At 54.0% G+C, this 140816-nt stretch overlaps 4 protein-coding genes across 26 annotated transcripts; 1 reads left to right on the plus strand and 3 right to left on the minus strand.

The window, feature by feature from the left end:
* Positions 1 to 3711: 3711 nt before the first annotated feature.
* Positions 3712 to 19173, minus strand: DPYSL4 (dihydropyrimidinase like 4). Its single transcript, XM_033066773.1, has 14 exons — positions 19094 to 19173; positions 17427 to 17515; positions 16989 to 17173; positions 15154 to 15318; positions 13409 to 13470; positions 13238 to 13318; positions 11608 to 11676; positions 11312 to 11432; positions 10550 to 10706; positions 10235 to 10376; positions 8396 to 8566; positions 7561 to 7740; positions 5067 to 5238; positions 3712 to 4561 (listed from the first exon to the last, which is right to left on the minus strand). Exons 1-14 carry the CDS (start codon positions 19130 to 19132, stop codon positions 4470 to 4472), a joined length of 1725 nt encoding a protein of 574 aa, XP_032922664.1. The 5' UTR covers positions 19133 to 19173; the 3' UTR covers positions 3712 to 4469.
* Positions 19174 to 22692: 3519 nt separating this feature from the next.
* Positions 22693 to 88065, minus strand: JAKMIP3 (Janus kinase and microtubule interacting protein 3). 22 transcript variants are annotated; one of them, XM_033065588.2, is made up of 25 exons: positions 87723 to 88064; positions 62987 to 63118; positions 59817 to 60006; positions 58273 to 58770; positions 54577 to 54792; positions 52860 to 52979; positions 51655 to 51801; positions 51128 to 51259; positions 50635 to 50670; positions 49808 to 49870; positions 47915 to 48043; positions 44863 to 44991; positions 42291 to 42374; positions 41507 to 41569; positions 40865 to 40963; positions 39473 to 39571; positions 39334 to 39393; positions 37597 to 37662; positions 36797 to 36865; positions 36634 to 36711; positions 33431 to 33592; positions 32294 to 32359; positions 30735 to 30776; positions 28325 to 29475; positions 22693 to 23503 (listed from the first exon to the last, which is right to left on the minus strand). In XM_033065588.2, exons 3-24 carry the CDS (start codon positions 59949 to 59951, stop codon positions 29329 to 29331), a joined length of 2640 nt encoding a protein of 879 aa, XP_032921479.1. In that variant the 5' UTR covers positions 59952 to 60006; positions 62987 to 63118; positions 87723 to 88064; the 3' UTR covers positions 22693 to 23503; positions 28325 to 29328. The 22 variants fall into 22 exon arrangements, with proteins under 22 accessions (XP_032921479.1, XP_032921478.1, XP_032921477.1 ...); XM_033065587.2 differs by having other exon boundaries at positions 33431 to 33634; positions 52860 to 52970; positions 87723 to 88062; XM_033065586.2 differs by having other exon boundaries at positions 33431 to 33634; positions 52860 to 52973; positions 87723 to 88062.
* Positions 88066 to 95005: 6940 nt separating this feature from the next.
* BNIP3 (BCL2 interacting protein 3) lies at positions 95006 to 106279 on the plus strand. The gene is made up of 6 exons (XM_033066135.1): positions 95006 to 95098; positions 97475 to 97658; positions 99161 to 99245; positions 103283 to 103389; positions 103472 to 103621; positions 105355 to 106279. The coding sequence occupies exons 1-6, from the start codon at positions 95062 to 95064 to the stop codon at positions 105404 to 105406; spliced, it is 615 nt and encodes a 204-aa protein (XP_032922026.1). The 5' UTR covers positions 95006 to 95061; the 3' UTR covers positions 105407 to 106279.
* Positions 106280 to 107320: 1041 nt separating this feature from the next.
* Positions 107321 to 132283, minus strand: PPP2R2D (protein phosphatase 2 regulatory subunit Bdelta). 2 transcript variants are annotated; one of them, XM_033066133.2, is made up of 10 exons: positions 132217 to 132283; positions 131903 to 131998; positions 120504 to 120601; positions 117736 to 117901; positions 116670 to 116782; positions 113967 to 114144; positions 112736 to 112900; positions 110657 to 110826; positions 110487 to 110578; positions 107321 to 109249 (listed from the first exon to the last, which is right to left on the minus strand). In XM_033066133.2, exons 1-10 carry the CDS (start codon positions 132221 to 132223, stop codon positions 108970 to 108972), a joined length of 1365 nt encoding a protein of 454 aa, XP_032922024.1. In that variant the 5' UTR covers positions 132224 to 132283; the 3' UTR covers positions 107321 to 108969. The 2 variants fall into 2 exon arrangements, with proteins under 2 accessions (XP_032922024.1, XP_032922025.1); XM_033066134.2 differs by having other exon boundaries at positions 131903 to 131995; positions 132217 to 132271.
* Positions 132284 to 140816: the final 8533 nt, after the last annotated feature.

Genomic DNA, 140816 nt, shown 5'->3' on the forward strand with positions numbered 1-140816 from the left:
AGGGTGTGGGTTATGTGATTCCATAGGGTGTGAGTTATGTGATGCCATAGGGTGTGGGTTACGTGATTCCATAGGCTGTGGGTTATGTGATTCCATAGGGTGTGAGTTACGTGATTCCATAGGGTGTGGGTTATGTGATTCCATAGGGTGTGGGTTATGTGATTCCATAGGGTGCGAGTTATGTGATGCCATAGGGTGTGGGTTACGTGATTCCATAGGGTGTGGGTTATGTGATTCCATAGGGTGTGGGTTATGTGATTCCATAGGGTGCGAGTTATGTGATGCCATAGGGTGTGGGTTACGTGATTCCATAGGGTGTGGGTTATGTGATTCCATAGGGTGTGGGTTATGTGATTCCATAGGGTGCGAGTTATGTGATGCCATAGGGTGTGGGTTACGTGATTCCATAGGGTGTGGGTTATGTGATGCCATAGGGTGTGGGTTATGTGATGCCATAGGGTGTGAGTTACGTGATTCCATAGGGTGTGGGTTACATGATTCCATAGGGTGTGGGTTATGTGATTCCATATGGTGTGAGTTACATGATTCCATGGGGTGTGGGTTATGTGATTCCATTGGTGCAACCCTAAGGAGCTCGGGTGTCCTACAGGGATTTGAGGGTCCATCCCTAAGGAGTTTTGCTGTGTACAGAATTGAGGGTCCATCCTTAAGGAACACTCCTGTGCACAGAATTGAGGGTCCATCCCTGTTGTAACCCTATACCCTGATGCCTTAAGAATGGTATGTCCCTGTAACTCTGTAACCCCTGTAAAACCTATGGGCTGACCATCTGAAATCCTATTAGAAAGAAACCAAGTTCCCCCTCCCCTTTCTGGACCCTTGAAATATCCCGAGACCCTTTGTGATTGCTCTCTTTGTTCCCTGCTTTTCCCCATGGAAGCTGACCAAGAAATAAACTGAAATCACTGGGATAAAAGAGCCTCTAGTATCTTATCCTGTTCTACATGAGAGCACCCCAGGCTAGCTCTGCGGAGTATATAGGGAGCAGGGCCAGGCCTCAGGGTGTTGTATCACATCCCTAAGGAGCTCTGCTGTGCACAGAATTGAGGGTCCAGCCCTAAGGATGCTGTGCACAGAATTGAGGGTCCATCCCTAAGGAGCACTCCTGTGCACAGAATTGAGGGTCCAGCCCTAGGGATGCTGTGCACAGAATTGAGGGTCCATCCCTAAGGATGCTGTGCACAGAATTGAGGGTCCATCCCTAAGGAGCACTCCTGTGCACAGAATTGAGGGTCAAGCCCTAAGGATGCTGTGCACAGAACTGAGGGTCCATCCCTAAGGAGCATTCCTGTGCACAGAATTGAGGGTCCATCCCTAAGGATGCTGTGCACAGAATTGAGGGTCCATCCCTAAGGAACACTCCTGTGCACAGAACTGAGGGTCCATCCCTAAGGATGCTGTGCACAGAATTGAGGGTCCCATCCCTAAGGAGCACTCCTGTGCACAGAATTGAGGGTCCATCCCTAAGGAACACTCCTGTGCACAGAATTGAGGGTCCCATCCCTAAGGATGGCTGTGCGCAGAACTGAGGGTCCATCCCTAAGGAGCACTCCTGTGCACAGAATTGAGGGTCAAGCCCTAAGGATGCTGTGCACAGAACTGAGGGTCCATCCCTAAGGAGCATTCCTGTGCACAGAATTGAGGGTCCATCCCTAAGGATGCTGTGCACAGAATTGAGGGTCCATCCCTAAGGAACACTCCTGTGCACAGAACTGAGGGTCCATCCCTAAGGATGCTGTGCGCAGAACTGAGGGTCCATCCCCACTCCAGGCACACTCTGGGGTCCTGGGGCTCTCCATCCCAGCTCTGGTGCTGCAGAGTCAGGGATGTGCCTCAGCCAAGGGCACAGAGCAGTCCCTGGTGTCCCTGACCCAGAGCCTGCAGGAAAGCTGTCCAAAGGAATTAGGGCCAGCGAGTGTGTGGGGCCATGGGGGAGGTGTTTCCTGCAGGCTCTGGCTCCATGAGCAGGAGCTGCTCAGCCCCTCCTGGCACTGGCAGAGCTGCAGAGATGCTGCTGGCTCTGAGCCTGTGCTAGAGGAGGCTGGGGCAGCTGTGCTGGCTCTGACAGCTCCCTGACACAGGGAATAAACAGATAAATCCAAACCGTCCCTCCACAGGGAAGGGCTGGCAGGGCTGGAGCCTCGGGCTGGCACAGAGCACGGAGGGACCTAAACTGGGTGGTGTGGGAGAGGGAACGGGGTCTGCTGGGTCCTCACCAGCCCAGGGCTGGCACCAACCAGGCCAGCTGTGGGAAAAGGGACATTTACAGAACCTCCTCTGCTTGGTGTTTGCAGCTGTCCCTGTCACCCCATGGACATTGGACACATCAGACTGTGACTTCTGTCTTTCCATTCCTTATGGATTCCCCACTGCTCTATTCAGGGAGAAAAGAGATCACAGAATCATGAATATTGGGGGTTGGAAGGGACCTTAAAGCCCATCTCATTCCACCCCCTGCCATGGCAGAGACACCTCCCACTAGATGTGCAATTTCAAGGAAAACCAGAAAAATCAACTAATGAAATTATGTTAAAAATAAATATAAAACATCCAAACAAAAACATTCCCATATGCTTAATGCAGAAATTGCGGCAGCATTAAGCTGTGAAATGTAGGTCATATCAGATAAAATAATAAAAAAAAATCCACAAGGAAACATGAAATCCCTCCTGGTTTAGATTTGTGGGTGGGTTCCTAACTCATGGACTCGTGTTTGTGGGGCTGCCACGTGTGGTTCCAGCTCCCACCCAGAGCAGATCCTGCTGTGCCACCACAGCCCCGCTCCCCTCCTGGGGCCGGGCTCGGGCAGGGCTGAGAGTGAGCCCAGCAGAGCCCGAGGAAATCAGCATGTCACAGACATCGGGACAGCCCGGGCATGTCGTGACATCTCACAGACATCGGGACAGCCGGAGCATGTCGGGACATCTCACAGACATCGGGACAGCCCGGGCATGTCGGGACATCTCACAGACATCAGGACAGCCTGGGCATGTCGGGACATCTCACAGACATCGGGACAGCCCGGGCATGTCGGGACATGTCAGGCATGTTGTGACATCTCACAGACATCAGGACATCCCAGGCATGTCAGGACACGTCAGACACGTCGTGACATCTCAGAGACATTGGGACATCCCAGGCATGTCATGACACGTCAGACATGTTGTGACATCTCAGACACGTTGTGACATCTCACAGACACGTCAGGACATCTCAGGCATGTTGTGACACCTCAGACATGTCGGGACATCTCAGACACGTCGTGACATCTCACAGACACATCGTGACATCTCAGACACATTGTGACATCTCACGGACACGTCATGACATCTCATGGACATGTCGGGACATCTCAGACATGTTGTGACATCTCATGGACATGTCATGACATCTCACAGACATGTCGTGACATCTCATGGACATGTCATGACATCTCACAGACGCGTGGTGCCATCTCAGAGCGCTGGGAGCAGCGTTGGCCCAGCCCAGCCCAGCCCGGCCCCGCTGCGGGAGCTGTGGGTTCCCTGCGAGCCGGGCACAGAGGAGCAGGGTGGGACTGTGCCCGCGCCGCGCCTGCTGAGCCTCCCCTCCCAGGGGATGAAAGTCAGGGAGGGGGGCACAGACCTCACCCAGAAACACCCAAGGCAAGCAAACACCCAGAGGGGCTCGGGTGGATCAACCACTTCCACATTCCGTGGTTTCCAACCAAGTTTATTCCAAGCAAGGAGCAGACAGGAACGGAGAGTGTTCCTGGAGGTGCCTGCTGGCTCCACAGCCAGAGGTTCACTCTGCACACACCTTTCAATACAATACCTGGGCTAAAATAATTTATAAAAAAGTGTGTGGCATGCACCTGGCCTCCGAACGAGCCCTGCTATTGGGTACTGGACTCACACTCAGCTCCTGAAAAAATGTATAAATAATCTTTAAAAAACGAGGCTGACAGAAGGACACTGGCCCAGGAGCTGCCCCTGCCCTGGGCTGTGAGCCCTGCCCTGGGCTGTGCCCTCGAGGACAGGTCTGGGGGAGGCTCTGGGAGCACGGCAGGGCTGAGCAGGGCTGGGGGCCGTGGCTGAGCAGGGCTGGGAGCCGTGGCTGAGCAGGGCTGGGACCATGGCAGTGCCCACCCTGCAGTGCTGTGCTGGGAGGGGCAGTGGGGGCTGCTGAGAAGAGCGTGATCCAGCCTGGATGAGCCTTCATCCACACGCTGTCCCACAGCCCCAGGAGTGCATGCACAGGGCTTTGCTAGCAGCTACTGAAGGAACAGAGAACCCCAGGGACGCTACCTCAGCATCACTCTACTCTACCTACGAGGGAAGGGCGCTGCCTCGCTGGGCTCCGCGCGGAGGGCGGCACACGGCCCCTGCCTGGCCGGCCCTGGGGAGGGACAATGCCAGGACAGCGCCAGGACAGCGCCAGGACAGCGCCAGGACAGCGCCAGGACAGCATCAGGACAGTGAGGTGATGTTGGACCTCCCTCCTGGCGGGGCCATGATCTTCTGTGCCGTGCGCCGGGCGATGTGGTCGTCGGCCTGTGACCCTGGGGAGAGCAGAGAGCGGGGCAGCCCCGCTGCTTTCCATGCCACAACCACAAAACACCTCCTCAGCAAATACCAATAATTTCATTAGAGGCCATCTCAGACACCCTACGAGCATAGCACAGCTTGGAATGGCTGCATTTGTGTGAACTTCTTCATTTGTCATTATTTCTTTCCGGGAGATTTATAAACGGCTTTCCGATAAATAAATCTTGTATATAATATAATGTGGGGACTGGTAACATTTATCAAATAATATGGGATCCATCTGATCCAACCAGCTAGAAAACCATGATGGAAGTCGTTTTAGGGCAGAGCTTTGCCCTAAATTGGAAACAGAGCTGGGCTTTGTGCACTGACATAAATACTGTAGAACATTCTAGAGCTTTGTGTGCTGCCCTTGCTCCCCGTGTCACAGGACAAACGGTTTCCCTAGTGAGCAGAACTGAGGTTCCTCCAGCCCAGCCCAGCCCAGACTGCCCCAGACCCCCAGCCAGCCCCACGTACCGGACAGGCTGAAGCCGGACTGGTGCAGGTTGCGCACGGGCGGCGCCGCGGCTTTGCCGGCGCAGGGCGCGGGGCGCGACGCCACGCCGGGAGCCACGGCCTTGACACTCGCTGGCACCTCGTGCACAGGCCCGTCGTACATCCCGCGGGGCACGCCGTGCACCTCGGCCAGCTGGGGGACAGGTGAGAGACAGGGTCAGACACACAGACAGACCATGGACACACAGACAGACACACAGACAGACCCATTGTACATCCCGCGGGGCACGCCGTGCACCTCGGCCAGCTGGGGGACAGGTGAGAGACAGGGTCAGACACACGGACAGACCATGGACAGACACACAGACACATGGACAGACAGACACACAGACCATGGACAGACACACAGACACACCATGGACAGACACACAGACACACGGACAGGCCTGTCGTACATCCCGCGGGGCACGCCGTGCACCTCGGCCAGCTGGGGGACAGGTGAGAGACAGGGTCAGACACACAGACACATGGACAGACAGACACACAGACCATGGACAGACACACAGGCCCGTCGTACATCCCACGGGGCATGCTGTGCACCTCGGCCAGCTGGGGGACAGGTGAGAGATAGGGTCAGACACACAGACACATGGACAGACACACAAACAGACCATGGACAGACACACAGACACACAGACACACAGACAGACACACAGACAGACCCATCGTACGTCCTGCAGGGCACACTGTGCACCTCGGCCAGCTGCACAGGGAGCACAGGTGAGAGACAAGGGTCAGATACACGGACAGACCATGGACACACAGACAGACACACAGACAGACCCATCCTACATCCCGTGGGGCACGCCATGCACCTCGGCCAGCTGCACAGGGAGCACACGTGAGACATAGGGTCAGACACACAGACAGACCATGGACAGACCATGGACAGACACACAGACACGCGGACAGACCATGGACAGACCCATGGACAGACCCACTGTACATCCCCTGGGATTTGTACCCCGGGGCAACGCCGTGCACCTCGGCCAGCTGGGGGACACGTGAGAGACAGGGTCAGACACACAGACACATGGACAGACACACGGACAGACCATGGACAGACACACAGACACACACACAGACACACAGACAGACCCATCGTACGTCCTGCAGGGCACACCGTGCACCTCGGCCAGCTGCACAGGGAGCACAGGTGAGAGACAAGGGTCAGACACACAGACAGACCATGGATAGTCCCAAGGACAGACAGACGGACAGATCATGGACAGACCCATGGACAGACCCACTGTACATCCCCTGGGATTTGTACCCCGGGGCACGCCGTGCACCTCGGCCAGCTGGGGGGACAGGTGAGAGACAGGGTCAGATACACGGACAGACACACAGACACATGGACAGACAATGGACAGACACACAGACAGACCCATTGTACATTCCCTGGGGCACACCGTGCACCTTGGTCAGCTGCACAGGGAGCACAGGTCAGTCACAGGGTCAGACACACAGACAGACACACGGACAGACAGGGACAGACACAGGGACAGACACACAGACACACAGACAGACACACAGACACACAGACAGACACACGGACAGACCTATGGATGGCCCCCAGCTGTGCCTGGGGACATTCTGGCAGGATACAGGCACATCTCTTCACAGGAAGGGCTGCCCAGCCCTGGCACAGCTGGTGCAGTGCCCATCCCTGGAGGGGTTTCAGAGCCCTGTGGATGTGGCACTTGGGGACACGGGGCAGTGCTGGCCTTGGCAATGCCGGGAGAATGGTTGGAATCGATGATCTAAAAGGACTTTCAGGCTGGCCTTGGGCATCTGCAGGGATGGGGCATCTACACCTTCTCTGGGTCCCATTCCCACCCTGCAGGGAGCTGGCACATCCCCACCCTGCCCTCCAGGAGCCCCAGAGTCAGGTCTTGTCTCTCTGCAGTTAATTTGGGTTACTCATTCCCGCTCTGCCTCAGTGCAGGATGCAGATGGCAGAGTCTGCAATAGCACAGGGAAAAAGCAAGGAGGACAGAGCTGTAAAGAAGCTCTTTACATATTTGCATGTCTTTTGTCTCTTTAAAAAGCTGTGCCAGCACACAGGAGGATTTCTCTTGCTGCATTTCCAGTACCTGGAGGATGTACATCCCTGAGCATCCAACACTGCAGAGCAGTGGGAACAGAGCAACAGGAACTGCTCTAGCACAGGTAGGAGAGGAATTCCTCCCTCTACCTCAGTACAAACTAAAAACCCTGTTGCTGGAATTGTAATTTTGCTTTGTAACATTTTAATAGGCTAATAAAGCTGTCATTATTAGCTCTAATACTAAGAACTCTTGACTGAGGTGCCAGGCAGTTACACAAGAACACAGAAAGAAATTGCATTAATGATATCCTGCTGCTGTTGCAGCTTTGCCATCACAGCAGCCCCAGTACACCACAGAGAGATTGTGATCAAACCAGGGGATTGTGGAAATAAAACTCTCCTTACCCTGTTTCTGGCCTTTATCCTTTTATAGACAAAGTCAGGGAATGTCTTCCTCGGGATGAAGCGGCCTGAGCCCTGGGTGACACTCAGATTTCCGTCCTCAAGGACAACTCTGCCCTGGCTTATGACCACGGTTGGGGCCCCGTGGCACTCGGTGCCTTCAAATATGTTGTACTCCACGTTCTGGAAAAAAATCCCCTGATATTCAGGCCAACAATGCCCCCGTTTTTGTGCACTGGTCCTCGTACACCAGCAGCCAGAACTAACCAACCCTCATATTTCAAATAACAAGATTCCAATGGGAGGCAAACTGGAGTGAAGAAAACAAACCTTTAAACCAATAATATTAAACCTTTAAACCAATAATAGTAAACTACAGCAATAGTTGGATACTTTTAATAAATTATATTTATATTATTATATTATTTATATATTCCTTATAGAATATTTAAATTATGCTTTCTATTAAGATTAAGAACATGATATATTAAATGATAGCAGTAGTTTAATACATATTAAATTATAACTAATACACTGTTCAGCAATAGTTCAATACTTCAGCATTTTTTCTAGTCCACAGTAAATACACTGACATTAAGATTTCCAATTCAGATGCCAACTGCCTTGCAGTGGTTACCCAGTGCCAATCCCACCCTTTACAGCAATAAAAGGATATTTCCCAGTATTTTTAAAAGCAAATGCAAGGTCCTTCATCAGTTTACCCACACAGACAACTCCTCCCCTGCTGAATGATCCTATCTAGCTGAGGACATGCACTGTTTTCAGATCTCTTCTGATCTAAAAGCAGCCCCAGAAAATGATGCAAAAGACATGTTACCGAATTGTGGGTTTTTGCTGAGATGATTTTCGTAGCCTTGGGGTTCCAGAGCACCAGGTCTGCGTCGGAGCCCACAGCCACACGTCCCTTCCTGGGGTAGCAGTTGAAGATCTTGGCAGCGTTGGTGCTGGTCACCGCCACGAAATCATTCTCATCCATTTTCCCAGGGACCTGGAGGGATGAGGAGACATCCCAGATGGACACAGCCCCGAGCTGCTGAGGCAGGGTCCCTGTCCCCTGGGCTGTCCCTGTCTGGAGCTGCTGCAGCCCCCCTGTGCCCGAGTGGGGCGAGGTCTGTGCTGGCACTGGGGAGGGATGTGAGGATGAGCCTGGCCCTGGGGATAAAGGATACCAGAGACAGGTTTCATTTCCCTTGGACTTCAGAGGCTGAAGTCTCTGGAAAGCAAGACCTTCACTGGCTGGCTCCAGCTCCTGCACAGGCAGCTCAGGAGCACTGAGGAGGGCCAAGGACAGCCAGGGAAGAAGGACTGGAAGTGAACCTAAGCAGTGCTATTTCTGTTATATTTCTCTTTGAACAAAGCCCACCTAAGAGAGGTTTCAGGGTGGCTTGGCTCAGCTCCCAAGCTCCTGCAGTCTGCACAGGGACATCTGCTCTGGGGGATGCAGGACAGAGCCCCCAGGGATGCTCCTGGCAGGGAAGTGTGCGCTGGGGCGCAGGGACAAGGCTGATCCCACCCTCGGGTCACAGCTCTGCTGCCAGGCACACCCTGAGGTGACACTGAGACCTGTCCCTGCTGGGTCCTGGGCTGAGCAGGCAGCTGGAAGCATGGCCATGTCCCACAGGAGGGACACCCTCGCCCCATGCACCTCGCCAGGCCTGGTGAGCACCAGGGGACAGGAACACCTCATCACCCTGGGGAGAAAATGCTGCAGACACTCCCTGTGACTGAGTGAGAGCAGAGGATGGTCCCTACACAGCAGCCTTTGAAGACTCTGAGAAGACATTTCTGTGTCTCACTCTCTCTCAGCAGCTCTCTGAAGCTGCAGCAGTGTCTAGACAGTGTCACCCCTCTGGCTCATCTGAATTAACAAGGCAGTGACAGATCCAGCACAGGCACAGCTCAGAGTGCTCCCACAGCTCAGAGTGCTCCCACAGCTCAGAGTGCTCCCACAGCTCAGAGTGCTCCCAGCTCAGAGTGCTCCCACAGCTCAGTGTGCTCCCAGATCTCAGTGTGCTCCCACAGCTCAGTGTGCTCTCACATCTCAGTGTGCTCACATCTCAGAGTGCTCCCAGATCTGTGTGCTCACAGCTCAGAGTGCTCCCACATCTCAGTGTGCTCCCACAGCTCAGTGTGCTCCCACATCTCAGTGTGCTCACATCTCAGAGTGCTCCCAGATCTGTGTGCTCACAGCTCAGAGTGCTCCCACATCTCAGTGTGCTCCCAGATCTGTGTGCTCACATCTCAGTGTGCTCCCACAGCTCAGTGTGCTCCCACAGCTCAGTGTGCTCCCACAGCTCAGTGTGCTCCCACAGCTCAGAGTGCTCCCAGATCTGTGTGCTCACAGCTCAGAGTGCTCCCACAGCTCAGAGTGCTCCCACAGCTCAGAGTGCTCACAGCTCAGAGTGCTCCCACAGCTCAGAGTGCTCCCACAGCTCAGAGTGTACCCACATCTCAGAGTGCTCCCACATCTCAGAGTGCTCCCACAGCTCAGAGTGTACCCACATCTCCCACGTCCCAAATCTCAGAGTGCTCCCACATGTCCCACATGTCCCACATCCCTCATTTCCCACATGTCCCACATCTCAGAGTGCTCCCACATGTCCCACATCCCTCATGTCCCACACATCCCACATCTCCAGGTGCACTCCACACCTACCACACACTTCTCCCAGACTATGCACATCCGCTCCTCGATGCCGTTGGTGCCCTCGGGGATGAGGGTGAAATTGTCCTTGCCCACGGCCTTCTGAGCGGTGCTGAAGGTGCAGTGGGCACTGGCTGTGACCTGCAGGTCCCCGCTGAGGAAAGGACAGGCAGGGCTCAGGGAGGGGGCACTGATGGCACCCCCAGCCCCCCTTGCTGGGCAGACCATGGGGCACCAATGGCTCGGGGGGTTCGGCCCCACAGGTGTGCAGGGGGGTGTGGGAGGATGCAGGCAGGGCAGCGTGCCCAGGTGTGGCACGGCTCCCACCTGGCCAGCAGCGTGCTGAGGTGATGGGGCGTGCTGGGGTCGGGGCTGACGGGCGGGGACGTGACGAAGGCGGCGGCTTTGGCCCAGTTCTTGCTCCAGTAGTGCGAGCCGTCGGTGCCCAGGCTGGCGGTGATGGGCTCCCCGTACACCACGGTGCCTGCAGAGCAGGGTGCCATCAGGGGAGCACGGGCACAGACAGCACTGCTGTCACCACCCGCGGCAGCTCCGCCTCGCTCGGCACCCCCAGCACTTCGGGCTCTCGCTAATCCTTTCGATTATCTCAGATGGCTGGGACACACTGTCAGAGCAAGCTCTGGATCTGTCTGTCCTCTCCTTACAGCAGGCACACATTCCTACGAGCTGTCATGCCTTCCTTTAAGCCAAACCCCTGTCTGTCTGGCAGGGGGAAGCTCCCCCTCCCACCCTGCTCCCCTCGGGACTGATCCCAGCCCTTCCCACTCCACCCCCAGCTCGTTCCACATCTGTTTTTCATTCAGCTCACACCAAATGATCACAAGTGGATTATTCCCCGTTTCTCAGCTGTGTCTGCCAAGATGAAGTGTCACAGTTTCCAACACATCCCTTCCAATCTTCCCAGCTCCAAGCAATTAACTCCAGCAGGAGAGCATGAGAACCAGCACGAGCCTCAGCGCCCCAGGAGCGTGGGGGAGTGAGAGGGTGAGGGTTTATCAGAGCCCACAGTCAGGATGAGATTCCTGTGCATGCAGAGCCTCAGGGACTGCCCGTGCAGGCCAGCCTCACCTTTCCTCTTGGCCTGAGCCAGGACATCTGCAGCACCCCTGCTCATGACCTTGGTGACATAGAGGGGACAGTTGGCCTGCCTGGCGATGGTGATGGCACGGAACACGGCCTCTGCCTCCACCTGTGGGCACAGGAACGTGGCACAGGTGTCCCAGGACACAGGTGTCCAGCACACAGGTGTCCAGCACACAGGTGTCCCATGACACAGGTCTCCCATGACACAGGTGTCCCAGCTCTCAGGTGTCCCAGCTCTCAGGTGTCCCAGCCCCTCTGCACAGCAGGGCTGGCGTTGTTACCTCCTCAGGGCGGCTCAGGACGTGCCCCTCTGGCCCCGTAATCCCCAGCTCCAGCAGCCTCTTCTGCTCCTGGGGAGGAAGGAGAGAGCAGTCAGGGATGGGCACAGCCTGCCCAGGGCACCACGGACCCAGCACAGCTTGCCCAGAGCCCCCCGAGGGCAGGGGGGGGTGATGAACCCCCCTGGGGGGAGGTGATGAACCCCCCTGGCTCCTGGGGCACTGCACGGAGCAGATCCCACAGGATCCTTGCAGGGACCCTGCTCTCAGAGGTGCTTATTTGTCTGTACTTCTGTCACAGATCTGCTCCAAGCTTGTCCCCAGGGCTCAGGTGTCCCCATGCTAACAGCTCACACAATCCCTGCTGCAGCTCTGAGCTGCCTGAGGTCACTTCATGCTGCACAGCCAGCGGAGGAACAGCTCCCACATCAGATCCCAGCAGGTGGGAATTAGCCTCTATCCTGTTTGCTCAAATAAACCCACTGGAAGGATTGGATCTGGCTTTCAGCTCAGCCTTCCTCCCACACCACACTGAACACTGGCGTGGCCACGAGCTAAGGGAGCTGCCAGGCTGACTCCACCTGCTGCATCTGACTGAGCCTGGAGCCAGGACTGACTTTCCTACAAATAAACGGGAAAAATGAGCCCCACGAGCAGAGGCAGCGACACCAAGGCATTCCCCAGTGCTGATGGAGTTAAATACTGCCAGTGTCACGGACATTACTGGAAAAGCCTCAAACCTCCCAAATCCAAACTCCTAAACACAAGAGATAATGGGGAAAAGCATCACCTAAGGCAGGCAGGCACCCTTAGGAACCCCCAAAGTGCTTTTTGGGAGCCCAAGCACGTGTGAGGATCCATGGGGACACTGATGATTCCACAGGACACCCTGATCCCCCTGCACATTGCTCTGCCTGCACAGCTGCTACAGGGTCCTGCTCCCTGCAAGGCTTTGGGGCAGCAGCTGCCCAGGCAGGGACAGGGACAGGGACAGGGACCAGGACTGGGACTGGGACTGAGACTGGGGCAGGGGCAGGGATGGGACAGGGGAAAGGACAGGGACAGGGATGGGGACAGGGATGGGACAGGGGCAGGGACAGGGACAACGACAAGAGCAGGGACAGAAACAGGGACAGAGGCAGGGACAGGAGCAGGAGCAGGGACAGGGACGGGATGGGGACAGGACAGGGGCAGGGACAGGGGAAAGGACAGGGACAGGGATGGGACAGGGACAGGAGCAGGGACAGGGACAGAGGCAGGAGCAGAGACAGGGAGAGGAGCAGAGACAGAGACAGGAGCAGGGACAGGAGCAGGGACAGAGGCAGGGACAGAGGCAGGGACAGGGACAGGGACAGGAGCAGAGACAGGGACAGGAGCAGGGACAGGAACAGGGACAGAGGCAGGGACAGAGGCAGGGACAGGAGCAGGGACAGGGACAGGGGCAGGGACAGGGGCAGGGACAGGAGCAGGGACAGGGACAGGGGCAGGGACAGGAGCAGGGACAGGGACAGGGACAGGAGCAGGGACAGAGGCAGGGACAGAAACAGGAGCAGGGACAGAAACAGGAGCAGGGACAGTGCCAGGGCTCCCCTCCCCGTGCCCTGGTCACCCCCAGGTCTCAGAGGACACAAACCTCCTCGATGATGTCTCCGTTCTCCGCGTGCACTTGGGCGATGGCCCCCAGGTCCCGGATGGTGCAGAAGATCTCGTACATCTGCCAGGACACAGCAGTGCCCAGGTCAGCCCTGGCACTGCCCCCAGCTCGGGGTGAGCCTGTGGCTGTCCCTGCACTCCCCTGTCCTACCTGGCTGTCAGTGCACTGCAGCTTGTCCTTGTAAGCCATGAACACCAGGAAGGAGTTCACACCTTGGAAAAAGAAAATGACACGTGTGGCTTTGTCCCTCAAAACTCCCTGACCTGGCCTGGGCTGGGCAGGGGTGGCTGGGCCAGGGGGTTGTGCTGGCGAGGGTTACTCTGGAAGCAAAGCAAAGCCAAGGGCTGATGTGGGAAATGTCCCCACAAGCAGTGACCTCAAAGCTTGGGAGCTGTGAAAGACAATAAACCCCCACTTTATGGTGCACCTGAACCAAAAAAATGAAACCCCTGTGGGCCACGTGCGGGGTGAGGTGCCCTCTGTGACTGCTCCAAGGGCACACTCAGCTGCCTCACTCCCAGGCTGGATTTCCTGCAGTGCTGGCTTCACTCTGTGGCTTATCCTCAAATTTGGGACAGGGGATGGAGGGACAGGACACAGGGAATGGCTCTGAGCTGACAATGGGTAGATTTAGATGGGATTTTGGGCAGGAATTGTTCCCTGGCTGGGATGGAATTCCCAGATTTGCTGTGGCTGCCCCTGGATCCCTGGCAGTGCCCAAGGCCGGGCTGGACACTGGGGCTGGAAACTGGGGACACTGGGAGGTGTCCCTGCCATGGCAGGGAATGGGACCAGGTCCTTTCCAATCCAAACCATTCCATGATTCTGTGAATTGCTGCTGTATTTTGTACGGATAGAGGCAATGAGCAATACCAAACCATGGTCAAATTACAGCTGTATTTCATATTGCAAGGAACAGCTCCATTACTCCAGCCACTCTGCATTTTAATGGGAAATTCACTGGGAATTTCTATGGTAATTGACCAATTAAACCCTTGCTTGCAAGACTACAAATTGCACTGAAGACATTTAGCTCTGCATTAGCATATCTGAAGGAAAATGCAGTTCCAGACATGGCAATAGGTATTAATGAGTGCATGAATCCCTGCTGCTTGCTCTGCTTTCCTCTTTCCAGCCAGCCACATCCCACGGACACCTCGGGACGCACAGGAGCTACAGGCACAGCAGAACCACTGTGGAATGCTTAAAGCTGAGCTCCCTTCTCTAAGCCCTGCCTTGGAGGTTTTTATTTAAATGTTTCTCCTGTACATCACGTCAGGGTGGCCAACCCTACTCCTTTAGTTCCCAAAACCCCTTTCCATGACCAGGCTGCCAATTGCCCAAAGGTGGGAGAACACACCCAGGTGTTATGGCAGGAACTCGGCGCCAGTGTCCTCATCCACACTCCCTGCTGGATGGCCAAGGATGGGGGTCCCAGCTCCAGGGGAGGATGGGGGGTCTCAACTCCAGGGATGCACAGGGGGGTCCCAGCTCCAGGGAAGGATGGGGGTCCCAGGTCTAGCAAAGAACAGGGGGTCCCAGCTCCAGGGGAAGGACAGGGGGTCCCAGCTCCAGGGGAAGGATTGGGGTCCCAGTTCCAGGGAAGGACAGGGGGGTCCCAGCTCCAGGGGAAGGACAGGGGGGTCCCAGCTCCAGGGGAAGGACAGGGGGTCCCAGCTCCAGGGGAAGGATTGGGGTCCCAGTTCCAGGGAAGGACAGGGGGGTCCCAGCTCCAGGGGAAGGACGGGGGGTCCCAGCTCCAGGACAGAACAGGGGGTCCCAGCTCCAGGAGAGGACACAGCCGCCTGTGCCCATCCCTGAGCGCTGGGTGCTGGGGACAGCTCTGCCCTGTCCCCTGCAGTAACCCTGACCCGCTGGGGTCCCCGTGCCCTTACCCCTGTCCTTGACCAGGGCCTCCAGCTCCTCGGCCAGGCCCTCGTGCCAGCGGGGGATGTCCACGCTCAGGCCGTAGTCGCAGCAGGCCTGGCCGTCGGTGCGGCCGCGCCACTGCTCGTAGGCGGCCAGCAGGCTGCTCCCCGCGTCCGGACACACGTGGTCAACTGTGGGGACACGGCGTGAGGGACAGGACACGGCGTGAGGGACAGGACATGGCGTGAGGGACAGGGACACGGTGTGAGGGACAGGCCGTGAGGGACAGGCCATGAGGGACAAGCCGTGAGGGACAGGACATGGCGTGAGGGACACGGTGTGAGGGAAAGGGACATGGTGTGAGGGACAGGGATACAGCGTGAGGGACAGGGACACGGCGTGAGGGACAGGACACGGCGTGAGGGACAGGACACGGCGTGAGGGACAGGGACACGGCGTGAGGGACAGGACACGGTGTGAGGGACAGGACACGGCGTGAGGGACAGGACATGGTGTGAGGGACACGGCGTGAGGGACAGGACATGGCGTGAGGGACAGGGACACGGTGTGAGGGACAGGACATGGTGTGAGGGACAGGACACAGCGTGAGGGACAGGACATGGAGTGAGGGACAGGACACGGCGTGAGGGACAGGACACGGCGTGAGGGACAGGACATGGCGTGAGGGACAGGGACACGGCGTGAGGGACAGGGACATGGCGTGAGGGACAGGACACGGTGTGAGGGACAGGACACAGCGTGAGGGACAGGGACATGGTGTGAGGGACAGGACATGGCGTGAGGGACAGGGACACGGGCAGCTGGCCCTGCCAGAGCTGCTGCTGTGGGATGCACACGCAGGGCAGCTCTGCTCTGAGACAGCGAGAGCGGATCTGCCAGGCACAGAGGTGACAAACACCACAGGCAGACCCCAAGCAGACCCCAAGCCATGGCTTTGTCATCTCTGTCCGGCCAGCACAGCACCGGGAGTGCCCGGGGGTGGCTCTGCTCTGGGCAGCTCCCACGGGCAGCACCCACTGCCCATCACCTCCCCAAATTCTGGGAATAGCCCCCAGCTCCCATTCCCCACCCATGGGCTCCATGGGGAGCTCTGCCAGGACTGCTGGCACTGGTCCTGCAGTCACACACCACTCCTGGGGCTCCTGGGAACCGGACAGGAACAAAACAGAGAGCAGATTCATTCCACACTAACAAAAAAACGGAGCCGAGAAACTCCAAAAAACCCCAACCCCCAACCTTGCAGAGCTGTTAAAAACCCACTAAAAGGTGTTTAAAGTGCTGTTCTGTTCTGCTCTCTGATGAGGTGAGGCAGGGGCAGACACATTTCTAATAGAGGTGTGTATTTCCAACATCCACGTGCAGCAAGGCAAGGAGGCTCTGCACCTTTGGTTAGCTCGGTGATGTTTGGTGTGCCCAGCAGAAATGGACAATTCTGTGCTGTGAAGGTGCACAGAGACATTTCTGTGCTGTGAAGGCACACAAACTGAGACAATTCTGTGCTGTGAAGGTACACAAACAGAGACAATTCTGTGCTCTGAAGGTGCACAAACTGAGACAATTCTGTGCTGTGAAGGCACACAAACAGATATTTCTGTGCTATGAGGGCACACAAACTGAGACAATTCTGTGCTGTGAAGGTGCACAGACTGAGACAATTCTGTGCTGTGAAGGTGCACAAACTGAGACAATTCTGTGCTATGAAGGCACACAAACTGAGACATTTCTGTGCTGTGAGGGCACCCAGAGACATTTCTGTGCTATGAGGGCACACAAACACCCCTGCAGTGACCCCAGGCTGTGTATTCTGCTGGGACCCCCTGTTGGTTGGGGCTCCCCTTACTGATCATGGTGGTGCCTCCTGCCAGCGCTGCCCGGGTGCCCTGGGCGAAGCCGTCGGCCGGGCTCACGCCCGGGGCGAGCCCCTGCAGCCGCGTGTGCGCGTCGATGCCGCCCGGCATCACCAGCTGCCCGTGGGCGTCGATGCTCCTGGTGCCCCCCGGAACCAGCAGGTTCTCTCCGATCTGCCTGCAAAGGAAACCAGCACTCCCCTGAGCGGGCAGCAGCTCTGAAGGGAGGGAGCCCAAGGAGCCCAACGAGCTCTGCTGCTCCTCCCCAGCTGCCAGCGCTGCTCGAGTTTCCCAACACTACTCTAAAATGCTGCCTTTATTTTTCTTAAAAGATTTTCAAAAAAACGATGGTGGGAATGAGCCTTGTTCAAATCCCAAGGCACTGTATCATTCTAAGAAATTACTTTGGCAAATATAAATTTTTAACTTACTTTATTAATCCATCCTCCACATAAACGTCTGCATAGAATGACTGATCATCGTTGACAATTTTTCCTCCTTTGATTAGAATCTGGTCACTCTAATGAAAAAAAAAAAAAAAAAAAACCCACAGTTTTTTAAAGATTCCTTTGTTTGGATTCCACTTTACTCATTCCAAGCTTTAATTAAATCTAGGTTTAATATTTTCCCTCCAATCTCTCAAGTTCAGTGACTATCCAGACTATTTCACAACTACATTTGCAAAGGGAACTGTATGGAATTGTGCCCTGAGCCTGGCAGCCCTGGGCCCCCCCAGCTCTGAGGGCTGAGCCGTGTTCCTCCTCCCTCCGCTCCAGCTGAGGCTTCTCAGTGCATCTCATTAACCTGGTAATTTATTGCCATTCATTCGTTCTCGCAGTCAGAGGCAGATAAAGCCTCCAGGACTCGCCTCACTTCAAAGCCAGACAGTGGCACAGTTTTCAGATTTGCAGAATCTTCACCCAGAATCTCTAACTAGGAAATTTAGGAAGCAGCAGCGCTGATGTCTATGTGGAGCTGCAGCCTAATTTCAGAGGATTCCTTTCCTGCTCATCTGAAAAATGATTTCCAGTGCTGAAATGGGCAACACAAAGAGCACGGCCTGGGCACAAAACTGAGCACGTGGCGGCACAGCCTGGGGATGCTGCTCCACAAAGAGCCGGGTCCTGGGGCAAAAGTGCCCAGAAACATTTTGGGGCTTGTTTAAAAGAGCATCGCTGGTATGCAAAAGCTAAATTAAAGAGTTGTGCTCTCTTTTTTAGAACCGTCAGGATTTATCGTGTCTATTGTTTCCTCTTGTCCCATAACATCGATCAAAAGAAGCCTCAGTGTTGCTGCCCCATGGGAGAGCCTGACGGCCCCTCCCTTTGTGGGGTCTGTGCTCACCCCATCCTCATCCTCACCCCCATCCCCACCCCATCTTTATCCTCACCCCATCCTCATCCTCACCCCCTCCCCATCCTCATCCTCACCCCGTCCTTACCGCCATCCTCACCCCATCCTCACCCCATCCTCATCCTCACCCCCTCCCCATCCCCACCGGCCCGGACCCGCTCCCGCAGCCCCGCACCGCGGTGCTCCCTGGCTCCCGCACCCACCGCGCTTTTCCCCAGGGAGTTCTGCCGCGAGCCAGCGAAAGCAGAAAAAACAAAACACAAGGCATCGCCACCGAGCGATTTGTCCCGACTCGTGCGGGGAGAAGGGAATCCCCTCCCACGCAGCGCGGCGGGGCCGGGGGAGCCGCGGGGGGACCGGGCTGAGAGGGGCAGGAGCACGGGGAGCTCAGAGATGCTCCCACAGCGCTGAGCCCATCCCTCGGTAACGGCGATCCCGGGGGCACCGGGACCGGGGGCACGGCGGGGCAGCGCCCGCAGCCCGCCCGCCTTTGTCCCCCCGGGCCAAACCCGGGACAAAGCGGCGGCACCGCCGGGCTCCGGCCGGGCCCCGCAACAAAGGAGCGGAGCGGGGAGGCTGCACGGGGCAGGAGCTCCGGTACCGGCACCAGTACCGGCACCCCGGCTGTGCCAGACCGCCCGCCCCGCTCCTTCCCCACCGGCCGGAGCGACCCCTGGCCCGCAGCCCCCGCAGCCCCTCATCCCCCGCAGCCCCGCAGCCCTGACCCGCGGCGGGGAGCGCTCACCGGTGCCCGGGTCACGCTTTTCCTGCCGGGCTGAGACATCGCCGCCGCCTCCGCCGCTGTGCGGGGCTGCCGCGCGTGCCCGCCGCGCGCCCCCGCCTGCGTGCGCGCCCCCGCCCGCCCCGCGCGCACACCCACGGAGCGGGGGGAGCCGAGCGGGGCCGGGGGCAGCCGAGACCCCCGAGAGAACAGCGGCCCAAGGGCCCTGCCCTGCTCAGAGCCGCGCACGGACCGGCCCGGAGACAGCGGGACGGACGGGAGGGGATGGGATGGGATGGGATACAGGGATGGGATGGGATACAGGGATGGGATGGGATGGGATGGGATGGGATAATGGGATGGGATGGGATGTGATACAGGGATGGGATGGGATGGGATGGGATGGGATGGGATGGGATGGGATGGGATACAGGGATGGGATGGGATGGGATGGGATGGGATGGGATGGGATGGGATGGGATGGGATACAGGGATGGGATGGGATACAGGGATGGGATGGGATACAGGGATGGGATACAGGGATGGGATGGGATGGGATGGGATACAGGGATGGGATGGGATGGGATGGGATGGGATGGGATGGGATACAGGGATGGGATGGGATGGGATGGGATGGGATACAGGGATGGGATGGGATACAGGGATGGGATGGGATACAGGGATGGGATACAGGGATGGGATGGGATGGGATGGGATGGGATGGGATGGGATGGGATGGGATGGGATGGGATGGGATGGGACGGGACGGGACGGGACGGGACGGGACGGGATGGGATGGGATGGGATAATGGGATGGGATAATGGGACGGGATGGGATGGGATGGGACGGGACGGGAGGGGAGAGACAGAACGGGACGGGACGGGACAGGATGGGACGGGACGGACCGGGACGGGATGGAAGGGCGGCAGGAGGACTCGCACAGGTCCCCGCTCCCCCTCCCGGCGCGGTGCCGGCCAGGCCGGCTCCCAGCAGCGCCCGGCCCCTGTCCCGTTACCTGCCGGCAGCCGTCGGGCAGCGCAGCCGGAGCGGCGGCTCTCGGGGGCAGCGCGGCCGCGCCGGGGCCGGGCTCGGGTTCGGGGCTCGGTCCCTTCTCGGGGCTCGGTCCCGGCTGGGTGTCGCGGCGGTGCCCCCCGACGGGCGTTGCTGTTCCGGAGGCGGCGAGCGAGGAGAAGTTCAGCGTCTTGTTGTCGAAGGCATCCTCCACGCTGCAGAACATCCCGCCGCGCTTCTGCCGCGGCCGCGGGCTGCCCGCACCCAGCCCCGCAAAGCAGGCGGGCAGAGCGTCCTCCTGCCGCCCCGACATGGGCCCGGCACCGCTGCGCTCCCCCTGCGTTCCCTGAGCTCCCCCTGCTCTCCCTGAGCTCCCCCTGTTCTCCCTGAGCTCCCCCTGCTCTCCCTGCGCTCTCCCTGAGCTCCTTCTGCCTTCCCTGAGCTCCCCCTGTGCTCTCCCTGAGCTCCCCCTGCTCTCTCTGTGCTCCCCCTGCTCTCCCTGAGCTCCCCCTGTGCTCTCCCTGCTCTCTCCCTGAGCTCCCCCTGCTCCCCCTGAGCTCCCCCTGTGCTCTCCCTGCTCTCTCCCTGAGCTCCCCCTGCTCCCCCTGAGCTCCCCCTGTGCTCTCCCTGCTCTCTCCCTGAGCTCCCCCTGCTCCCCCTGAGCTCCCCCTGCTCTCCCTGCGCTCTCTCTGCTCTCCCTGAGCTCTCCCTGCGCTCTCTCTGCGCTCCCCCTGCTCTCCCTGCGCTCCCCGTGCGCTCTCTCTGTGCTCCCCCTGGTTCCCTGAGCTCCCCCTGCGGTGCCCTTGCACTCTCCCCTTGCTCCCCCTGCTTCCCCTGCTCTCCCCTTGCTCTCCCTGCTCTCCCCCTGCGTTCCCCCTGCTCTCCCTGCGCTCTCTCTGTGCTCCCGCTGCTCCCTCTGCTCTCCCTCCGTTCCCCTTGCTCTCCCCTTGCTCTCCCTGCTCCTCTTGCTCTCCCCTTGCTCCCCCTGCTCTCCCTGAGCTCCCCCTGCTCTCCCTGAGCTCCCCCTGCTCCCCCTGCTCTCCCTGAGCTCCCCCTGCTCCCCCTGCTCTCCTCTTGCTCTCCCTGCTCCTCCTGCACTCTCCCTGCGCTCCCCCTGTGCTCCCCACCCGCTCTCTCTGTGCTACCCCTGCGTTCCCTCTGCGCTCCCCTTGCTTTCCCTGCGCTCTCCCTGCGTTCCCCTTGCTCTCCCCCTGCTCTCCCTGAGCTCTCCCTGCGCTCTCTCTGTGCTCCCCCTGCTCTCCCCCTGCTCCTCCTGCGTTCCCCCTGCTCTCCCCTTGCTCTCCCTGCTCCCCCTGCTCTCCCCCTGCTCTCCCCTGCTCTCCCCTCGCTCTGCCCTTGCTCTCCCTGCTCCCCCTGCTCTCCCCTGCTCTCCCCTTGCTCTCCCTGCGCTCCCTCTGCTCTCCCCTTGCTCTCCCCCTGCTCTCCCTGCGTTCCCCCTGCTCTCCCCTTGCTCTCCCCCTGCTCTCCCTGAGCTCTCCCCTTGCTCCCTCTGCTCTCCCCTTGCTCTCCCCCTGCTCCCTCTGCTCTCCCCTTGCTCTCCCCCTGCTCTCCCCTCGCTCTCCCTGCGCTCCCGCAGCCGCTCGCCCTGCAGAGAGAGCCCAGCGCCGCGTTAAGAGCCGCCCAGGACCCCCCGCCCCTGCCGTGCCCATCCACCCGTGCCCGTCCCCACGAGGTGACATCTCGCAGCGCTGTGGTGGCAGAGACAGCGCGGGGCTGGCTGAACCCCCCGAGCCCCCCCGGGCATCTCCGGGTCCCCCAGGCTGGCCCGTGTCACAGCCCGGCTCCCCATCCCCTCCAGCCCAAACCACAGCGCCTAATTTGAAGGTTTAAAACAGATCTTTTTAATTAAAAGTTGACAATAATTTATGTATTTTACAAAGGAATAGAAAGTCTCTCGATATATATCATAGGAATCACAATACAAAAATATCTGTAAAATTCTCTAGTCGATCTCTCCAGCCCCTGTTTTGGGGCCGTTGGTTGCTGTCGCAGCTCTGAACCCAACGTTCTGTATTTTGGATATGATTTTGGACTAGGATTACAGGACACGGGTCACGCACGCCAGACCAAAAACCTCCATTTCCTCTGCCTTAGGTTTTGCATAAGTTTACACCAGTCCTTTTTTATAAACTGTACAGCACATCATACAGGGTTTGATACACATATTGACACGGCGATTTCCTGAGTCGAAGCTAAATCCCTTCTGTGCACACGGGGTGCCAAGGAGCCGGCGTCGGTCCAGGGGCATTTTCTCCTCCTGGTCAGGAATTCTGTCCACAAGCCATGTAAGGCACTCAAGGAATCACTGAAGGCTACAGATATTATAGAGCAGAATACTGGAAATGACAGCCACATCCTCCAGCAGCTGGAACAAAAAGTCCCCTCCTGATGCACACCCGGCGGGTTTGGGGCAAGGAGCGGCCCAAAACCTAACCCAGAACTCCTCACATCGAGTTCAGCCTAGCCCAGCCCTGGGTCACCAAAAACTCCTCACTGAGCCCAGCCCAGCCTAGTCCTGGGTCACCAGAACTCCTCACACTGAGCCCAGCCCAGCCCAGCCCAGCCCAGCCCAGCCCAGCCCAGCCCAGCCCAGCCCAGCCCAGCCCAGCCCCGGATCACCAGAACTCCTCGCAGAGCCCGGGGGATGCAGGCAGGGGTGGAACCAGCGGGATCCCTTCCCGGAGAGGGAGGGAGCACATGGATTAAATCCCTGCCCGTGCATTTGAACAGCTCTGAAAACATTCTTCGAGCCGTTTTTCCTTTCCTATGTACAAAACTTCATACATATTTATAGTGACGTATAGGTGAGTACAATCCCTTATTTACACACAGACCTGTCCTGTACAATTGGCTTTGTACTTAAAAACCCCAGGATGAAGGAAGGTAATCAGAACACAGAGCCGGTATTTGAGACACACGGACACACCAGGCACGTCCTCAGTGAAGAGCCATGAGATGGACTCAGGCCACCTCCTGACGTGCCCTTTGTCACCTCAGCCACCACCTGCAGGGCTCCCAGTAAATGCAGTGTTTTAAGACATGAAGTATTTCAGTAGAACTCAAAATGGACCCGTTTCAGGCGTGAAATGCAGAAGCAAAAACGGAGCTCATCCCAGAATGCCAGCACTGGTGTTGGTGTCTGGTGGAACGGGAGCTTGTTAAATCAATTCCGTGATGGAATCATCTGCTGATATCAAAATCCGCAGCCTTGGCCTTAGAACATCGCATCCCTTCAGTTCCAATCTCACACTTCTCTGACCAACACAACTCCTCGTGTTTCTGCAGCTGAGCTCCCTGTGCTGGTTAAAACACGGTCGATGCACGAGTGCAGGAGGAGGCTGAAGAATCTCAGTATCAAGGGGATTTCTTCTTAGCTTTATAAATTCCAGTGGCACAAGTACCTACAGAATAAAATAAACACAAGGTTTAACTACAGCTCTGGTCCTCTCCTCCACGTGGGATTCTTAATCCCAAAATCTACAACATTTCCATCCCATAGGTTGTGCTGGGTTTTGTTAATACAACGGTTTTGAAATTAAACGTGGAAACTAAATTTGAGCCTCAGTTAAGTCTGAGTTGGAGCAGGCTTAGCCTACTGTGCTTGCCCTGTAAAAAAGAGATCATTTATTAAATGTTAAACACATTGTTTTCTCGGGGCTGTGCCACGCATCATTCGTTTTCCTTAAGCAATACTCCCCTAACAGTTGTGGGTACCACTCAGAACGTGGTGATGAGAGCGATGAATGATGAATTTAAAATCTGCCTCATCTGACAAGCTCTGAGAGGACGAGTTAATAACGAGCCAAATTCCACCTCCTCGGGGAGGAGGACGCGGTGCCCGCAGGTGGGAGGGGGCTGTGCAGCTGCCCTGACCCTCCCCGTGCAGCCCCCTTGTCCCTGTGTCCCTGTTCCCACCTCTCACCCAGCCCCGAGAGCGGTGCCAGCAGGATGGGGAATTCCTGGGGAACCCTCCCGGACAGGGGAACAGCCCGGCCACGGCTGGAAAGGAGAGAATCCTGAATTCCCTGTCCCCTCTCCTGCCCTGCTCCGTGTCCCCTCTCCCCCAGACCTCAGCGGCAGATCAATATCCCTGCACTGTGTGGGGATGGATTAACCCTTCCCAGCCACAATCCTGGGCTGCCCCGGGCTGGAAGGGACCTTAAACCTCCTCTCATCCCAACGCCAGAACAGCTCCAGCAGGTCAGTGACTTCTCTGTCCCCCCTTTGTCCCCCAGAGACAGGGAATGCTGCTCACAGGGGCACAACAGCACCCAAGCATTTCAGAAGCAATTCCTGAAAAGAGGCTGAGAAGTGAATGGCAGAAAGGAGCCCAGAGAGGCTCACACGGGATATTCCAGTTATTGGAAGGACAGAAAGGAGCCCAGAGAGGCTCACACGGGATGTTCCAGTCCCTGGAAGGACAGAAAGGAGCCCAGAGAGGCTCACACGGGATGTTCCAGTCCCTGGAAGGACAGAAAGGAGCCAGGAGAGGCTCACACGGGATGTTCCAGTCATTGGGAAGGACAGAAAGGAGCCCGGAGAGGCTCACACGGGATGTTCCAGTCCCTGGGAAGGACAGAAAGGAGCCCAGAGAGGCTCACACAGGATTTTCCAGTCACCACCCGGCTCTGCCCCCGCTGCCGGGGCCGTCACACCGCGTTTGGCAGCGCCGAGCGCTCCGGAGCGCGGAGCCACCGCCGGTGTCACCGGTGTCACCGGGGCTGCCCGGGGCTGCTGGCCTCACAAAAGGCACATTTCCCTCTCCCTCACCCCGCCGCCTCCCGCCAGACACAGAGAAACGCTCCAGAAAGCCGTAAAAATGGGACACAAGCATTTTAAAATGGTAATGGATGGAGCGCTGATGTTTGTGCCTCTGAGCAATCGTGGCTTGTGAAAAACCGCAGCTTTGCTGAATAGAACAATGCAGGAACGCAATTCCTCACAGATTAGGGGTCAGATTTCATCCGAGAGGGAGCACAAAAGCCCAGAATGGTTTGGGTGGGGAAGGGATCCCAAATTCCCCCCAGTGCCACCCAGCCATGGCAGGGACACCTCCCACTGTCCCCAGTGTCCATCCCCAGTGTCCAGCCTGGCCTGGGCACTGCCAGGGATCCAGGGGCAGCCACAGCAAATCTGGGCACCCCGTGCCAGCCCTGCCCACCCTCACTGGGAATAATGAATTTCTTCCATATATCTAAGCTGAATTTCCCCTGTTTCAGTCTGAGCCCATTACTCCTCGTCCTGTCACAACAATTCCTGATGAGGAATGATGACCTTCACCAGCACAGCCTCTCACCAAGGCTGCAATGGAAGGAAATACATATTTACACATTCATCTTTATCTAGATATACATATATACATATTTACATGCTCATTCACATATATATATATATATATGTATATGTTTATTTATATATACTACAGCTGGCTGCGGTCCTGGAGGCAGGACAGGCTGTGCAGGGAGAGGGCTGCATGGATTTCCATGGGATCCATGGATTTCCAGCACGGACAGGTCAGGGACAGGTCAGAGACAGGTCAGGGACAGGTCAGGATCAGTTCAGCAGGGACAGGTCAGGGACAGGTCAGGGACAGGTCAGGGACAGTTTAGTGGGATCAGTTCAGCAGGGACAGTTCAGGCACAGGTCAGGCACAGGTCAGGGACAGTTCAGGGACAGATTAGGATCAGTTCAGGGACAGTTCAGGATCAGTTCAGCAGGGACAGTTCAGGGACAGTTCAGGGACAGTTCAGGATCAGTTCAGCAGGGACAGGTCAGGGACAGTTCAGGGACAGGTCAGGATCAGTTCAGCAGTGCCTGGTCAGGCTGCACAGGTGGAACTGAGGCAGGAAATGCAGGTAATGCAGGCAATGCAGGCAATGTGGGAAATGCAAGAAATTCAGGCAATGTGGGAAATGCAAGAAATGCAGGCAATGCAGGTAATGTGGGAAATGCAAGAAATTCAGGCAATGTGGGAAATGCAAGAAATGCAGGCAATGTGGGAAATGCAAGAAATGCAGGCAATGCAGGCAATGCAGGCAATGCAGGCAATGCAGGAAAGGCAGGCAATGCAGGAAAGGCAGGCAATGCAGGCAGTGCAGGCAATGCAGGCAATGCGGGCAATGTGGGAAATGCAGAAAATGCAGGCAATGCGGGAAATGCAGGCAATGCAGGAAAGGCAGGCAGTGCAGGCAATGCAGGAAATGCAGGCCATGCAGGCAGTGCAGGAAATGCAGAAAATGCAGGCTGACACCTCGGTCTCCCCTGCACCTGCTCCCGGGAAAGGCGCTGGGTGACACTGAGGGGACACCAGCCCTGGTGCCACCCACAGGAGCAGGGGGTGACAGCGTGGCTCACCCTGCTGAGCACCCTGCTCACACCTGCACCACCGCAGCAGCTGCAGGCAAACCCAGGCACACAGAGCCCTGCCAGCAGCGCTGTTTGTGGGGCCACAGCCGCCAGGATTGTGTTTGGGAGAGGCAGGGCTGTGGCTCTGATTGAGGTGATTATTTCCCAGAGCCCTTCCAGGACCATCCCAGCACTGCCAGTGCTCCCTCCTGCCTGGCAGCAGCCCTGACGCTCCCCTCACCAGCCTGCTGCTCCCGGGGGTGTGGGGTGCTCACAGCATCCTTGTTCATAACGAGGAGCACAGTGTCCCCCGGGGCATTGTTTCCAGAAAAAGCCATGGACAGAGCAGCATTTCCTCTCTGCCTCTGCAGATGTGCGTGAGGCAGGAGAGCCTCAGTGACTCGGACGTGCTCTCCTTTCCTGGGGAGGTTTCTCTGGGATTTCTGCTGACCTGGAAGTGCAGAGATATCACCGAGCACCCCAACCCCCTCCACGGCAGGAGCCATCTACACAAACGTTAATTTACTAACAGAATGCATTCTTTAAAAAAAAGCTAACTTTGATTTTCCAGCTGAATAAACACTGAGTTGGGTAAACTACAAAAATACGTGTTCTTATCATTTGAAAGAGCTCAGCAGAACACAAATTAAGGGGAGAACCCTTCAGCTGCTCTGCCCAGGAGTGCTTTGGGGAATGAAAGGTGAACTGAAGGGTTATCTTTAGAACCAGCTTGGTGGAGCAGCTTTTACCCTGCCAGTCCCAGCTCTGCACAGGGTCAGGGGGAGTTTTCTCTCTGAGAGCAAGCTGAGGGTGGAAGGTGCTGGGGTGCTGAGGGGGAGGCACACAGGACCCCAAACTGCTGCTGCTGCACAAATCCACACTCCAGAAAAGCTCTTCTCTATTCCCACAGGAAGAGGAGCACCCTATAAATGACCCAAGGGAAGGCTGGGTGGAGTTTGGAGCTACCTGGGACAGTGGGAGGTGTCCCTGCCCATTCCAGGGGCAGTGAGGTGACCTTGGAGGTCCCTCCCAACCCAACCCAACCCAACCCAAACTCTGGGGTCTGTGCTGTGTGTGACAGCCCCACAGCAGCACAGGGGTGGGAGGTTTTTACTGTACAGAGGATAAATGAAAAGCTGGTCCCACATCCTGCCCGGGCAGCACAACCACGAGCTCCTGCTGTAATAAACCAGATGTTTTGCTTAGGAGGAAAATCCCAGCTGGTCTGTACCAGTGTTTTCCCGTGGGATTTGGGAAAAGCACCAAGGAGCAGCCTGTGCACAGGCAGAGGGTCTGGGATGAGCAGTGGGATGAGTGAACCCCCAGCCTGCTCAGACCTGGCTGGATCCTCCTGCAGCAGCCACCCCTCCTGCCCCAGGGCCTCCATCTCCTCCATCTCCTCCATCTCCTCTGCCTGTCCCCAAATTCACACTGACATTGTCATCTCTGTGCATCTCAGGCTGCACAGCCCCGAGCCAGCGGAGCAGAAGCGCCGTGCCAGGAGACACCCCAGGCTTTTACACAAATTGACAATCACCAACCACTGGAAATCTCTGCACCAGTGCCTGCTCCTCACGAGAGAGACCTGCAGGATCCCCAGCACAGTTTGTGCTGGGAGAGCTTCTGAGTCAGCCCCTCTGTGCCTCTGCTCAATGGGAGCCTCCAAATTTCCCCCACACTTCACCAAATTACTGCAGAAACACAGCAAGGATTAAATCATGTCTGCATTAAAACCGGTAATTTCAACACCCAATTCAGTATTTCCTCTGTTGTCACGTGAAGTATTTGAACCCAAGTGAGAGGGAGCAGCAGTGAGGGAGTTCCAGAGGACACAGAATGCCAGGATGAAGGGGTTCCAGGGGATCAGCCCATCTTACCTGCCCGGAGCTCTGATCCCTTCCTGCCCCGTGCTGTGGGCAGGGGCACCGTGGCACCAGCAGCACCTGGGTCTGGGGTCTGCCTTGTTCCTGGTCTTGTTCCAGCTTTGCTCCTCGTTCCTGGCTTTGTCCCTCATTCCTGGCCTTGCCCCACAGCCCCACATTTCTGTGCTTGGCTGTGGATTCCACGTGGGCAGTCACACTCTGGAATTCCTTCTGGATTTTCCCCTCTTCACCTGTTTTTCTAGAGGATTCTTTTTCCTTCCCAGTTCCTGTGCCAGTCTCCCAGGCTCAGGCTGTGGGACTTGTGCTCCCTTTCCCCAGGTGAGGACATCTTCCAGGTGACATTTTCCAGGTGACATTTTCCAGGTGGTAACATCCTCTGTTCCCTCTTGCTGCCTCTCCCAGCCCAGTGCAGGTGGGTCAGGGATAATCTGGTTGAGTTCACTCCTTTCCAGGTTGAACTTTTTGCTGGGACAGTGTTAAGCCTTTTGTCTTTGTTCAGGGACATAAATTACTGCTTAGTTTTCCTCATCGTGGTTTACTGACAACTCAAAAAAATAAAATTACAGTTTGGTTTCTTGAATGTAGCTTTACATTTTTTTGCTAAAGCTGGGCTCATGGGATGTTCAACAAAGCATGGGGCAACGAAGAAACACCTTGGAACAAACCACTTCATTTTCATTCATATTCATCATTTTCATTCACATTCATCCTTCCATGAGCTACTCCTCTGGAACACCTCCCAAACCCTTCCAAGACAGGTTTTTGTGGATAACAAACATGAACGTGTGGCATACAAACAGGAACGGGCACTTCTACACAGAAGCAATTCAGCACCTGCTCAGCAGGGACGCAGAAGGAATCCAGAGTATCTGAATCAGAGATGTGCTCTGGCAGAGCTGGGCTCAGAGCCAGGGCAGCCTGAGCAGCCTGGGCAGAGTTTTTGGTTTTCTCTGAGGCTCAGTTCAGTCCTGTCCCAGCTCCTCGGGTGTTCAGGGTGCTCAGCCCCTCAGACTGCACCTCCCATCTCCAGCAGCAAAAACCAGACAGGTCTGGGGGGGTGGCAAGGGCAAGGTCTGGGGGTGGGATTCAGGCAGGGCTGTCCCTCTGGGAACGACAGCAGGAGCAGCTGGAGGGGCCTCAGGGGGCTGAAACAAGAGAGGAGAACAGGAATCAAAGGGCAGAAATAATTCAAAAATAATTCAGAAATTCACAAAACTTCTGTGAGCTCCTGGTTATAACGATCTGCTGGATTGCAGAACTGATAAGAAAGGATTTGTGATGGATTCAGTTTGTGTTGTTAGTGGGGAGTGTTTCCCTGCTGCCATCCATGCTGTGACCGCAGCACACACAGAAACAGGACAATTATCCCCTATTTACATGGGAAAAGGGATTCAGGGAGTCCCTGGGGCACAGTGCCTGGAGGAACACACCCCAAAAATGCCATGTTCCCCCAAACCCAGCTGTTCCCCCAAACCCAGCTGTTCCCCAAACCCCAAACTGCAGTCCTGGAGCAGGACAGGCTGTGCAGGGAGCGGGCTGAGGCTTTCCATGGATGGGGCTGAGGCTTTCCATGGATGGAGCTGAGGCTTTCCATGGATGGGGCTGAGGCTTTCCATGGATGGAGCTGAGGATTTCCATGGAGGGGGCTGAGGCTTTCCATGGATGGGGCTGAGGCTTTCCATGGATGGAGCTGAGGCTTTCCATGGATGGAGCTGAGGCTTTCCATGGATGGAGCTGAGGATTTCCATGGAGGGGGCTGAGGCTTTCCATGGATGGAGCTGAGGCTTTCCATGGATGGGGCTGAGGCTTTCCATGGATGGAGCTGAGGCTTTCCATGGATGGAGCTGAGGCTTTCCATGGATGGAGCTGAGGATTTCCATGGAGGGGGCTGAGGATTTCCATGGATGGGGCTGAGGTTTTCCATGGATGGGGCTGAGGGTTTCCATGGATGGGGCTGAGGATTTCCATGGAGGGGGCTGAGGATTTCCATGGATGGGGCTGAGGCTTTCCATGGATGGGGCTGAGGATTTCCATGGAGGGGGCTGAGGCTTTCCATGGAGGGGGCTGAGGATTTCCATGGATGGGGCTGAGGCTTTCCATGGATTTCCAGCACGGATCAGCTGCAGCAGCCCTGGTGCAGCCACAGGAGCCACGCCACCCTGGATGTTTTCCCTGGCTTGCTTCAGCTTTCCTTGCTTTTAAACCTGCGTGATTTCCCCTTGTCCTTCCCTCTAAAGAAGGGAATTCTGTGTGACAGGTTTTTGCCTGCTGCTGCCCAGGTTCCTTGGTTTTTTAAAGGATTTGGAGATTTCCCTTTCTGGGTTCTCTGGGATGCCTGACACAGCAAAAAGGAAAGTTCTGGTGCTTTATGAGGAGGAGAGAGCAGAGGAGACCGAGGGCTTACCTTGTGCATGTGGCCTGAAGGACTATGACCAAAGAATGAAAGCTAAAGAAAAAAATAAAAACAAAAATAAAAACTGAAAAGGGGAGAGAAGAGAGGAAAAAATGGAAGAGAAGAAAGAGATTAAGAGTTGACAGTGTGTTTAACTGAGAAACAAGCTGTGGTTACAGACAGAGTGCAACAAAACTCTCAGGTGAGAAGAAATGTGGAGTGTGAAGTGAAGTCTGAGTGCTCAGGGCTCAGCTTGGCTCATGAGAGCTCCTGTGAGAGTCCCTTGGGCTGGGGACAGGGACACCCTGCCCCTCTGAGCCCAGCCCAGGCTCAGGGGACATGGGGGGACATCACTGAGCTCTGGCTCCTCCGACACCCCAGGGGCTGCTGAGGGCTGGGGGAGGCTCAGAGCTGGTCCAGCTCAGCCCCTGGTGCAGCTGAGCACAGGGACATTCCCTGGGACATTCCCTGGGGCATTCCCTGGGACATTCCCTGGGACATTCCCTGGGCATTCCCTGGGGTCACAGCTGCAGGTCTGGCTGCAGCGAGCTCTGGCACAAGGCAGGGGAGCAGAGCAGAGCCCTGGCTGCTGCAGGGAAAGGTTCTGTGCACTGCACACCCAGGGGAGCAGAGCAGAGCCCTGGCTGCTGCAGGGAAAGGCTCCATGCACTGCACACCCAGGGGAGGAGCAGGGCACAGCTCCCTGCCAGAGCTCTGCTGCCCTGAGCCCTGGGCTCTATCAGATCCCTGATTCCTGTCCCATCCCTGTTCCCTGTCCCTTCAGGGGCTCTGTCCCATCCCTGCTCCCTGTCCCTTCCCAGGGCTCTGTCCCATCCCTGGGCCCTGTCCCTCCCTGCTCCCTGTCCCATCCCTGGGCTCTGTCCCTCCCTGCTCCCTGTCCCTTCAGGGGCTCTGTCCCATCCAGGGCTCTGTCCATCCCTGCTCCCTGTCCCTCCCTGCTCCCTGTCCCATCCAGAGCTCTGTCCCTTCCCTGCTCCCTGTCCCATCCAGGGCTCTGTCCCATCCAGGGCTCTGTCCCATCCCTGGGCTCTGTCCCATCCCTGGGCTCTGTCCCTCCCTGCTCCCTGTCCCTTCAGGGGCTCTGTCCCATCCAGGGCTCTGTCCTTCCCTGCTCCTTGTCCCTCCCTGCTCCCTGTCCCATCCCAGGGCTCTGTCCCTCCCTGCTCCCTGTCCCATCCAGGGCTCTGTCCCTTCCAGGGCTCTGTCCCTCCCTGCTCCCTGTCCCATCCAGAGCTCTGTCCCTTCCAGGGCTCTGTCCCTCCCTGCTCCCTGTCCCATCCAGGGCTCTGTCCCTCCCTGCTCCCTGTCCCTCCCTGCTCCCTGTCCCATCCCTGGGCTCTGTCCCTCCCTGCTCCCTGCCCAGTCCCACGTCCAGGCTGCACCCAGAGCTACCAGGCAGGAAGGACTCGATTTAACCAGTCCAGCTGGTGCAAATGCAAACTCTTTTCCTGGAGCTGTGCCCCTTTCTCCTGCACTGCACACACGAGCTCTGGTGAAATGGAGAATGGTCATGGGCACACACAGCAGCTGTTCCATCTGCACCACCTTACCTTTTCCTCTAACTCTTTTATTTGTCTTTTTTGGCCTTCAATTCTTTCTTCTAGCTCTTTAATTCTCTGTCAGATGTCAAATAAAAAAATATTTATTAACCAAGCAAATACAGATGTACCCAGCAGATGCATTATTTTGGGGGATATCAACAGTGTGTGCTGTGCTTCCACCAAAGCTAAACTGGGAATTGAGCTGTAGGGGAGTGCTCTGTGATGTCACCGTGTGGGACAAAGCCAGCACAGCCCTGTGTGCAGGGCCAGCCAAGCCCAGCTTGGGGCAGCTCCAGGAGAGGCTGGTGCTGCCAGGTGTGTCCCTGACACTGCCAGGTGTGTCCCTGACACTGCCAGGCGTGTCCCTGACCAAGGGTGTGTCCCTGGCGCTGCCAGGTGTGTCCCCGCTGCTGCCAGGTGTGTCCCTGCCCAAGGGTGTGTCCCTGGTGCTGCCAGGGCTGTCCCTGCCCAAGGGTGTGTCCCTTGTACTGCCAGGTGTGTCCCTGGTGCTGCCAGGTGTGTCCCTGCCCAAGGGCTGATCCTGGCACTGCCAGGCGTGTCCCTGGCACTGTCAGGGCTGTCCCTGCCCAAGGGTGTGTCCCTGGCACTGCCACGTGTGTCCCTGGTACTGCCAGGTGTGTCCCTGGCACTGCCAGGTGTGTCCCTGGTGCTGCTAGATGTGTCCCTGCCCAAGGGCTGATCCTGGCACTGCCAGGGCTGTCCCTGCCCAAGGGTGTGTCCCTGGCGCTGCCAGGGCTGTCCCTGGTGCTGCTAGATGTGTCCCTGCCCAAGGGTGTGTCCCTGGCACTGCCAGGTGTGTCTCTGGCACTGTCAGGCGTGTCCCTGGCACTGCCAGGGCTGTCCCTGCCCAAGGGCATGTCCCTACCCAAGGGTGCTGCCAGGGCTCTCCCTGGTGCTGCCAGGTGTGTCCCTACTCAAGGGCTGATCCTGGTGTTGCCAGGCATGTCCCTGGCACTGTCAGGTGTGTCCTTGGTGCTGCCAGGGCAGGTCCCTGGTGCTGCTAGATGTGTCCCTGCCCAAGGGTGTGTCCCTACCCAAAGGTGTGTCCCTGGCACTGTCAGGGCTGTCCCTGGCACTGCCAGGGCTGTCCCTGCCCAAGGACACGTCCCTGGTGCCCACACCCACCTGCTGGGCGTGCTGGATGAGCTCCATCCTCTCGCGCAGGATCTGTGCGTCCCTCTCGCGGAGCTCGCTCATCACCTGCCGCTTCCACTGCTCCACCGCGCTCTTCAGCTTCTCCTTCTCCTCTTCTGAAAGAAGTTCGGAAATTTTGGCTCCAGCTTCTTGCTGCAGGGCATCATAGAGCATGGCTTCTAATTCCAGAATTTGCTAATCAAAAACAATATAAAGCTGTCAGCTCGGCCTTGTGCTGGTTGGGTGAGGAGTTAGTGAGGAGCTGAACGTCCCTGAGAGGCAATGGGAGCAGTGCTGAGCTCCCACACAGCAGGACTCCAGCCAGAGGGAAAACACCCCAGGCTGGAACTGGGACAGCCTCTGGGGCCAGCCCAGTGCGCCCCACAAACATCTGGGAGTCAGCTTCTCCTTCCTGGGGATGGGAGGTGGCCGTGGGGAGAGGAGGGAGGAGGAAAAAAGGAAAGGAAGGGGAAAGGGAGAAGGGAGAGGGAAAAGGGAGAAGGGAAAATGTAAACAGGAAAAGGCAAAAAGGAAAGAGGTTCATAAAAAACTCATTTTGTGAGTCACAGATATTTTTACATGTATTTTTCAGTCCCCTTCCCAGCCATCCTGCTCTGCAGCAGGGCACACAGCAGCACCAGCCCATGATCTGCCAGGAGGAACAGCAGGAGGAACAGCCAGGGGAAAATGCATTCCCAGCAGCTCCCCTGGCAGGGCTCTCAGCTCCAGGAGGGTTTGTGCCCAAGGAAAGGAGCCTGTCCTGCAGCTGGGCTCTGCCCCTGCCCCTCCCAGGCAGGCAGATCCCTCTGGATTCCCTGGGATGGAGAGGTGTGGGAATGGAAATGGAGAGGCCAGGTTTCCCTGGGTCACTGAGCCTGGCACCCTCTGGGGCAGGAGGTGCTCCAGGCAGTGTCCCCTGCCCTGGAACCCAACCCAGGACAAAGGCTGTCCCCCAGGCAAGCCAAGAGTGAGCTGAAATCTATTTCAGCAAGTGAGATCCAGAGCAGGGAAAGGCAGCATGTGGCCTGAAGGACTGTGACCAAACAATGAAAGCTAAAAATGCAAATAAAAACAAAAATAAAAACTGAAAAGGGGAGAGAAGAGCTGGTGGCACCTTGCAGAGCTCTCCATGGCCTCAGGAGAGCCCCACTGCAACAGAATCATGGAACTGGTGAGGCTGGAAAAGCCCCCAAAGCCCCAGTGCAGCTGTGCCAAGGCCACCACCACGCCCTGTCCCCAAGTGCCACCTCCACCCGGCTGTGAAATCCCTGCTGGGTCTCTTGTGATCAATCAGCTCCATTCAAAATCACATTTTCCAGTGAGGCTGCTGCTGTTTGATTGGGTCTCAGCAGAGCCAGGAGAGCAGAACGCTCCCAGCAGAACAGGAGCACTGGGACTGGTGAACACTGGTAATAACTGGTGATAACTGATGATAACTGGTGAAAAGTGGTGAACACTGGTGATAACTGATGATAACTGGTGATAACTGGTGAACACTGGTGATTGATAACTGATGATTGATAACTGGTGATTGATTGATAACTGGTGATTGATAACTGGTGATTGATAACTGATGGAAACTGGTGACAACTGGTGATAACTGGTGATAACTGATGAACACTGGTGATAACTGATGATAACTGGTGAAAACCAGTGAAAACCATGGCATCTCCATGGGGAAGAACACATGAAATCTCAGGAGACAGTTCTGCTTTTCCTTTCAAAACACCAGCACCTTGCTAACCCTGCTGTTTGTGCCTGGGCTCCTGCTGGCCCCAGAGGGACCCAGCCTCGCCCTGTCCTGTCTGGGTGTGTGCCCTGATCAGCAGGAAGGGCAGGGACCCTCCAGATCAGCAGGGAGGGAAGGGCAGGGACCCTCCAGAGCCGCAGGAAGGGCAGGGCAGGGACCCTCCAGAGCAGCAGGAAGGGCAGGGCAGGGACCCTCCAGAGCAGCAGGAAGGGAAGGGCAGGGACCCTCCAGAGCAGCAGGAAGGGAAGGGACCCTCCAGAGCAGCAGGAAGGGAAGGGCAGGGACCCTCCAGAGCAGCAGTGCCAGCCCAGAGCCCCCTGGGCCAAGGCTCAGTGGTTCCTCCTGCTCATCTCAGGGGGATCCTCATCAGCTGCTCCTCATCTCCAGGCACAAACAAGCATGGAACTGAAGTGAATTCCATGAACCAAAGAGCTCCAGGGCAGAACAAAGCTCCCTTTGCTGCTCTCAGGCTGCACTGTGCCCTGGAGCAAAGCTGTGCCTGGACACAAGTGGTGCCTTCAGGAAAGGCAGGGGAATGGAAATGACCCCCAGCCCTGTGCCCAGCCCTGCACTCACTGCTCCAGGAGCACTCTGAGCCTTACACTGCTGCTCAAGGTTATGGAACCACGGAGCCCCAGACCATCTTGTTCCATCCCTGCATGGGCAGGGAGATCCCTCTGAAGCTGTTTCAGGGCTGAGATCACAGGGATCGTGTGCTTCCCAAGGTTTCCAGCGTGTGCTGGTTCCAGATACAGCAAAATCAACCCTAAAAGTGACAGGAAATGTGTGGAGCAAAAGCTCCCCCAAATGGTTCAAGCAGACAACAGGATGCAGAAACAGAGGCATGAATGCTCATTGCTCCTCTGGAGGTCTAACTGTGCTCCAGGTTCACCTGGAACTGGAAAAACGAGATAAACTGAGAGGAAACAATGCCTTTTGTGGATATATATAACATTTTTTATATATAGCCTTTGTCTCTTTGGTGGAAACAAGAGAGCTGATGACTGAGAAGATGGGTGATGTGCCTTAGGATCAGCTCATGGTGAGCCTGACTTCAGAGCAGCTTCATCTCACACTTATCCCACAACACCTCCAGCTGCTCTGGCTGCAGAGGGTGGAATCCAAAACCCAAGGAGATGTCTAGGCTAAAATATCTTTTTTAAAATGTAAGACAAATTACTGAAAACCTGATTGCTCCATCAGTCCTGTACTGGAACCTCGGCTGAAGCAGAACTCGTGCTGGGTTAATGCTCACTCCCAACCCTGCCAGGCCCCTCAGACCAGGAGCTGTGCCCAGGAGGGAGTTCTGCTGGGCTCAGGGCGCAGAGGATTTGCTGAACTCATCCCACACAGCCCTGGGGGTGCTCCCTGAGCAGCAGTGCCCAGGGCAGAGCCTCCAGAGGGGCCAGAGCCCTGTGAGCTGCTGCAGCCCCGACAGCCTCACCTTGTGAGCCTGGTCCAGCGACTGCTTCCTGAAGTCCAGCTCATCGTCCAGGTATCCCTTCTGCTTGCTGAACAGCTCCTGGGGACAAGGAGGGGCTGTGGGTGGCACCAGGGCCCAGGGCTCTGCCCTCCTGCCCCTGCTGCCCCTCCTGCCCTCCCGGTACCTTCTCGTTCTCCAGGTCCAGCATCTTCTGCTGCAGCGCTGACTCGGTCACCTCGATCTGCTGGAGCCACTGTGGGGAGAGCAGAGCCCAGCTGACCACAGCTTAGCAAAGCCTGGGCACAGCCTGGGCACAGCCAGAGCCTAGCTTAGCACAGCCTGAGCACAGCCAGAGCCCAGCCTGGGCCCAGCTTAGCATAGCCTGAGCACAGCTTAGCACAGCGAGAGCCCAGCCTGAGCACAGCCTGAGCCCAGTTTAGCACAGCCTGAGCACAGCTTAGCACAGCGAGAGCCCAGCCTGAGCCCAGCTTAGCACAGCCTGAGCACAGCTTAGCACAGCCTGAGCCCAGTTTAGCACAGCCTGAGCCCAGCTGAGCATAGCCTGAGCACAGCTTAGCACAGCCTGAGCCCAGTTTAGCATAGTCTGAGCACAGCCTGAGCAAAACCTGGGCACACAAAGCTCCAATCCCACAAAACCCCAATCCCACACAGGGCTCCAATCCCACACAAAGCCCCAGTCCCATAAAACCCCAACCCCACACAAAGCCCCAATCCCACAAAACCCCAATCCCACACAAAGCTCCAATCCCACACTAAACCCCAATCCCACAATCCCACATAAAGCCCCAACCCCACCCAGGGCTCCAATCCCACACAAAACCCCAATCCCATACAAATCCCCAATCCCCCCCAGGGCCCCAAGGCGTTTGGTGTGGCCCTGGCAGCTCCCCAGCAGCAGAACACGGGTTTCCCCCCAGAGGGGTGGGTGCTCTCAGCACAGCCAGGGCTGCTTGGGGCCGTTACCTTCTCAGCCAGGGTCAGCACGGTCCTGGCCTGGATGATCACCACCTGCTCCTCGTTGGTCAGGTTCTGCACAAAAGCAGAGCACAGTCACAACAAACCCCAGTGCCTTGCTGCTCACCCACTGCTTGGGACACTGCTGTTCCAGAACATCTGACACTAAACAAGTCTGAGGAACAATAAACTGAGGCAGAGGAAATTAATATTGTAACACAAAATCACTGTAAAAGCCATTGCCACTCTTCATTACCAGCCCTTATCATACATGATCTTTTTAAAACTCTCATATTTACTACAAAGAAAAGGGACTCTGGATCTGTTTGTACCCATCAGGGAATAAACATTTACACAGGACGAGATCAAGCTGAGCACAAAGAGCCACGGGGAGCAGAGATGCAGTGTCCATCCCATGCACCACCCTCACTTTGTGCAGGGGATTTGGGAAGCGTTTATTGACATGTTGGCTATTCCATCCATCTGTTGTTGCTTTCTCACAAGAAATCCAAGCTCTGGAAGTGAGCTTTGCATTTCATCCCAAGCTCCAGGGTGACCACAGGCACAGCAGGGGAAGGGGCCAGGCTGGGGACCCTGAGTCAGCAGGGAAGTGTGAGCAGGGGAACTGGCACCCAAATTATCCAGAGACAGAGCTGGGGCAGCCCCTGGTACCCAAATTATCCAGAGACAGAGCTGGGGCAGCCCCTGGCACCCAAATTATCCAGGGGAGAGCTGGGGCAGCCCCTGTTACCCAAATTATCCAGAGACAGAGCTGGGGCAGCCCCTGGCACCCAAATTGTCCAGAGACAGAGCTGGGCAGCCCCTGGTTCCCAAATTATCCAGAGACAGAGCTGGGGCAGCCCCTGGCACCCAAATTATCCAGGGGAGAGCTGGGGCAGCCCCTGGTACCCAAATTATCCAGGGGAGAGCTGGGGCAGCCCCTGGTACCCAAATTATCCAGAGACAGAGCTGGGGCAGCTCCTGGCACCCAAATTATCCAGAGACAGAGCTGGGGGAGCCCCTGGTACCCAAATTATCCAGGGGAGAGCTGGGGCAGCCCCTGGCACCCAAATTGTCCAGAGACAGAGCTGGGGCAGCCCCTGGCACCCAAATTATCCAGAGACAGAGCTGGGGCAGCCCCTGGCACCCAAATTATCCAGGGGAAAGCTGGGGCTCTGCTCTCCTGGCCCCTCACACCCCAGGGCTCTGCTGATGGAGGAGAGCACAGCAACAGCCACAGGACGTGTGTGCCTGCCCTGTGCAGAGCTGTGTGTGCCAGTGCTCAGTGCACCTGCTGAAGGAGAAGCACTGGCAGGTTTCTCATTATTCCCTTCTTCTCATTATTCCCTTCTCCTCATTATTCCCTTCCTCCTGCACTGCTGCTCTGACTCCTTGTGCAATATCCCAGCTACTACCAAGGGTCAGTGGGTTATTGGACACTCCCAAAGCTGCTGAAATGCAAAAGCAAAGGCAGAGCAGGCAGATCAGGAGCAGTGTGTGAGCAGTGGCCAAAAGCAGCAAACACCAACACTCCTCTCCAAGCAGCAGCAGTGTCGGGAGCAGCACGGTGACACCGAGCCCGTGTCACCCCTCAGGTCCCACAACAGCTCCAAATGCAGGAAAGGCTTTGCTGGCAGCCCAGGGCAGAGGCAGGACAGGATGTGCAGCGCCCAGCCAGGCAGCTCTGCTCACTCCACACGAGGACAGGCGTTCCAAAGGCATGCACAATTTATTAAAGGAACATACACTTACGGCGTTATCCCCTAAAATGTCCAACTTCTTCATCAGCTCTGCCACTACGATGTCCTGGGGAGGGAAAGGGAGAAGCAGGGTGAGCACAGAGCAGCTGGCTGGCCCGGGGAGGGGACAGGGGAGCATCCCTTACTGTGACACCTTCGGCCTCGCAGTACACCTGCAGCGGGCTCCTGCCCTCCGTGAAGGGGCCGTGCAGGAAGGTGATGGCTGGGGAGCGCCTCTCCCTCTCCTGCAAGGACAAACAGGGCTGGGACAGTGACCCAAACATCAAACACGGCTGGGGCAGTGACCACAGAGCTCCAGACACTGCTGGGACACTGACCACAGAGCACCAAACACTGCTGGGGCAGTGACCACAGAGCTCCAGACACTGCTGGGGCAGTGACCCAAACACCAAACACGGCTGGGGCAGTGACCCAAACACCAAACAGGGCTGGGGCAGTGACCCAAACACCAAACAGGGCTGGGACAGTGACCCAAACACCAAACGGGGCTGGGGCAGTGACCCAAACACCAAACACTGCTGGGGCAGTGACCCAAACACCAAACACTGCTGGGACAGTGACCCAAACACCAAACACTGCTGGGGCAGTGACCCAAACACCAAACACTGCTGGGGCAGTGACCCAAACACCAAACAGGGCTGGGGCAGTGACCCAAACACCAATCACGGCTGGGGCAGTGACCCAAACACCAAACAGGGCTGGGGCAGTGACCCAAAGAACCAAACACTGCTGGGGCAGTGACCCAGACACCAAACACTCAATTCCAGCATCCCAGAATGGAGCAGCAGTGGAGTTTGCAGCACTGAATGAATGGTTTGTCTCAGACTCTTCTGCCTTCACTCAGAGCCAGGATTAAAAGGCATGAAGGAAATGGATTTTCCTGTGCTGGGGCTTGGTTGTTCACTAAATCTTATCTAAAGTACAGAGTATTCAGCAGCACTTGTAGCCACCTGCTAGAAGCGAGGAAAATGGAGATGAACCTGGCTAGCACAAGGTCTCTTAAAGCTGAACAGTCCAATAGAGAATTAACACCTCTATTATTTATCCTTTTAACCCAATAATTGATTCCCATGCCCCTCAGTGTGGCACTGACTGACCATCCACAAACACTGCCTGGAGCCAGGAACAGAGATGAGCACCCAAAGAGACACCCCCCAAAATCTCCCTCCTGTCCCACACCTGTCACTGCATTATAAAAACCCCAAATCCAAACCCTTCCCCATGTGACACACACACTTGTATTTAACTGCACACCCTGACTGTAACTCCATCCCTCAGATCTGGAGCCTTCTCAGGGCTCAGGTCACAGCAGTGTTCTCAGGGGTCAGTGCCAGGCAGCTCAGAGAGTCAGACCCCAGCTTGGTGGGATCCAGCACCCTGAGCCACCCCAGCTTGGTGGGATCCAGCACCTTGGAGCTCCCCCCGAGCCACAACCACCTCCCAAAAGCACTGCTCTGTGCTCCTCCTCTCCACCAGGGCTCTGCAGGGACCCCAGACCCACCCTGGGGTGTGCTCACCTCCAGCTCCAGGATCCTGAACTCCAGCAGCTCGTTCTGGTCCTTGGCGTCCTGCACGTCGTGTTTGAGCCGAGCCTCCTCAGCCTCCATCTGCCTGATCTGCCGGGCACAGAGAGCCCTGTGGGCACTGCTGGCACCCTGGGCATCCCTGCCAGGGCAGGCCAGGGCAGGGCAGGGCGGGCTGAGCCCACCCAGAGCCCTGGGGGGACACGGGGCTGTCCCCAGGGTCACTGTCCTGTGCACCTTGCACCACAGGAGAGCCAGAACCCCACCCTTCCAGCAGCTCCAGCTTGTATTCAACATTAATTATTATTACTATTATCATTATTATTACAATTATTATTACCATTATTATTACTATTATTACTATTATTATTACTATTACTATTATTATTATTATTACTATTACTATTACTATTACTATTATTACTATTATTACTATTACTATTATTATTATTATTACTATTATTACTACTATTACTATTATTATTATTATTATTACTATTATTATTACTATTATTATTATAATAAAACTATGAATTATTCCAGCCCTGCTGGAAAATCCATATCAGAACCTTGCACCCTCTCCATCCCTCAGGACACAGACATTATTTCAATAACACAAATAGAAAAGCTGAATACCTTTTCTACCAGCTCCTGGTTTCTCCTGTACAGGGCCTGCTTCTCCTCAATCCACTTCATGTCCTTGGGAAGGGAAGGAAAGGAAAGGAAAGGAGCAGCGCTGCAGGTGAGGCTGCAGCACAGGAATTGCACAGAACCCCACACAGAGGGGACACAACAACGATAGCTGGGAAATTTTAACTCCATTGCTTCTGAAAATAACTTCCTGAGCTAACCTTGCCCATGTAATTTTGACAGCTCTGAGGTGCACAAATGGAATAAAAGCATTGCAGTGATTGTAAAACTCTTTCAGGTAAAGTCTGGTTTGCATGCAAAGGGATATCTCCAGCTTGTGCTTACCATCAGATTTCTATTTTGCTAAACACAAATGACATATTTCTGAAGATCAGGCAAACGAAACTTTATTTGTAAGGTAATCTCTTAGTTTGAGGAATATATAAACCCACAAAACCCAGGACATCGTTTGTCACTGAGAACAACAATATTACTTTTTGTTGTTGTTTTTCTGCATTTGGGTGGGGTTATGTTTTGTTGTTTTGGTTTTTTTTTGTTCGTTTGTTTGTTTTTTGGTTGGTTGGTTTTCTATGGGTTTTTTGGGGGTATTTTTGTTTCTTTTTTTTTTTTTCTTTTTTTTGGGGGGGGTGTTTTTTGTTTCTTTTTTTTTTCGTTTTTTTTTCTTTGTTGGGTTGTTGGTTTTTTTTGCCTGCAGAAGTGCAGAAGCTGTGAGCAGCCCAGGAACCTTGGTGGTCCCCAGCAGAGGTGGGGAAGGGGGAGTCAGCATTACCTGTCCCTGCTCAGCCAGAGCCTTCTCCAGATCCTCTATCTGAGCCTGGGAGCGGTGAATTTCTGCCTGGAGCTGCTCACGGGTCTGTGGGATATGAGAGAGAAAAAAAAAACCTAAATTGGTAAAGAAGAGTTTAAAAATAAATTAAAAAATAAATAAAACTTTCTCCAAAAGGCCAAACCTAATGCAGTCACAGAAAATATTTAAAACACCAAATGCTTTTAACGAATGATTTTGAAAGTTCTTTGGCAGAAGAAATTTGCAGCTGAGCACAGAGTATCAAATAACCAAATGTAATCAAATCAAGTCTGGGAGATGGGATTAATGGTTTTGAGATTTATCCCAAGATTAACAAAATGGCAAAGCAGAGCTGGCTGCTCACAGCTGCTCAGCAGGCTGGGCAGACCCCCCTTCCTGCAGGAAAACAAAAGAGAAAAAAACAATTCTGGCTCCCTTCAGGCTGGGCACGTTGAACACCCAGAGCAGAGCCCACAGCACAAATGCCACCTTGGTGCCTGCTCTGGACTGAGCCCCTGCTGTCACCCAGTGCCACATCTCCTCATTCCCACCTCTCATTCTCAATGTATTTACAGCTTCCTGCTTATTTAAACAGGCACCACACGTTTTCTGGAGAATAAATGTAATTATTGTTTTATTTGTTACATACTTTCACAGAACATTTTCTTTCCTCGAACCATTTCTGTGCTATTTATCTCATTATTTACACTGCAGTGATCTCTTTGTGTGACCTGTGCTGGTGCCTCCTTTGGTTTGCTGTGATGAAACAAAAATCCAGTCACTGCTCATCTGGCATGCCTTGGCTCGCTGGGATCCCTGTCCAGTGCAAGCCCTGATGGTTCAGAGCAGAGGTTCCTTCTGGAACATTCTGGGGATGGCACTTTTTGTGCATTGCACCGTGACCCACTCTCAGTGTTCCTGGGTGACCCTTCACGGGACAGTGTGGGGACAGGCTAAGGCTCTGCAGGCACATTTCTCCTGCTGAACACCAAATTCTGCCTTTCCTGAGGGCACTCACCCCTGCAGGCTGGGCAGGGCTGTCCTGCCAGTCCTTCTGAGAGCCGTGGGATGGTTTGGGATGAAGGGACCCAAAATCCCCCCCAGTGTTACCCTGCCATGGCAGGGACCCCTCCCACTGTCCCTGTGTCCAACCCCAGTGTCCAACCCCAGTGTCCAACCCCAGTGTCCAACCCCAATGTCCAGCCTGGGATCCAGGGGCAGCCACAGCAAATCTGGGAATCCCATCCCACCCTGCCAGGGAGGAATTCCTCTGTAACCCCCTGGAACACAAAACAAGTTCCCAACAAAAGCAGCACGGTCCAGAGCCACAGGAGCTCTGTGAGGCAGACAGGCAGAACAGCACAGGGCACTTTGCAATTAAATTAAAGGAAAAATCTCAGCTATAAGCCCTCTAAACATTTTATGAGGAATCTTGTAATCTCTCAGAGCCCAGAAGGAATTAAGGACCACGCATTATACATTTAAGGCTATCTGTCCTAGTTCTTTCTAGAAAAAGAGCTTACTTTCAAGGATTTCCCATAAAAAATTCTGCCTGGATTTCTCTTGCACTGCTCAGAGCTGCAGGGCTGGGGGTGCCTGGGGCAGCCAGGTGAGCTGGAAATCCCTGAGCAGGGACCCCAGAGCCCTGCAGCTCTAGGGTCTCTGTCCACCCTGAGGAGGGATCCCACCCTGAGGAGGGATCCCACCCTGAGCAGGGACCCCCAGGGTCACTGCCCACCCTGAGCAGGAATCCCATCCTGAGCAGGGGTCCCACTCCAGCCCCAGGGTCACTTCCAGGTCCCACAGGCTGTGTGCTGGAGTCAGTGAGCTGGGGTCTCTCTGAATTTTTCAGAGATCAGTGCAGGGATTGAATTAAAGCCTTTGGATGGACTGAAGTATGTTAAGCCACTCACACATAAAGCAGAGGTGTAAGTTTAAGTTTTGGGATGAGTAAGTGAGTCAGTAAGTTCTAGCATGAGCTCTGGTGCTTTTAGTGAGTGAAAGGCTCAGATGCCAGAGCAGCAGTGTGAGTTCTAGTGAAGGTTAAAAAACACAGCAATGTTTTCAGTGCAGGCTCCAGGAACGTGGTTTTAGACAGGGCTTAGACATAACAGAGCTCCAGTAAGAATATTGCTTACATTTTTCAGATAGAACAAGATAGGTCTGTGGGTAGTTCATACATAACCTGGTGTTAAGAAACTGCAATTCTAATAGGTTAACAAGTGGTGGTCTGAGTTTGTTGGGACAATTCTATATAACAACATGCACTGGGGAGAGCTGGTGCTTTTTGCCACAGCTGTTTGCCACTGCTTTTGCCATTTGCTTTTTGCTATTGCTTTTCTCTTTTTGCTGCCATCATCAACACCCCAGAAGAAGGCAGGAGCTGCCACAGCAACATCAGCTTCAGGGGACCTTGAGAGGAGCAGCTCCTGCTTCTGTTTGGGACTTTATACCAAAAGTTAGCGTGGACTTTAACATCTGCAATAAACACCCTTTTAGCAAGCACTAGCTGCTTTGCCCAGAGCAGGCGGTTCAGGCTCAGAGCTGTGCCCACCTTGACCTCCCTCTCAGCGTCCAGGGTGCCCCCGACCTGCTCCTGCAGCAGGGCATAGGCTCTCTGCAGCGCCTGGTACTCCATGGTCAGCTGCCGGAACCGCAGCTCCGTCTCCTCCTTGGCCATGCCCTGCAGCACAAAAACAAACACAGCATCAGCCCTGCAGCACAAAAACACAGCATCAGCCCTGCAGCACGAAAACACAGCATCAGCCCTGCAGCACAAAAACAAACACAGCATCAGCCCTGCAGCACAAAAACACAGCATCAGCAACAGCATCAGCCCTGCAGGGGAAATCTGCACCTCCGAGGTGCAGCTTGGAAGCAGGTGTGTTGGGAAGGGTGTGAAGGAAAGCTCACAGATATTTATGTATAACAGAAAGATCTTTGGATGAAGGAGGAATAGAAATGAGAACAAGTTTTGGTATAGAATAAAAGAATTGCTGAGCCACTCTTACTGGGTAGCTAAGAAGGCAAAGAGCAATGGGTTGGAAGGGGTTTTATGGCTCTGAGCAAAGGATAAATCCACCTCAAACAAAAGATGTTTTTACCAAGCAGAAAGATTTTAACAGACAAACAAAAATGCCAATGTTGCAAGTAGAGAAAAGATCTCAGAATTTTCCACTGCAGGAAAACTGAAAAACAACTTCCAGCTTAAACTGTGACACACTTTTTGTGATTGGAGAACAGTGACTTGGATATGGAAATGTCAGGAGTTGTGATGGGCTCTAGGTAACAGAATTAAGATGATCTACAATGGAAAGTAAACAATGCATTGGAACCAGAACCAGAGGAAGATTTCAGACAAACCCACAGCTGAGGCTGAAAGCTCTGGGCTGGGCTCTGTCACCCATGACCCCTAAATTCCTGTATCATCTGGATACAGTAAACAGCATTGAAAATAATAAATAAATTCCTGTATCATCTGGATACAGTAAATAGCATTGAAAATAATAAATAAATTCCTGTATCATCTGGATACAGTAAATAGCATTTAAAATAATAAATAAATTCCTGTATCATTTGGATACAATAAACAGCATTTAAAATAATAAATAAATTCCTGTATCATCTGGATACAGTAAACAGCATTTAAAATAATAAATAAATTGCTGTATCATTTGGATACAATAAACAGCACTTAAAATAATAAATAAATTGCTGTATCATTTGGATACAGTAAATATAATTTTAAAAGCCTCCTGAAGTCCCACATCCCTTTCAGCTCTTACACAGCTACTAAAAATCTTGGTGAGATGCCCTCAAGCTGCTTCTCCTCCATCCCCTACACATCTCTTGCACACTCTTACCTCCAGGAAATGCAATACAGAAATAAAAAGATAATCCCTGCCTTGGGAAGATAAAAGCTTCCCTTCCATGTAGCACAGTAATGACTGCACCCCCCTTTCTTAGTGGAACAGGGAAAATCATCACATAAAGGTGGAGATGCAGCTTTCTTTAACAACAAAAGGTTTTCAGTTGGAAAGGAAGCCAAGCCTGACAGCCTCACTCAATTATTAAAACACAAACACAGAGTTAATCGTTGCAGAAGTGGTGACAGCAACGTGAAAGGAGCCCTTCATCCTCCTCACCCTCCTTACAACATCCAGCACGGAATGCTTTCATGCCAGGCTGGCCAGAATATCTCACTCAACATGAAATTAATTACATTGCATGCATCAACTTCCCCCTGAGCAGGGGAGAATGTCAGCCTAGAATGAGAAATAACAGCTCACACACACACAAACACATTCACATTTCCTGCAGGGCAGCACACCCCTGGAGAGCAGCACGGATCAGCTGTGATGGAGTGAGGAATTCTGCAGGTTCCCTTAGATCCCTGTGATGGAGTGAGGAATTCTGCAGGTTCCCTTAGATCCCTGTGATGGAGTGAGGAATTCTGCAGGTTCCCTTAGATCCCTGTGATGGAGTGAGGAATTCTGCAGGTTCCCTTAGATCCAATTGGATCTGCCATGGAGTGAGGAATTCTGCAGGTTCCTTTAGATCCAATTGAACCCTGTGATGGAGTGAGGAATTCTGCAGGTTCCCTTAGATCCAATTGTAACCCTGTGATGGAGTGAGGAATTCTGCAGGTTCCTTTAGATCCAATTGTAACCCTGTGATGGAGTGAGGAATTCTGCAGGTTCCTTTAAATCCAATTGAACCCTGTGGTGGAGTGAGGAATTCTGCAGGTTCCCTTAGATCCAATTGTAACCCTGTGATGGAGTGAGGAATTCTGCAGGTTCCCTTAGATCCAATTGGATCTGCCATGGTGGAGTGAGGAATTCTGCAGGTTCCCTTAGATCCGATTGGATCTGCTGTGATGGAGTGAGGAATTCTGCAGGTTCCCTTAAATCTAATTACACAGCCAGTGCACCATGGAAGGGCTGCACATCATCAGGGTCAGTTTTTGGTTATTAGATTGACATCATCAGGGTCAGTTTTTGGTTATCAGACTCACATCATCGTGGTCAGTTTTTGGTTATTAGATCCTTGTTAAGATTCTTGTCAAGCCCAGAGCTGTGTAATGCTCCAGTGATCTGACACACACTGGGGAGTGCATTTTGGGGAAGCCCTGGCAAATCCAAGGAATAATCCCTTTAGTTTTGTTCCACCTGTGTGCCCTGCAGCCCAGCCAGGAGCCAGCCTTTCCCTGGAGCCCAGAGCTCCAGGGGAGCCTTCCCTTCTCCTACAGACACAGACCTCAGTGCTCTGTGCTGAGCTTGGCTGGCCCAGCCCACACCAAATCTGCAGCCAGGCTCAGAGGGAACACACCTCCCGAGAGCTGCCCAACTTCTCAGCTCTTAGACCTGCAGATCTGCCATAAATTCTGTATTCTTACCATATGAGATTTGCAGCTGGGCTGGAAGTTGTGAAGTTACTGAAGACCTGAGATTTTGAGACACTGACCAACATGCACAGTGCCAAATTTACAGAAATATTTCACTCTGTGTCTGAGGTGATAGAATGATAGAACAGCTATGAGAGAACAGAAATGACAGATAGGAAAGGTGGAGCAGAGCAGGAATTCCATCAACCAGAAGTGTGGGTACCTCCTCCAGGTCGTCCTCGGGCGTGCAGGGGGTCTGGTCCGTCCGGTCCGTTTGGTAGGAGATGGAGGAGCCGTCGGACTCCAGGGAAGCCTCCTCATCATAGCCATAGAACGTCTCCACCACGGGCTTCTGACAGACAGCGGGGTCAGGGGCACGGGGGGGACAGGCTGACAGGGGACAGACTGACAGCCCTGGGACAGACTGACTGACCTGGGGGACAGACTGACTGACCTGGGACAGACTGACTGATAGCCCTGGGGAACAGACTGACTGACCTGGGGACAAACTGATCTGGGACAGACTGACTGACCTGGGACAGACTGACTGACCTGGGGACAGACTGACCTGGGACAGACTGACTGACCTGGGGGACAGACTGACTGACCTGGGACAGACTGACCTGGGGACAGACTGACTGACCTGGGACAGACTGACCTGGGGGACAGACTGACCTGGGACAGACAGACTGACCTGGGACAGAGTGACCGACCTGGGACAGATTGACCTGGGACAGACAGACTGACCTGGGACAGACTGACAGCCCTGGGACAGACAGACTGACCTGGGACAGACTGACCGACCTGGGACAGACTGACCTGGGACAGACTGACCTGGGACAGACTGACTGACCTGGGACAGACTGACTGACCTGGGACAGACTGACCTGGGACAGACTGACTGACCTGGGACAGACTGACTGACCTGGGACAGACTGACCTGGGACAGACTGACTGACCTGGGGGACAGACTGACCTGGGACAGACTGACTGACCTGGGACAGACTGACCTGGGACAGACTGACTGACCTGGGACAGACTGACAGCCCTGGGGGACAGACTGACAGCCCTGGGGGACAGACTGAAGTTAATCACCACAGCAGTGTGTCTATGGTGTGAAGAAATCCACTTTTCCACTCAAAGCTGCTTTTTGTTTAAAGGAATGGTGATAAAGATTTACTGTAAATCCTTGAAAGCCAAAATCAACAGTTCACAGATCTGGACACACTTTTAACTGAAGATTTACAAAAACATATCTGGATTTTGGCCTTTGGTTTTAATTTGCAGTGGGTAACTTTTGAAGGAGGATCACAGAATCCCAGGATGTGGAAGGGGCACCTCCCACTGTCCAAGGCAGGATCCAGGCCAGCCACAGCAAATCTGGGAATTCCGTCCCCACCCTGCCAGGGAACAATTCCTGCCCCAATCCCACCCAGCCCTGCCCTGGGCAGTGGGAGCCATTCCCTGTGTGCTGTCCCTCCATCCCCTGTGTGCTGTCCCTCCATCCCTGCCCAAATCCCACCCAGCTTTCAGAGACAGAAACTCCCTGGAAGGGCTGATGTCATTCTCAGGATGACAGGAGTTATCTCCCATCAATTAATTAATCACAGATTCATTAGCTCCAGCCTCACTCTAACTCTTCATCTGTGGATCACATCCCCTGACATGAAACCTTCCAGTGAGATTTTAGGGTTAATATTTACATTAACACCCTGCCAAGCCCTCATTAACCAGCATTCCCTTTTCCCCCAGCTCCCACCATTGCTTCCCTAACCAGCAATTTCCATGTTACTAAACTCATCATGAATTATTTACAACATGCACATGTTTCCAGGCAGCACCATTAGAAGATCATTTGGAGCTGTGTAAATTCATAAAATGTGCATCCTCCTAAGACAACCACATCCCACCAGAGTCCCACAAGGTGAATGCAGAGCATGAAAAACTCAATGCAAACAGGTCCCCTGAGTATCCCAGTACAGCCTGGGAATGTCCTTGAGCTGCATCACCCAAATTTCAGTTCAGGACCCGTCTGCAGACCCTGGAGGAGAGCAGAGCCCTGAGGTGCTCTGGGACTGTCCCTCAGCACGGCACCTCAGAAGGTTTTGGTTTTTACCTTAGGAATTCTTGTCATTTTCTTCTGTCTTTGCTTCCTGAACCTCAGCAGCTTATCCCGTTCCTGCAAGAGCCAGAGACGTGTGAGTGTTTCCAGAGAGCAATTATTTAAATTAACAGTGTTATTTAAATTAACTGTTATTTAAATTAACCGTGTTATTTAAATTAACCATGCAATTTAAATAAACCATGTCAGTACCAGGAGCCATTGGGGAACAGGAAGGTCCCTGCTGTCACCAGCCCTGGGTTATCCACTCCAGCAGCTCTCAGGTTTGCCACAGACAACCAGAAATGGCTCTTTATGTCCATGAAAACCAAACTGAAATGAAGCTGGTGATAAGCTTTGTGCTGAGAGTTTGGGTGTCCCTGGAGCTGCTCCATGGGTGACCGTGGCACTGCAGCCCTGGCCCTGGTGGCCCTGGTGGCCCTGGAAGGTGCAAACACACACACTGCACACACTGCAGGGCCTCTTTGAACTCTGCACTTCCAGGCTCAGCTCCTTCTCTAAGGGCTGCAGGTTCCCTGTGCTCTGCAGGCAGGATTGGGCATTTTCTGCTGCCAGCAGATTTTCCAGTCAGAGGTGCCCTGGAGATGGGGACTCTTGCTCTTGGCCATCAGCAGGTGCTGGGATGGAAGCTTTCCTCCCCACTATCACTGTGCTGTTCTCTGGTGAACAACTGTGATAAAAATCTGCTCTGAGGAAGCCCCTGGGTCAGCTCACTGCTGAGCACAGCTGGAAGGGAGGATAAATATTGTGGTACCCTGCCTGCTCTCCATGAACAGCAATTTAAAACATGCAGATGAGGAGGAAGTTGATGTCACTCTTACCATGACACTCTTCACATAGCCAGCAGTCTCCAGGGTCTAATGAAAAAGAATGGAATAATGTCAGTAACTGGACAGGCTTGAAAAGAAAGGGAAGAAATAAAAGTTATCTAGAGGAGCATCCTGATTTTGGTGCTTTCTGTTTCCCAGGACTGAGAGCATGCTGAGGAGGAAGAAAGCCCAAGCCCAGGATTGCAGAGCCCTCCCTGCACACAGGAACCCTCAGCCCTGGAGGAGCTGGGACAGTTTCCCTCCCAGACCTGGCCACCAGCACACCTGAGGACATGTCTATCCAGGCCAGAGCAGATTGAAAGGGCTCTCCCAAACACCCTGAAATCAAATTAAAGGTGATTGATACTACCACTGAGCACAGGAATGCCTGCCAGCCTCCCCTGCTGCCCACGGTGCCCACCAGCCCCAGAGCCCTCAGTGCCCAGAGCCTGGAGCCCCTTCCTTGGGCTGTGCCCCTCAGGTGGGACAGCAGCCTGCAGCTCACCTTGGAGAGCTCATCAATGATGTTCTGCTGCTCAATGACTTGCAGTCTCAGGAAATCCACTTCCCTTTCTTCCTGGCTGTGGTCAAGATCGTTTAAGGAGCTCGGTCTCCTTATAGCTCCAGTTCTTTGCCTCTAGAACCCAAGAACCACAGGGCAGAAGAGGAAATGAGGAGGAGGCTTTGCCAGGGACTGTCTGGCCCTTCCCTTTACAGCATCTCTGGAATGGCTGCCCTGGCAGCTGTCCTCCTGCTGAGCCTCACATCTGGGCTCCAAATGTGCCAGATGTTCCTGCTCCTCCAGCTGCACCAAGGGCAGAACCACCAGGGCAGATTTCCCTGGGATTGTGGGGTGATTCTGGCAGGAAGGTTGAAGGTGAACCACAGAATGCCAGATGAGTTTGGGTTGGAATGGAGGAGCTGCCAGAACAGGAGATTTCCCATGGAAGGTGCAGGTGTGCTCAGTGCCTGATCCCTCAGCCCCTCCTCTCCCCATCCCCAGCTCTCCCAGCAGCACAGGCACTCACTCACCATGGCGATATTTTCCTGCGTCACAAATTTCAATTTATTTTCCATCCGACGTAAGGCGTGTGACAGCTCCTCATTCTTCCTACTGAGGCGTTTGTTTTTGTCCAGAATGGGCTTGTACTGACTCTCTGCTTCTCTGAGACGTTTCAGCTGAAAGACAAAGAGAAAAATATCACCTCTGGAGCTTTTTCATCAAACACATTAACTACTTTAACTACACACTAGAAGTATTTTCTCCTGATGCAAAGCAGAACTGATCAAAAACTCTTGGGATTTTCCGTTGGGAAGGGAGAATTCTACATGAGACGATATTCAATCTGTGCAGCAAACGTTCAGTGTGGGGAATGTACTTATTTTTAAAAAGAAACAAACATAATTTGAGCCAATGCTGTCTTAAATGTTGTGCAAGCCAAGAGGGGAGTGAGGCAGCACAGCCCTGAACACTGAGCTGGAGAGGAGCAAACTGCCACTTCTCATCTTCTTTTTGTCAGCTTGGGATTAAACGTGTGAGATGGTATTTCTTGTTGGGACTCAGGTGTTTATTAGTTCTGATCATATTACAGTCCCACAAACGGTGAGTTCTACAGCCCCTCAAGATAACAAACTAAAAATGGAGCTCATCTCTCTCTCTCTCTCTACAAGGCCTTTTAAGGATAAACTGTCCAATTAAGAAATGACACCTAAATTATTTTTACTTTTAACCCAATAACCAGCCAAGCCTTTTAAGGACAAACTGTCCAGTCAAGAAGTGACACCTGAATTATTTTTACTTTTAACCCAATAACCAACCCAATAACCAACCCAATAACCAACCCAATAACCAACCCAATAACCAGCCAAGCCCTTTAAGGACAAACTGTCTAGTTAAGAAATGACACCTAAATTATTTTTTACTTTTAACCCAATAACCAACCAGGACTTTTAAGGATAAACTGTCCAACTAAGAAATGACACCTGAATTATTTTTACTTTTAGCCCAATAACCAACCCAATAACCAACCCAATAACCAACCCAATAACCAACCCAATAACCAACCCAATAACGAGCCAAGCCCTTTAAGGACAAACTGTCCAGTCAAGAAATGGCACCCAAGTTATTTTTACTGTTAGCGCAATAAGCAGCCCCCGTGGCCTGCAGAGCAGACTGCTCCATGCAGCAACGAGTCCCTGGGGTCTGTGGGACCCCTGCACAGCCCTGCTGCCCTCACCAGCTCGTTCCTCTCCTCCGACAGCAGCGCGTTCCTGTCCTCCAGCTTGCGGATGATCCCGCTCAGCTCCGCGATTTTCAGCTGGAAGCGCCGGGCGTCCTTTTCATCCAACTGCTGTTCCTAAAACAAAGATCAACTGCAAATAACTGCTCGTAAGTGCACGTGCAAGAGCACCTTGGCAAAGCCCAGAGCCTTTCCTATCCCAAATCCAAGCGTTCTGAAATGTTATGGAGGGAGTGTGACCCACGGAACCCAAGTGACCACGGAAAGCCGCAGGGGGAGACCAACGGGGAGTCAGGAGTGGAAATGGAACAAAGAATGCAAATGCAGAGCTGTGCACGTGCATATGGATATGCACATGCAAATACAGGGTCACAAATGTGACAATACAGATGTGCAAACACAAAGTTTACAAATGGTAAACTTGGAAACAACAGGAATGTCAAAACTGAAGGCCGTGTTCCAATGATGCCACTGTTGAACTGAGAGCTTCAGACTCATCGCCCACTCTGAGGACTTGGTTGTAAGAAACTGATATTCAAATTACTGAATTACTGAGTGGGGAAAAAATCCATGCAATTGTACATTCAATAAGCTCTTCTTCCAGAAGCTGTGGCCCTTATGGGGTCCTACAGGGTGACTCGTAAGGCCACAGGGGTAGCACTTTATCTGAGTGAAAATGCTTAAAGCAAATTAAAATGAATAGATACAGGTAGGCGTGTTCTCGCTCAGAGTCAGAGGAGTTACAGCTCCTGACAAACGTGACAGACTTTCCCCCTTCTCTATGACCTGTTCTGCTCTCTGGCAGAACTTGAGTACAACTAGAGAGAGGCAAATTAGCGCCCACAGTGCTGGTGGCACTTTTGGGAGGTCTAGGGTTCCTCATTCAACAGGTGCAGGAGAGGCTTGGGCCACGGAATAAAACAGATTGGTTTGCTCAGGCGGAAGTTTTACACTTGCACTGAGACAATCAAGGCTGTCGCAAAAGAAATCTTGATGAGGATCAGCAATGAGGACGAGCTGCACACGTCAGAGGCACGAGGGCAGTTCCCCGAGGGCTTTGCTGGGCAAACTGGCCAGAATTACACTGGCCAGGCCATTGTGGAGGGGGCTCCAACCAGGCTGTGGCTGCTGCAGAGAACACACAGGACAGAGCAGCTGGGAGCTCGTGGCTCCCTTTGTGGGCACTGAGCAGCAGGACAGGGGTGCCTGGGGCTGCAGGGCTCCTGGGCTGCCATGCCCTGTTCCCTCTGGAACTGGCCTCGTCCAGGGGTGCCTGGGGGCTGCAGGGCTCCTGGGCTGCCCTGCCCTGTTCCCTCTGGAACTGGCCTCGTCCGTCTGCTCCCCCAGCCCAGCGCGAGCCGCACATGAAGCGTGGTGAGAAATGCATTTGCATCGTTTGTTGGCAGAACCGTGGCACACTGAGGGGTGGCTGAGCATGGTACAGTGAGGAAAAGGAGAGGAACAACAGAGGAATTCCACCCTGCTGACACAACCAAACCAAACCGAGCGGGAAACAGAATGACAGAAAGCAAAAGCTCTCCCATGGCGAGGTTTGAGCGGAAACCCCAGCGGTTTGGGCGTGCCAAAAACGAGAGCACGGAGCCCTGGGCCCTGCACAGCCATGGGACAGCTCCTGCTCCAGGTGCACTCATCAAGATTCTGTCACTGGTGCCATTTGGTGCTCGTTTAGGTGAAACCACGTGGAAGTGCTTACGGGGCTTCCCGAATGATCTGAAGCGTCTCCTGCACCACTTGCATAAGGAAGTTCCCGCTTGGGGCTGCTCAGATGCCGGTCAGACTCTTTGAGCTGGGACAGTTGTTCATCTAAAGCCTCCTTTTGGAGCTGCAGTCTCTGAGCATGCCCGGCTCGCACCCCTAACTCTCTCTCCAGCACGAAGACTGCTCTGTCCTTAAACTTAATCTCCTCCATCTACAAGGAGAACAGAACACAATCACAGAGCGCCCATGGTGACACGGCTCCCTGCCACCCCAGCCACAGGGACAGTGACAGCAGCAGACCTGCTGGACACAGCCTGTGACCCTACACCATTCAGAACACCTCCAGCAAAACGAGAGCTTCACATTCACATCACACTTGGGTTGCTTCACTCCATCTCATTAACAATTCATTTGGATGTCACCTCTGGAAAATTTGGATTAATAATTTTAAAAGAAAAATATTGAAACCTTGGTGTCCTTTAAGTTTTCAAAATTCCTAGAAGAAACGTGAATTTTAATTTTTTTTTCCCCAAAAGTCTCCCTTGAGAGCAATTCCCTTTCCATGAGAGGTTTTACTCACACATAATAAACACATAATAAACATTATGCAAAATGTGCCACTCAGGCACTGCCCAGATGTGCCACCCAGGCAGGTCTGCAGAGCTGATCCCACCTCAGACAGGATTCCACAGAAAGGCAGGAGCACTCCAGCCCCTCAGGGGACTCTGAGCTGCTTTCAGCCTCAGAAACACAAGATTTTTGCCATCACTTTTTGAGAATTTAGACATTCAATTTCAACAGTCAGCTTTTAAACCTGACCTGTTTCAAATAAGAACATTTTGCCTTTTAAGAGCTGTGTGAACACTTTTATCTCTGCTTTGTCTGTAAACCTGGAAAAAAAATGACATTGGGAATCCACAGTCACTCCAAGGACTTGGTCTGCAGTAAATGCCACCCAGGGCAGGTCCTGGCAGGTCACACAGGTAGCAGGAAAGCAAAATGGAGCAAATGAAAGGGATTTTGGTGCCATTGAGTAAAGATCCTTTCAACAGTGTCCATGCAGGCAGCGTCTGCTGACTTTGAGTGAGACAAAGACACGGGTGCTCACAAGCACCTGAGGTCTTTCTGCCAAATGCCTAATGAGCAGGAATCTAAATGGATGCACAGATGAAAAGATAACACATCTTTTAATCACCAACACCATGATTCTTTGTTTAAAATAAGCAGAATATTGGTAGTTGATTCTTATTTATATGGAAACAAAGATACGTTACAACAAAGGCAACACATGAAATTGGGGGAACAAAGAGATGAGAATAAACACAAAACATCTCACTAATGGCTTGTTTCCAAGAAAATAAAAATCCCTTAACATAACCTTCATAAACCACAAGCAAACAGCAGCACTGACATCTCCCTCCCCCTGGATAAATCCCTGTACATCACACACACAGGTTTGGTGCCTGCAGCCCAGCCTGAGACAGACACAGAGTGGGAGCAGCACTGATGGAAGGGAAAGGAGAGGGAATTCCCTGAGCCCAGGAATGAGAGGAAAGGCAGGGCCAGGCCCCAGAACTCACTGGCAGTGGTGCAGGTCCATGGGCACACAGCCCCCGGGCAGGGCCAGCCTGGCCTCATGCTGGGCTGGGCTGGGCTGTGCTGGGCTGTACTGGTGCTGTACTGGGCTGGGCTGCTCGTGGCTCCTCTCCTGCTCCCACCCTGCCTGGCTCTGCAGCTGGGAAGGGGCGGCAGCACAGGAGCATCCAAGCCCCTGCCACACACCCCCTGCCTCTGCAGAGCTGGGCTGGGTGGGGATGAATATTTATTTATGTGTGATGAATATGGATGAATATTTATTTGTGTGTGCTCACTCATAGGCAGCCCCGAGCTCAGCTGGTGCCAATTACAGAGCAGAGAACAGGGGAGGTGGGAGATGGTGGGAGATTGGTGGTGGGAGATGATGGTGGGAGGTGGTGGGAGATTGGAGGTGGGAGATGGGGAGATGTGAGATGTGAGATGTGCTGCTCCCTCCTGTGCTCCTGCAGGTCCCACACAGGAGGAGCTGAGCCATGATCTGTTGAAGCTGATATTTCCCTGCTGATCTAACCCAAGCTGCCAGGTCCTGGTTGGGTGTCTGTCCCTGCAGTGCTCTGGGTCCTTGCAGCTGACAGGTGCTGTCCACAATGGCTTTTGGAGCTGGGACCAAAGGCATCCCCCAGGCAGGGGCACAGAGGAGAATCCCTGTCCAGGAGCTGCTCCACAGCAGGCACAGCTCCCCTTGGGCTGGGCTGGCCACCAGGACAGGGAGGGGACCTGTCCCAGCCTCAGGGAGCTGGCAGCTGGCAGAGGAGGTGCCCAGGGGACAGGAGATGGGGTGGCCCTGGGTGTGACACCCTGAGAGGGGCTCAGGCACAGGGCTGCCCTCCCTCTGCAGAGCAATCCCCTGCCCTGGGGCACCCAGCAGCTCTCAGAATCACAGAACCACGAAGGTTTGGGCTGGGAGGGTCCAGCAAAGGGAACCATGCAGTGACTGCCAGCAGTGGAGCACAGGGGTGTCCCAGAGCTGCACAAACCCCACAGCACCAGAGCTCCAGCTCTGAGCTGCAGCACACAGGAACAGAGTGCTCACAGCCCAGAAACAACAACTCCTTCTTTAGGTCCACAGAGAAAATTGTGCTAAATCCTGGCCTGGGACACAAGGAAGGATCCTCAGAATGGGGAGGGGGGAGGTTTCCTGACCCTCCTAAGAGTAGGAGTCATGTTGTCTGGATTTTACACACAACAAAAGACCTCAGCCCAGGTTTAGTTGGAAAAACAACTGTTGTAAATGGGGGCCAAACCACAAATGACTAAAAAATCCTCAGGTGGAAGAAGGAGGGATTCACCTTGGACATGTGTCTGCCTTTCAGGTGCTGAGGCACCTTTGCAATCCCAGCTGGGGGGGTTCTCAAAGACTGAATCAGTCACCAATAAATGAATATTTAAAAAGTCATCTTCCTACCCTTTCATCTGCTCCCACCCTTCACATCAGACATCTGAATTCCCCACTGGCAGAGCTCAGGGACTCTGAGAACAGAGGCTCAGAGTGGGCTCAGAACCTGGATCCCTTTGGGCTGGCATGGCCATGAGAATGTCCAGAGGTCTCACAGAGGGACTGGCACAGGTAATTAAAGCTTCAGCTACTCATAATCAACTCAGGTTTATCTAGACTGAAACTAACCCCTCCCCAGGCTCCATTTCCTCAGTTTTTCTGATTTCTCAGTCCCCTGATAAAGGAGACAGGAGTGAGGAGGCTGCAGTGGCCAAGGCTGTGCCTTCTCCTTCCTGACCAGCCCAGAGCTAATTAAAGCTTAAATGCTCTTTTCCACAGCCCCACTGTGCGATGCCCGTGGGGACGGGCAGAGGCAGGGAAGGGAGGGACCAAGGTGGGTCAGGAAGGGATGCCTGGTGAGGAAATGGAGCACAACCCAAGAAACATCAGTGCTGCAGCAGTGCCCTGAGCAGGCAGGAGCTGAGGGCTCCTCCTGAACCTTTAATGTGAACAACACCAGCAGAACACGGGAGTTTCTTATAAAACTCCTCACACTTTAAAAACCAGTCTGCCCTTGGTGTAGGACATGTCCAGCAGCCCTGGAGCAATGCCCCAGGTGTCACTGACCCAGCCCCATCACTGCCAGAGCAGGACACGTACCAGCCTGCGGATCTCCCGCTCGCACTCCCTCTTGATGCGGGTGATCTCCTCCTGGTGCAGGTGGTACACGCTCCTTATCTCGGCTGCCTTCATCTTGTCAGCCTGGATCACCATGGTCAGAGCCTCCTCCACCTGCTTCTTGGCCCCCTTCAGCTCGGAGATCTCCTGCTGCATTTTGACCTTCTCCACCTCGAAGCCCCTCTTGGCCTCCTCCTTGGCCTCGCTCAGCAGCACCGTCTTCACCTTGTCGGGGGCCCCGTCCCGCACGGCGTTCAGCAGGGTCTGCAGCCTCTGGATCTCATTGTCCTTGATTTTTATGACCCTGAGCAGCTCGGCCTCGTGCTGCCTCAGAAGTGTTTCTCGAACAGCTTGGAGCTCTTTCATTTTGTCCTCGTGGAGTTTGACTTTGAGCTCTGTGACCACCACTGTGCTTTTGTGCTGCTCGTGCTCCTTGATCTGCTTCACCTCCTGGTTCTTCTCCCTTTCCAATTTGCTGACCTACGAGGAAAATCAAAAAAGGACAGCATTTTCAACCAAACAAACAATGAATGCATATCATGATATTATTTAAAAATGGTTCAGATGACTTTAGAGTATTACACCTCAGTGCTGGGGTGTGTCTACAAAGTGGAGGCAGCAAAGACCTTTCCTTCACTGCAGGCTGGTGTTTAATGCACATCTGGGAATCAGTCAGCACCTTCTGAGTAAGGCTGGGTCCTCACTTTATTCTGCAGGAGCTCTCAGAGCACATTCCCCCCAAAATAAAGGAAAATCAGATGCCAAGGCATTGCTGTGGCAGCTCAGGCACAGAGCTGCAGGTGCATGGGCAGCACACAGAAAGCTCTGTGCAAGCCCCAAACAGCTGCATTTTACCAGATGTTTTTTAAACAATGAATTGTTCAGCAGAAATAACAGTCTGTACCTGAGCACACGAGGCTCAAGTGATGCTTCAATTTAAAACCATGCCATGAACTCCAGAGGAGCCATGGCCAGAAGTGGCTGTGGGGAACAGGGAGAAGGAAAACAAAGTCCTCAGCCTTAAAGCTGCAAATGCTGCTTCACAGCAAAAGGATTAACAGATGCTCTGTTTATGTGTGTCAGATTCATGCTCTAAAATGCCTAATAATGATGCAAATTCATGGGAAAATGCAGACTGTAATTTTGTCCCTGCAAGGTAACACATTTCTATTCCAAAACCCAAACCCCCCCCAAGTTTATCAATGGAACTGATTTGGGGAATTAGGGAAAAGCACTTGAATACTCCAAGCTCTTGCTGAGCAGCGATCTGAGGGGAAGAGCTGGAAACTCTGGGAGCTGAGGCTGCAGCCCCATCAGCTGAGGGAGAAGCTGGGTCTCCTTGCAATGTGGGAATGAGAGAGGAGGCAGAGCTGAGGTTCAGCATTGTACATGTGGGTAAGCAGCTGCTCTGGAGGAGTCTGAGCCCAAAATCCCAACAAAGCTCGTGCAAGAGAGAAAGAGAAGCAGCAGCAAAGAGAACGTTGGCATTTCTGCAGACACCGGCTCAGGGGGAGGGAGGTGCCCACCTTGCTCTTCTCCTGCTGCAGCTCGATCTGGATGTCGGTGAGCTTGGCCCTGAGCTCCTCGTTGGCAGCCTGCAGGGCAGCCAGGGCGTCGGGCTTGTCCCCCCTGGCACGGCTGCTGGAGCCCCTCTTGGCCATGGTGAGGGACGGGCCCCGCCGGCTCCGCGGCGCCGCGCTCTACATCTTCTGGGGCCTGCAGGGGGACAGTGGGGTCACGGGCTGGCAATGGGGTCACTGGTATGGTAATGGGGTCACTGGTATGGTAATGGGGTCACTGGTATGGTAATGGGGTCACGGGCTGGCAATGGGGACACTGGTATGGTAATGGGGTCAGCAGGCTGGCAATGGGGTCACTGGTATGGTAATGGGGTCACTGGTATGGTAATGGGGTCAACAGGCTGGTAATGGGGTCAGCAGGCTGGTAATGGGATCACGGGCTGGTAATGGGGTCACTGGTATGGTAATGGGGACACTGGGATGGTGATGGGGTCAGCGGGCTGGTAATGGGGGCACTGGGCTGGTAATGGGGTAACTAGGCTGGTAATGGGGGCACTGGTATGGTAATGGGGTCAGAGGGCTGGCAATGAGATCAGTGGTCTGGTAATGGGGGCACTGGGCTGGTAATGGGGGCATCAAGCTGGTAATGGGGTCACCAGGCTGGCATTGGGGGCACCAGGCTGGCACCGGGGTCACCCAGGGTCACCAGGCTGGCAGGGACACACACCACCCCCAGCACACCCAGAGTGTCACCAGTGAAGGGCTGATATTAGTGTTTAATCTTCTTTTTTCCTCTCCTTTCAGTCAAAATCAGAATCAAAACACAACCCCCAAAATTTTGTTATTCAAACTCAGCTATTTATTAATTCTTATCTATAATAGAATAAATTCTACAATGCTTCTAGCTAACAAACTAAAAACAAATTAAAAAATCAATAAATCTCACTAATTACAAAACCTTTTAAAAACAAACAATCCAATTAAAAATGAACAACTATATTATTTATGCTTTTAACCCAATAACCAAACATCTATAACCTACACTACAACACTTTCTAGCCAACCAAAAACTACTATCTAAAACCAAAAAAAAACCAAAAAAAAACCAAAAAAAAATCAACAAAAAAACCCAACACCCTAAAACATCTATCTTATTCCACATCAATTACCATATTCTAAAACCCCAAATTCCAAACCCTTCACCATACAATACTACACACCTCTATTCAAACTATTCACCAATAATTCCAACTCCATCACTCAATTTTAAAAACCTTCTCCAAAACCTCAAATCAAAACCAATACTCTTTTAAAAATCAGTGTCAAAAACCACAAAAAAAATATCAAAACTCCCAAACTTAAATTCCAACAGGCTGGAGAATTCATCCAGAACAGGGGTGTGGGGTCAGAATTCATCCAGATCAGGGGGTGTGGGGGTCAGAATTCATCCAGAACAGGGGTGTGGGGTCAGAATTCATCCAGAACAGGGGGTGTGGGGTCAGAATTCATCCAGAAGAGGGGTGTGGGGTCAGAATTCATCCAGAACAGGGGGTGTGGGGTCAGAATTCACAGAGAACAGGGGATGTGGGGTCAGAATTCATCCAGAACAGGGGATGTGGGGGTCAGAATTCATCCAGAACAGGGATGTGGGGTCAGAATTCATCCAGCACAGGGGTGTGGGGTCAGAATTCATAGGGAACAGGGGGTGTGGGGGTCAGAATTCATCCAGAACAGGGGTGTGGGGTCAGAATTCATCCAGCACAGGGGTGTGGGGTCAGAATTCATAGGGAACAGGGGGTGTGGGGGTCAGAATTCACAGAGAACAGGGGATGTGGGGTCAGAATTCATCCAGAACAGGGGATGTGGGGGTCAGAATTCATCCAGAACAGGGATGTGGGGTCAGAATTCATCCAGCACAGGGGTGTGGGGTCAGAATTCATAGGGAACAGGGGGTGTGGGGGTCAGAATTCATCCAGAACAGGGGTGTGGGGTCAGAATTCATCCAGCACAGGGGTGTGGGGTCAGAATTCATAGGGAACAGGGGGTGTGGGGGTCAGAATTCATCCAGCACAGGGGATGTGGAATTTAGAATTCACCCAGCACAGGGGACGTGGAATTCTCACAGGACAGAGGATGTGGGGTTCACCCAGCACAAGGGATGTGGAATTTAGAATTCACCCAGCACAGGGATGTGGGGGTCAGAATTCACAGAGCACAGAGAATGTGGAATTCTCACAGCACAGGGGACATGGAATTTAGAATTCACAGAGCACAGAGGATATGGAATTCCCACATGACAAAGGATGTGGGGTTCACCCAGCACAGGGGATATGGAATTCTCACAGCACAGGGATTCACCCAGGGGATGTGGAACTCACCCAGCACAGGGGATGTGGGGGGTCAGAATTCTCACAGCACAGGGGATGTGGAATTTAGAATTCACAGAGCACAGGGGATATGGAACTCCCACAGAACAGAGGATGTGGGGTTCACCCAGCACAGGGGATGGGAATTCACACAGGAAGGGGATGTGGAATTTAGAATTCACCCAGCACAGGGGATGTAGAATTCTCAGAGCACAGGGATTCACCCAGGGGATGTGGAATTCACCCAGCCCAGGGGATATGGAATTCACACAGCCCAGGGGATGTGGAATTCTCACAGCACAGGGGATGCGGAATTCTCACAGCACAGGGGATGTGGAATTTAGAATTCACAGAGCACAGGGGATGTGGAATTCTCACAGCACAGGGGATGTGGAATTCTCAGAGTACAGGGGATGTGGAATTCTCACAGCACAGGGATTCACCCAGGGGATGTGGAATTCTCACAGCACAGGGGATATGGAATTCACACAGCACAGGGGATGTGGAATTCTCACAGCACAGGGGATGTGGAATTCTCTCAGCACAGGGGATGTGGAATTCTCACAGCACAGGGGATATGGAATTCACCCAGCACAGGGGATGTGGTATTTAGAATTCACCCAGCACAGGCATTCACCACACCAGTGCAGATGTGGATGCTCAGCAAGGATCCGTGCTCCAGCCCCTGGCTCAGAGAGCAGCCACTGGAAGTTTTTATTTCTGTTCTGTTTTCACAGACCCATGGAAGCAGGGGAAGGTCACACTGCAGAACTCCATTCCAAGCCCTCAGATTTGGGAGGACATTCCCACCTGCTGAGGAGCAGTGCTGGTCAGGGCTGGCAGTGCTCTTGTCCCTCAGTGTCCCGCTCTGTCCCCCATGGCTCAGCTCCAGGGGCTCTGGCCCTGTCCAGGACGGGGATGGGGCTCAGCAGGGCAGGGCAGCTGCAAGGAGAGAGCACAGCAGTGAGAACAGCCAAGCAGAACCAACTTCCACACACATGGCAATAAAATCCAGCCTGCTCTGAATTGTGAGAGAAAAACCTGAACCTGTCAGGGAGAAAAGAGCCGAGGGAGGGAGCTGCTCTGGAGTACCAAAATGGGATGGGAGAGGGCTGGGGTTTGGGGCAGAGCTGCTGAGAGCCAGAGAAATCCCCCAGGACAGGCAGTGACTGCACCCTGCACTGGGGCAGAGCGAGCAGCGAGGCTGAGACCCAGAGAAACAAGGGGGACAATAAAATAACATTCCTGGTATTGTCCTAACCAAGGTGGTACAAACTCTCTCAGTTCTGCTGTTTCTCAGGTTGCTGCCTGACTTTGTAGCATGGCTGTTCCTATGAAAAGAAAAACGTTTGTCTGGTCAAAGGAATAGAAATAAATTATATTTCAAAGATGTTGCCTGAAAAATCCATAACATGAGTACACATTCTTCACATTGATGATTCTTGCTGCTTTGTGCACGCAGACACAACACCAAAGGAGATTTAAATCCCTCTCTCTTTATGGATAAAAATGGGGCAGGCTGTAGCCACAGGCACAGAGCTGTACCTGCTGCAGCAGATGAGGCCCTTGTGCACATCACAATAATTTTCCTCGAGGATTCCCTTGGAAGGCAGAGGAGCCAGGCTGGCTCCCAGGCTGAGGAAATGAGGAGCAGCGACCAACAAGCTCTGACTGCTTCCACATGAATGGCAGACAAATCAGGTGTGGATGGCACAGGGGTTGGAACAGTAATTCCAGCAGGATTCCTTCTGACAGACCAGGGCTGTGAGAATTTGCATCTGTGAGCTCACAGAAATAACTCAGGGGCTGGTGCTGCAGGGAGGAGATCACTCGGTGGGAATTCTGTCCAAGGTCGGTTTGTAGGAGCACAGATCCTGACCCTTACAGCTCTGGAATTTTCTTTGAAGCATTCTGAGTGCTCAGTGGTGTGAATTGACACATCCCATGCCAAGCATCTGAACATTGAATGAACCAGAACATGGAATCCCAGCTGGTGGCCCTGCACAGGACAGGCCAGGACAGCAGCACACCATGCCCACCAAACTCCAGCACAAACATCACAAACGAGCAGAAATCTGAGGAGTGAAGGCAAGGGGGCTGGGGAGGGTGGAGGAGCCTTCCCTGGGCACTGGGGATGTGAGAATGGAACAGGATGGCAGAGCCTTCCCTAGACACACACTGGGGATGTGAGAATGGAACAGGATGGCAGAGCCTTCCCTGGGCACACACTGGGGATGTGAGAATGGAACAGGATGGCAGAGCCTTCCCTGGGCACACACTGGGGATGTGAGAATGGAACAGGATGGCAGAGCCTTCCCTGGGCACACACTGGGGATGTGAGAATGGAACAGGATGGCAGAGCCTTCCCTGGGCACACACTGGGGATGTGAGAATGGAACAGGATGGCAGAGCCTTCCCTGGGCACACACTGGGCAGGATGGCAGAGCCCAGGAGTGATGCTGGGGACAGCAGAGCTCAGCCCTGGCAGCTCTGTGGAGCAGAGATGGACACACAGGGCTGTTATTCCAGGAAGAAATGGGAATAGGGCTGAGCAGAGCACAGGGACAACCTCAGCAGCAGCCTCGGTGACAGCCACAGCCTGTGGGTGTGTGCAGGGGACAAGTGCCATTGTGGCAGCTGGGACAGTGGTGGCCCTGTGTGGCCCTGCAGCAGGAGCAGCCGTGCCTGCTGGAGCCAGCTGAGACCCGGGGCCAAGTGCCAGGCCAGGCTTGGAGGAATATTTATCACAAATTCTGGGAGAAAACACCCCATGGGAACACAGCAGGGCTGTGCTGAGCAGGTTCAGCCCAGGCTGGGGGGACACAGAGCCCTGCTGTGACACTGGGGACACTTGGGGACCCTGGGAACAGCCCCTGTCCCTCAGGGGACACAGAGCTCTGCTGTGGCACTGGGGACACTTGGGGACCCTGGGCACAGCCCCTGTCCCCCAGGGGACACTTGGGGACCCTGGGCACAGCCCCTGTCCCCCAGGGGACACAGAGCTCTGCTGTGACACTGGGGACACTTGGAGACCCTGGGCACAGCCCCTGTCCCCCAGGGGTCACAGCAGCTCCCCCTCCCCACAGGGCACAGGGGACATTCCCTGCAAACCCCACCACTGCTCTGGATTTTTCCTTGGTTTTTCCATGGGTTACATCAGACACATCACCCCAACGGAACAGAAAGGTCATGGGATTTTTGATGCTGGGAGAACAGATTATGCATCTGATTCCTGGCATGTTTGATATTGAAAACAGCATCAATAATGCATCAGAGCTGCCTTGAGCTCCCTGCCTCCTGACTTGCAATTCAGGCATCAGGACTAATTGGGAAATGTGTTTTCTAGGCAGTAGTTGCTGAAATGAATGTTTCACCACGCTTAGAAATGAGGGAATTAATCCCTACCCAGGGTACCAATATCTGAAAGCAGAACACTGTTCTTACAAATATAGAACATTTCCAACGTCTGCCTCAGCCTCTGAGCACTGGTGTTCTCTGTTTTTGACAAATTGTTCTGTTTAATTGGTTTAAACAATCCTTTTGAGCCTTTGGTGCACCTTGAAATGCTGTAATAGAAAATGTGAGAGTGTTCATGGCTGAGTTCCCACATCCTCACATGAGTAATATCCATGTTCCATTTAGGATTGCACAGCCTGGAGATACAAGTGCAAGAAAAGGAGTTTTCCTCTGAAAGGGAATTTCCTAAGCCAGAGCAATCGTGTCCCATGCTGGAGCTTTGGGCTTCACCCCTGTAAACCTTTGTCACACATCCACACACACAGTGAATCACTCACAGGGGAAGGAAACCTGCAGGGAGCTGCCTGGGAAAGGGTGAGCTGAGACCCAGGACAAGGCCAGGACATGAACAGGGCTCTGCTGAGCCTTCCCTCCACAGCCAGAGCCCAGGATCCCATCCTGACATCCCTGACATCCCTGGGGCTGGAAAACCCTCCCAGAGCCCACCTGAGCCCATCCCCACCCTGTCCCCAGGGCCAGCTCCAGGAATTCCTGGGACACTCCAGGGATGGGATCCAACCCTCCCTGAGCTCCCTTTCCATGGGGAAATTCTGAGCATTGCAGCTCCTCAGTGCAGTCAGATCAATGAGTTCACTCCAAATAACTTGTCTGGAAATGAACTCCTTCATGAATCCCAGCAGAATGTTTGTGTGAGGAGCTGCAGCCATCCTGCTGTTCCCAGCATGGACAGGGACTGCTGCTCCTTGGGGGATGCTCATGGCATCACAATTCTGGGATCCCTGGGGCTGGAAAAGCCCTCCAGGATCATCCAGTCCAGGCTGTGCCCATCCCCACCCTGTCCAGAGCACTCAAAGACACTCCAGGAACTCCTGGGACACTCCAGGGATGGGGATCCAACCCTGCCTGGGCAGCTCCAATCCCTGAGCCCCCTTTCCATGGGGGAATTATTCCCAAAATCCACCCTGAGCTCCCCTGCCCAGCCTGAGCTGTTCCCTCTGCTCCTGTCCCTGTTCCCAGATCCCAAATCCCCCCGGTGTCCCCTCCTGGCAGGGACTTGTGCAGAGCCACAAGGGCCCCCTGAGCCTCCTTTGCTCCAGGCTGAGCCCCCCCCCAGATCCCTCAGGGATTCTCCAGCCCCTTCCCATTTCCCTCAGGGATTCTCCATTCCCTTCCCAGCTCCTCAGGAATTCTCCAGCCCCTTCCCAGCTCCCTCAGGAATTCTCCATTCCCTTCCCAGCTCCATTCCCTGCCCTGGACATTCTATGACAATTATTCCTCTGTGCTGTTTAGATTGATAATTTTTTTTTTTTTTAAACACAAGCAATGTGATTGAGTCAGCCCCTTTGTCCAGAGTCACATCTGACCCGTCCCAGCTCCTGCTGGAAGCTGCAGGGTCCCCTCACTGCAGAGTTCCCAGCCCTGGCACCTCCAGGCAGCTGCTGCAGAGCAAGTGTCCACGTCCAGAAGGGAAATAAATAACAACCAGAGCTCCCCAGGGTGAGGTAAGCTCTGAAACCTGTCCTTCAGGAAATAATATCTGAAAATAATTCCACCCCCAGCCCTGCCACCTCTGCAGATGGAAGTCCAGCCAAAGTTTAGTGAGGATTAGCTCAGTGCCAGCAGCAGCTCCAACAGACACATGTCAAATCCCGACTGACCTGGATTTCCCTCAAAGATTAATCCTTGCAGCGTTGGAATTAACCCAGGGATGGGGGATCGTGTCCTGCCAGCCCCACAGCTGCAGCTCCCCTGGTGGGGGAAGTTCCCTGTTTGTGCCACACCCACGGGTGGAAATCCCATCCTCTGGTTCTTCATCAGGACTTTCATACAGGATTTTGGGGTTGCTTTAAGTGCAATAACAGGAACCACAGCTGGGTGTTAATTATGAACCTAATGAAGGGAGTTCTGGAGCTGGGCCAGGAGGGTCCAGTTGGATTTTAGGGAAAGGTTCTTCTCTCAGAGGGTGCTGGGCACTGCCCAGGGTGGGATCTGTGGGGTTTTGGGGTCTGGGCAGGGTCAGAACTGGACTGGATGATCCTGGGGGTCCCTGTCAGGAGTGCCTGGTGCAATGCTGGCAGCCACAGCTGCTGCTAAACCCAACAGGAGCCTTGTGCAGCAGGACAGCTGCCCAACTGCACAGCTCTCAGGGCTAATTTGCAGAAATGCAATAATTCATTACAAACAGGTGAGTAGGTAGGGAACTGATTTCTCCTTTTTCTCAGACACCCCCAGTGTTTCAGCTACAAAAATCCCTTGTTGTTTCTGCAATAAACTCCGAGAACACACCCATGCAAATTACCCATTAAACTGGAGCAACTCAGCATCATCTGGGGAGGGCTCTTGGTGAGGAATTTATTCCAGACCCAATTCCAGGAGTTTAGCTGTGTGTGCTGCTCTAGGTGAGGAATGTATTCCAGACCCAGTTCCAGGAGTTTAGCTGTGTGTGCTGCTCTAGGTGAGGAATGTATTCCAGACCCAGCTCCAGGAGTTCAGCTCCTGTGCTGCTCTAGGTGAGGAATGTATTCCAGACCCAGCTCCAGGAGTTCAGCTTGTGTTCTGCTCTAGGTGAGGAATGTATTTCAGACCCAGCTCCAGGAGTTTAGCTGTGTGCTGCTCTAGGTGAGGAATGTATTTCAGACCCAGCTCCAGGAGTTCAGCTCGTGTGCTGCTCTAGGTGAGGAATGTATTTCAGACCCAGCTCCAGGAGTTTAGCTGTGTGCTGCTCTAGGTGAGGAATGTATTTCAGACCCAGCTCCAGGAGTTCAGCTCGTGTGCTGCTCTAGGTGAGGAATTTATTCCAGACCCAGCTCCAGGAGTTCAGCTCGTGTGCTGCTCTAGGTGAGGAATTTATTTCAGACCCAGCTGCAGGAGTTTAGCTGTGTGTGCTGCTCTAGGTGAGGAATTTATTCCAGACCCAGCTCCAGGAGTTTAGCTGTGTGCTGCTCTAGGTGAGGAATTTATTCCAGACCCAGTTCCAGGAGTTCAGCTCGTGTTCTGCCTCACCCTGCTCACAAACAAGCAATGCCATCCCCCTCCAGGAATGCAGGCTGTATAATTAACTAAATCAACTGTCACACAGATGGCATCCACCATCCACAAGCACTCGATGGAAACACTGCAAGCATGTCATTAACATCCCTAAATAAGTGTTTAATGCCACCTCTGCAGCCCTGCTCGGCACCAACACACAACACAGCTGGATTGGAGGGTGGGAAAGGCAGGGTTTAATTGCTACACTCTCAGAAAAGATTTTCAGTTCTTGGATTGATTTAATTTATAAATTAGCTTGAAAAATAACAGACTCAACAGTGGTGGCAAAACCACTGTGCTTTGGATTTCAGAATTAAGGATAATTTCCAGACTGAGTCATCACCATTCCATTCAGCTGTGAGGAACTGGGCAGCAGGAAAAGACCCTGATGGGAGTGGGAACCTTTCTTTAGGCTGACCCAGACTATCCAAAAATCACATTTCTGTTTGACAGCGGGTTTTACTTCTCAGTAGGTGTGTGCCCAGCTCTAAGTCAAGATAAAAATTGACATTTCACAGCAACACACAAGAATTGGAATGGAAAGTCGATTAATCTCCCAAATGCAAACAGTTGGGACGTGTCCATCAGGCTCTAGAGAAAAGCTGTTCCTGCAGCCTGAAAAAGTGAGGATCAGATTATTTCAAACCTGATTTTTCATTACTAAACAGCCTGGTTTAAATGACCTTTTTGTGACACTTGCTGGGAGTCTCCTCCCTGATGGCAGCCCCCTGTGCCCTGGTCTGAGTGCAATGGCTCAGGAACAGAACAATGGAATAAAGCAACAACACCCCAATAAACATCGACAGAGACTGGGAGGGAAAGCAGGAGAGTGCCAGAGCACCGGGGAGCTGGGGTGGGCTGGGAGGGGGGGACAGCCACCAGGGGCAGGGAGGGACACCCTGCTGTGCCACCACTGCTGTGCCACCACCCCCGTGTCACCATTCCTGTGTCACCACTGCTGTGCCACCACTGCTGTGCCACCACCCCTGTGTCACCATCCCTGTGTCACCACTGCTGTGCCACCACTGCTGTGTCACCATTCCTGTCCTGTCACCATCCCTGTGCCACCACCATCCCTGTGCCACCACCATCCCTGTGCCACCATCCCTGTGTCACCACTGCTGTGTCACCACCATCCCTGTGCCACCATCCCTGTGCCACCATCCCTGTGCCACCACCACTGCTGTGCCACCATCCCTGTGTCACCATCCCTGTGCCACCATCCCTGTGCCACCATCCCTGTGCCACCACCACTGCTGTGCCACCATCCCTGTGTCACCATCCCTGTGCCACCATCCCTGTGCCACCATCCCTGTGTCACCATCCCTGTGCCACCACCATCCCTGTCCTGTCACCATCCCTGTCCTGTCACCATCCCTGTGCCACCACTGCTGTGCCACCATCCCTGTGCCACCATCCCTGTGTCACCATCCCTGTGCCACCACTGCTGTGCCACCATCCCTGTCCTGTCACCATCCCTGTGCCACCACCACTGCTGTGCCACCATCCCTGTGTCACCATCCCTGTGCCACCACTGCTGTGCCACCATCCCTGTGTCACTATCCCTGTGCCACCATCCCTGTCGTGTCACCATCCCTGTGCCACCACCACTGCTGTGCCATGGCAGGGGTGGCACTACATGAGCTTTAAGGTCCCTTCCAACTCAAAAACCCAAACCATTCTGGGGTTCTGTGATCCATTTCTCTGGGAAAATCTTTTCAACACAACAGCTCTATAAGTTTTTTTTTTTAACCAAGACTAACAACAAATAGTTAAAAGGCAAACAAAAGGGGGAAAGAGGGACTTCCACAGCTGCCTCTGCCTGTGCTCTCCATGGGTCACTCCACTGACTCCTGGAGCTCTGAGGCCAAGTGACTCATTGCCAAGGGACATCTCCTGGCTGGTGCCTCCTCTCAGGTCCCTGCCCTGCAGGAATCTCCCCTCAAGGACCTGTGCAGATCATCAGTAAAAGCACCAGCCCCGCATTCCTGTGTGAACTGTGCTGTAAAACGTGGGAGAACATTCCCAGCAGCAGCTCCCTGCCCAGAGCAGCCCTGTCCCAGGCACTGGGTCAGTGTGGCAGCTGGGTAATCTGGGATTTCAGCACAGTTCCTCCTGCCCTTCAGCCTTGAGCTCCTTCAGGGAGTGGTGATCCTGAGCCAAGGGCTGTGTCCCTGTGTCCATCTGGCTGCTGGCCCTGGCTGCTCCAGCCCTGCTCTGGCAGGGATGCTCCAGGCTGGGATGAGCCCCCAGCCCAGGCAGGGCTCCCAGGCACTGAGGGAGCTCTGAGAGCCCTGGGCACTGCAGGGGCAGCACCAGGAGTGGCTGTGGCTGCTCTGAATCCAAACGGGGAGAGCAGAGGGGCTGAGAAACCTGGGCTGTGCTTGGGGCTGCCAGGGAACCCTGGCACCCAGAGGTGATGGGGAGGAGGGGATGGAAATGTGGATCTCAGCTTCACAAGGACACCTCAGGGTCAGACACTCCTGCTGAGGAGCTGGGGAGTCACAGAATATCTGAGCTGGGTGGGACACCCCAGAAATCCCACCCTGTGCACCCCTGAGAGGGGCTGAGCTGTGGGATGTGTAACAAACTGCAGGCACAGATGGGGAGCACAGCAAAGGAGTTCCTGCTGCAGGAGGAGATTCCCAGCAGAGCTGGGGATGGCACTGCCTGCTGCTCTGGTGACCTGGTAACGAGGAAAGGGCAGCACAGAAAAACCTGCTGATAACAGAGATTATGTAGGTCAATCAGCAAAGAGGACAAGGCAGGCAAACGGAAGGAAAAAACCCAATAACCTCAAACTAGAAAAAATAGGTAACTTAGCAACATGAAATTCAATCTGTGAAAGTACAAGATAATCTACGTTTAAAAATACAATTTGACATCTCCTGCACACAGAGATTTAGGAGGAAAGATCAAGCCATCACTGAGGACATCTGCTGTGCACACAGCCATGTAAATAAGGCATTACAGGGGCAGGAGATGTGAAAGCAGAGGAGAAGCATTATGATGGTGCAGAAAGATAAATGGCAGGCACTCATTAATCCACTCCAGTTCTCCTAAATGGGACATCATAGGTGTGACCAGGTAATAAAGGAGTCGGGATCTGTTTGGGAAGGGGCGTTGAACAGGAAGTTATTAAATGATTGATGCTGTGTAGGTGAAAAGGAGGCTTCAGTCACTTCTTTGTGCTAATGCAAGAACAAGAAGCCACCCTGTGGGCACTGGCAGGAAATAAAATGATTTTTCCATGGAAAGATGAATCTCCCACCTGGGATCACACACACAAACCCTGGGAGCATCGTCCTGCTGCTGCTGGGGCCAAACACCCCGGCCAGGTTGGGCAGGGGGGAAAAGGCAGGAGCTGAGTCCCTGGTGCTGGAGGCAGAGCCCAGCCCCAGAGCAGCCACCACAGCCCAGCCTTCCAGTCCAGCCTAACACAGCCCAGCCCAGCCCAGTTCAGCCCAGTCCAGTCCAGTCCAGCCCTTCCAGTCCAGCCTAACACAGCCCAGCCCAGTTCAGCCTAATCTAATCCAGCCAAGCCCAGCCCTTCCAGCCCAGCCTAACCCAGCCCAGCCCAGTTCAGCCCAGTCCAGTCCAGCCCAGCCCTTCCAGCCCAGCCCAGTTCAGTCTAATCTAATCCAATCCAATCCAGCCCTTCCAGCCCAGCCTAACCCAGTCCAGCCCAACTCAGCCCAGTCCAACCCAGCCCAGCCCTTCCAGCCCATCCCAGTTCAGCCCAGCTCAGCCCAGTCCAGTCCAGCCCAGCCCTTCCAGCCCAGCCTAACCCAGCCCAGCCCAGTTCAGCCTAATCTAATCCAGCCCAGCCCAGCCCTTCCAGCCTAACCTAGTCCAGCCCAGCTCATCCCAGTCCAGTCCAGCCCAGCCTAACCCAGCCCAGCCCTTCCAGCCCAGCCCAGCCCAGTCCAGTCCAGTCCAGCCCTTCCAGCCCAGCCTAACCCAGCCCAGCCCTTCCAGCCCAGCCCAGCCCAGCCCTTCCAGTCCAGCCCAGTCCAGTCCAGCTCAGCCCAGTCCAGTCCAGCTCAGCTCAGTCCAGTCCAGTCTAACCCAGCCCAGCTCAACCTAATCTAATCCAGCCCAGCCCAGCCCTTCCAGCCCAGCCCAGCCCAGGCCAGGACTGGCACTCCCCAGAGCTGCACTCTGCCTTTGGGGAAGGGCACTGTCCTTCCCAGTTATTATTCCTGTGTTGAAATCCCAGCTCCTGCTCGGGCCCTGCTCGGTGCAGGGAGCAGAGGGCACAGGCACAGCTGGGGGAGCCCTGCAGGCAGGAGGGGCTCGGCAGTGGGGGTGAGGGGCTGGCAGGAGAGCCCCACTGAGCTCCTCAGGGGGACAGCAAGCAGCCTCAAGTTACACCAGGGGAGGAGTAGGATGGAGATCAGGGGGAATTTCAGCACAGAAAGGGTGGTCCAGTCTGGCAAGGGCAGTGATGGAGTCACCATCCCTGGAAATGTCCAAAAACCGCAGATGTGGCACTTAGGGACACGATTTAGAGTGAACTTGGTGGTGGGTGGGTCAGGAGTTGGGTGTGATGATCACCAAGGGTTTTTTCACCCTTATCAATTCTGTGATTCTGTGATTCCATGATTCTGCTCCATCCCTCAGGGATGTCAGCTCAGGCCACAGTGCCGAGCAGTGCTCAGGCACCGCAGCTGGGCTGATTACCCACGGCTCAGCAGCTTCACAGCTCCTAAAGATGCTGAGGTTTTTACAACTTCTTAAAAGCTAATTAAAAAGTACAAGGAAAACATGTCTAACAATAATAAAAACTTCAGCTATGCTTTAAAACACAAATCTGCAATTAAAATGACCACAGATACACTGGAAATAGCAGCCCAAGAGCTGCTATTTTTCTGTCTAGATAATACATATCCTGGCAGCATTTCAGCAGAACTAGAATTGCTTTCAAGTGTCGAACGCTACATTTCACTGGTGCCCAGGAACTGCTCCTGTGTCCCTGTCCTACCTGCAGCCTCTCTGCTGCCAGGGACCCCTCCTGCCTCTCCTACAGCGATCCCACTCCCTCCTCCGTGCACAGATTCCTCTGGATGTGACACCGAGCTCTGCGGGCTTGCGGAGACAGCCCAGACCAGGGACAGCACAGAGCAGGGACAGCACAGAGCAGGGACAGCACAGCTCCAGGGACAGCACAGAGCAGGGACAGCACAGAGCAGGGACAGCACAGAGCAGGGACAGCACAGCTCCAGGGACAGCACGGACCAGGGACAGCACGGACCAGGGACAGCACGGACCAGGGACAGCACGGACCAGGGACAGCACAGCTCCAGGGACAGCACAGACCAGGGACAGCACAGACCAGGGACAGCACAGCTCCAGGGACAGCGGGCATCATCGCGGAGGGAGCGCCGGAGCTGCGGCACAGAGCCCCGGGTGGGGATGGAGCAGCCCCGGCCGCGGCTGCAGAGGGAGAGCGGGGACGGGAGAATGGATCCGGTACCGGCATAGGGAGAGCGGCTCCGGTACCGGCACTGCGAGAGCGGATCCGTCAGAGCGGCCCTGGTAGAGCGGGCCCGGCAGAGCGGCTCCGGTACCGGCACCGGCAGCGGGAGCAGCTCCGCCTGCCCGGCACCGGACCCGGCCCCGGAAGGGCAGAAGTGCCCTTGTCACCGGGCAGGGCTCTCTGGGCCCCTCCGGCCCCTCCGGACCTGCCGGCCCGGGCAGGGCTCGCTGCCGCCCAGGACGCGCATCCCGAGCCGGCGGCACCGCCCGCATCCCCCGCGCCCGGGAGGTGCCCGCATCCCTGGGATGTGCCCGCATCCCCCGCGCCCGGGATGTGCCCGGGATGCGCCCGGGATGTGCCCGCATCCCCCGGGATGTCCCCGCATCCCCCGTGCCGTGCCCGCATCCCCAGTGCCACCCCCGCCCTGCGAGCCGCTGCCCACCCCCACAGACGGAATTGAACTTACAGAGCACTCCGGTGAGATTTAAAACCCCATCTCGGCCGGAGAAGCCCCGGGCAGCTCCCGGGGGCTGCGCCCAGCCCGGCTGCAGCGCGGCCGCTCCCGGCTCGCCGCGGCCCCGGGCTGTGACTCAGCAAACGGAGCAGCTTTGGCTTTTCCAGCTGGAACTCACCACACCGTGCCAGCGCCACGGGGAGGATGTGCTTCCTGCATCCAGCGCTCTGCCAGCCTCTCCCGAGCCGCTCCGCCTGAGCCCTCCCCAGCGCTTACGTTAGCGCAGGAAACGCTTCCCTGGGAAAAGCAGCGCGGGGCTGAGCGGGGACCGGGGAGAGCGGGGAGGGACAGAGAGACAGAGAGACAGAGGGACACCAGAGACACCAGAGACACTAGAGACACCAGAGAGACACCAGAGACACCGGCCCTGCCCGCCCTGACAGAAAGGGAACGGGAACGGGCAGTGCCAGAGCCCCCCGGGAACGCACCGAGCCCGGCTGGAGAGCGCCGGCTGTGACTGCAGGGACTGCGGGGATGGGATAATGGGATAATGGGATAATGGGATGGGATAATGGGATACAGGGATGGGATGGGATACATGGATGGGATGGGATGGGATGGGATGGGATGGGATGGAATTTTGGGATACAGGGATGGGATGGGATAATGGGATGGGATGGGATGGGATGGGATGGGATACAGGGATGGGATGGGAAATGGGAATGGGATTGGGAATGGGAAATGGGAATGGGATTGGGATTGCAGAATAGGGATGGAGATGGGGATGGGGATGGAAAATGGGAATGGGGAATGGGAATGGGATTGGGATTGGAAATGGCAATGGAAATGGGAATAGGGATGGGGATAGGGATAGGGATGGGGATGGGAAATGGCAATGGCAATGGGGAATGGGAATGGGAAATGGGAACGGGAATGGGAATGGGAAATGGGAATGGGAAATGGGAATGGGAAATGGGAATGGGAATGGGAATGGGGAATGGGGAATGGGGAATAGGAATGGGGAATGGGGAATGGGGAATAGGAATGGGGAATGGGGAATGGGGAATAGGGAATGGGAAATGGGGAATGGGGAATGGGGAATGGGAAATGGGGAATAGGGAATGGGAAATGGGGAATAGGGAAGGGGAATGGGAATGGGAATGGGGAATGGGGAATAGGAAGGGGAACAGGAACAGGAAATGGGAATGGGAATGGGGAATGGGGAATGGGAATGGGAATGGGGATGGGGAATGGGGAATGGGGAATGGGGAATGGGAATGGGAACGGGGATGGGGAATGGGGAATGGGGAATGGGGAATGGGAACAGGAACAGGAAATGGGAACAGGAAATGGGAATGGGGAATGGGAATGGGAATAGTAATAGTAATGGGAGCCCCAGCCCGAGGAGCCCCTGCCTGTGGCAGGTCTGACCAGGACAAAGGACAATCAATGATCCTGCTCCTATGGAGAGGGAAAGCTGAAGTTAATTCCAGAATGATCCAACCAGAAGTGCTCCAGAATGCAGCCTGTGACAAATTAGCAAACACGTCCTTTAATTACAGAAAGCTTTTCCCTTCGATTTTTTAATTAGAAGCACGAATGCAGACTCCATTTACATAAAAGGACTGTCTTGTTTTCCTTCCTGGGCTGGCACCCAAACACATCCTGCAAATTTCCATGGATTTAAAAACCTCCTCGAGGTTACAAAGCTTCTGACCACCAGGTTTTGAGATACAGGGTGCTCCAGCAGCAGCCAAAAGCTCGTGCACAAGAGACACAAAGCACACACATGTAGAAGAGATACATCCAGAATTCTGACATCTCTGCAGACATAAATCTGTTCAAACCACTAAAATATTAGAGACCATCAGGTTCAAGTTTTCAGGTGTGAGCCACTGAACAGCATCTTTAAAAAGAGAAATACAAGGTGCAGCTGAGAGTTTTAGAATGGATTCAATGAGTGAATGAGTAAGAAAGCAGAAGAATGAAATTTTCATGCCATGCAGGAGACATGAGGTGAATGCTTGAATAAAAAAGTAATAAAAACAGAAAAAAAATCAATATTAGCCTGAAGCAGTAGAGAATCCCAATTTCAAAGAGCCTCCAAAGCCCCAGGAGAGCACGGCTGTGCTCCTGCAGCAGCTCCTGCACTGCCTGGCTTCAAAGGGAAGGGGGGCACCAGCCCAGACCCCCAGGACAGACCCAGCCCCTAATTACACACCAGAGCAGCTCTGGGAGGGACACAGAGCAGGAAAGGCTGGAGCCTCTCATCTCCTCTCCATCTCAGCCTCAGCCATTTCCTCCAGCAGTCTGACTGCTGTGTTCGTCAAATCCCTAAAATCCCAGCTTGGTTTGGGTTGGAAAGGAACTCAAAGCTCCTGTCACTGCAGCCCTGCCATGCAGGGACACCTGCACTGTCCCAGGCTGCTCCAACCCCAATGTCCAACCTGGCCTGGGGCACTGCCAACCCATGCCAAGGGCTGGGAACCTCCCACAGAGAGGAAAATAAACAGTAGGGAATGGGGGTGAAATAAATGAGTTTTGAGCTGAACAGAGACTTTCAGTGCTCCAGGTTTGCCCTGTCCTGTCTCACCAGGGCCAGGCTCTCCCTGGGGCTCTCCAGCAGGATCCCAGAGCATTCCCTCTGCCAGCTGGGCTGGGGAAACACGGCTCCCTTCACTTGCAGCCAAGGAGATTTTGGAAGCAAACCCACGCTCAGGAGCCCTTCCCCAGGCAGGCTGAGAGCTGAGCACAGCCTGGAGCTGCTGCTGTTGCCATGGAGGCCAAACCTGCTGCTCCTCTGCCTTTCTCTGCTGTTTGAAAGGGAATGGATGCTGCACATCAGTGCCCGAGGCTGCCAGGGCCCCTCCCGGGCTGCAGCTCAGGGCAGTGTCTGACACACTGACCACAGAGTGCAGGACACACTGACCACAGAGTGCAGGACACACTGACCACAGAGTGCAGGACACACTGACCACAGAGTGCAGGACACACTGACCACACAGTCCCTGACACACTGACCACAGAGTGCAGGACACACTGACCACAGAGTGCAGGACACACTGACCACACAGTCCCTGACACACTGACCACAGAGTGCAGGACACACTGACCACAGAGTGCAGGACACACTGACCACAGAGTGCAGGACACACTGACCACACAGTCCCTGACACACTGACCACAGAGTCACTGACACACTGACCACAGAGTACAGGACACACTGACCACAGAGTGTCTGACACACTGACCAGAGTCACTGACACACTGACCACACAGTCACTGACACACTGACCACAGAGTGCAGGACACACTGACCACACAGTCCCTGACACACTGACCACAGAGTGCAGGACACACTGACCACAGAGTCACTGACACACTGACCACAGAGTGCAGGACACACTGACCACAGAGTGCAGGACACACTGACCACAGAGTGCAGGACACACTGACCACACAGTCCCTGACACACTGACCACAGAGTGTCTGACACACTGACCACAGAGTGCAGGACACACTGACCACAGAGTCCCTGACACACTGACCACAGAGTGTCTGACACACTGACCACACAGTCCCTGACACACTGACCACAGAGTCCCTGACACACTGACCACAGAGTGTCTGACACACTGACCACACAGTCCCTGACACACTGACCACACAGTCCCTGACACACTGACCACAGAGTGTCTGACACACTGACCACACAGTCCCTGACACACTGACCACAGAGTGCAGGACACACTGACCACACAGTCCCTGACACACTGACCACAGAGTGTCTGACACACTGACCACACAGTCCCTGACACACTGACCAGAGTCACTGACACACTGACCACACAGTCCCTGACACACTGACCACAGAGTGTCTGACACACTGACCACAGAGTCCCTGACACACTGACCACACAGTCCCTGACACACTGACCACAGAGTCCCTGACACACTGACCACAGAGTCCCTGACACACTGACCACACAGTCCCTGACACACTGACCACAGAGTGTCTGACACACTGACCAGAGTCCCTGACACACTGACCACAGAGTGCAGGACACACTGACCACAGAGTGCAGGACACACTGACCAGAGTCACTGACACACTGACCACACAGTCCCTGACACATCCCTGATCCCTCCAGGGATGGGCACTCCCAACCTCACACAGCTCCCGTGGTCAGCTTGGATGCCTGGAGCATTTTTTGGTGATGGATTTATTTCTGAATCATTTTAGTCAAAACATTGAGATGAAAAATTGAGATGCTGTCAAAAATGAAACTGAAATGTTTTAGAATGGCATTTGAATATTTAGAAGAACTTAGGTTTAATTAAAATCAAGAATTTTAAAGCCCTATATTGCAACTGGAGCAGCCCTGGAGCCAGCCTGGGAGAGCTGGGGGTGCTCACCTGGACAGGAGGAGGATTCAGGAGAGCTCAGAGCCCTGCCAGGGCCTAAAGGGGCTGCAGGAGAGCTGAGAGGGACTGGGGACAGGGGATGGAGGGACAGGACACAGGGGATGGCTCTGAGCTGACACTGGGTGGGTTTGGATGGGATTTTGGCAGGAATTGTTCCCTGGCTGGGATGGAATTCCCAGATTTGCTGTGGCTGCCCCTGGATCCCGGCAGTGCCCAAGGCCAGGTTGGACACTGGGGACAGTGGGGACAGTGGGAGGTGCCCCTGCCATGGGGACAGCACTGGGTGGAATTTGGGGCCAACTTTGAGGAAATCTCTTTACTCAGCCAGGAAGGAGGATGGGGTTTTTCTGCTGTTGCCAAAGAGAAGGAGCTATAAATGCTCTTTCTCCTTTATCATCTCTGATGACTTAGCAGCAAACGCTAAAAATAATTTTTATGCTTCATCTTCAAAGTCGATGTGTTGCAATTTTTTTTTTAAAAAAAAACCAAAACAAATCCTGTATCCCAGCAAGAATATTACAAACATTTCAGCATCCAAGTAGAACTTTCTGCAGAGGTGCTGCAAGGCTGCAAAATGTGACATTTGACACAGAGCTGCTCTGGGAGCTCCTTGAGATGAGTGGGACGGCGACACATTGCTGAGGGCAGGCTGGGGTTGGGAACCAGGACCTGCTGGGGAGGAAATGACACCAGGCTCTGACCTCCAGGGGAAAGTCTGGCCCAGCCAGGTTTTCCCTCACATTTCTGATGTTCAGCACAGCTTTGTTGTCAGCAGTGGGCAGGACATGACCCAGAGCCAGGGATGGGTTTGAGCATGAAAAGAACAGCAATGAAATTAAAACTGGGGTAACAAATGACTCCCACTGCCCTGCACGGCTGATGGCCTCAATTTAGATGTAACAAAACTGATTGGGGTGTTAAAGAACATTGAAAAACATCTCAAAAAACGTTACTCTCTGTGAGCCAAGCTAGCTTGGAATTCAGAACTCCAGGGAAGCTGGAAGGACCTAAGCTCGCACGCAACGTTCCTTTAAATAGAGGAGTCTCATTAATGTGAAATAAGCAGGCAGGAGATCGTGCTCCAGAAGCCATCTCATTAATATGAAATAAGCAGGCAGGAATCATGCTCCAGAAGCCAAAGCACAGCACCCTCAGAGAGGCTGGGACACCCAGCTCACAGCCAGGGCCATTCAGTGCTGCTGAACAACAGCTCCTCAAACCAAACCAGAGCTGCAGCTGCTGCTCCGACAGCCCTGGAGCTCGGGGAGCCCCGGGAGCCTTTATTGGGATTTGGGGATGCAGGAGAACATTCCAGTGTATCCCAGTGCATCCCAGTGCATCCCAGTGCATCCCAGCACATCCCAGTACATCCCAGTGCATCCCAGTGCATCCCAGTACATCCCAGTGCATCCCAGTGCATCCCAGCACATCCCAGTGCATCCCAGTGCATCCCAGCACATCCCAGTGCATCCCAGTACATCCCAGTGCATCCCAGTGCATCCCAGTGCATCCCAGTACATCCCAGAACATCCCAGAACATCCCAGCACATCCCAGTACATCCCAGTGCACCCCAGTGCATCCCAGTACATCCCAGCGCATCCCAGTACATCCCAGTGCATCCCAGTACATCCCAGTGCACCCCAGAACATCCCAGTGCATCCCAGTGCATCCCAGTACATCCCAGTGCATCCCAACACATCCCAGTGCATCCCAGTGCATCCCAGTACATCCCAGTGCATCCCAACACATCCCAGTACATCCCAGTGCATCCCAGTACATCCCAGCCTGTGCAGACATTCCAGTACATCCTAGCACATCCCAGTGCATCCCAGCACATCCCAGTCTCTGCAGACATCCCAGTACACCCCAGTACATCCCAGTCTCTGCAGACATCCCTTCCCTGGAGCTCTGTCTGCTCCGGAGCTCCCTGCCCTCCCTGACAGCCCGTGGGGATTGGCACAGCAATGGAAGCAGCAGAGGAAACATTTGTGCCTGTGTGATGCCCCTCAGTCTCAGACTCGGCTGTTGACTGGTTTATTTTTAAACCACAGCAGTGATATTTTTAGCAGAGCATTTATTTCTCTTCACTTTCACAGGTTTATGCAGAACACCAAGTTAGCTGGTTCCCCTCACAGGACTGTTACTGCTCTCACAGTAAAACTTATCTTGGAAGTAAAAAAACTCTTGAAGGAAAAAGAACCCTCACACCACAATGGCAGGGAGTTTACAGGGAAAGGAGGAGAGGAAAGTTACACTAAGGCTTTCCCCACAAACTCACACAAGTCCCTCATTGAGCTTGGTGTTTGCTCATGTCCCTGTCCTGGGGGCTGGGCTGTGCCAGTCTGACCCTCTCCTGCCCTCCAGGGCCATCCAGGGCCAGTCTGGCAGTGACCTGGGCTGGGCTGTGCCAGTCTGACCCTCCCCTGCCCTCCAGGGCCATCCAGGGCCATCCAGGGCCAGGCTGGCAGTGACCTGGGCTGGGCTGTGCCAGTCTGACCCTCCCCTGCCATCCAGGGCCAGCCTGGGCTGGGCTGTGCCAGTCTGACCCTCTCCTGTCATCCAGGGCCATCCAGGGCCAGGCTGGCAGTGACCTGGGCTGGGCTGTGCCAGTCTGACCCTCCCCTGCCATCCAGGGCCAGCCTGGCAGTGACCTGGGACAGTGACAGCAGGAGGAACCAGACCCAGGAGCTCTGGGCTCCAGCTTGGGATCCTGCTGGGCACTGCCACTGCTGAGGGCACTCACTGCACGCCCTCCCATCTCAGATTTTCCCTTGGAGCAAACAAAATAATAACAGAAAACACCCAACCCTCCCTACTCCCCCAAAAACAGCTTTGAGGGGAAAAGACCATGTTTGTATTTGTGTGCTCCTGCTCTTGGTGAGCTCTCTGACCAGCCTGACTCTCCCCAGCCCTGTGCCCTGCTGTTCCTGTCTCCATCCATTCCCACTTCTTATTTCCTGCAGGACAACTCTAGGGCTGGGATGGGATAATGGGATGGGATGGGATGGGATACAGGGATGGGATGGGATGGGATGGGATACAGGGATGGGATGGGATGGGATGGGATGGGATGGGATCGGATGGGATGGGATGGGATGGGATGGGATGGGATGGGATGGGATGGGATGGGATGGGATGGGATACAGGGATGGGATGGGGAGCACAGCAGGGGCAGCACAGACAGTGACAGATCCCCTGTTGTGGCCCCAGCTCGGGCCAGCCCTGCAGAGCAGCTCTGGGAAGGAGCAGGGCGGGCTCACAAACCCCGACCCAGCCCAGCTCCTGCAGTGACAGCTAGGACACGCAGGGCTCCGGCAGGGAAAGGTTGGATCTGCCAGGACAGCCAGTTTTTAATTAGTCATTAGTAGCCACGGCAGAAATCCCAAAGGCATTTTGACCGGACAGAAAAGGTTTTTAACCACTGCAGCATTATTATATTATTGTAGAACGGATAAATTCTGACCATTGAGTGTTTTCCAGGTGCTAATTATACCACACTTCAAACAAATCAATTTTCCTTCAAGACCGTTCCCTTGTGCTCCAGACCCAGCACGAGGAGCCCCGAGCTCAGAGCGGGACCATGGACAGCGACAGCGACAGCGAGAGAGACACAGCAGCCCGGGGGCGAGCGGAGCAGTCCCTGTGGCCACTGACCCTGCCATGAGGGCAAACACATCAGTCCCTGTGGCCACTGACCCTGCCATGAGCTGATAAACACTTTTAACAAATATAACATTTTTTGCTTCATCTTCAAAGTCGATGTGTTGCAATTTTTTAAAAAAAAACCAAAACAAATCCTGTATCCCATCAAGAATATTACAAACATTTCAGCATCCAAGTGGAACTTTCTGCAGAGGTGCTGCAAGGCTGCCAGATGTGACATTTGACACAGAGCTGCTCTGGGAGCTCCCTGAGATGAGTGGGACGGTGACACATTGCTGAGGGCAGGCTGGCCCTGAGCTGTCACACCTGGGTGTGACAGGGGTGGGCTGGGCTGGCAGGACCCTCCCGACCCAATCCCAGGATTGTGATGTCTCTGGAAGAGACTGGGCAGAGCAAAAGGAATAAAATCAATATTTATTGAAAGGATTCGCCTTGGGCAGTGCAAGAGCTGCACCCAAATCAATTCCCAGATGGATCCTGGGCATGAGTTTTACACTTTTGTAAGTTTTGGTTCATCTTGGGGTCAGTTACCCAGCCCCAGGCTATGAAGTCCCAGCCCCTGCTGGCCCTTTTCCATGATCCCTTCCCGGGGATCCTGCAGCCCCTCCCTGGGACTGTGCTGGGCTGGAGCCACCAACAGGGGAACACAGCCAGAACAGGAGCTGAGGGCATGGAAATGACACTTTCTGCAGCCTGGTGCCCTTTTTAGAGCCCTGCTGGCCGTGACCTTGCCAAGGTCGGTGACCACAGCAGCAGAGGCTCCAGCCCCAGGAGCTGCAGCGCATTCCAGGAAAGCCAGGCTGCACTCCCTGCTGCTGGGGACACCCAGTTATCCTGCAGACATTCCCTCAGCTCTCTCCAGTGTCTCCTCAGGCCCTGCCCCTGCTGCACAGATGGAATAATCGATCCCTCATCTCCATTCTGCACCAGCAGCGAGTAACAAACCCTGAGCACGTGTGCCTGCAAGGACTGAAGGGATTCTCACAACTCCACCGTGTCATTCCCCATCAGAGTCACTCCTACACAATCCCACTCAGCTCCTGAGACCCTTGGGGGTTCATTTGGGCACGGTGCCTCTGGCTGTAACTGCAAAGGAAAATCAGGAATTTGCTTTCCAGGTCAAACCATTGCTGGGAATGGATCAGCATTTTCCACTCCAGCAGCCAACGCTCCCTGCTCTGGGGAGAAGGAATCTCTCCTCTCTCTGCAGGCAGGTTTGTGTTCCTGGCTCGAAATAAAACCTAATAAAGACAGGGTCCCACCAGTGAGTTCATTGCATTTCTGGCTAATATTTGTCTGCTTTTACCATAAAATACATTCATACAAATGCTGTTCTGTGTCTTCAGATTGTTCAGTGCTGTTAGAATCTCTCTCCCAGAGTGGTTGGATGGGCTCAAATCCCACATCCCAGTCAACTGGGATGTGTAAAATGTTTAGGACTTGCTTGCTAAATTATTTTTCCATTTAAGCTGAGCCTCTGTTCCTGACCATACATGAAGAGCTGCAGCACAGAAGGTGACAAGCTGAGAACACAAGTTTTAAGGGAAAATGTTAAAGATCATTATTTAAAGGCCTTCACTTGTTAACACTCATTTGCTACTTTGAATTCAAACCATCTGTAATAAAAAGTAATATTTTAGAGACGCATTTCAGGGAAAAGGAATGTGAAGCAAAGTTTCACTCTTCATGTAAACTGACAGTGCTCTGGGAAACTTGGTGGAGCTTCACCACGTGGGAGGTGTTGACAACTGAGCACAACCAAGGGAGGGATTTACAGGCACACAGCTCCACAAATACACCCCAGACTGGTATTTGTCAAGACAACCCATGAGCCTTCAGCACATTCTTTAAAGCCTTTCCAAGGGGGTGTTGTTTTCTCCACCAGGGCCTGGTGACAAATGCACTTTCCTCTGGTCAGCCCATCCTTGTGGCCTCCTACTGGTGCCTTTAATCACCTCTGCAAACACCAAAATTCCTGTCTGATATTTGCAGGTGAAGAACAGGGGGGTCTGAGTCAGGGAGCTGCCCAGAGCCAACACAAACCAGAAATTCCACTGCAAATCAAGTAACCTGTCAGTCCTGAGGAACTTTCAGTTTCTGAGCGTGTATCAAACACCCAGGCACCTCACCCAGACAGAGGAGCCCAGGGGCAGGGAAGGGGCAGCTCAAGGATGCTGCACTCAGCTGAGAGCCCAGGCTGACAGCTGTGAGTCGTTCTTGCCAGGAAATTATTATTTTGTACTACACACACATTTCTCTGGCTCTATCACAATGTGTGAAATAACAGGCAAAAGTCAACACAGCTCCAACGTGCTTTCTAATTTCTGTCTCCATTTTTAGCAGTGTCAGTAGAGGCATCCCATGAGCTGAGAAGGAATCTGGATGAGATAAATCACATTTAAAACCACTGAGGGAGCAAGCAGCTGGGAAAGAAAAATAAAAGAACTTTTTTTTTTTTTATTAAATAGCACAGAATAGATTCAAAAGCCCAAAATGGTTCGGTTGTGGGGGACCTAAAGCTCATCCACTGCAGCCCTACCATGGACAGGGACAGCTCTGTCAGGTCTGCAGGCACATCCAGCCTGGGCACTTCAGGGATGATTTCAATGGGGACAGGGCTGCCATGGGAGAGCTCTGAGACACACAGCGCACGTTCAGCCAACAGGAAATGCCCAGATCAGCTCCTCGGCCAGCACAGACACAGATTATTCGTCACAGCAATCATCAGGGCGTGTGCTACCCAGCAACAACATCCCCACTGCACAGAGACCCAGCAACAACATCCCCACAGAGATCCAGCAGCAACATCCCCACTGCACAGAGATCCATCAGGAACATCCCCACTGCACAGAGATCAACCAGCAACATCCCCACTGCACAGAGATCAACCAGCAACATCCCCACTGCACAGAGATCAACCAGCAACATCCCCACTGCACAGAGATCCATCAGCAACATCTCACTGCACAGAGATCAATCAGCAACATCCCCACTGCACAGAGACCCAGCAACAACATCCCCACTGCACAGAGATCAATCAGCAACATCCCCACTGCACAGAGACCCAGCAACAACATCCCCACTGCACAGAGATCAATCAGCAACATCCCCACTGCACAGAGATGCATCAGGAACATCCCCACTGCACAGAGACCCTGCAGGAACATCCCCACTGCACAGAGATCCATCAGGAACATCCCCACTGCACAGAGATCAATCAGGAACATCCCCACTGCACAGAGATCAATCAGGAACATCCCCACTGCACAGAGATCCAGCAGCAACATCCCCACTGCACAGAGATCCATCAGCAACATCCCCACTGCACAGAGACCCAGCAACAACATCCCCACTGCACAGAGATCCGTCAGGAACATCCCCACTGCACAGAGATCTGTCAGGAACATCCCCACTGCACAGAGACCCTGCAGTAACATCCCCACTGCACAGAGATCCAGCAGCAACATCCCCACTGCACAGAGATCCATCAGGAACATCCCCACTGCACAGAGATCCATCAGCAACATCCCCACTGCACAGAGATCAATCAGCAACATCCCCACTGCACAGAGATCCATCAGGAACATCCCCACTGCACAGAGATCCATCAGCAACATCCCCACTGCACAGAGATCCATCAGGAACATCCCCACTGCACAGAGATCCATCAGGAACATCCCCACTGCACAGAGATCCAGCAGGAACATCCCCAGTGCACAGAGACCCAGCAACAACATCCCCACAGAGATCCAGCAACATCCCCACTGCACAGAGATCAACCAACAGCATCCCCACTGCACAGAGATCAATCAGCAACATCCCCACTGCACAGAGATCCAGCAGCAACATCCCCACTGCACAGAGATCCAGCAGCAACATCCCCACTGCACAGAGATCCATCAGGAACATCCCCACTGCACAGAGATCCATCAGCAACATCCCCACTGCACAGAGACCCAGCAACAACATCCCCACTGCACAGAGATCCGTCAGGAACATCCCCACTGCACAGAGATCTGTCAGGAACATCCCCACTGCACAGAGATGCAGCAACAACATCCCCACTGCACAGAGATCAATCAGGAACATCCCCACTGCACAGAGATCCATCAGGAACATCCCCACAGTGATCCATCAGGAACATCCCCACTGCACAGAAATGCAGCAGCCAGCACCAACCCTGCATTTCCTGCATCACTCCCCACACAGGTGCCACGAAACCCCGAGCAACAAACAGAGCAGGAGGAGCAGCTGGGCCCCAGTGCCAGGCACAGCCTTCCCCTCACTGCCATCCAGAGCAAAGCTTTGCCAATCAGAGCCAGGCTTAAACCAGTCCGAAGGGAGGATGGGGAAATAACCTCAGACACAGAACAGCAACAGCACGGCTGAAAATGGAGCCTGCCAGGCCTCAGGCAGCAGGAAATGTGCAACAAATCTGTGTCTGTCTATCTATCTGTCTATCTATCTATCTATCTATCTATCTATCTATCTATCTATCTGTCTATCTATCCATCTATCTATCCATCTATCTATCCTTCTATCTGTCTATCTATCTATCTATCCATCTATCTTCAATCACACATTATGTCCATATTTATATTTACATTACACAGATAAGCACTGATTAATAAGCAGAGGCAGGCACTAATTAAGGAGCACAGGTAGACACTAATTAGGGAGCACAGGTAGACACTAATTAAGGAGCACAGGTAGGCAGAAACCTCGCTCCCTCATGCTGCACACCAAGGGAGTCCCTGCCTGCACTGCATTACACATAAAACCTGTAGGCTGCTCCAGCAGACACATTTAAAACCGTTTTAATGGTTTACACTGCAAAAGGATAAAAAATTTAATCCATCCCTGCTGCATATGGTTCTGTTTTCCATGTCTGTCTCTGAACAGCAGGATCAGATGAGGAGTGATGCATCGATTGGTCCAGGGAAGCCCGAGAGGACGGAAAAGGAAAATAAAATAAACCCACTGAAAATCCCCCATGCATAGAGCAAGATGCGCTCACCGGGTGGTCCCGAGGCGGATCGGAGCAGAGCTAAGGGCGGCAGTGCCCGGCAGGCTGCGGGATGAGCTCAGCGCCGGCGGGCTCAGCCATTGCGGAGCTGCTGCAGCCGGCAGCGTCAGCGGCTGTGCTGCTCCAGAGCCCTCCCTTCCTCTGATCCCGGCACTGCTCCTGATTCCAGAGCCCTCCCTCTGATCTGAGTCTGTGCCGGGTCCAGAGCCCTCCCTCTGATCTGAGTCTGTGCTGCTCCAGAGCCCTCCCTTCCTCTGATCCGGCACTGCTCCTGAATCCAGAGCCCTCCCTCCTGATCTCAGGGTGTGCTGGGTCCAGAGCCCTCCCTTCCTCTGATCCGGCACTGCTCCTGATTCCAGAGCCCTCCCTTCCTCTGATCCGGCACTGCTCCTGATTCCAGAGCCCTCCCTTCCTCTGATCCGGCACTGCTCCTGATTCCAGAGCCCTCCCTCTGATCTGAGTCTGTGCCGGTCCAGAGCCCTCCCTCCTGATCTCAGGGTGTGCTGGGTCCAGAGCCCTCCCTCCTGATCTGAGTCTGTGCCGGGTCCAGAGCCCTCCCTTCCTCTGATCCCGGCACTGCTCCTGATTCCAGAGCCCTCCCTCCCGATCTCAGCCCCGTGCTGGATCCAGATCCCTCCCTTCCCTGATCTCAGCCCCCTGCTGGATCCAGATCCCTCCCTTCCCCGATCTCAGCCCCGTGCTGGATCCAGATCCCTCCCTTCCCTGATCTCAGGGCTGTGCTAGATCCAGATCCCTCCTTTCCCGAGCCCAGCACCGCTCCTGGGCTGCTCCAATCCCTCCCTTCCCATTCCGGTGAGGATGCTGCTGGACTCGCGCTCCTGCAGCGCTCCCGCCCCGCGCTCCTGCCAGGATCGGCATGTCCAGCTCAGCATTTCCAGCTGGGATTGGCATTTCCAGCTAGAATTGGCATTTCCAGCTCAGCATTTCCAGCTGGGATTGTCATTTCCAGCTTGGCATTTCCAGCTGGGATCGGCATTTCCAGCTTGGCATTTCCATCTCGGACCGGCATTTCCATCTCGGCATTTCCAGCTGGGACCGGCATTTCCATCTCAGATCGGCATTTCCATCTCAGATCGGCATTTCCATCTCAGATCGGCATTTCCAGCTCGGCATTTCCATCTCAGATCGGCATTTCCATCTCAGATTGGCATTTCCATCTCGGACTGCCATTTCCAGCTGGGTGAAGAAGCCAGAGCTCCGCATCCAGCACAGCTGGAACCTGCACGGAGCTGCTCCTCCATCAGGGCTGCATTGCTGAAAAGGGCACGGGGGGATTGAAGGATATTTGGATTTAAAAACAGCTCCCAGGCTTTGCACTCGCTCCTAGCAAAGGAGATGGGATCAAGTCACAGCATCGAGGAATCACAGGCTCCTCTGGGCTGCAAAGGATCCCAGATCCCACCCAGAGTCCCCCTGCCATGGCAGGGACACCTCCCACTGTCCCCAGTGTCCAACCTGGCCTTGGGCACTGCCAGGGATCCAAGGGTAGCCACAGCAAATCTGGGAATTCCATCCCAGCCCTGCCAGGGAACAATTCCTGCGCAAAATCCCATCCAGCCCTGCCCTCTGGCAGTGGGAGCCATTCCCTGTGTCCTGTCCCTCTATCCTTGTCCCCAGTCCCTCCCCAGCTCTCCTGGAGCCCCTTCACGCCCTGGCAGGGCTCTGAGCTCTCCTGGATCCTCCTCCTGTCCAGGTGAGCCCCCCAGGTGTCCCAGGCTGGCTCCAGGGCAGGGGGCTCCTCTGCCCTCACCCCTGCAGGTCCATGCTCTATGAAACCCTGTGGGACTGCAGGCATGGGGGTGGAATGTGGCAGGAACAGCTTTCCTGGGCCCCAGCGTGCTCTGGAGCCACATGGGCGTGCTGCTGTTCCAAAGCCCTGTAAGGTTTGATTTGAGGACTAAAACCCACAGATATAAATCAGGTCTGTGACCCCCAGTGTGCTGTATCCCACCACTCCTCATACCTGAGGAAATACCCACTGTCAATATTCCCCACTGAAAATTCCCCTTTCCATCAGAAAGGAGTCACAAATACACATAAAATAAAGGCATTTGGGTACCAGGCACTTCTAACAGCCCCACACCACAAAGTTCTCTACAAGCAAATAGAATATCGGGCATATTTGTTTGATTTTGTGTCATCCTGACACGAGAAACAGTGAAGGCCACTGGGAACTGCTCCCAGTGCATATCCATGAACTGCTGACAGGAATGACAGAGTCATCTGAGTGCAGGGCTGGGAAGCACAAACCTACCCTGGAGCACAGGTTCACTTCTACAAAGGAGGGTCTGGGTTTTGGTTTTTGGTTTTTTTGTTTTTTGGGGGGTTTTTTTGGGTTTTTTGTTTTTTTCCCCTTAAACAATAGCTAATTATCTGGAACTTTCCCTTGAAAAACCTTCATTTTCCCTCCATCCAAAGCTCACAACAGTGACAAGAAGCATGTGACTGCTAACCAGATCCTCAGAAAGTTGTTCCTGTTTTTGTGGGCAGTGCTGTGCTCGTCCTGCCTGTTCCCTGCTCAGCTCCCTTTGCCAAAGGGACACGCAGCAGCACTTGGGGACAGCAGGACTGGTGTGTCTGAGAGCTGCCACAACAACGGCTCTGTGATAAATAAAACTGGCTTCTATTTCCAGAGCTGAATTGCAACACTTGGTGGGAGTTTGTAAACAAAACGAGTCACGTCCCAGGCAGTGTTGTAAGACTACAGCAAGAGCCCAGCAGTGGTTTGCATCACTCAAAGAATTGGGGATTGTTTTTCAGCTGGCAAGGGCTCAGAGAAACATTCCTCTGGCAGCTTCCATGGGCTGAGCTGCACAAAAACGGGAATGGGCTTTAAAACCTTGGAGTCAGTCAGTAAAGAAGAGCTGGAAGAATTTTCACACTCTGCTGTTCTGATTCACACTGGAAGGGGTCAGAGTTTCTCCCAGCAGGACTGGAAAGCACAGCAGCACTGTGGGTTGGGTTTTGGCCCTGGCTGGAGCCCAGCTGTGCCAGCACAGGGCTCTGAGCTCACGGTGACACCGAGCTGGGGTCAGGCAGGGTTCAGTGCCCTGTGCAGCCACACCAGGGCTGTGGTCAGTGCTGGGGACACGGCCCAGGACACAGCACAGCCCTGCCACGGCAGCAGCCACACGGACAAGGCTCTCCATCAACTCTCCAAATGGAAAGAATCAGAGAATGGGGAAATCACAGCGGGGTTTGGGCTGCAAGGGCCCTTAAGGCTCAGCCCTCCATCCAGGGACAGCACTGCCCCACATCAGCCTGGGCAGGCAGCAGCAGCTCGGGAGGGACTCGAGGAGCCGGCTGGTTAATGATGAACCTCATTCCCAGAAATAAGCACAAAATCCACCTACAGCTCCATTTCCAGAGGCAGCCAGGGAGGTTAATCACCAACCCCGGTGGGATGGGGACTCAGTGCTCAGCTTTCAGCAGGGTTTGAGCCTGTGTCTGCATGGGAGAGCACCAGGCACAGAATCACAGAATCCTCTGGGTGGGAAAAGCCCAGCCCAGCCCAGCCCATCGAGGCCACCCTGAGCCCATCCCCACCTTGCCCAGAGCACTCAGGGACACTCCAGGAACTCCTGGGACACTCCAGGGATGGGGATCCAACCCTCCCTGATCCCCCTTTCCATGGGGAAATTCCTGCTGTGCCCACCCTGCCCACCCCTGCCCAGCCTGAGCTGTTCCCTCTGCTCCTGTCCCTGTCCCTGTTCCCAGATCCCAAATCCCCCCGGTGTCCCCTCCTGCCAGGGAGTTGTAGGCACAGTTTCCCAAATCTGAAATTCCCACCGTTTCACATTGTACAGCTGGGAAGTGGGTGGATTACTCTGATTTTTATCAGTAAGAAATCAAAGAATTTTCAGTGAATATTATAAATTCTAAACTAAGTTTATCACAGGTTTGGGATAACAAACAACTTGTGTGCAATGCCTGAAATGTGTGTCCCTCCCAGCTGGGCTGAGCCCTCATGTCAGGCCCAACCCAGAAAACCAAACCCAAAACTGAAGCTGTGTGAGCAGCAAGCATGACCCTGTACCCAAATCACTGCCTTAGCTAGTCTGTGGAGGAGATGGGTCACTGAATCTGGCTTAAATAAAATTAATTAGTGCATGATTGGTCTGTGACATGCAGGGCAATAGAGTCCCAGCTGTGCAGAGGATCACAGTGTAACAAATCAATAACCTTTCAAAGACTTCATCCAACAACAGGAAAATTCACCATTTCTCCTGATCACGGCACAGCGTGTTTCCCTCAATAACCTGAAAGTTTTTGCCATCAAATTTTACATGAAAATAAAAGCATTCACCCAATGACTGATGAAAGAGCCCCTGGATCCCTGGCAGTGTCCCAGGCCAGGCTGGACACTGGGGACAGTGGGAGGGGTCCCTGCCATGGCAGGGTGGGATCTGAGCCCAAACCCCCCTGGGATTCTGTGATAACCCCAGATAACCCGGGTTCCAGCAGGGATAACCCTGTTCCAGCAGGGATAACCCGGGTTCCTGCAGCGATAACCCGGGTTCCTGCAGGGATAACCCTGTTCCAGAGGGATAACCCGGGTTCCAGCAGGGATAACCCGGGTTCCAGCAGGGATAACCCGGGTTCCAGCAGGGATAACTCAGGTTCCAGAGGGATAACCCTGTTCCAGAGGGATAACCCGGGTTCCAGAGGGATAACCCGGGTTCCAGCAGGGATAACCCTGTTCCAGAGGGATAACCCGGGTTCCAGCAGGGATAACCCGGGTTCCAGCAGGGATAACCCGGGTTCCTGCAGGGATAACCCGGGTTCCAGCAGGGATAACCCTGTTCCAGAGGGATAACCCGGGTTCCAGCAGGGATAACCCTGTTCCTGCAGGGATAACCCGGGTTCCTGCAGGGATAACCCTGTTCCAGAGGGATAACCCTGTTCCAGCAGGGATAACCCGGGTTCCAGCAGGGATAACCCGGGTTCCAGAGGGATAACCCTGTTCCAGAGGGATAACCCAGGTTCCAGAGGGATAACTCAGGTTCCAGCAGGGATAACCCGGGTTCCAGAGGGATAACCCTGTTCCAGAGGGATAACCCGGGTTCCAGAGGGATAACCCTGTTCCTGCAGGGATAACCCGGGTTCCAGAGGGATAACCCGGGTTCCAGCAGGGATAACCCGGGTTCCAGCAGGGATAACTCGGGTTCCAGCAGGGATAACCCTGTTCCAGCAGGGATAACCCTGTTCCAGAGAGATAACCCGGACTCCTGCAGGGATAACCCGGGTTCCAGCAGGGATAACCCGGGTTCCAGCAGGGATAACCCGGGTTCCAGCAGGGATAACCCTGTTCCAGCAGGGATAACCCGGGTTCCAGCAGGGATAACTCAGGTTCCAGAGGGATAACCCGGGTTCCAGCAGGGATAACTCAGGTTCCAGCAGGGATAACCCGGGTTCCAGCAGGGATAACTCAGGTTCCAGAGGGATAACCCAGGTTCCAGCAGGGATAACCCGGGTTCCAGAGGGATAACCCGGGTTCTTGCAGGGATAACCCTGTTCCAGAGGGATAACCCGGGTTCCAGAGGGATAACCCGGGTTCCAAAGGGATAACCCGGGTTCCAGCAGGGATAACCCGGGTTCCAGAGGGATAACTCAGGTTCCAGAGGGATAACCCGGGTTTCAGAAGGATAACCCGGGTTCCTGCAGGGATAACCCTGTTCCAGCAGGGATAACCCGGGTTCCAGCTGGGATAACCCGGGTTCCAGCAGGGATAACCCTGTTCCAGCTGGGATAACCCTGTTCCAGAGGGATAACCCGGGTTCCAGAGGGATAACCCGGGTTCCAGCAGGGATAACCCTGTTCCAGCTGGGATAACCCTGTTCCAGCAGGGATAACCCGGGTTCCAGCAGGGATAACCCTGTTCCAGCTGGGATAACCCTGTTCCAGCAGGGATAACCCGGGTTCCAGAGGGATAACCCGGGTTCCAGCAGGGATAACCCGGGTTCCAGAGGGATAACCCGGGTTCCAGCAGGGATAACCCTGTTCCAGCTGGGATAACCCGGGTTCCAGAGGGATAACCCGGGTTTCAGAAGGATAACCCGGGTTCCAGCAGGGATAACCCGGGTTCCAGCAGAGATAACTCAGGTTCCAGAGGGATGACCCGCCGTGTGCCGTGCTCCGGGCCCGGAGCAGCAGCAGGGAGCAGCAGAGCGCTGCGGGATGAGCAGCAATGAATGCACAGACAGGAACCTCGACATTCACCACTTCAAACTCGCATTTTCTTCTGCCCTGGAAAATTCTTCCCCAGTTCCTTAGAACAGAACCGGTTCCATTCCCCCTTTCACCATCGGCGATTCAGAGTGTAATGAACACCCACAACACCCTGACTTTGTCCTGCAATATTAATATTGCTCACTCCTGCAATAACTCACAATTTACTGATGTATTTCACTCGGGCTTTGTAAAATGCACAAGTGAAAACAGTTCCAGCCAAGACAAAAAAGCCTGCATGCCTTCAGTTAATACTTTGGCTAAATAAAATCAAGTTTTATGCATTTGTCTTTACAAAGTCCCAGCAGTAAATCAATATCTGCTTTCAAATAACAACACAAGTTAAGTGCTTCCCGCTGTCGAGAGCCCTGATGGCATCGCGTCAATTACAGACCAAAAGATTTATTATTTATTATCATTTATTTATTATTAATTTATTATTATTTATTAATAATCCTGGGGCTGTTCTGTGCAGGGCTAAGACGATGCTTGAGGGTCCCTCCAACCCAACTACTCTGTGATTAATATTTATTTTAAGGGCCTGTATCATTCGGGGCTGGCTTAGTGGCCGCAAGCTGTGATTTTACAGCTGGAAAAAAAACCGTGTCTGCTTTGAGATCCCCTGCATGTATTCTTTGAAATCCTCTCCGTGTTTGTATTCTTTGAAATCCCCTCCGTGTTTGCTCTGGAATCTCCTCCGTGTCCGCTTTAAATCCCCTCCGTGACCCGAGTGACTCCGAAGGGCCGAGCTGAGCGGGCAGAGTGGGATCCATGAAGGATGTCCCGAGGGACCCCACGCAAGAAGCGCCCCGTTATCCCGTTGTTATCCCGTTTTTATCCCGCTATCCCGTTTTTATCCCGTTTTTATCCCGTTTTTATCCTGTCTCTCCGGCCCCGCTCGCCCCCCCCCATCATGGCGGCCCGCGGGGCGCTGAGGGAGGCGCGCGCCCGCCCCGCGCCGGCCCCGCCCCGCAGCGCTGGCCAATGAGAGAGCGGCGCGGCTCTGACGTCACGGGCGCGGCGCGGCGGCGCTGCGCGCGGGCGGTGTCGCGGTCAGTGCGTGCCCGACCGCCCGCCCGCCATGTCGCGACAGAGCCCGGCGGAGGAGAACCTGCAGGGTAAGGCCGCGGCCGCTGCTGGGGGCTGCGGGCACTGACCGGGCTCTGCGGGATGGGGGCGGCGCTGCCCGCGCTCTGCGGGCCGGACCGGCGCGGGGCCCGTGCGTGTCGCGATATGGGTGATCGCGATAGGAGACGCGCGCCGCCGCGCTGTCCATCGCCCTTGTGGCGGGCGGGAGGCCGGGTGGATGTGGCTGCGGGCACGGGCCGGGTCACTCCCGGGATCGGGAGAGATCGCAGCGCAGGCACCGCCAGTGCGGGTGTCGCGATGGAAGGGGACACTCGGTGTGGAGCCGGTGCTGGGTGTTCGGGGCAGGCAGCGTGGCAGGGCTCGCCCGTGTGTCCCGGGCCGGTCTCGTGCCGGACCCGCTGTCCCGAGCTGATCCCGGCTTTGATCTGCGGACATTCCCAGCTCCGCATGCTTCTGTTATCGTGAATAATGTCAGCACACCCTGCTTCTGTAATCCTAAATAATGTCAGCACACCCTGCTTCTGTTATCCTAAATAATGTCAGCACACCCTGCTGCTGTTATCCTAAATAATGTCAGCACACCCTGCTGCTGTTATCCTAAATAATGTTAGCACAGCCCGGCCGTGTGTGTGCCCCAAAGCAGCAGGAAAAAGGAGAATTTTAACGCACCCCTTGTGCTGCTGCCATCCCCAGCCTCTCCCCGCCTTGTCCTGCGTTCCCAGGTTTCAGCACATAAAACCTTAATTTCTGCTCTAGGGGTTGTGGTCGTTCTCTGGTAACCATCTGAACTTCCGTAGATTTCGGGGAAAGGGCAGGGAAGGGTTTGAACACGTTCCCTGCCACGTGGAGGAAAAAATTCCCAAACAAACCCAAACAACAACAAACCAGCTGTGAAGGAAAGGGGGTGTGGAAGGGAAGTGTCTTTCCCAAGCTCAGCGGCCCGGAATGTTTTTATCCAGCCGGTTTTGTGGTCCTTGGGCTGTGCAGATGGTGCTGTTTGTATTTGTGAGGCTTGGTGCGGTCCCCATTGATTTTGGAGCCTCAGTCAGGATATCTGGGTTACCTTTCCTTGTCTGAATTTCACACTAACGCCCTGCACTGGCTTTTCCCCGTTCCTGGAGTGCTGCTCTGCCAGCAGGGAGGGGACCCTGCAGCTCCAGCTGCTCCTGCTGTGCCTTTATTCCCCGAGCCTGGATTCCAGGCAGCCCCAGCAGCCCGGGCACCTCTGTCCATGTCCCTCCCTTTCCCTGCTGGCTCCTGAACATCCTTCCCCAGAATTTGGGAATTCCCCCTGCCCTCCTCCTGTCCTCACTGCTCTGTGCTGTGCTGGGTCACATTTGTTCCTCACTGGGATTGCTGAGTTTGTAATTCAGGTGTTTTGTGTTCCCTGAGCTCATTTCTGGGGGATGGAGGGACAGGACACAGGGATGGAGGGACAGCACACAGGGAATGGCTCTGAGCTGACACTGGGTGGGTTTGGATGGGATTGGGGCAGGAATTGTTCCCTGGCTGGGATGGAATTCCCAGATTTGCTGTGGCTGCCCCTGGATCCCTGGCAGTGCCCAAGGCCAGGTTGGACATTGGGACAGTGGGAGGTGTCCCTGCCATGGCAGGGTGGCACTGGGGGATTTTTAGGATCCCTTTACAGCATTCCAGGATTCTGCAGGGGAGGGAACAGCCCCAGGCCCTGCATGAGCTGTCCCTGCCCAGGAGGGAGTTGTTATTCCTGCCTTAGGAAAACAAAGCCCATGTGACCGTGTTAAATATACTGCGGGGAGCAAACCCATGACAGCCCTTGCCACACACCCGCTGTTGCTTAACAGCAACACCTACAAATGGGACTGGAAAAACGCTGCACAAAACACTGCCTGGGCTCTGGAGCCATAAATATTGTCAATAAGTGAATAACAGCTCTGGCAGCAAAAGTCCTCACATTATTTTGACTGCCACCTATGTTGAGCAATAAAGATGGAGTATATCCCAAAATAAAAGATCTGTATGTGCAGAGAGAGACACAATGTGCTGAGCAGCTGCTGCCCAGCCCTGTGAGCCTGCCCAGCCCTGTGAGCCTGCCCAGCCCTGTGAGCCTGCCCAGCTCGAGTCCCTGCACTTGGCATTCCAGGCTGTTGGTGAGCTGGGGGCAGGGCTGGCCCCCGTGTCCCTGCAGTGGCCCCTCTGTCCCTGCAGTGGCCCTGGTGTCCCTGCAGTGTCCCCATGTCCCTGCAGTGTCCCAGTGTCCCTGCAGTGTCCCTGGTGTCCCTGCAGTGGCCCTGTGTCCCTGCAGTGTCCCCATGTCCCTGCAGTGCCCCCGTGTCGTGTCCCTCGTGGCAGCAGCTCCAGGCTCGTGGCTCCCATGGCTGCACAAACCCGCTGGGGCTGGGGCTGAGCTCTGTTTTGCCCAGCAGGGTCCTGGGTGGAACTGCACTTCAGCAGCAATGGCAGTGGCAGTGGCAGCTCTGTGTCTGGGGGCAGCCAGGAGCAGGTGCCAGCCTCGCTGTCCATCCACAACGGGGACATGGAGAAGATCCTGCTGGATGCCCAGCATGAGTCGGGCAGGAGCAGCTCCAGGGAGAGCTCCCACTGTGACAGGTGAGCAGGGAGGGATCCCACTGTGACAGGTGAGCAGGGAGGGATCCCACTGGGACAGGTGAGCAGGGAGAGAGAGCTCCCACTGGGACAGGTGAGCAGGGAGAGAGAGCTCCCACTGGGACAGGTGAGCAGGGAGGGATCCCACTGGGACAGGTGAGCAGGGAGAGAGAGCTCCCACTGTGACAGGTGAGCAGGGAGAGCTCTCACTGGGACAGGTGAGCAGGGAGAGCTCCCACTGTGACAGGTGAGCAGGGAGAGCTCTCACTGGGACAGGTGAGCAGGGAGAGCTCTCACTGGGACAGGTGAGCAGGGAGAGCTCTCACTGGGACAGGTGAGCAGGGAGAGAGAGCTCCCACTGGGACAGGTGAGCAGGGAGAGAGAGCTCCCACTGGGACAGGTGAGCAGGGAGGGAGAGCTCCCACTGGGACAGGTGAGCAGGGAGGGATCCCACTGGGACAGGTGAGCAGGGAGAGAGAGCTCCCACTGGGACAGGTGAGCAGGGAGGGATCCCACTGGGACAGGTGAGCAGGGGGGGATCCCACTGGGACAGGTGAGCAGGGAGAGAGAGCTCCCACTGGGACAGGTGAGCAGGGAGGGAGAGCTCCCACTGTGACAGGTGAGCAGGGAGAGAGAGCTCCCACTGGGACAGGTGAGCAGGGAGAGCTCCCACTGGGACAGGTGAGCAGGGAGAGAGAGCTCCCACTGGGACAGGTGAACAGGGAGAGAGAACTCCCACTGGGACAGGTGAGCAGGGAGAGAGAGCTCCCACTGGGACAGGTGAGCAGGGAGAGAGAGCTCCCACTGGGACAGGTGAGCAGGGAGGGAGAGCTCCCACTGTGACAGGTGAGCAGGGAGAGAGAGCTCCCACTGGGACAGGTGAGCAGGGAGAGCCCCCACTGGGACAGGTGAGCCCCCACTGGGACTGACAGGTGAGCAGGGAGCTCTGCTGGCCACAGGACCACTGCCAAGGTCACCACGGGGTCCCAGGGACAGCAGGATGTCCCAGAGGCAGAGGTGCTGCACGAGTGTTTACAACATGTGCCTGTTTATATGAACTCACATTTCTATGATTACACATTCTCATGTGGGTTTTGTGTGTGCTGTGGGTTTCCACATGTGTGCTTAGAAACCAGAGCAGATTTCCAGGAGTGTCACACAAAGCTCAGCCCTGGGCAGTGCTCAGGCAGTGCCATTTGTTGCATTTTGATGGCCTGTCAGGTCTCCAGCCTAAATTGTGTTTGGAAAAACCAAAACTGCAGGACTGAAACTGCACAGTGGGATGTGGAGCTGCCTGACCTGGCTGGTGGGGGTTCAAACCAAACTTGAGTCCCTGTTTGGTGCCTGTTGTTTCTGTGCAAGTGCCAGGGCTGGCAGAGTGTGGGGCAGGGCTGGGGTCAGAGCGGTGGCCCTGGTGGCCCTGGTGGCTGTGGTGACACACCTGGACGTGCCCAGTGCCAGGGCCATGCAAACCTGACTGGTTTTTGCTGTGCTGCTCCCCACAGCCCTCCTCGCTCGCAGACCCCCCAGGACAGCCACAGAGCCCTGGAGCTGGAGAGCCACAGCAGTGGGGAGAAGAACAGCTTCCAGGTAAGAGCCCCCTGCTCTGGGCACACTGCCACAGCCCCAGGCTGCCTCTGGTTCTTCCTGACACCTGGGGGGTTTGGGTTTGGGCTCCCCAATCTGTGACAGGTTTTTCAGAAGGATTTCCCCTCTCCCTTTGGCTGCTGGCAGGGTGCATTTCCTACATCCCCCACCAATGCTGAAATGCACCTCCAACAATTTAGTAGGAATTTTAAAAGTTATTTTGACAGCAACAAGAATTTCTAGAGTCACTTAAATATGGCAGCCAAAAAGACACAATTTCCAGGCCCTGCCATGGCTTTGGTTCCAGGTGTTTTAACAATTAATGCCAAACCTGCCATGGCTTTGGTTCCAGGTATTTTAACAATTAATGCCAAACTGAATACATGCTGCTCTGGAGAACTCTCTGTTCTTTCTGACTGCACTTTGTAGCTTTGTTTACCGTGCAAGGAAGATGGATAAACACATCTGCAACAAAAGTGGGGGAAAGGATGTAAATTTACCTTATTTAATTAATACAGGGCTTATTGCAGGATGGCAGGCTGAAGTATGAAGTCTTCAGTGTAATAAATCAGCTTTTAATATGAAAAAAATTACATAACATTTTGAGGAAGGAAGTATTTCAAGGAAGTGAGTTTTTCTGCATCATTTCTGGAACTCCTGCCAGGCTCTGAGGACCCAGCTTTAGGTTAGCTAAATGTGGTACTGCAAGTTAATTATTACTGGAAATTATAATTTTTATATTGTCAGGAACACCCTTCAGCTGTTTAAAGATCATTATTTAGACTTTGAGAACAAATAACCCCAAGTTAGAAAGCCATCAGGGTTCCAGCTGCCTGGAGAGTTTTATTTCCATGCTGTGTGTCTGTGCAGCAGGAGCTGTTGGAATTCTGGGAGCAGGGTCTATTTTTATCCCCAGGCCTGGCTGTGGAATGGAGCCCAGCTGAGCCAGGAGCTGTGCCTGACTCAGCATTTGTGCTGTACCTGCCCCAGAGCTGGGGCTGGGGGAGATTCTGGGGGAGATTCTGCCTGCCCAGGGCCCCCAGGAACTGGGATTATTCCAGCCAGGAGCTGGACAAGGACTGCAGTGACACCTGCCAGCTCAGGGGGGCAAGGATCCCTGTGCCCAGTGTCCATCAGAGCAGAGATCAGAGCAGGGACCCCTGTGCCCAGTGTCCTTCAGAGCTGGGATCCCTGTGCCCAGTGTCCATCAGAGCAGGGATCCCTGTGCCCAGTGTCCATCAGAGCTGGGATCCCTGTGCCCAGTGTCCATCAGAGCTGGGATCCCTGTGCCCAGTGTCCATCAGAGCAGGGATCAGAGCAGGGATCCCTGTGCCCAGTGTCCATCAGGGCAGGGATCCCTGTGCCCAGTGTCCATCAGAGCAGGGATCCCTGTGCCCAGTGTCCATCAGAGCAGGGATCAGAGCAGGGATCCCTGTGCCCAGTGTCCATCAGGGCAGGGATCCCTGTGCCCAGTGTCCATCAGAGCAGGGATCCCTGTGCCCAGTGTCCATCAGAGCTGGGATCCTTGTGCCCAGTGTCCATCAGGGCAGGGATCCCTGTGCCCAGTGTCCATCAGGGCAGGGATCAGAGCAGGGATCCCTGTGCTCAGTGTCCATCAGAGCAGGGATCAGAGCAGGGATCCCTGTGCCCAGTGTCCATCAGAGCAGGGATCCCTGTGCCCAGTGTCCATCAGAGCTGGGATCCCTGTGCCCAGTGTCCATCAGGGCAGGGATCCCTGTGCCCAGTGTCCATCAGGGCTGGGATCAGAGCAGGGATCCCTGTGCCCAGTGTCCATCAGAGCTGGGATCCCTGTGCCCAGTGTCCATCAGGGCTGGGATCAGAGCAGGGATCCCTGTGCCCAGTGTCCATCAGAGCAGGGATCCCTGTGCCCAGTGTCCATCAGAGCTGGGATCCCTGTGCCCAGTGTCCATCAGGGCTGGGATCCCTGTGCCCAGTGTCCATCAGGGCTGGGATCCCTGTGCCCAGTGTCCTTCAGAGCAGGGATCCCTGTGCCCAGTGTCCATCAGGGCAGGGATCCCTGTGCCCAGTGTCCTTCAGAGCTGGGATCCCTGTGCCCAGTGTCCATCAGAGCAGGGATCCCTGTGCCCAGTGTCCATCAGGGCAGGGATCCCTGTGCCCAGTGTCCATCAGGGCTGGGATCAGAGCAGGGATCCCTGTGCCCAGTGTCCATCAGAGCAGGGATCCCTGTGCCCAGTGTCCATCAGAGCAGGGATCCCTGTGCCCAGTGTCCATCAGAGCAGGGATCAGAGCAGGGATCCCTGTGCCCAGTGTCCTTCAGAGCAGGGATCCCTGTGCCCAGTGTCCATCAGGGCTGGGATCAGTGCTGGGATCCCTGTGCCCAGTGTCCATCAGAGCAGGGATCCCTGTGCCCAGTGTCCATCAGGGCTGGGATCCCTGTGCCCAGTGTCCATCAGAGCAGGGATCCCTGTGCCCAGTGTCCTTCAGAACAGGGATCCCTGTGCCCAGTGTCCATCAGAGCAGGGATCCCTGTGCCCAGTGTCCATCAGAGCTGGGATCCCTGTGCCCAGTGTCCATCAGGGCTGGGATCCCTGTGCCCAGTGTCCATCAGGGCTGGGATCCCTGTGCCCAGTGTCCTTCAGAGCAGGGATCCCTGTGCCCAGTGTCCATCAGGGCAGGGATCCCTGTGCCCAGTGTCCTTCAGAGCTGGGATCCCTGTGCCCAGTGTCCATCAGAGCAGGGATCCCTGTGCCCAGTGTCCATCAGGGCAGGGATCCCTGTGCCCAGTGTCCATCAGGGCTGGGATCAGAGCAGGGATCCCTGTGCCCAGTGTCCATCAGAGCAGGGATCCCTGTGCCCAGTGTCCATCAGAGCAGGGATCCCTGTGCCCAGTGTCCATCAGAGCAGGGATCAGAGCAGGGATCCCTGTGCCCAGTGTCCTTCAGAGCAGGGATCCCTGTGCCCAGTGTCCATCAGGGCTGGGATCAGAGCTGGGATCCCTGTGCCCAGTGTCCATCAGAGCAGGGATCCCTGTGCCCAGTGTCCATCAGGGCTGGGATCCCTGTGCCCAGTGTCCATCAGAGCAGGGATCAGAGCAGGGATCCCTGTGCCCAGTGTCCTTCAGAGCAGGGATCCCTGTGCCCAGTGTCCATCAGGGCTGGGATCAGAGCTGGGATCCCTGTGCCCAGTGTCCATCAGAGCAGGGATCCCTGTGCCCAGTGTCCATCAGGGCTGGGATCCCTGTGCCCAGTGTCCATCAGGGCTGGGATCAGAGCTGGGATCCCTGTGCCCAGTGTCCATCAGAGCAGGGATCCCTGTGCCCAGTGTCCATCAGGGCAGGGATCCCTGTGCCCAGTGTCCATCAGAGCTGGGATCAGAGCAGGGATCCCTGTGCCCAGTGTCCATCAGAGCAGGGATCAGAGCAGGGATCCCTGTGCCCAGTGTCCATCAGAGCAGGGATCAGAGCAGGGATCCCTGTGCCCAGTGTCCATCAGAGCTGGGATCCCTGTGCCCAGTGTCCATCAGAGCTGGGATCCCTGTGCCCAGTGTCCATCAGGGCAGGGATAAGGGATAGGGCTGGGATCCCTGTGCCCAGTGTCCATCAGGGCTGGGATCCCTGTGCCCAGTGTCCATCAGAACTGGGATCAGAGCAGGGATCCCTGTGCCCAGTGTCCATCAGGGCTGGGATCCCTGTGCCCAGTGTCCATCAGGGCTGGGATCCCTGTGCCCAGTGTCCATCAGAGCTGGGAACTGGGGATATTTCGGGTCTGTGCATGAGGATTAAATGCTGGGCTCTGGGATTTCACTGCCAGGGCAGTTTTCTCTCAGGCACACATGGGACATGGGACATGGTCTTTGCCATTCTCATCCCTGCTCCCATCTTGATGTGGGATGTGAGCACCTGACAGAAGGGGCATGGGGAGGGCTGGGAAGGTGTCAGGGCTGGCTGCAGGGCAGTGATGGTGGCCCAGGCACTGGGGCTGGCTGCAGGGCACTGGGGCTGGCTGGGCAGGAGCTCTGGCAGTCCCAGCTGTGCTGCTGATGCTGCCTCTTGGTTGCAGTCTGAGGAGGATTTCCTGGAGAGGAGGAGGGAGGTGGAGCGGCTGCTGAGGAAGAACGCGGATTGGATCTGGGACTGGTCCAGCCGGCCCGAGAACATCCCACCCAAGTGAGTGCTGCCACAGCTGCTGGGACAGCTCCTGCAGCTCCTGTGCAGCCTCAGCACCCCTCACATTCCTTCCCAAATGCAGGGAATTCCTCTTCAAACACCCCCGGCGCACGGCCACGCTCAGCATGAGGAACACCAGTGTCATGAAGAAAGGGGGGATTTTCTCTGCAGAATTCCTGAAGGTTTTCCTGCCATCCCTGCTGCTCTCTCACCTGCTGGCCATTGGACTGGGGTAAGGTTCAACTGATGAAAAAAAATGATTTTTTTACCTGCTTCCTTTGAGGCCTGATGCTGAGTCCCAATTCCCTCTTTGTCCCAGAGGGTTGTTCAGGAGGTGCTTCCTGCCTCTGGTAGTGCTGGATGGTTGAAGTTTTCTGGTTTTCTCCCTGGTTGGGAATTCTCAGAACAGTTAAGGGGCAGGGAAGTGAGGAATTCTGTACACTGGAACTGTAGTCACACAACACTTGGCTCCACTGGAGATGAGACTCTTAATGTCACAACCAGGAGATCAGCAAAGGAAAAAGCTAATATTGAATAGATTTTAAAATTCCACTGACAGAGATGTAAAAATATTTAATGTTATTTACAATTATGTAATATATTATTTAATTCCCTCCTGGAATGGGGGATGCATTTTTTAATTCCCCCTGGTAGGGATGGGGATGTATGTGAGGCTGTTAAACATGATGGAGTTTGCTCTGCACATCAGTGTGGGTGGCAGTGCCAGGCCCTGGAGCTGGGCAGTGCTGCCAGAGCAGGGCAGCCTGGGGCTGAGCTCTGCAGCACTTCATTTATTCCTGCAGTGCTCAGCTGCCAGTGCTGCTGCTGCTGGGAATGGCAGAGGCAGGGAGCTGGCAGAGTGTCCTGAGCTGGCCAGAGCGTGTCCTGAACTGGCCAGAGCTGTCCTGAACTGGCCAGAGCATGTCCTGAACTGACCAGTGCATGTCCTGCCCTGCCCAGAGCTGTCCTGAACTGGCCAGAGCTGTCCTGAACTGGTCAGAGCTGTCCTGCAGTGGCCAGAGCTGTCCTGAACTGGCCAGAGTGTGTCCTGCCCGGGCCAGAGCGTGTCCTGCAGTGGCCAGAGCTGTCCTGAACTGGCCAGAGCATGTCCTGAACTGGCCAGAGCTGTCCTGAACTGGCCAGAGCTGTCCTGCACTGACCAGAGCTGTCCTGAACTGGCCAGAGCATGTCCTGAACTGGCCAGAGCTGTCCTGAACTGCCCAGAGCTATCCTGCCTGACCAGAGCATGTCCTGAACTGGCCAGAGCATGTCCTGCCCTGATCAGAGCTGTCCTGAACTGGCCAGAGCCTGTCTTGAACTGGCCAGAGCATGTCCTGCATGGGCCAGAGCGTGTCCTGAACTGGCCAGAGCATGTCCTGAACTGGCCAGAGCTGTCCTGAACTGCCCAGAGCTATCCTGCCTGATCAGAGCGTGTCCTGTCCTGCCCAGAGCGTGTCCTGCAGTGGCCAGAACTGTCCTGCCCTGCCCAGAGCTGTCCTGCCCTGCCCAGAGCGTGTCCTGCCCTGACCAGAGCGTGTCCTGAACTGGCCAGAGCGTGTCCTGCACTGCCCAGAGCATGTCCTGCACTGACCAGAGCGTGTCCTGAACTGCTCAGAGTGTGTCCTGCCCCAATCAGAGCATGTCCTACCCTGCCCAGAGCATGTCCTGCTCTGCCCAGAGCTGTCCTGCCCTGCCCAGAGCATGTCCTGAACTGCCCAGAGCATGTCCTGAACTGCCCAGAGCATGTCCTGAACTGCCCATAGCGTGTCCTGCCCCAGTCAGAGCGTGTCCTACCCTGACCAGAGCATGTCCTGCACTGACCAGAGCGTGTCCTGCCCTGACCAAAGCGTGTCCTGCCCCAGTCAGAGCATGTCCTGAACTGCCCAGAGCGTGTCCTGCCCCAGTCAGAGCGTGTCCTACCCTGACCAGAGCTGTCCTGCCTGACCAGAGCTCTGCTCTCCCCAGGATTTACATCGGGAGGCGCCTGACCACCACAGCTTCCAGCAGCACCTTCTGAGGCACCTGTTGGTGGAGCTGGAGCAGAGCAGACTCAGCTGGAGCACAGGAGGTGCAGAGGAGGGAGCTGGTCGTGGCGCCGTCGTGTGTGTGTCCTGTCCGTGTCCTGTTTTAGTTTAGTCTAAAAATGGGAAGGGAGCCGCTGGAGCTCCCGTGTCACATAGAGCCTGCTGGATCCATCCCTGCCGGATCCATCCCTGCTGGATCCATCCCTGCTGGAGCAATCCCCAGAGCACGTGGCACATGCTATAATGTCCCTTAGTGCTTTGTAGTGAAGTACCTGAGCATTAGAGCAGCTCCGTGTTTGAAGCAGCCCCAGCTTTCAGCAGCCCTTGTGCTGGGCTGACCCATCCCCTGTGCTGGGGATTCCCTGCAGTCCCAGGGGAGGAGGAGCCCAAACTCCGAGTGGCCTTAGAGATGGATCCGGGAGTTCCCAGGGCCGGCAGTGCCCGGGGCAGTTGGAGCTCTGCTCGTTGTTGCTTCGTTCACTGCGGTGGGAGGGGTGAGGTGTTGAGACACAGTGGGAAGAGATGAGCATGTGGGTAAAACTCCATCAGTTTGTCCTAGTTCAGAGGTAGAATTTGGATTTAGTGCCTACTAAAAGCTGCTTTTGCCAGGACATTTATTTAAGCCCTAGCAGTTACTCCAAGTTCCCTGCTGTACCTACTGCAGGCTGTTGCTTCACAGGCTTTACCTGTCCCTAAAAACCTGCACCTGACCCCAGCCCTGGGCACATGAACCACAGGGTGGCTTCTCCTTGGTTTTTACTGATGCAATGCCTTCCCCTTCAGTGATTTTATCTTATTTAATGAGAAAATGAATGTTTGCCAAAATACCATGTTTTATATATTTAAATAAAAAGGTTCCTGGTGAACTCAGGGTGTCCTTGTTCCTTTTTCTCCAGCAATGGCTGAGGGAGATGAGGCTCTGGCCTTTCCCTGCCCCTTTCCTGCTGTGGAATTGAGGAGTTTCCATGGAAACAGCATCAAACAAAGCTCAGCAGGCGCTGGGTGCCCTGCACTCACTGCTCACACAGCCTCTGATGCTCCTGAGCAGCTGGAAACCCCGGAATTGAGGCTGGAAAAGCCCTGTGAGCCCATCCAGTGCAGCACTGCCCAGGCCAGCACTGCCCCGTGTCCCCAACTGCCACCTGCACAGGGCTGTGACATCCTGCCAGGGGTGGGAGCTGTGCCAGGGCTGGGCAGCCCTTTCCAGGAAGGAATTTTCCCTGCTCCAATCCAAACCTCTCCCCCCAGGCTGGAGCCAAAAGCAGAGGTGGGATCAGAACCCCCCAGATGCTCTGGTGCTATTTCCAGTTCCTGTGGGACTGAGAGCAGCAAAGGGTTGGGCTCTGGCTGGAGAAGGGAAGGGGTTAAACCACACTGTCCCTTTTTCAGTGTCCCTTCCTGCCTGGGGTCACAGCCCTGGGGCAGGCTGGCTCCTGCCTGGGCACGTGAGGGCTCAGAGCTACTGGAATGTTCCATGCTCTCATTCCTCACTGATGTGGACTTTAATTTGAATTTCAGGGCAGGATCATGAGCCCATGTCCCAGACCTGCACTGGGGGTGCAGCTCCCACAGAGTGGGGGGCAGAAACAGTCCCAGAAGGGTTTGGGGTTCTGCCCCCTCAACCTTCCACCAGACCAGGGTGCTCCACAGGCAGCACTTTTATCAAACTTGACACTAAAATCTGGCTTTAGATAAAAGGATAAAAATTCCCTGAGAACAGTCAAAAGCTGATTGAAAGGGGTACAAGCACACAGGGCTAGAGGAGATTCCAGCCTCTCCTTTTTCCTGATGTTCCAGAAACAGGCAGCAGCCCTGGCCCCTCCACCCATCCCAACTGGAAACACCCTTGGGCTGCCCCATCCAGCCATGGAAGGAAAGCTTGTCAAAGCACAGGGAGCACGGCCAGGTAAACATTTAAAATTTATTAAACTTTTTGGTCAAAAGAACTGAACAATTATGTACAACCCCACGGATCGGCTCGAGCAGGCGTTGGGAACGCGGTCGGATCAGCGACCCCCCAGCTCCACATCTCAGAGCTCCCAAGTGTCACCAAGCACAGGGCAGGACTGGCCCCAAGCTTTCCTGGAGACCCTGGGCTTGTCCTGCCCTCCTTCCAGGGACCCAGCGGCTCGGGGCGGCACCGGGAGGGGCGGGACGGCCACGGTTTGCTCTTGGGACTGGAACGCGCCTCGGTTCCAGAACGGAGTGTAACCACACCTGGGACGGGCTGGGGACAGCTTGGGGCTCTGGGAAGGAGTTCCCAGGCTGCAGGCACCGGGCAGAGCGCAGCCTCTGCCTGCTGGGGGCTGCTGGACGTGGCCCCGGGCTCATCCGGGGGAGGGGATGTGATTTAGGCCTCTTTGGAAGAAAAGAAAAACAAAGAAAGAAAGAAAGAAAGAAAGAAACAGTACCTAAGGCTTAAAACAAGTGAGCAAGAGAGCTCCAGCAGCTGCTGTCCCCCAGCCTGGGCCCGGCCTGGCCTCCCTGGGCACCACAGTGCTCTGGAACTGCAGTGGGAAATACGAGATACTACAGCAAATACTTAAAATAAACTGTTCCCTTCGTGACAAATACTAAAAAGGTTAAAAACCATAAAGCACGTCAGGTCTGTCTCTGGCTGAGGGTGAGATGCACCAGAGCAGCTGCACTTGTCCCCTCAGAGCAGAGAAGGTGGCGAAGTTTTGGTTCCCTCCGTGCAAGGCCGACACTTGGTTAAGGCTGTGGATGTTTCTAGGACCCTTTCCATCTCCTACTTGGCACACACAGAGCCTTGGACAACAAATCCAGTGCAACTCCAACTCTATGACAATGCCATGGAAACTCTAAATTTAGAATCTGAAATACTACACAAAAAAGTTCGCATTAGTCTGCCAAAAACTCGGTGTTTTGGGGCAAACCCTGTCAGAGGTGCCACCAGAACTGTTGTGCACAGCTCAGGACATGCAATACGAAAAGAAGACTGAACACATCCCTCCAGCTCTAAGAACACGTTTGCTAGGCTGTTATTCATTAAGTGGTTTCCATCAGGTGTGGTTACAGGTACAGTTGGTGAGTAAATAGCCATGGACACCTGGCCAGAGCCCCCCTGGAGCCCTGCAGCGCTGCAGGGCCGCAGCTGGCCCCGGGCTCAGGGGGAATGTACAGGCATCAAGCACGAGAAATGTTCTGAAAGGCCCAAATATTACAGCAGAGAGAGCGAGAGAGAGAAATTACACTTTTATGACAACTTTTTCTTCTCGGGTGTTAAATTTTTTGGTCTATAAACTGGAAAGGAAGGCTCAGACATCAATAAATACATTTGTTTTGAGTGTTGGCCTCATTGAGCACTGTCCACCAATTCTGCCTCGGAGGGTCCTCCCCGAAAGCCGCGTGGACGCTCCCACCCCACCGCAGGCAGAACCACGCCAGGAACTCAAAGCCAGGCCAGATGCTCTCCGACAGCTCAAGGGAAGTAAGTGCATCAATGTTCCTCACCGACAGGACAACAAGGCCTTCTGTTACAGATAAACAACCGAGCTCAACTACGCGAGACGACGCTCTCCGCGGGCAGCCATCCTTAGTTGACCTTCTCCTGGAATAAATACAAGTTATTGGTGGCAGCTACAGCGATGATGTTCTCCATGGGGTGCCATGCCGTGTGCAGAATCTTCTTGTTGAAGTCCAGACTGTCAACGGTAATCTCGTCCTTCTTCCTCTTGCCGCTCGTGCACACTTTGCGCGGCTTTAGGATGGCGCGGGGCTTGCTGCTCTCGCGGGACGCCTCCAGCGTCGTGTCCCGGCGCGAGCTCCGCTCAAACGTCCGGAAGAAGTTGTTGTAGGATCCTGTCATGATTGTACTGGTGCGAGGAAAAGGAAGGCACATCTGGTTAGAAATGCAATGTGCCCTCCTGTGTGTGCCACAGGTGAGTGTCAGGCCATGTTCATGGCCAGGCCGTGGGTTCCATCGTGTGCTCTGCACTGCACCTGCTCCATTCCTCTGGGGCTTCACCCCGCTGCCAGGGTGCCACTCCTGCCAGCAGCTGTGCCCTGTTGTGCCCTCCTGCCACTGGCACTCACTGACACTCTGTTCATCCACACCTGAGCAAAGCAGGCTCTCCTGGCACTCCTCTGCCCCTTGTCCACAGAACTCACAGCCTGGTCTGGGTTGGAGGGACCCCAAATCCCCCCAGAGCCACCCCTGCCATGGCAGGGACACCTCCCACTGTCCCAATGTCCAACCTGGCCTTGGGCACTGCCAGGGATCCAGGGGCAGCCACAACAAATCTGGGAATTCCAGCCCAGCCCTGCCAGGGAACAATTCCTGCCCAGTATCCCATCCCTCCCGGCCCTCTGGGAAGCCATTCCCTGTGCCTGGCACTTGTAAATCATCTCTCTCCAGTTTCTCGTTGGCTCCTTCAGGTGCTGAGGGCACAGTGAGCTCAGCCCAGCCCTGTGCTGTGCAGTGAACAATCCCAGCTGTGCCAGCCTTCCCTCCCAGCAGAGCTGCTCCATCTCTGACATTTGGTGCCTGCTCTGGGCTGGCTCCAGCAGCTCCAGGTCCCTGCTGTGCTGGGGCAGCTCTGCAGGTGGGGCTCACCTGGGCACAGGGGCAGGACCAGCCCCTTCCTGCTGCTCACCTGGGCACAGGGGCAGGACCAGCCCCTTCCTGCTGCTCACCTGGGCACAGGGGCAGGACCAGCCCCCTCCTGCTGCCCACCTGGGCACAGGGGCAGGACCAGCCCCTTCCTGCTGCTCACCTGGGCACAGGGGCAGGACCAGCCCCTTCCTGGAGCTCACCTGGGCACAGGGGCAGGACCAGCCCCTTCCTGGAGCTCACCTGGGCACAGGGGCAGGACCAGCCCCTTCCTGGAGCTCACCTGGGCACAGGGGCAGGACCAGCCCCTTCCTGCTGCTCACCTGGGCACAGGGGCAGGACCAGCCCTGGCAGTACAGTTTATGTGAAGTAGCTGCTCCAGGGGGCTCCTGCCCTCAGTGGCTCAGAGCTGTGGGCACAGCTCAGAGCAGCCTCCCTGGGCCTCTCCAGGCTGGAGCCCAGCCCCAGCCTCAGCCCCAGCCCCAGCCCCAGCCCCTCACCTGTCAGAGCCGTTCCAGCAGCACTCGAACTTGTCAAAGATGCAGTCGTTCTCGTACAGGGAGCACAGCTTGCTGCGCAGGTACTCGTGCACCTGGGGACAGGGACACGTGTTGGACAGGCCCAGGGGCACAGGGACACAGGGACAGCTCGGGACACACGGATGCTGTACCTGGTAGGTCTCCACAGGCCTGTTCTCCATGTTGAGGTCCCACACCTTGACTGACAGGTAGTCTCTTGTCATCATGTATCGCCCGCTGTGGCTGAATTTCACATCAGATATCGAGGATATTATTTCTGAAAAAAATGATCTGCTGCTAGGATCTTCAGGTTCCTCAAAAACTGCAGAGAGAACACACAGTTCCACATGAAACCAACGCCAGCTCACGGCTTCCAGTGTCTGCAGTATTGGAGAATTCTTAATCAGTGACTAGTTTATTTCTGAAGAAAGTTGCTGTTAGACACATCTCAGAAATAATCCCTTTTTTAGCACTGTGGTGTTCCAGGTCACCAGACTGCAGATGTCCAGCTCCAACATTCAACTGGAGCAAAGCATGGCTCACAGGTCCTGGGGACCAAGCTGAGCAGCAAACAGCAGTGGGTATCTGGTATCTGCACCTCACCCAGCACAGGAGCAGACAGGAACAGCAGGGACCCAAACACAGGACACCACTGGGCCATGGACATCTCTTCAGCTCTGAACCACAGCTGTACTAAACCACTGAAATGTGAGCAGCTCCACTTGCAACAGTTTGTGTGATTTTAGAGAGCAGATTGTGGTTTAAAGGTGTTGTTTAAATCCACAAGCCAACCTCTGAAATCAGAGATTCCTGACCCAGGCTACCCAATCTCCCTCACACCTGACAGATCCCTTGCACAGGATGTGATTCAGTCACAAGCAGTTAAAAATAAAAGTGCTCTTAAGTGACTGAATGCAACACTGAAGCAGATCAGTGGGGAGGCCTCACATTCATCACTACATTGCACAGCTATTTCCTCCTAGCACCAAGAAAGCCCTGTGTGCCCTGCAGGAAGCTGGCCTGGCAGTGTCAGCGTGGCAGGCAGCCCCAGGGCTGGGCACACTGCTGGGGCACAGCTCTGCCAGCAGGAACAGAACACATGGCTGTGTGCAAGGCCTGGCAGGATCACAGCAAAGCTTCCTCTCGCCTGCTCGAGCTCTGGTGGCTCAGCAGCCTAAGGAGCAGCCACCCTGCATCCCTGGCAACTTCCTAAGGATTCATGCTGTCCCAGCAGCTGCACTGCACTCAGGGCACAGGGAATCTGGCAGCATCAGCCCAGTTTGCAGTGCAGGGATGGAAGAGCTGCCCTGAACTGGCACAGGGTGAGCAGATACCCTGAGAGGCACCCAGCCCCAGTGTGGCCAGCACACAGGTGTCACTGGTGCCCACAGCACTCCTTCTGGCAGTTATGAGGGAAATGGGGAAACAGCAACAGCCAGGGGGTGCCTCACACCTAGAACAAGGGAACTGAGATGTGGCCAGTGCTGCAGCCCTGTCACTGCCCGGGGAGGGAGGGAGGCAGAAGGTCAGGCACAAGGGCAGGCAGGGAGGAAAGGGAGGAAAGGGAGGAAAGGGAGGAAAGGGAGGAAAGGGAGGAAAGGGAGGAAAGGGAGGAAAGGGAGGAAAGGGAGGAAAGGGAGGAAAGGGAGGAAAGGGAGGAAAGGGAGGAAAGGGAGGAAAGGGAGGAAAGGGAGGAAAGGGAGGAAAGGGAGGAAGGCAGGCAGACAGGAAGGCAGGAAGGCAGAGAGGAAGGCAGAGAGGAAGGCAGAGAGGAAGGCAGAGAGGAAGGCAGAGAGGAAGGCAGAGAGGAAGGCAGAGAGGAAGGCAGAGAGGAAGGCAGAGAGGAAGGCAGAGAGGAAGGCAGAGAGGAAGGCAGAGAGGAAGGCAGAGAGGAAGGCAGAGAGGAAGGCAGAGAGGAAGGCAGAGAGGAAGGCAGACAGGAAGGCAGACAGGAAGGCAGACAGGAAGGCAGACAGGAAGGCAGACAGGAAGGCAGACAGGAAGGCAGACAGGAAGGCAGACAGGAAGGCAGACAGGAAGAAGGAGGACACTCACACTTGGAGTGCTGGTCACACAGCGCTGCAGCCCTGTCACTCCCCAGGGAGGGAGGGAGGGAGGGAGGGAGGAAGGCAGACAGGAAGGACAGGCAGACAGGAAGGCAGACAGGCAGGAAGGCAGACAGGCAGGAAGGACAGGCAGACAGGACAGGAAGGAAGAAGGAGGACACTCACACTTGGAGTGCTGGTCGCACAGCGCTGCCGAGCGCATGTCGCACAGGCGGATGGTGCCCTTGCTGCTGCTGTACACGAACACGTTGCAGTGGTGTGGGTGGAACTCTGCTGCTGTGATCACCTCTGTCAGCTCCTCCATGTTGGTTGGTTTGATGTCCACGATGTCTGCCACAGCTGGTCAAGGCCTGCAACGCTTGACAGCCCAGCCCCTGCAGCAGGGAGCAGTGACAGAGCTCCACAGTGCCCGGGAGGAGACTGGGCAGGAGCTTCCCACCTGTGTGAGGCACAGGGCTGGGGCAGAGCCTGGACAGCTCTGCATTTGACAAGGCACACAAACCCAGAATGGTCTGGTTGGAAGGGACCAGAGTGCTCTGAGCCCTGCCCAACATGGCCTTGGACACTTGCAGGGATCCAGGGCCTGCCCACCCTCCCAGGGAACAATTCCTGCTCCACATCCCATCCAGCCCTGCCCTCTGGCAGTGGGAAGCTGTTCATTCCCTTTTGGTCTGCCATTACATGCTCTTTTACAAGTGCCTCTCCAGCTTTCTCCACCACCCACAGATGCTGGGCAATTTCAGACTCCTGGAGTGAAAGAATATCTCACAAAAATCAAAGTCCAGCAAATCTCCTCAAGCCTACTTCTTAATGCTTCCTATTGCAGACCAAGTAAACCTCATCTCACCTAAAGCTTTGGAAAACCTGACCTAGAACTTTAGAAAATGACCTATTCAGGCATCAGTACTCCAGCAACCTCTATTTTACTGCAGATTTGTCAATGTAAAGCACTCTGTTAGTTTTAGTTGCACAGGTTTGCAAAAAAATCTAAAAATTAATTCTGCAGTTAACGGTATCATTTGACATGAAAAAAAATTGAGATTTGGTTTCAAGAGAAGTGACACTTGGTGAAGAGACCACAAACTTGGAAAGAAGTATCCACAGTAACAAAACACCCACTGTTGATACCCAACAACTCTTATTTAAGCTGACTGAGCTGCACAAGTCAGGGATGCTCCCACAATTTCTCCTCAGAAATGAAAAGCTCTGTGATGTTTGCACTGATGGTTTTGCTCTGGAGGCACGCCTGCCCCAGGAAGGACTGAGCACCCCAAAGCTGCTCCCACTGCAGTGCACCTCCAGCCCCCAGAACGCCCCTTCGGTCCTGCCCTCAAACAGCCACCCTGAGTAACACCAGAGGGACTGCTGAAGCGGGGCAGGGCGCTCCAAAGGATACTGAAGCTCCTGTTGGTGACCTCCAGGTGCCAGAGGTTGATGCGGAGGTCGTCTGCAGACAGGTACGTGGCGTAGTCGCTGTTGACAGAGATGGAGTTGATGTGGTAGGTGTGCGCGTTGGCGAAGGTCCTGCGCGGGCTGGCCTCCACCATCAGGTCCATGGGCTTCAGTGTTGGCACCTGGGGACAGAGCAGGGGTGGGCAGGGGGCCAGGGACAGCCCTGGGGACACTGACAGTGCTGGGGACACTGACAGCCCCTAGGGACACTGACAGTGCTGGGGACACTGACAGCCCTGGGGACACTGACAGCCCTGGGGGCAGAGCAGGGGCTGGGCAGGGAGCCAGGGACAGCCCTGGGGACACTGACAGACCTGGGGACACTGACAGTGCTGGGGACACTGAACAGCCCTGGGGACACTGACAGCCCTGGGGACACTGACAGCCCCCAGGGACACTGCTGAGCCACCAGGGACACTGACAGTGCTGGGGACACTGAACAGTGCTGGGGACAGAGCAGGGGCTGGGCAGGGGGCCAGGGACAGCCCTGGGGACACTGAACAGTGCTGGGGACACTGACAGACCTGGGGACACTGACAGACCTGGGGACACTGAACAGTGCTGGGGACACTGACAGCCCTGGGGACACTGACAGCCCTGGGGACAGAGCAGGGGCTGGGCAGGGGGCCAGGGACAGCCCTGGGGACACTGACAGCCCTGGGGACACTGAACAGCCCCAGGGACACTGACAAACCACCAGGGTCACCGCTGAGCCCCCACAGGGTCACTGACACCCCCGGGGACAATGACACCCCCGAGGTCACTGCTGAGCCCCCACACATCACCCAGGCACAGTCACTGCCTTAGCAAAGACCCTCTGGGTTGAGTCCATTCCCCCAGCACTGCTGAGGCCACCACAATCCCCTGTCCCCAAGTGTCACCCAGCTGTGAAGCCCCTCCAGGGAAGGGGACCCTTGCCCACGAATCCAGCCTGTCCTGTTTGCCCTGCAGAGCCTCCTGCTCCCCAGCAGCTGCAATCCCACTCACCTTCCATCCCCTGCCAGCTCAGAGGCTGCCTCCATCTCCTCAGCCAGATCATCAATAAAGACCTTAAACACAACTGGCGCCATCACTGAGCCCTGAACCCCACAGCTTGTTTAATGGCAATTAATTAATTGCACTGCACAGATTTCTGTATTGATCTGGTGACTAAACACTTCTGAAATCCACTGAGCACGAAAAGTACTGAGAGAGCACATGGATGCTCTTTGGACACTGCCAACAGGAAACCTCCCAGTCAGAGCCAGCCCTTGGTGCCTCAACCAGCAGCACGAGGGCTGTGTTTGTAATGGCACCCAAAGGTTACAGAAACAAGCCAGCAATGACCCCACAGCTCAGATGGGTGCTCAGGGAACTGGCAGGAACAGCCTCCAAGAAAATTCCCAGTTTGTTCATGAACAGTCAGCAGGAGTTCAGGCACTCCTGATGTCCTGCTCCCAAACCCAGCCCAGCTCAGGGGTGTCTAAAACAACCTGGAGCAGGGACTGGCCCATCCCAGAGCTCCCCACCTGCATTCCCAGTCTGTATCTCCCAGCCTGTTTACATCAGCTAACAACTGCAATTAATCCATCCCTTTTTATCAGGCCACTGTCCTATCTGAGCAGTGCTCCCAGGCTGGCTGTGACAGCACAGCTGCACTAATGGGATCAGCAGTGGCACTGAAATGCCAGGGTCTCTGTGGGAACTCTGCTTTTCCTCCATGGGCACTGTGTGTGTGTAACAGAACCTGCCAACACAGCCCCAAGCTCCTGGTACACTCTGCCTCTGCAAACCCTGAGCATTTCAGCACAGCAAGGCACCTCCAGGTGTGGCCTTTCCTCCAGCCAGCTCTTGCTCAGATCTGGCTGCCCCATCCCTCTGCCAGGCTGCAGGGACAGCCCAAGGAGCCCAGAGTGCCCCTCCAGTGCCCAGCTGGTGCCTGCCCTCACCAACTGCCCAGCTGCTCCAGCAGGGCAAGGCTGCAGCACACAAACTCCACCAGGACCTCCTTCCAGCACTGGATCCTAAGGGATGTCCCTGGGTTTAGCTGCTCCCACTGCAGCACTCAATGAGCCAGAGGATCTCCTTTCCCAAAGCACTCTGTACACCCAGAGCTCCTGTTCAGCTTCAGCAAAAGCAAGACAAACCCCCAGGAAATGCCTCCAGCTGCAGTCCCTACCATGGAGGGGGGGCTGTGAGAGCAGTGAGAGCCTCAGCTCTGCTCCTGCTGATGGTGGAACAACATGAACCCCAGGAAAAACCCCAACCCCAGCTCTCATTTCCTGGGCTCCTGCTCCAAGGATCCCAGGTTTGGAGCACTAACCCCACCACCCCAGCACGATGTCCAAGACTGTTCCAGTGCACATCAGGTTACCAAATGCTTGGAATTTGCTCTAACAAACACACCTTAATCCAGGCACAGAATACCCTACTCCAATTTTGAGTCATCCTCTTAGAAATACAGAATTATAACAATGAACATTTCCCTCAAGCTTTCCAGAGGAACTTTTGTTAATAGTTTTTATGCATAAGAAAATGAAGTGTGTCAATTTTTTCTGGAAGTTTCCAATGACCCTGACCCAAGCAGCATTTTTGATCTGCACATTTCAGTTTGGCAGGACAGACAGAAGAGCATGCAGAGACACAAAGGCAAAGAGCAGAGACGTACCCGCAGTTCTGTGACTCGGAAAGGCTCCCTGAGTCTTCCATCTTCATCTTTTAAATTATAACCTTCGGCTCGTTTATCCCTTTCACTTATTTTCCATAGTTTAATAGTTTTATCTAAAACCAAAAATTCACAGCTTGAGAATGAATTGAATACAAAATTCAATCACTGAGTGTGCACCCAGCAGAGTGAGCTGTCTGTGCTGCCACAAGGACCCTGGTGGAGTTCTTCACCCACAGCATGAGGGGCAGTCTGAATAAAATCCCAATTTGTGCCTCCCATTCACCCAAATGCCACTGCCTGGGGAGAGTTTCACACACCAATCACCCAAATTCCCCACTAAGCCCTGGATGATTATCTGAATTACATTAACAGGGACCAAACCCAGCAAACACACCAACCCCTGACAGTAACTGTCCCAGAGGAAGCCAGGTTTGTCCCAGGTCAGAGCCAAAGGCAGAGATCAGGATTGTCCCCTGTTTGGAGTTCCAAAGGACTGCACTTCCCAGGGGCTACCAGGGAGCTGCTCCAGGGCAGCCAGGAGTGCACACTTTGAGATCTTGGCTCACTGGAGCCAAACCTCTCCTCCCTAAGTCCTGCAGAGCATTTCACATGACACAGTTTAAAGAATGCTTTATGAAGACTTCTATCAGAGGAAATTATTTTAATTGCACAGCCCACCAGACAGAAGTCACTCCTGCTTTTAGAATTTCACTGTGACCTCACAAAGTGATCCAAACTGTTAGGAATAATGTATTCCTGATAATAAGAGCAAATTTTTTCCACAGAATAGTTTCGTTTGGAAAATACCTTTGAGAAGGGAGTCTAACTGTTCCCACTAACCCACATTCCCACTTCTACAATCTCATTTACAGATGCTCCATGATGCACCAAAATTAAACAGACCCAATATTCACACAGCCAACATTACACTCAAAACATATTTTGCATGTAATTAGAGAAGACATTAAAACAACCCCAAAACATGTCAGAAAAAAAACCCAAGTGTATGACAGGTGAGACAATATTCCAATGACAAAGTTCTTTGTGCAAAAGAAAGGGCCCTTACCATTTGTAGACAGCAGGAAGTGAGCAGCATTCTGTTGTGGTAACCACCTAATTTTATTAATTTTTTCCTCAATTTCTAGACTTTTCAAGTAGTCAAACTCAGGCTCGTGACTCTGGAAGGTACTGTAAACATTGTATTCTCCCCGGCAGAGAGGACGGCTTTTAGTCTGCAAGAAAAAGAGCATTTCTTCAGCCTGATGGCACTGGCTCCTCAGAAATGGCCCACACAAATCAACCCCTAGAAACTGTCAACCAGAACATCAGCTTTTTCAACAGCTCTTGAATCCTGAATCTTCAGTCTGTGATACTGTACCCAGTTTAGTATCAGTACATGCACACAGGCTTCCTCTTCAGAAATGTACAACAAATACCTGTGCTGTATGTACAAATAAACACCTGTGCTGTATGTACAAATAAACACCTGTGCTGTATGTACAAATAAACACCTGTGCTGTATGTACAAATAAACACCTGTGCTGTATGTACAAATAAATACCTGTGCTGTATGTACAAATAAACACCTGTGCTGTATGTACAAATAAATACCTGTGCTGTATGTACAAATAAGTATCTGTGATGTATGTACAAATAAATACCTGTGCTGTATGTACAAATAAATACCTGTGCTGTATGTACAAATAAACACCTGTGCTGTATGTACAAATAAATACCTGTGCTGTATGTACAAATAAGTATCTGTGATGTATGTACAAATAAATACCTGTGCTGTATGTACAAATAAATACCTGTGCTGTATGTACAAATATCTGTGCTGTATGTACAAATAAATACCTGTGCTGTATGTACAAATAAACACCTGTGCTGTATGTACAAATAAACACCTGTGCTGTATGTACAAATAAATACCTGTGCTGTGTGTACAAATAAATACCTGTGCTGTATGTACAAATAAACACCTGTGCACCCTTCAGGCTTTGCCATCCCCATGTGGTGGGTGTGGGAGCAGGGAACAGAGAGCAGAGTCCCAAGGTTCCCCAGATCTGCATTATCAGATTTGAGAACTCGTTATCAGGGCTCCCAGGTGAGCTGGTGTCAGTGGCTGCTGCTGCAGGACAGCCCAGGGCTGCAGCCTGCCCTGCACTCCCAGTTACTCCCACACTTTCCATGCTTTCCCTCCCCACACACCACTGACTTGTAAGAATTTTGGGCAGGTTCCTTTCACCTGAGCCCGTGCAGAAGCTGTGAGCTGCCCTGGTACTGCTGCTGTCCCTCCCTGCTCACACATCTGGCTGGAATTGCTGCTGGCAGGTGGAGTCCCATGAGCCAGGGCAGGATGCAGAGCATTCCAGGGTGCCTTCCCAAATCCCAGTGTCTGGGGAACTGCAGAGCCCTCCTAAGCTGTCACTGACCTAGCTAACCCACCCTTAAATCCAAACCAGGTAAAAAATATGGTTCTCATTTTAAGGTTCCAACACTACACACTTATTCCAGATTCCTTCCTGCAGTGCTGCACATGACAAAAGGAATGTCCCTCACTCCCAACTCCCCCCCCTCAGTTTCCATGTGCTCCCAAGGAGACAGCTGAATATTCCTGTGTGAACAGCCTGACTTGGGGGTTGTTCTCCCCACCCTCTGAGGAAGTGCTGTGACAGGAGGGTTTTGCCTCACAGAGATCCAACCCATAACAGTCCCCTCCATGTCAGCAAGCCTGAGGTGCTGAGAAGTTCAGGATGCTCCTGATGCCCTCCTGTCTGAGCCTTAGCTCAGTCTCTTTACCCTGAGCAGATGCAGGAGCTGGAGCTGTGTGAGGCAGCCAGGGAACATCCCAGCAGTGCTGGCACCTCCCTGCTCCAGCATAGCCTGAGGGGCACCTGAGGGACAGGGCTGGGACCAGCAGCACAGCCAGGAACACCAAACACTGCCCAGGTGCTCATTACACAGCACCATGTGAGCCCCAGGGCTGAGCAGAGGGCTTCTCTGGGGAAATCCCACAGCACCTGAACATTTGTGATATTCATGTCCAGACAAGCTGAATTAAAATGCCATGATCAATTCTGGTATTTCTGACCCAGGAGAATGCTCAAACTGCCCCCAACTCCTCAAAGGACAGGATAAGCAGACACTTTGGAATGTGGACACGTGGAATGCTGACTTTGTAAAGAACACAATCCCAGATTCCCAATTGCTTTTCAGCCCTTGGTGCACATTTGCCAACATTTGCTGCTGGGGTATCCCAGCTCAGGGCTGTGGCTCAGGATGAACACACAGGAACAGGACAGCAGTGTCCCACAGCTGAACTCCACAGAGAGGAGCTGTGGGGGTGCAGGAGGGACAGAGCTCCCACCCTCCTGATGGGAAATGCTCAAGGGTTTCTGGACAAGTGGCTGTTCCCACTGGTTTTAAATCCTCATACAATTTTTAACCCTCTTATCCTGTAGTCCTTGCAGCTTGTTTCCTGAACTTCTTTTACATTCTCTCCCAAAACATTGTGATTTACCTCAGATCAGCCTGACCCAGTGGAAAAATTCAGGAGAAAGTCCAAATTCTGCAAAGCTACACTGAGGACACCAGGTACATATAAAGAGCTCACCTGGATTTTGGGGACTTTTTTCTTTACAGGTAGGGATGGGAACCCTCACCAGGACCAACTTACCAAGTACAGCACAGGGCAGGTATTTACAAACTTGGCTAACTTGTGGTTTTCTGAGAAAACTCCCCATTTAAACCTCAGGACATGAACAGATGAAGTGAGACTGTGCAACACAAGAACAGTGTAGTAACAACACTTTTGTTTTTCAAGTCACTGACCTCTTGTTCCCTTTGAAATATAACCACTCTGCCACCTTTGTCTCCTGTTGCAAGAAGATCACCAGTGTAATTAAATTCAACTGTTGAAATTATATCAGCTGTAGAGAGAACAGAAATAAAGCAGCACTGTAATGTGGAAAGCAAATCAAGGAGTTGCAAGACTTGAGCACAAAAAAAGCATCACAACTTGTATTAATGCAATGACACAGTTCTTCACTGACATCCCCAAATGCAGCCAAGTTTCAAAGCCTGACACACTTTTGCTGATGAGCTACAACACTCCCTCACTCCTCAGTGCAGCCTTCAGTCAGCACAGGCACACTGGCTTAGGAACCCAAAATGTGTGGGCTGTCTGTGGGCAATATCCATGGAGAAATAACTGTCCTGAGCTGCCCAAGGTGTGTGTGAGCAATATCCATGGGGAAATCCCTGTCCTGAGTTCCCCAAGGTGTGTGTGAGCAATATCCATGGGGAAATCCCTGTCCTGAGCTGCCCAGGGTGTGTGTGAGCAATATCCATGGGGAAATCCCTGTCCTGAGCTGCCCAGGGTGTGTGTGAGCAATATCCATGGGGAAATCCCTGTCCTGAGTTCCCCAAGGTGTGTGTGAGCAATATCCATGGGGAAATCCCTGTCCTGAGCTGCCCAGGGTGTGTGTGAGCAATATCCCTGGGGAAATCCCTGTCCTGAGTTCCCCAGGGTGTGTGTGAGCAATATCCATGGGGAAATCCCTGCCCTGAGCTGCCCAGGGTGTGTGTGCTGCCTGTGGGCAATATCCATGGGGAAATCCCTGTCCTGAGCTGCCCAAGGTGTGTGTGAGCAATATCCATGGGGAAATAACTGTCCTGAGCTGCCCAAGGTGTGTGTGAGCAATATCCATGGGGAAATAACTGTACTGAGCTGCCCAAGGTGTGTGTGAGCAATCTAATATCCATGGGGAAATCCCTGTCCTGAGTTCCCCAAGGTGTGTGTGAGCAATATCCATGGGGAAATAACTGTCCTGAGTTCCCCAAGGTGTGTGTGAGCAGTAGCACTGCAGTGTCCATGAGGATATCTCTGCCCTGAGTTCCCCAAGGTGTGTGTGAGCAATGCAGTGTCCATGTGGAAATCCCTCAGAAAAGCCCTCAGCACCTGCAGTGCCCTGGGGCTGGTGCTCATCCCCAGTCCCTCAGGGAGGTGGCAATAAAGAAATAAATTGCCACTGAGCAGCCCCAGCCAAGGGGAGGGAGATAAGGAGCTGGAAATGTCTGTCCTGGGGCTGGGGCAGATGGTAACAAACCCAACAAAGCACTCAGTAAACACAGCTCCTGCTGGGCCTGCTCACATCAAATATTGCATTTATGATGCAGATAGCAAAATCCTGAGGTTTGAAGTGTATCATATCAATTAGTGCCAGAGTGTGCAATTGGAGACTCCCTGGAAACTCCTTTCTGTATTGATTTTGATGTGCTATCTTTGAAATTCCTTTCAATAATGCCCCACTCTCACGAGGAAGGTGATTAGAAACCCTAACCAGTTTTCTCAATATAAGTTCATTTTCATCTTTTATCAATGATGCCCAAAAGTTTTCTCCTAGTATGTAGAGATAATGATTTACTTTCTTGGATTAAAAAAATGATCATTTAGAAGAACTAAATAAATTAGTAAGTCTATCTTTCTGCAGATATATATATATATTAGTAAATATATCTTTCTGTCAGCCTTCAATATCACACTACTAACCAGTTTTTGGACACATCCAGTTTTACAGTCACCTTTCTTTAAAGGGAATTACCAGTTAATTAGCAGTTATCATTAATTATACACAGGGATTTTAGAAGACACCCTGGAAAAGCAGCAAACCAAGGAAGAAGAAACAAACTGAGAAGGTAAGCAATCAGTGACTTCACAGAGAATCTGATGACATTTTCAGCACTCAGAGATGAAGAAGCCCCTGTGTTATAGAAGTTTATTAGTAGCAAAACTAATATTCCACTGCCACCACCACCTCCAAGCCCTTCCAGCAAGAATCCCTTCCACCCCTGGAGACTCAGGATAATAGCAGCAATAAATGCCTCCTTGACACATGCAATTCTTTCAAAGTCACAAAAGCTGCTTTTCCACTTCGTTTTAGAAAGGGAAAAAGTTATTATTAGCTTCTCCCATTTTCTGCTGGAGTATTCACACAATTACTTGCTCAAAATAATCTGTGTATGATTTCTGTTTCCCCAAGATGCCCAAACCAAGCCATTATTCCCCAGCAGTGCTATCCAGACAAACAGAATCTCAGGGAGAAACACACCAAAGCACAGACACTCCCCAAATTCCATGGCTTGAAACAAGAAGTGCAGGGAGGGGAGGGTAAAGAACATGCACTGAAACAGTCTGTCACCAACATGCTCTAGGGAACAGGGAACTGGGTGGGCACAGCAGGACAAAAATAGAGAAGCTTCCTCCAAATATTTTCTAAGTTACAAAATCTGGAATATGAGCAATCACCTGCTTTAATAGCACTGTACTTGTTTTATCCATAAATGTATGAATTATGAAGTTTTCCCTACAGGCATGTTTAATTGAAGCAGCTCAATCCCCCAAATCATTCCACCCACCATCCTCAGCATTCTATCATCTCAAAGCAGGTGAAACTAAAAAAAAATAAATTCCAAGACTCCAAGTAAAGCACAGAATGAATTCCAAACCATCCCTGCTCTGCTCAACACTTCACCCACCTACATCTCCCTTCACTCCCAAGTCAGCTTAAAACTTTGAGGAGAGAACAAAGCAAACTCTGCAGGTTGTTTATCACTGCATTAGCTCTGGGAATTCTAGATTTCCCATGGGATGTCACAACGTGGGTGCAGCACAGAGTCACCCCCTGCCTGTCAGCCCCTGCTCCATGCCAGCACAGAACTCCCCATGGAAGGTGGCAAAGGGTGAGCAAAGCCAAAGCAGTGCAGGGTTTGCTCATGGACAGCACCCAAGGCTTTTCCAGCAGCAGAGGTCTGTCCAGCTGTCCCTGCAGTCTGTGCTGTGCTGGGACCTGCTCTGCATCCCTGGAAATCCTGCTCCTGTGACAGGCAGGCAGTGAGCCCCAGGACTTCACAGCAACATACAAGGCTGGCAGTACTTCTTTCCACACATGAAAAATTCATGTTCAGCCTCACTTCTGGAAATGAGTTCCAACTTGGTTACACTGCATCCAGAGGAGAAACTCTGAGCTGCTTTCACAGCTGCTGTATTAAAAGCATTGCTGGCAACTACACTGTGCTCCTGTTGTACCCCCACACTCCAGAGCACTTCCAGGGGTGGGAAACACCATCCCAACACATCAGAGGCCACAAATTCCCAGCTCTGCAGTAGAGTGGTGCCCATCCCCTGCCTCAGGACAGCCCTGTGAGCCCTGAGTGATGTGTCAAAGCTCAGTTTGAGTGCTCTGAGCCTTTCACCTTCTCTGCTGAGACAGAGCCTCCCCACAAACAACTCCTGCCAGGATTCTGGGAAGTTTACTGCCCCCAGAGCCTCCTGGGCAAGTTCTGCAGGGAGGGAAGGGGGCTGGGGTGGCAGGGACCAGCTTTTGTCAGGATTTGGAAATGACAGCAACTTATACCTGCAAACTAAGTTAATCCCCCCAGGATTCACCCCGGGTATTTCTGACACCACTATCAACGCCCGGGCTCTCAGCTGAGGTAATGGAGAATGCAAAGAGATCCACAACATCTACATCAGGTGCCTAAAATTAGCTCCTGTGAACTTTTCCTCTCCAAGCTGGCTGTGCAATGCTGCTCTGGTTCAAGCCCAAACCTGAAAACATGGCATTACCTGATGGCTCCCCCAGGACAGAGGGAATTTGCAGCTGGAGCTCGTGTTCAGCACTAACCAGACATGGCCAGCACCAGTGCCTCCCATCCCCTGAGCTGCTCAGAGCCTTCTGGCACAAACTCACTGCTCAGACATGGAGTGACAAGGAACCACTCACAGCTCTTTAACAGCACCCAAAAAAGAGGCTGCTCCAGCTTCCAGGGCATTTTAACCCAGAATTTTCCAAGTGTGTAATGGACAACATAACACTTCAGCACAGCCTGAGCAATGCCTGCCTGCAAACCTGGCTGCTGTCCTGCTTCCCTGAGAGCAGCCTGAATGCACAGCCCCATTTTCCATGAGCCATCCTGGGACCAGAGCAGGAACTGCTGTGAGGCCCAGGGAAACCTGTGCAGGGGCTCCTGCTTTGAGAGGAAACATTGGATTGGCCTGCAGGCAGGAGACTGCCAGTGGGAGCTGAGCACAGGGAATATTCCTGTGGCTGTCACCAAGCTCAAAGGTGACACACCTTCCTCTCCAATGCTGTTATCCTACACAGCTGTAGCTCTCCTGAGGCTGCACAAAGCTGTGGGAGGCACTGTGGGGTGTCCCACAGGGGATGGGAAGCAAGCAGAGTGTGCAGAAGGGATCAGCACAGGTTATGTGCTCCTGAATGGACTCAGAGAGCAGACACTGCATCTCCCTGGAACGCTGTGCTGAACTGTGTGACACAGCAGCAGGAGGAACACAGCTCCCTTTGCAGCACACAGGGACAAGAGACCATTCTGAGGGACCAGAGGTGACAAACGTGGGCACTGAGAACAGCAAGGAGCCATCGCTTCAGAGCGGCTCAGCAAAGACTCCTCAAATAAAAAATGTAATAGGAGCAAATAAGATCAGTGAAAGAAACAGAGAGCCCCTTTAGAGGGAAGAGATTATCAAAGAAAATGAAGCAATTTAGAGACCAGCACCTGCTAGAGAGCAAATCATAGAAAAAATGTTTAAAAATCAAAATCCTGCTGGAGCTTAACAAGTTCCAGACACGCAGGGCTGGGAAGTGCTGGTCACTGCCTTGCAGTAATGGCACTTCCCAAACAGTGCCAGGCACAGGCAGCTGCACTGCCAGCTCTGGGTGGGCAGAGGGAAGCAGGGCTGTGCAGGCAGCCCCATCTCCAGCTGGGATGGCTGCAGCAGCACAGCAGGGAGCACAGCAGCTGTGGCAGCCCCTGCTCCCTGCACAGCCTGGGGTTCCAGCCCTGCAGGGCTCTCACCCTGCACTCACCCCTGCCCCTCGGCCTCTCCCTGTCCCTGTACTGCCCTGCCTCCAGGGGAAGGAGAGCTGTCCCTGCCTCCAGGGGAAGGAGAGCTGTCCCTGCACTGCCTCCAGGGGAAGGAGAGCTGTCCCTGCACTGCCTCCAGGGGAAGGAGAGCTGTCCTTGCCCTGCCTCCAGGGGAAGGAGAGCTGTCCCTGTCCCTGCCTCCAGGGGAAGGAGAGCTGTCCCTGCCTCCAGGGCAAGGAGAGCTGTCCCTGCACTGCCTCCAGGGGAAGGAGAGCTGTCCCTGCCTCCAGGGGAAGGAGAGCTGGCCCTGCAGCACAGCCAAGGGAACACACACAGGGTCACCCTGCAGTGGGGAGGGTTGCTCCTGCTCTCAGTGCTCCTAAAATGCTGTTTCCTACCAGCTGATAGAAATCCCAACTGCACTGAAACACGAGCCAAACTTCCCAGCTGTAACAACCAACAACCACCTGACAATACACACACACACCCAAGTTACCCAAACCACCTCAGAATTTGCCTCCTTATACACTCAATTTTCACATTTCCACTCCCAGCATTTCTTTGCAGAGTTAACACAGCAGTGGGGTGCACCAGAAATCAGGACAATAAGTCAAAGAGGTATAAGTTTTGCCCAGAACAAACTTCTCTCAGCTTACATCACTAAATACTCTGCCAACCTAAAATATCCATAAGGTCTAACCATTTTTTATGCCCTAATGCTCAAATTGCTTGTGAAATGGTTTGAATTGCCTTTAGGCACCTGGCAGGGTTTAACTTAGTCCTAAATAACTCTGCTTTTGGGAGCAATTGAAACCCTTGAACAGATTTGAGGTGAAGCAGGAGCAGGGCAGCCGGGAAGCAGAAGCTGTCTGAGGTCAGTGCTGCTGCTGACAGCCCATGGCAAACTCCAAACATCTTGTTTGGAGTTGTGTGGGAAAGCCTGCCAGCTCCTGTGTGTCCTGGACGCCTGGAGCTGAGCCACCTGGCTCCTGGAGGAGCTGCTGTGCTGGGTGTGCTGAGCACGGGGGGACAGACAGCAGCACCCCAGGGGTGGCACAGTACTCCAAAAATGGCACAGCACCCCCAAAAATGGCACAGCATCCCCAAAAATGGCACAGCATCCCCAAAAATGGCACAGCAGCACCCCAGGGATGGCACAGCAGCCCAAAAATGGCACAGCAGCACCCCAGGGATGGCACAGCAGCCCAAAAATGGCACAGCAGCACCCCAGGGATGGCACAGCACCCCAAAAATGGCACAGCAGCACCCCAGAGCTCCAGCCATGGCACACAGTCAGTGCCATTCCCTCCCTGAGCTCAGTTTGTGTTTCCTCATCAATGGAACTGACTGGCCTGACACTGGGAGTCCTGTGAATGATGTCCCCAAAAAGCTATTCTGAGTTGGGGCTGCCTGGAAGGACAGTGAGAGCAGCATGGCACAGAAAGGAGCAGCACAGCCAGGGCTCAGCTCCCAGGTGTGCTCCTTCCCTACGAGCCATGAGGAATTATGGAAGCTGTTCCTCAGGTTCGTGACATAATCCAGTATTTTATCTGCAGATCTACTGCCTCAGAATTCCTTTTTAACCTTTGGAAGACTAATGCCAATAAGCTTTCTCCCACTAGAAGTACATTTAATTAATTTGTGCTATTGTTAGTTTTTTCTAAGTAGCACATTGTGATGGTTTTGGGTGTACTTCTATCAGGAGTTCATGAAAGCCTTAACATGGTAAGAAAATCAAATTTTTCCTTCAGCTGAAGCTTCCACACCTTCTCCTCCTTTAAAAATAGTGGGTTTTGTCATTTCTCATCAGGCTTTTCCCTCTGCAGGGACAAACCCGGTGGCTGCCCCTGCTCACACAGGAACTTGCACTAATTCCTGCATTCCCACTGCTCACACTGCCCTGCAATCCCATTACAGCCCTGCAATTGATATTCACTGCTTATCCACACTCTTTACCATTCACAAGCTACATTTTATCCAAGCTCCATATTTCACCAAAATACAGTGACGGAATGCCAGCCTGGTTTGGGTTGGAGCCTACCAGGGCCAGCCCTGCCATGGCAGGGACACCTTCCCTGTCCCAGCATTAGTGCTCCCCTTCCCAGCTCTTACAGAAAAAACACATTATCAAAGCTTACAACCAATTCTGCAACTCCCTTCATGCAACTGAACCAGACTTCAGAGCTGCACCTCTCCTGCAGGAGTTTTTTCACAAGCACAAAATCATGCCAGAATTTCCTTTAAGCACAGGAGAACAGGCCAAGTGAATTCCTGAAGCACACATGATGGTTTGTAAAGACAATTTCTAAAGAACATTTCTAACACATCACTTGTAGCTGCACTCAAGATTACAGGCTAATATATTTTTATGAGATTGTGGTTGTCTTTGCTGCCTGGCAAAGTGCTGAGGTGTCTGACCCAGCACCTAGCAGGTAGCAGAAGGAGAGTTGGCTGAAGTGATGGTAACAAGGGATGTCTCCCTTTGGCAGGGCAGTCAATCAACACCAGTCACTATCTGGAGAATTAAAAAATCCCAGATTATTTCCTGGATCATTAACTGGAGATACAGAACTGCATCCAGAAGTGGGCATGGATTAGATGCAGCACATCTGGCCCACGGGAATTTGGGCATATCTGTACATTATTCAATAAACACTGAACAATCAAAAAAGAGCCTCCTGAAATAAGGCAATCTTGAACAAATTCAACACTGAAATCATGGAAGTGATAAAGTCTCTGGCAGCATTTGAATTCTCTATTTAGAAGGGTCTTTCTACAAAAAAAAAAGCAACCCAAGGATTAAAAATTCCATGGGCAATCAGTGCAAGTTTGGAGTCCCGTGGTTAACACTACCAACAAAATTACAGCACAACCTTTAATTAGCTTGTTTGCAAATTATGATTGCAGCCATCCCCACTACGGAATCACTCAATCTGTTTTATCCTGCAGTCCTCTTCCCTGACTCCAACCCAACTTTTCTGTTCCAGAAAAGCCATATCCAGCCTCTCCCAGCTCCATGCTCAGTGAGTGATGATGATCCTGGTCCTGCAGAAAGGCTCAGGCTGAACAGAACAGTGCCCTTCTCTTTGCTGACACAGAGCTGAACAGAGGGCAGGGATTAGTCACCGAGGAAAGGCAAGGCACGGACAACACAAAGAGGAGACAGTGATTTTCTGTGTTAATGACCCAGCCAGGAAAATCCAGCTGCCAGTCTGATACAGCCCCTTGTCCCTGTGTTTGTGCTGAAGCCAGACACCTGAGGAACAGCTATGGAATAGAAAATGTATGGAGAGCTGCACTGTAAAAGAAAGGATTTTCTGGGAAAGTTTTCTGGCTGAGCACTTGCAGCTCCTGAATAAACCTCTAAGAAAATCCAGCAAAACAGTGCATGGAACAGGCTGGACAGCAACTTCATGGTGTCCTCTTCCTCTAGAGAGCTGATTTTTCAGCAAACAGACCAAAACCTGACAGCAGCCACAAGTGAGCACTATCACAAGAATTGATGTGCAATTTGAAGGCCATTTCAAGGCAACAGTTGTCCATCAAGCAGCTTTAGATGTGCAGTTTGGTAAGAGAGGATTTAAAAGATGGTAATGAGTAAATATGCCCCTAACTGAGGCCCAAAATCTAGCAATGTATTTGTACTCTTACTAGTGAATTAAATTTGGCCAATTATTAGCAAATAAATAGCATATTTTTTATATTTAATTCAAATTTCAAGGCAAAATGTAACAGGAAGGGAAAGGCCACCAATCAAAATAAACCCAAAAAGTCACAAAGCCTGTAAACAGCTCTGGTACCCCCACAGGAAAATGAAACTGCAGTGGCAGTTTTGCAGAACCAGGTGCTGAATGATTCCTGGAGCTTTCCTGCTCTGTGCAAATCCACACTGCTCAGGAGTTTCCTGGGAAGCAAGGTGCCCCCAGCACTACATCCTTTACTCGTGGAGAACTGACTTTTAGCCACACAGGTGACAGAGCCAAGAAAAAATAACCACTTAAAAACATAAAAGTTACTTATACACGTTTCTACAAGATTTCTGGGAACTTCAGAGCAAGCCACAAATACACAGAGGGGAGAAAAAGGAAGAAAACAACAGAGTGAGTCGAGTTTCTCGAGCAGTTGCCAGTCTGTCCCTCCATGGCCATTATTTTAAATGGAATGCCAAACAAGTGGCATGAAAATGAAAACACTGTCAGCACAATTTCCCCGTAGCAGGCAGCAAGGGAAAATATTTACTGCATCCAGTAACAAAAATAAAATCCCAAACCCAAGCTGAGGACACACGGCCCTGCAAGTTCAATTCATACTTTAGAAAGGAGTGCTGCCAGCCTGGACAGCTGGAACACAGCAAATTTAGGGGCAAAAAAAGAACTTTCTCATCAGAGTCAAGTAAAACTCCATCCAGGTTCTGCACACCACAGAAAACACTTTTCCCAGTTAAAGCATTTCTTGTTTCCCACTCTGTCCAAAACATGAAGCGCTTGGAAAATTTCAGAGAAATGTGAAGGTGTGCCCTTCTTCCCTGCTTAATACCCCTATTTATAGCTCCCAAACGTTAACAAGTGGGAATCAAATCTCTCCACAGCTGCAGGAACCCTTTAAACTGCACTTTTCAATGCAGCACAAATGACAGAGCTGCACTCTCTGTGCGTCAGAGCGAAACTTGACAAGCCTGACAGACTCCACTGGTGTTTCTTTTTTTCCTCTCCCTGTATCGTATCACTGTTGTTACCTTTTATCCCAAGCCCAGAACTGGAGACAGTTATCCTGGGCCCAGAACTGTGCCCAGCTCCAGGCTCCTCCGGACAAGAAAGCCAAGGAGCTGCTGGAGAGGGTCCAGCAGAGGCCACAGAGTCATTTTGGGACTGGAGCATCTCTGAGATGAGGAGAGCTGTGGGACTGGGCCTGCTCAGGGTGGGGAAGGGAAGGCTGAGGGGGATCCATCAATGCACACAAATCCCCCAGGGCTGTCACAGGACAGTGCCAGACACAGGACAGGGAGCAATGGCCAGAAACCAAACCACAACAAGTTCCAGCCCAGGTGAGACACAACTTCTCTCCAGGTAGGGGCAGAGCCCTGGGGCAGCTGCCCGGGGAGGGGCTGGGGTCTCCCTCTCCAGAGCCCTTCCAAACCCTGCTGGACACGTTCCCGTGCCACCTGCTGCAGGTGACCCTGCTGGGCAGGGGGCTGCATGGATGATGCCCAGGGGTCCCCTCCCAGCCCAGCTCTCTGGGGATGCTGGCACTCGCACCAAGGACCTGGAGCACGGCCGTGTGTGATGCTGCACGGGTGGGAGCTCGCTTAGTCATGGCACACGGCCCTGGCACACACAGAAACACACACAGACACACAAGGCCCTGGCACACACACACACAGAGACACACACAGCCCTGGCACACACACAGACACACAGACAGAGACACACAAGGCCCTGGCACACACACACACAGAGACACACACAGCCCTGGCACACACACAGACACACAGACAGAGACACACAAGGCCCTGGCACACACACACACAGAGACACACACAGCCCTGGCACACACACAGACACACAGACAGAGACACACAAGGCCCTGGCACACACACACACAGAGACACACACAGCCCTGGCACACACACAGACACACAGACAGAGACACACAGCCCTGGCACACACACATACACAGACGCACACACATAAATCACGCACACACACACAAACACAGACACACACACACGCACACAGCCCTGGCACACAAACACACACACACATAAATCACGCACACACACACAAACACAGACAGACACACACACACACACAGCCCTGGCACACAAACACACACACGGCCCTGGCACAAACACACAGCACACACAGAAACACACACAGACACACACACATACACACATCACATACACATGGCACACACACACACACACAAACACACAGGGCACACACAGACACACACACAAATCACACACATACACACACACGGCACACACACATCACACACACACACACACACACATCACGCACACACACAGACACACACACATCACACACAGAGATCACATACACGGCACACACACACACACACACAGATCACACACAGACACATCACACACACACATCACACACACAGACACAGACAGACACATCACACATCACACACACAGATCACACACACACACAGATCACACACACACACAGACACAGATCACACACACAGACACACACATCACACACACACACAGATCACACACAGACACAGATTACACACACACGGCCCCAGCACACACGGCCGGGGATGCTGCGCCGCCGCCCCCGGGAGGCTCCGCGTGCCGGGGCTCCCCTCACCTTCCGCCACGTCCTCGTCGATCGCCCCCTTCACCTGCAAGAAGCACCACTGCACCTCGCTGCTGCCGCCACCGTCGCCTCCAGCTCTCGCCACTACTGCGGAGGGAGAAAGGGCGGTGAGAGAGGGAGGGAGGGAGAGAGCAGCCCCCGCGCCCTGCCCCGGCCCGGAGCCCTCGGGGCCGCCGCGCTCCCGCATCAGCCGCCGGTGCCGCCCGGCGCGGCGCGGCCTGGCCTGCTCCCGCGGCCCCGCGGAGCCGAGCCGCGGCCCATCCCCGGCGCGAGCGCGGAGCCGAGCGCGGAGCGCGGCCACAGACCTGCCATGGCGGGGGGAGCCGCGGGAGCGGGGCCGGGAGCGGGGCCGGGAGCGGGACGGAGCCGCCCGGAGCCGCGGGAGGGTTCGCGGTTTCAAAATGGCGCCCATTGCCGGGCGGCCCGGCCGTGACGTCACCGCCGGCTCCCCTCAGGGAGGGCGGGCCGGGCAGCGAGCGGGGCGGCGATCGCGGCGGGACCGATACTGATACCGGCACCGGCACCGGCCCGGCGGGATGCGGGGCAGCGGGAGGATGAGCGTGAGGAGGAGGAGGAAGAAGAAGAAGAAGAAGAAGAAGTGGGGGTCTTGGTGCAGCGGCGGCGCTCCCCAGGCGGCAGCCGGGGCTCCACACGCGCCGCTCCAAACGCGGCTCTACGTGAGGGGACGGGGCGGGACCGCCACAGCGGGGAGATAGCGCTGTGCCTCCCGATTTATTTCTGCTCGCTCCGTGAAGGGTTAATCGTGATGGGATTAAAAACAAACAAACAAACAAACAAAACAAAACCCAAACGTGTCTCTGACTCGTTTCCGCCTTCAGTGAGCGCCAGCGCCGGGTGAGGGGAGGGAGGGGAGCGGGGGTCAGCGCTGCTCGGGACGGATTTATCAGCGAATCCCAGAGTCGCTGGGGCTGGAACAGCCCTCCAGGATCACGGAGACAAGCTGTGCCCATCCGCACCTTGTGCCAGAGCACTGAGTGTCCCCTCCAGCCCTTCCGTGGGCACTCCGGGGGTGGGCACTCCATCCTTTCCGTGCAGGCATTTCCCCTTTCCCCGAGCTGCTCGGGCTCCGCGGCTCGGCCGGCAGGGCAGGAGGGCGGCCCGGCTCGGGGAGCTGCGGGGGGCGGCTCTGGGGGGCTGAGCCTGGCTTTGGGGGGCTGAGCCGGGCTCTGGGGCTGAGCCTGGCTCTGGGGGGCTGAGCCGGGCTCTGGGGCTGAGCCTGGCTCTGGGGGGCTGAGCCGGGCCCTGGGGCTGAGCCGGGCTTTGGGGGGCTGAACCGGGCTTTGGGGGGCTGAGCCGGGCTCTGGGGGGCTGAGCCGGGCTTTGGGGCTGAGCCGGGCTTTGGGGGGCAGAGCCGGGCCCTGGGGGGCTGAGCCCGGCTTTTGGGGCTGAGCCGGCTTTTGGGGCTGAGCCGGGCTCTGGGGCTGAGCCCGGCCGGCGTTGGGGCTGAGCCCGGCTTTGGGGCTGAGCCCGTCTGGCTTTTGGGGCTGAGCCCGTCTGGCTTTTGGGGCTGAGCCCGGCCGGCGTTGGGGCTGAGCCCAGCTTTGGGGCAGAGCCCGGCTTTGGGGCTGAGCCCGGCTTCGGGGCTGAGCCGGGCTGTGGGGCTGAGCCCGGCCGGCGTTGGGGCTGAGCCCAGCTTTGGGGCAGAGCCCGGCTTTGGGGCTGAGCCCGGCTTCGGGGCTGAGCCCGGACCCTGAGGCTGAGCCCGGCTTTGAGGCTGAGCTCGGCTTTGGGCACAGGACAGCAGCAGGAGCCTGGAGCACAGCCGGGGATCCCTCCGAACCGTTCTCCTGGAGCCCCAGCTCTGTTCGGTTGGTTGCTTTTTTAAAAAGAGCCGAGCAGTTACGAATTGCTATAAAGTTGTTTGTTGTAAAGGTGCATTAGTTTCGAAAGGTAAAGAATCACCAGCGTTAAAGTTAAAAGTTTTCTGCGCAGAGTTCTAAATAGAAATAAAGTCCCAATTGGAAGCTGCTCCTGTCGAAGCCCAGCAGGGCCGATGTTGCTGCTCCTGCCTTCTTCGGGCTGTGATGATGGCAGTGAGGAGAAATACGAGAGAGCGACTTTCCCCAATGTACTGATTTTACACACAAATTACTCAGTAAGTTAAAAACACAAACCCCAACCATTTCTTCTTAATCTATTAGAATTCTAGTTTCCTAGCACGCCAGGTTATGTATAAACTACACATATGGTCTATCTTGTTCTATCTAAAAAATGTAGGTAATATTGGTACTATACTTTTATTATAGCTAGAACTATGTTCTTGGAGCTTATATGGAAACTTATTCTCAGTACTGGTATTTAGGACTATGTTTTTCAGCCTTCATTAGATGGTATCTAAGACCTTTACTTTTTAAAGCACTTAAAACATTCTTACTTATTTAAACTTACTTACTTTTTTACTTGCTTATTTACCTAAAACTTAAACTTACACCTTTACTTCGTGTACGAGTGGCTTAATGAACTTCAATCCATCTAAAGGTTTTAATTCAATCCCTGCTCTCTGATTTCTCTGAAAAATTCAGAGAGGTTTTTGATTTACAGACTCCAACACGGGTTTCAGCCCCGATCTCCTGCCTCAGAAACTCAATATTCCTGTGCCCCGTGGGGTTTGGGCCTCTTGCACTCACTGCTTCTTTTGTAAGTGTGGATACTGGAACTTGTGAAGATGCAATTTCTGCCCCACAGTCCAAAAGAGCAGAAAGAAATGAAAATGAATTCTGTGTTTGCCCCCAAACCCCCCGTGTTAATGCATTCCTGGTCTCTAGGTCCCTTGCAAAGTGGTACAAGTTAAAGAACTTTAAAGACCAGCTGCTTTAGGGAAGGACAATGTGCTTGGGAAGGTGACAGGTCTGCATTGCTGTGTCAGTCTGAGGTGGGTCCCTGAGTCCTGGTGGTTTAGGAAACAGAAGTGGTTGATGAACAGACGTGCTTAATTGTGATTGTAACGCAGATGAGTGAAGAACATCTTCTTACAGAGTGACAGTCTTGTTAGGGACAAGTAAATCTCTCTGCTGGGAGTCTTTGTCTTACTGAATGGAATTTTACCTGGAGGTTCTTTGGGATTTTCCTGGGAAAGGACTGAAGCCTAGCACTCGCCTGAGTTCAGGATGGCTCCTCTCAGAGACATTTCTGCTCTGGGCTTGAGCCTGGTCTTGGTAATTTAGATACAGAAATGCCCTTGACTCAAGTTTTCCTTATTTAATTTCTTGATATGACACCCATTTATAAATTCATTACTTGATTTGTATTTATTCCTTATGCAGTGTGTTGTGTACCAAGCGTTTAAATAAAACAATTTTTTGCTTAGTCTCCTGGCTGTCTCCTCTGTAACTGCAGGAAAATCATCTTTAAGGGTAAAGAATGCCTTTAAATGCTGCCCTCTGGGAAGCCATTCCCTGTGCCTGGCCCTTGTAAATCATCTCTCTCCAGTTTCTCGTTGTCTCCTTCAGGTGCTGAGGGCACAGTGAGCTCAGCCCAGCCCTGTGCTGTGCAGGTGAACAATCCCAGCTGTGCCAGCCTTCCCTCCCAGCAGAGCTGCTCCAGCTCTGACATTTGGTGCCTGCTCTGGGCTGGCTCCAGCAGCTCCAGGTCCCTGCTGTGCTGGGGCAGCTCTGCAGGTGGGGCTCACCTGGGCACAGGGGCAGGACCAGCCCCTTCCTGGAGCTCACCTGGGCACAGGGGCAGGACCAGCCCCTTCCTGGAGCTCACCTGGGCACAGGGGCAGGACCAGCCCCTTCCTGCTGCCCACCTGGGCACAGGGGCAGGACCAGCCCCTTCCTGGAGCTCACCTGGGCACAGGGGCAGGACCAGCCCCTTCCTGGAGCTCACCTGGGCACAGGGGCAGGACCAGCCCCTTCCTGCTGCTCACCTGGGCACAGGGGTGGCTCTGGGGTGGGAGAGCTTTTCCTGGAGTGTTGGGAAAGCATTCCCTGCTCAGCTCAGGGTGTGTGTGGGGCAGAGGTGTTGCACAAGCAGGGGCCAGAATTCCCAGAACTCGGGCACAGGGTGTCAGCAGGGGCTGGGGCTGGAGCTTTTGCAGAATTCCCAGAACTTAGGCACAGGGTGTCAGCAGGGTCTGGGGCTGGAGCTTTTGCAGAATTCCCAGAACTCGGGCACAGGGTGTCAGCAGGGTCTGGGGCTCGGGCTTTTGCAGAATTCCCAGAACTCGGGCACAGGGTGTCAGCAGGGGCTGGGGCTCGGGCTTTTGCAGAATTCCCAGAACTTAGGCACAGGGTGTCAGCAGGGGCTGTTCCAGTCACTGGGTCACTGCTGTGTACTCAGGGGTTGCACTCACAAGAAGGTGACGCTCTGCCCTGGCCACGCCGAGCAAGAAAAGCTCCTGAGAGTGAAGTTTCCAAATGTGCTCTGGAAATAGGATCGTGCTGGGCCAGCTGCCCCGTGCCCCTCCTGTGTGCTGCCACCACAGCCCTGTCCCTCAGCCTGTTTTCCACCCTCTGCTGGGGCTCTCACCGCTGCTGCTCTGAAAACACAGGGTGCTGGATGTGTAATTTTAAAAAACACAGAGCAAAGAAAGCATGGAGTGAGCGTTTATCCCAAAGGGAAGTGGGGCTGGTGGGCACACGGAGTCAGATTTCACGAACAGCTAGAAACCACACACATATCACATGCTAATTGACCGCAAAACACCCGATTATTCCATGGTGAGAAGCGCAACGGATTTTTTTCCCATGGAATTTTTGTCAGCGTTCCAAACTTTGGAGCAAACTTGTGGTTTGGCAGTTGACGGGTTGCCTTATGAGCATTGTGTTCAGTAGTTTTACCTGTGTTTTTTACACTGCATTTGTCCCTGTGGTTAATAAAGACAGCCCAGACTTCAGTCCTTACCCTGGGGTCGGTCCTTGTTAACCTCTGGTGGCTCCTGCCCAGCTCCCTGCTCCCACAGCTGAGCACAGACCCTGCTTTCCCTGAAATCCTGCATGGTATGGGGTTTGCATGGCATCCAGGCATGGCATCCAGACCCTTCTCCTGCTCCACAGAGCCCTTGCACCCCAGCAAAGTCCCTTTGTCACATCCAGGCCAATGTCCTGAACCTCGTGGTTCAGCTTTCCCTCCCTGCTGCGGCAGTGCCATCGCCCTCCTGGCTGTCACCAGCCTGTCCCGTGCAGGGCTCCTGTGCCTGCAGTGTCCCCTGGCACCGCCTGAGCTGGCCCTGGACAGGGGAGCCCTTCCAGGAAGAGCAGCACAGCATTTTCCTGGCGCTGCGTGTTGTGTCCTGGCTGGCCCTGGGTCAGGGGACACAAGGGACAGGGCTGGGAGCTGTGCTCTCTATTTCTGGTGCCCTCTGAGTCACCACTCGTGTCCTGCTCGCCCTCAGGTGGCGTTTCCAGGTGTTCCACAGGGCTGTCACAGAGCCCAGAGTGGGGAAGGGAGGGATCACAGAGCCCTGCTCAGCCTCTGACAGCCCTGAAGAGCCCTGGCAGCATCAGCTTTAGACATCTGAAAGCAGTGATGAGTTTTTTCCCCAAAAATAGAAACAAAAGAATCTCTTTGATAGCTGAATCACCTCCTGACTGAAGAAAATGTCTGTTCTATTGTATTCCTTGTGCTGTGATGCAGTAATTGCTCTCTGGCTTTATAAGGAAAGATCTAGAGCTAACCCAGCGCTCCAGGCAGCTTCTCAGCACTCTGGGAGCGCTTCTACAGGAATCACTTTTGGGGTCATATCAGAAATGTTTCTGCCCAGAGGATCTCGGCAATGGGTGCTCTGTGCCCCTGCCAGAGTGGGATTTGGAAAATCCACAAAACCCAGGAAATTTGCCTGTCACTCAGTCCCAGGCCAGGGATCACATCTGTTTGGTGCCTGACTCGCTGCTCCTCAGAGCAGGAGCTGGAGCAGCTGAGGTGACTTTGGACATCACCTCCAGCTTGTTTGCCTGACAGCTGGGAATTCCATGCTGTTTCCAGTCTCATTTATGGCAGTTCATCTTTCAGGTTGTCACTGCTTTGACACAAATGGCTGGTGGCTGTGTCCTGCCCAGCCCAGTCCCTGCCAGCTCCAGGGCTGCTCCTGGCGTTGCAGAGCTCCTGGGCACTTCTCCCAGTGCTGGAATTGCTGGTGGAAGGAGCCAGCTGTGCCACTGTGGTTCTTTCAGGTTCAATTTGGAGCCAGATGTTTGTCATGAAAACCAAATAAACCTCTGCCTTGCCATGTGCTGCATTGTCTGATGTTGCTCTCTCCCAGCTTCCCCCACCACAAAGTGTCTCTTCCCCAAACAGCCTTTGTTCTGGGGACAGTCAGTGTTGCTTCTCTGTGCCAGCCAGACAGGGCCCTCTGAGCTGTTTTCACACCTCTGCAGCCATGGACTGTGAATGCCCTCCCAAAATATTCATTTTCAAGCTACCTTTGAGGGGAGTGTGTATTATAAATAATAGGAATTGCTCATCCCTCTGCTTCTCTCAGATTAAAGTGAAATGATCTTGATCTCAGGAGTCAGAGAAGACACCTGTCAGGCACAGCAGTGGGTGACTCATATCTGTGACAGCAAGAATTCTCTCAGTGACAATTCCTTAAATGTCAAAATCTCCTTCCCATTCCGCTGTAGCTGCTCTGCTCTCCAACTTCAATTAAAACTTCGGAATAATTCCAAACATTTATGGGTTTCTCCGACCTCACCCAGATTTTAATTGGTACCTGTGCTTTTCCTCTGGAGAAGAAGAGTTGTGAACGTGTCCCAGCAGGGCTGTGAGTCAGAGCCCCAGCAAGGTGTGGCTGCAGGTCCTGCACTGGGCTCCCAGTGCTGTCCCCCGGAGCTGGGGCACAGCCAGCAGGGACAGCCCTCATTCCTCAGGCATTCCTTCCTGCATCCAGCTCCTGGGGATGCTTAGGGCTGGGCCAAAAGGAAAACACTTCACTGTGAAAAGGAAATGTTTGAATTGCACTGTGGGCGCTCCTGTTGGGGAAGCACCCATTTATTTCATAGAGTCAGGGAATGTCCTGAGCTGGGGGGACCCCCAGGATCATCAGTGCAGCCCCTGGCCCTGCACACACCCCCCAGCAATCCCACCCTGGTGTCCAAACACCCCTGGGGCTCTGTGGGGCTGTGCCCATTCCCTGGGAGCACGCTCTGGGCATGAACCTTTCCCTAAAATCCAGCTTAACCTGCCCTGGCCCAGCTCCAGCCGTTCCCTGGGTGCTGTCCCTGTCCCAGAGCAGGGGTCAGAGCTGCCCTGGGAGGAGCTGCAGACCCCAGGGAGTGTCCCCTCACTTTGGCTCAGCTGCAAGGAGAATCCCCCAATCCATTTATATGGGTGACATAAATGGGGAAATGCCATTTGTCCTTGATGCATCTCTGGTTTGAGATAGTGAAGGCCTGAGTGACAGCTCCTTTTCCCCTCTTACCTTGCTGATGGCAGGGGGGATTTCAGGAGGGTCACAGAGTCAAAGGGCCAAACTCAGGAGTTAAAAATGAACAGAATGAGCCAGCCCTTCCAGGTTCCTTGCTGGCTGCTGTAGGGAATGCACATCCCAGCAGCAGTGCCTCAGCAAACCCTCAGGGTGCTCTGCTCACCAGGCTTTGGCATGGGAAAAGTGTTCTGCAAAACTTAAAAATGGAGGGGGTTTTCAGGGAGGTGGGACTGAACACTCTGTCCAACAGGGTGATGGTGAGTCTGGTTGGCTTCCAGACCCATCATCCTCTTAAACTGGTTTTGTTTCACTTATTCAGTTATTTTTCCCATTATTCATTTTATTCAGAATGACAGAGGAGTGTTTTAGCTGTAGTGAAATACAGGAGAAAATTCAGTGCTGAAGCAAGTAGCACTTTGCAAGACATATGGTGGAGCTAAATTGGGTTGGAATCTCAGGAAGAATCCTTGAGGAGTTGGTGGATGTTGGTAACAGAAAATGTTACTATGGGCTCCATGGAGTGAAATTTGAAAAACTCTGCTGTCTCCAGCCTGTGTGCCCTGTGCACCTCGTAGTGATGATGCTGTGTGAAGGGGAGGGAGCTCCACACCAGTGCCAGCGGGTTTGGGTATTGATGATTGAGAGACAGGGACTCCTGACTCGTGACCAGAATCCCAATGAGCTGTGAGCTACATTTGCTTATACACCATTTTTAGGAAGGCAGTAATTTTTTACTACATCCACTGGGTTAAAAATCAGACAAACTTTACATTTCTACTAAGTTCAATCTTCTTTCCTGTCACCAGTCCTGACCCAATCTTCTTGTAATCTTCAAAGCTGTTTGCTCTTGCAAAGGCATCCTGGTTATCAAACTGCATGTGCTAATTAAATCCACTCTCCTAGCTCCCACATTCGGGTGTTTTCATCGCCCCAGGACAGTGGTGGAGGCAGTGACTGTGTCTGTGATGGCAGAGCTGTGGCACTGAGGGTGCTTTGTGCTCCAGCTTGGGGACACAGGGACAGCCCGGGGAGCTGCAGGTCCCTGAGCACAGCTGTGCCCTGCAGCCTGGGGCTGTTGGGGCTCCCCTGGTGCCAGGGTGGGGGGCACGGCTGTGCAGGCTCCCCCCAGCCCTGCACCCCAAATCCTGGTGCCAGTCTGCAGCAGTGTGCCAAGGGCAGCCCCCAGTGCTGCAGGATGGTTCCAGAATGTGAGTGCTGCAGAACAGGGAACGGGAGCGTTGCTGCTTGGGATGGCTGAGACTGGAGCTGTGCAACGGGGCAGGAAATGGGCTCAGGAGCCCTCAGCTGTGTCCTGGCCTCTGGGGTGTCCCTGAGCTGTGGTGGCTCTGCAGTGTCCCTGGGCTGTGGTGGCTCTGCAGTGTCCCTGGGCTGTGGTGGCTCTGCAGTGTCCCTGGGGTGTGGTGGCTCCTCAGTGTCCCCGGGCTGTGGTGGCTCTGCAGTGTCCCCGGGCTGTGGTGGCTCCTCAGTGTCCCAGAGGTGTGGTGGCTCTGCAGTGTC

Source organism: Catharus ustulatus, chromosome 8, assembly GCF_009819885.2.
Source record: "Catharus ustulatus isolate bCatUst1 chromosome 8, bCatUst1.pri.v2, whole genome shotgun sequence".
Classification (NCBI taxonomy): domain Eukaryota; kingdom Metazoa; phylum Chordata; class Aves; order Passeriformes; family Turdidae; genus Catharus; species Catharus ustulatus.

Coding starts and splice junctions, on each gene's coding strand:
- DPYSL4 (XM_033066773.1), bottom strand. CDS start 19,132: ATGTCTCAGCCCGGCAGGAAAAGCGTGACCCGGGCACCG. Junction 15,319..16,988: donor AGGAGGCACCACCATGATCA/GTAAGGGGAGCC, acceptor GTGTCCCCACAG/TTGACCACGTGTGTCCGGAC. Junction 13,319..13,408: donor TGCAGTGCACTGACAGCCAG/GTAGGACAGGGG, acceptor GTGTCCTGGCAG/ATGTACGAGATCTTCTGCAC.
- BNIP3 (XM_033066135.1), top strand. CDS start 95,062: ATGTCGCGACAGAGCCCGGCGGAGGAGAACCTGCAGG. Junction 95,099..97,474: donor GGCGGAGGAGAACCTGCAGG/GTAAGGCCGCGG, acceptor TTTGCCCAGCAG/GGTCCTGGGTGGAACTGCAC. Junction 97,659..99,160: donor GAGAGCTCCCACTGTGACAG/GTGAGCAGGGAG, acceptor TGCTCCCCACAG/CCCTCCTCGCTCGCAGACCC.
- JAKMIP3 (XM_033065584.2), bottom strand. CDS start 59,951: ATGGCCAAGAGGGGCTCCAGCAGCCGTGCCAGGGGGGACAAGCCCGAC. Junction 48,041..49,807: donor AAATGACAAGAATTCCTAAG/GTAAAAACCAAA, acceptor GTCTGTCAGAAG/CCCGTGGTGGAGACGTTCTA. Junction 36,712..36,796: donor TGGACCTGGAGAACGAGAAG/GTACCGGGAGGG, acceptor CCTTGTCCCCAG/GAGCTGTTCAGCAAGCAGAA.
- PPP2R2D (XM_033066133.2), bottom strand. Junction 117,902..120,503: donor TATTTCAAAGGGAACAAGAG/GTCAGTGACTTG, acceptor TTTTTCTTGCAG/ACTAAAAGCCGTCCTCTCTG. Junction 114,145..116,669: donor TCCGAGTCACAGAACTGCGG/GTACGTCTCTGC, acceptor CTCTGTCCCCAG/GTGCCAACACTGAAGCCCAT.